Source organism: Theropithecus gelada, chromosome 3, assembly GCF_003255815.1.
Source record: "Theropithecus gelada isolate Dixy chromosome 3, Tgel_1.0, whole genome shotgun sequence".
NCBI classification, from domain to species: Eukaryota; Metazoa; Chordata; class Mammalia; order Primates; family Cercopithecidae; genus Theropithecus; species Theropithecus gelada.
Window position 1 is genome coordinate 2,117,099 of NC_037670.1, and position 132,660 is coordinate 2,249,758.

General features: G+C 45.7%; 1 protein-coding gene and 4 pseudogenes across 5 annotated transcripts; 4 read left to right on the top strand and 1 right to left on the bottom strand.

Annotated features, from left to right (window-relative positions):
* Positions 1 to 8,111: 8,111 nt before the first annotated feature.
* On the top strand, positions 8,112 to 9,149 carry LOC112620262 (annotated as a pseudogene). Its single transcript, XR_003118498.1, has one exon. The product of XR_003118498.1 is annotated as a translationally-controlled tumor protein pseudogene (transcript).
* Positions 9,150 to 34,564: 25,415 nt separating this feature from the next.
* RABGEF1 (RAB guanine nucleotide exchange factor 1) lies at positions 34,565 to 114,973 on the top strand. 4 transcript variants are annotated; one of them, XM_025378562.1, is made up of 9 exons: positions 34,565 to 34,694; positions 66,154 to 66,342; positions 69,467 to 69,633; positions 79,474 to 79,640; positions 99,356 to 99,437; positions 101,663 to 101,795; positions 103,631 to 103,722; positions 109,447 to 109,703; positions 113,217 to 114,973. In XM_025378562.1, exons 2-9 carry the CDS (start codon positions 66,164 to 66,166, stop codon positions 113,613 to 113,615), a joined length of 1,476 nt encoding a protein of 491 aa, XP_025234347.1. In that variant the 5' UTR covers positions 34,565 to 34,694; positions 66,154 to 66,163; the 3' UTR covers positions 113,616 to 114,973. The 4 variants fall into 4 exon arrangements, with proteins under 4 accessions (XP_025234347.1, XP_025234346.1, XP_025234345.1 ...); XM_025378561.1 differs by lacking the exon at positions 34,565 to 34,694 and having other exon boundaries at positions 65,740 to 66,342; positions 79,471 to 79,640; XM_025378560.1 differs by lacking the exon at positions 34,565 to 34,694 and having other exon boundaries at positions 65,740 to 66,342.
* Positions 86,302 to 87,086, top strand: LOC112620260 (annotated as a pseudogene).
* Positions 86,840 to 86,950, bottom strand: LOC112621983 (annotated as a pseudogene).
* Positions 91,466 to 92,844, top strand: LOC112620078 (annotated as a pseudogene).
* Positions 114,974 to 132,660: the final 17,687 nt, after the last annotated feature.

A 132,660-nucleotide genomic window follows, 5' to 3' on the forward strand; every position in this document is an offset into this window, starting at 1 on the left:
ATTTATTAGCTGTGAACTTAGGTACCTCATTTTTTCTCAGGTGAATACTTGCTTCTAATATCTAAATGCAAAGGAAGACTGACAGTATTACTATAGAATTCATAGATGTGCATTATCTAGGTAGATTTAAAGGACAGAATTTTGTGTCTTCTTCCAAAATGCACCCCCGACTCTCCATCACACCACACACACACACACACACACACACACACACACACATACACACAAATAAATAAACAGAGCAGCCTTAGGAAGAGGGCAGTACAATTCCTGGACTGCAGAGGATGTCTTCCCTCACACACTTGTTTCTCCTGAGGAATGACATGATCTGGAGATCCTAGGTGTCCCCCTTCTCCAACCACTTGACACCAGGTGGACACAGAGCTATTGTACACCAGGAGAAGATCCAGTCAACTGTGGGAAAGACTGAACCATCCAGAAACACTCCATAACAGGGGTCTGTCATCAGATTATGATGTACCTTTTCTAGCCACTTCTGGCCTCTATGTCAACCTTATTCACCCCTCAACAAATATGACTTCTAGAGGATTCTCTCTTTTTTTTGAGACGGAGTCTCGCTCTGTCACCCAGGCTGGAATGCAGTGGTGCAGTCTCGACTGACTGCAACCCCTGCATCCCGGGTTCAAGCAATTCCCTGCCTCAGACTCCTAAATAACTGGGATTACAGGCGCTCGCCACCACACTTGGATAATTTTTGTATTTTTAGTAGAGACGGAGTTTCACCATCTTGGCCAGGCTGGTCTTGAACTCCTGACCTTGTGATCCACCCACCTCAGCCACCCAAAGTGCTGGGATTACAGGCATGAGCCACCGCACTCGGCCAGGATTCTCTTAATAATACAGACTCTCATTTCTTCCCCGTATCATATGATCCTTTCAGATGGCCCAGCCCCAGTAGATTTTCGGAATGGAGGTATCCATACTTTTCTCTGTCATTATTAAAATCAAGAAATAGAATCACATAGCAACACAAAACTTGGAGCTTGACCCTCATTAAAAGAGACCTACAGGTTCAGAGTCCAATTGAAGAAATCTTTATATCTTCAGTATTTTTGTAAAGAGGTCCGGGTGGTATCATGAGTAGGCTTAAGTCCCTACAATGTGTATGAACGTTTATAAATGCCTTGGGTATCCAGTGTCTCAACACAGCATCTTCATCACCAACTGTACCTCAGCTGACTCTGCCCCAAGGGCCCACCTGTGTGTGCACATGTTGCAGGTGTTTACTGTCCCTCTCACCATGTCCTCTCCACCTCTCCCCTCTGTAACTGTCCTGTCTTTGGCATTTAAAAGCTGATTGGCCACTTCTGGCCATGCCTCATCTGGTACCTGCTAGCCAACCATGACAGTGATGCCATACCCAGGACTGTCTGCTTCTTATTCTCAGGCAGGTAGGTGCTCTCAGCACTGATGTCCCTTGCTTTCCAAGTCAGCTTTTACACCTGGCCTGCTAGGCACTGGAGAGCATTTTCAGTCTCCATAGCAGCAGCAGCAGCAGCAGCAGCAGCAGCAGAGGATCCTGCAGGCTCTATGTCCACCTAAGTTAAGGTAAGGTGGATACACATCCTGGAAGCTCTGCATCTACCTACACAACAGCTGCAGAGGATGCCTGTAGGATCCCACTGAGCAGACATACTAGCTTCACCTTCTGTACCAGAAAGGAAGAATCTAATTATTTCGCCTGGCCAGGCATGGTGGTTCACACCTGTAATCCTATAGCACTTTGAGAGGCAGAGGCAAGAGGATTGCCTGAGGCCAGGAGTCCAGGACCAGCCTGGGCGACATAGCAAGATCCTGTGTCTAAAAAAACAAAATTCAAAAACATAAGCCAGGCATGGTGGCCTGCACCTGCAGTCCCAGGTACTTGGGAGCCTGAGGTGGGAGGTTCACTTGAGCTCATGAGGTTGAGGTTGCAGTGAGCCATGATTGCACCGCTGCAGTCCAGCCTCAGTGACAGAGCAAGACCCTGTCTCTAAAATAAAAAGTAAAATAAGTAAATATTTTGCCTGGAAACCGAGTTCACCACGAGTTTCTTAACAAAAATATGAACTTCACTAATGAGCTGACCACATCGCTATTAGATGCAGTGAAGGTGGCATTATTCACTCAGCACTCCCAGGAGTCAAGGCAGAATGTAATTGCTTTCAGACATATTCAGGGGATATTCCACCCAATTATCTAATTTTATTCTTCAAAGGCAGCTGTATCTGGAAACTCCCATTGGTCCAGAGAGGCAGAACAATGAGAGGAAATCCCCTGTCCAGTTACCTGCAGGAATATTCCACCACTTCCATGGGCTAGAGGATTCCATTGAGATGGAGTTTACGACTTGATTTTGAACACCTGTCAGCACTGTTCTCTGTTTGCATGGCAATTCTGACCCTTTTATGGCAAAAACACCCCTGGGACAACCTGGATTTGTGGATTGAGATCCAAAGGTAGAATTTCCAGACAGTCCAACCAAGGTATCAAGTGATGTTTCCAGAGTGGAAGGCTCTCACCGTGTCCCAGGATTTCCGGGGTTTATAAGCAGTACTGGCCATTTGTGACTCTGTTTTAACCTAATCATTCTGTCTTTTTAGGACATGGTTTACCCGATCCCTGGCTAAGGATCCAACATTCCAATAGCTGAAAACCCTGGATATCTTTTCTCCCAGCCTGCCTTACCCAAGACACACTTGAACCCCTCAGTAAGGCTATACAGAGCGCCATGAGCAGGGGCAGCCTCTCCCTTGTTTCTACAGCTCCATGATGAGGGGTTGGCTGAGGCCAGCAGTCCTCGTAGGTGTGACAGTTGCAATATAATCAACAGTTTCAAGATCTAGAGGCACCTTTTGAAAGAACCCCTTCAGGGATGTCTATCCACAGCAGCCTGGAGCAGCCAAGGTGAACCTGAGATTTTGACCCACACAATAAGGGGGGGCCATTCGTTTTCAAATATTTTGGCTTCAGAAGACACTTCATTACCTATGCAAATATTGAGAGATTAACAGAAGTTCCAGCTCTTATGCCTGACTGAGAAAAGGCACTGCAAGTTGCAGTTAGGTACCCATGAGAAGCAGAGGTCAGCTGAAACCCAGAGCTTCCCAAAGTGGACACCAGCGGGGACTATTCCTGATGTCCCACCCAAGAGAGGAAGATGAACTCGGGCGCTGCTGCTCTGCCCAAATGCCATCCCACGTGCATTCACATGTCACCCATTCAAAATAAATAGCATGGAATTATTGGAACCTTATATCTGACGTGTAAGACCAGCCTACACATTGGGCTGGGTGCAGGGGCTCATACCTGTAATCCTAGCACTTTGGAAGGCTGAGATGGGCAGATTGCTTAAGCACAGGAGTTCCAGACCAGCCTGAGGAAGGAACATGGTGAAATCCTGTCTCTTCAATTAAAAAAAAAAAATTTGGCTGGGTGTGGTGATACATGCCTATAGTCCCAGCTACTCAGGAGGCTGAGGTGGGAGGATTGCCTGTGCCCAGGAGGTCAAGGCTGCAGTGAGTTGTAATCAGGCCACTGCACTCTAGCCTGGGCAACAGAGTGAGACCCAGTCTCAAAAAAAAAAAAAAAAAGTCTACACCGTCATTGTCTCCTTGGGTCATCTGGCCTGTATTGTATTTAGGGTCATTTATATCAGGAGAAAGAAATCAGAAATCACAGTAACTTGAATAATTTATACCTTTAATTAGGGAAGTGAGGGATCAACAAATAAAGGTAACTATAAAGAAACAGGCAGGTCAAGAAAGGGGCTGGAGCAAAATGGTGACATTTTTGGCTAGCCATTGTGGGAGAGAGGACAAAGCAAAAATGCAGCACCAGGGCTGGGCAAGGTGGCTCACGCCTGTAATCCTAGCACTTTGGGAGGCCGAGGTGGACGGATCACCTGAGGTCAGGAGTTCGAGACCAGCTCTGGCCAACATGGTGAAACCCCGTCTCTACTAAAAATACAAAAAAAAAAAAAAAAAAAAAGGCAAAAATTAGCTGGTCATGGTAGTGCACACTGTATATGAGGACAAACAGAATAACTGCCAAGCAGCACTGAGGACTTGGATGAGGTGAGAAAACCAGCTGTGATGAGTTGTAGTAACTCAGATAAATCAGCTTTTCATTTGTCTCACAAGGCCCAGCGATCAGCATGGGAGAGAGAGAAAGCCAGATAGAGTGGTGGCATGTGCCTGCAGTCCAAGCTACTCAGGCAGTTGAGGTGGGAGGATTACTTAAGCCCAGGAGAGATTGGTAGAATGATTTAATGAAAAGGTGGATGACAGAGCCTTGGGAAATGTAAAAAAATAAGTAAAATAAAATACAACATGATCCATCTATATACTGTCTATAAGAGACTCACTTTAGATACACAGACACAAAGAGATTAAAAACAAAAGAATGAAAAAATAAATTCCATGCAAAAAGTAACCAAATGAGGTCGGGCTTGGTGGCTAATGCCTGGGATGCTGAGGCAGGTGGATCACCTGAGGTCAGGAGTTTGAGACCAGCCTGACAACATGGAGGAACCCTGTCTCTACTAAAAATACAAAATTAGCTGAGCATGGTGGCGCTTGCCTGTAATCCCAGCTACTCGGTAGGCTGAGGCAGGAGAATTGCTTGAACCTGGGAGGCAGAAGTTGTGGTAAGCTGAGATCACGCCATTGCACTCCAGCCTAGGCAAGAAGAGCAAAACTCTTATCTCAAAAAAAAAAAAAAGCAGCAGGTGCGGTGGCTTATGCCTGTAATCACAGCACTTTGGGAGGCCAAGGCGGGTGGATCAAGAGGTCAGGAGATCAAGACCATCCTGGATAACACGGTGAAACCCCGTCTCTATTAAAAATACAAAAAATTAGTTGGGCGTGGTGGCGTCCGCCTGTAGTCCCAGCTACTTGGGAGGCTGAGGCAGGAGAATGGCATGAACCCAGGAGGCGAAGCTTGCAGTGAGCAGAGATTGCACCATTGTGCTCCAGCCTGGTCAACAGAGCAAGACTCCATCTCAAAAAAAAGAAAATAAAAAAGTAACCAAATGAGACCAGGAGTGGCCATATGTTAGGCAAGATAGGTTTTAAGCCAAAAATGGTTATGAGAGACAAGGGAATTCTACACTGATAAAAAGATTAATCCAACAAGAAGATATAATAATTTAAAACATATATGCACCTAACAACAGAGCACCAAAACCTATGAAGCAAAAAAGGATAGAATTGAAGGGAGAAATAGAGTTTCCAATGATCATTGGAGACCTCACTACCTCAATGTTAATAATACAGAGATCAGATCAACAGGAAAGAGAGCACTTGAGCAACATGATAATCCAATTAGATCTAATGGACATTTACAGACACCCACCCAACAACAGCAAAATACACATTCTTTTCAAGAGCATGTGGGATATTGTCCAGAGTATACAGTGTATTAGGCTGCAAAACAAATATTAATGTTTTAAAAGTTTGAAAGTATGCAAAGTGCTAAATATTTTATAATCACAATGAATGAAACTAGAAATCAGTAATAAGGAAAACTTGAAAACTCACAAATATATGGAAAGTGAACACACTCTTAATCAGTGGTTGAAGATGAAATCATACAGGAAATTAGAAAACACTTTGAGATGAATGAAAATGAAAACATGACATACCAGAACTTATGGGATGCAGTTAAAGCAGCACTCAGAGGGAAGTGTATAGCTGTAATCATCTACATTTAAAAATAAGAAAGCCAGGAGTGGTGGCTCATGCCAACATCCCAGCATTTTGGGATGCCAAAGCAGGAGGATCACCTCAGGTCAGGAGTTCAAGACCAGTCTGACCAACATGGCAAAAGCGCATCACTACTAAAATACAAAAATTAACCAGGCATGGTGTGCAGGCCTGTAATCCCAGCTACTTGGGAGACTGGGGCAGTAGAATCGCTTGAACCTGGGAGAGGGAGGTTGCAGTGAGCCGAGATTGCACCACTGCATTCCAGCCTGGGTGACAGAGTGAGACTCCATCTCAAAAAAAAATAAAAATAAAAAATAAAAATAAGAAAGATCTCAAATCAGTCACCTAACTATACATTTTAAAGGATCTAGAAAAAGAAGAGCTAACCCCAACCTAGCAGAATACAAGAAATGAAAGATTAGAGTGGAAATAAACAAAGAAAAATAAGAGAATAGGTAAAATTAAAAAATTTTTTACAGATCAGCTAAATTGACAAATTTTTAGCTAGATTGACTAAGAAACAAAAGAAGACTCAAATAGCCAAAATCAGACATGAAAATGAGGGCATTACTGTGACTTTACAGCAATTAAGGTGATTATAAGAGAATACTATAAACATATGTACACCAGCAAATTGAATAACCAAATGAGATGGCAAATCTCTAGAAACACAAACCTACCAAGACTGAATCACACAGAAATAAAAAATATGGCTAAACTGGCCAGGTGTGGTGGCTCACGCCTGTAATCCCAGCACTTTGGGAGGCTGAGGTGGGCGGATCACCCGAGGTCAGGAGTTCAAGACTAGCCTGGCCAACATGGTGAAGCCCCATCTCTACTAAAAATACAAAAATGAGCTGGGCATGGTGGCAGGCGCCTACAATCCCAGCAACTCAGGAGGCTGAGGCAGGAGAATCACTTGAACCCGGGAGGCAGAAGTTGTAGTGAGCTGGGATCGCACCATTGCACTCCAGCAGGGGGGTGGGGGGGGGGGCGCGGCGGACAAGAGTGGGACTTCGTCTCAAAAAAAAAAAAAGTAAAAGAAAAAGAAAACATGGGTAAGCCTATAACTAGTAAGAAGATTAAATTACTAATTAAAATCTTCCCAACAAAGAAATACCCTTGACTGTATGACTATACCAGTGAATGCTACCAGACATTTAAAGGAAAAATTAATGCCAATCCTTTGCAAACTCTTTCAAAAACTTGAAGAGGAGGAAATACTTTTTTTTTTTTTTTTTTTCGGACGGAGTCTCGCTCTGTCTCCCAGGCTGGAGTGTGCAGTGGCAGGATCTCAGCTCACTGGAAGCTCCGCCTCCCAGGTTCAGGCCATTCTTCAGCCTCAGCCTCCCGAGTAGCTGGGACTACAGGCGCCCACCACAATGCCCAGCTAATTTGCTGTATTTTTAGTAGAGACAGGGTTTCACCGTGTTAGCCAGGATGGTCTCGATCTTCTGACCTCGTGATCCGCCCGCCTTGGCCTCCCAAAGTGCTGGGATTACAGGCGTGAGCCGCCGCGCCCGGCGGAGGAGGAAATACTTTCTAACTCATTCTATCAGAACAGCATTGCCTTGATACTAGGGCCAGACAAAGGCAGGACAAGAAGACAGCTGACCAATATTGCTTATGAACATTGATTTAAAAAATTCTCAAGAAAACACTGCCGGCCGGGTGCAGTGGCTCACGCCTGTGATCCCAGCACTTTGGGAGGCCAAGGCGGGTGGATCACGAGGTCAGGAGTTCGAGACCAGTCTGGTCAAGATGGTGAAACCCTGTTTCTACTAAAAATAAAGAAAATTAGCCCGGCGTAGTGGTGGATGTCTGTAATCCCAGCTACTAGGGAGGCTGAGACAGGGAAATCGCTTGAACCCGGGAGGCGGAGGTGACTGTGAGCCGAGATTGCACCACTGCACTCCAGCCTGGGCAACAGAGCCAGACTCCATCTCAAAAAAAAAGAAAAGAAAGAAAAAGAAAAAAGAAAACACTGCCAAACTGGCTAGGTGCAGTGGCTCAGGCGGGTAATCCCAGCTCTTTGGGAGGCCAAGGCAGGTGGATCACTCGAGCTCAAGAGTTCAAGACCAGTCTGGGCAACATAGGGAAACCCCACCTCTACCTAAAATACAAAAATCATCTGGGTATGGTGTTACACGCCTGTGGTTCCAGCTACTTGTGAGGCTGAGGTGGGAGGGTCACTGGAACCAGGAAGTTGAGGCTGCAGTGAGCCGAGATTGCACCACTGCATACCAGCCTGCCCGACAGAGTGAGATTCCATCTCAAAAAAAATAAATAGCTTTTCCGCCCGCTCCCCCCTCCCCCCAAGCGCCGCTCCGGCTGCACGGCGCTCGCTCCGTCGTCTCCCTTCAGTCGCCATCATGATTATCTACCGGGACCTCATCAGCCATCATGATTATCTACCGGGACCTCATCAGCCACATCAGCCACGATGAGTTGTTCTCCGACATCTACAAGATCCGGGAGATCGCGGACGGACTGTGCCTCGAGGTGGAGGGGAAGATGGGCAATAGGACATAAGGTAACATTGATGACTCGCTCATTGGTGGAAATGCCTCCGCTGAAGGCCCAGAGAGCGAAGGTACCGAAAGCACAGTAATCACTGGTGTCGATACTGTCATGAACCATCACCTGCAGGAAACAAGTTTCACAAAAGAAACCTATAAGAAGTGCATAAAAGATTACATGAAATCAATCAAAGGCAAACTTGAAAAACAGAGTAAAACCTTTTATGACAGGGGCTGCAGAATAAATCAAGCTAATTTCAAACATCCTTGCTAATTTCAAAAACTACCAGTTCTTTATTGGTGAAAACATGAATCCTGATGGCATGGTTGCTCTATTGGACTACCGCGAGGATGGTGTGACTCCATGTATGATTTTCTTTAAGGATGGTTTAGAAATGGAAAAATCTTAACAAATTTGGCAATTACTTTGGATCACCTGTCATCATAACTGGCTTCTGCTTGTCATCCACACAACACCAGGACTTAAGACAAATGGGACTGATGTCATCTTGAGCTCTTCATTTATTTTGACTGTGATTTATTTGGAGTTGGAGGCATTGTTTTTAAGAAAAACATGTCATGTAGGTTGTCTAAAAATAAAATGCATTTTAACTCAAATATTTGAGAGAATGCCTTTTAGTTTAACGCATAGTTAAATTCATCCTGTAGTGTTCCTAGAGGAGCTAGAGCCTGGTTATAGGCTACTACTCATCAATTAACTTCTACAGTGGAGACTACTTCTGGGACTGGAGTATAAAAAAGAATCAAAGGTTTTGATTGTGAGTTGCAATAAAGGGAAAGACCATGCTCATAGCAGTGCCAGCATCTGAAGTGTGGAGCCTTACCCATTTCATCACCTATAACGGAAGTAGTTAACTGGAAGAGATTACCAAGAGAATAAAAAGAGGTTCATTCAGTGGAAAAAAATAAAATAAAAATAATAAATAAATAAATAAAAATAAAAAATAAAAGACCTCAATTCGGTCACCTAACTATACAGTTTAAAGGATCTAGAAAAAGAAGAGATAAATACAGGAAACAAAGATTAGAGTAAAAATAAATAAATAATAGGAAAAGAAGAGAATAGGTAAAATTAAAAGGTTTTTTACAGGTCAGCAAAATTGATAACTTTTTAGTAGATTGACTAAGAAAAAAAAAAAAAAGAAGACTCAAGTAGCCAAAATCAGAAATGAAAATGAGGGCATTAAGCCGGGCATGGTGGCTCACACCTGTAATCCCAGCACTTTGGGAGGCCGAGGTGGGCGAATCACAAGGTCAGGAGATCAAGACCATCCTGGCAACATGGTCAAACCCCATCTCTACTAAAATTACAAAAAATATTTTTAGTCGGGTGTGGTGGCAGGCGCCTGTAGTCCCAGATACTCGGGAGGCTGAGGCAGGAGAATGGTGTGAACCAGGGAGGAAGGGCTTGCAATGAGCCGAGATCCTGCCACTGCACTCCAGCCTGGGTGACAAAGCGAGACTCCATCTCAAAAAAAAAAAAAAAAGAAAAGAAAATGAGGGCATTACTGTGACTTTACAGCAATTAAAGTGATTATTAGAGAATACTCTAAACATAGGTACACCAGCAAATTGAATAACCAAATGAAACGGCAAATCTCTAGAAACACAAAATCTACCAAGACTGAATCACAAATAAATAAAAAATATGAGTAAACCAGCCGGGCACGGTGGCTCCCGCCTATAATCCCAGCACTTTCAGAGTGCACTCCATTGCACTCCAGCCTGGGGAACAAGAGTGAGACTTCTCAAAAAGAAGAAAGTAGGGATAAACCTATAACTAGTAACAACATTAAATTACTAATTAAAATCTTTTCAACAAAGAAATACCCCTGACTGGGTGGCTTTACCAGTGAATTCTACCAGACATTTAACGAAGATTAATGCCAGTCCTTTGCAAACGCTTTCAAAAACTTGAAGAGGAGGAAGTACTTTCTAACTCATTCTGTGAGGCCACCTTTACCTTGATGCTAGGACCAGACAAAGGCACAAGAAAACAACTGACCAATATTGCTTATGAACATTGATAAAAAAAAAAATTCTTAGGAAAACACTGCCAAACTGGCTGGGTGCAGTGGCTCATGCTGGTAATCTCAGCACTTAGGGAGGCCAAGGCAGGTGGATCACTTGAGCTCAAGAGTTCAAGATCAGCCTGGGCAACATAGTGAAACCCCATCTCTACCTAAAATACAAAAATCAGCTGAGTGTTGTGTTACACGCCTGTGGTTGCAGCTACTTGGGAGGCTGAGGTGAAAGGATCTGGGAAGTTGAAGCTGCAGTGAGCCATGATTGTACCACTGCATTCCAGCCTGGGTGACAGAGCAAGACCCCATCTTAGAAAAATAAATAAATATTTTTAAAAATCAAATTTAAAAAAAGAGAAAACACTGCCAAATTGAAGTTAGCAGAATGTAATTAAAAGGACTGTAAAGGGCTAGGTGCGGTGCCTCACCCCTGAAAACCTAGGACTTGGGCAGGCTGAGGAGGGTGGGTCACTTGAGGTCAGGAGTTTGAGACCAGCCTGGCCAACATATCGACCCTGGATGATGGGTGTGGCCAGGCTGCAGGTCCTGGCTGCCTTGTGGAGCATGTCTGCCTGTGAACTGGGACTCTTTCCTTGCATGGTAATGATAGCAGATGGTGGAGGTCTATGCTGACTGGCTTGGCACCTGCAGCCAATGCCTGCGGATCTGTGGGTGGCTCACCATCAGGGCCACCTGGCTCATGGAGGCCCAGGAGCCTTGTCCCCCTTACTTCAGATCTCAAAGAAATCAGGAAATACCAGTAGGAGGGAAGAGCTGAAAGCAGAAGTCAGTGCTTCAGCCGTGCCGTAGACTCAGGGTGGCCTCCAAAAGTCACTGCCTCCTCTCCAGGCCTCCCTTTCTCATCTCTAAGATGAAAAGAGCAGCACTTCCTCACGTCCAAGGAGAGTGCAACAGGGTGCAAGGCATGTCCACAGCCTACTGTCCCCTGAGGGAGGACCTCCCAGCAGGGCTTCTGTCTCAGACCACCTGGAAGCATTTCCAACCTCCACCTCTCAACAGCCCTGAGACCCTGAGGAAGTCACTTGCTGTTTCTGCCGAGAGCCAGCTTCCTCATCTGTCAACAGGGGACAAACAATAGGCTCCACCACTCAATCTACCACATAAGGGCATCTTAAACGGTCGGTTATTGTTGTTATTTTAAAATAATGATTATATATATATCATATATACATATATGATATATATATATAAAAATAAATATGTCGCCCAGGCTGGAGTGCAGGGTTGCAGTCATAGCTCACTGCAGCGTCAGCCTCCTGGGCTTAAGTTAAGGGGTAGAGTCTATGCAGATAACCTGAGCTCATTCATTCGCATATAGCACTTGGTTTCTTTTTCTTTTCTTTCTCTCTTTTTTTTTTTTTTTTTTTTTTTTTTGGTGGCAGGGTCTCACTGTGTCATCCAGGCTGGAGTGCAGCGGCAATCTCGGCTCACTGTAACCTGCGCCTCCCAGTTCAAGCAATTCTTCTGCCTCAGCCTCCCGAGTAGCTGGGATTACAGGCATCCGCCACCACACCTGGCTGATTTTTATATTTTTATATTTTTGGTAGAGATCCGCCTGCCTCGGCCTCCCAAAGTGCTGGGATTACAGGCGTGAGCCACCACGCCTGGCCCATTTTTTTTTTTTTTTTTTTAAGACAGGATCTCACTTGTCTCCCAGGCTGGAGTGCAGTGGCTCTGTCATAGCTCATTGCATCCTCCAACTCCTGGGCTCAAGTGATTCTCCTCCCTCAGCCTCCTAAATAGCTGGCACTATAAGTATGCATCAACACCATGCCTGGCTAATTTTTAAAATATTTTTTGTAGAAACAGGGTCTTGCTGTGTTGTCCAGGCTGGTCTCAAATGCCTGGCCTGAAGTGATCTTCCCACCTCAGTCTCCCAAAGTGCTGGGATTACAGGTGCACACCGCCACACCGGAGCATTTTTTTTTCTCTCTTTTTTTGTTTTTTTTTTTTTGTAGAGATACAGTGTTGCTATGTTGCCCAGGCTTGACTGACTGACTTTTGGGGGCCAGTCCACATCTCTTGCTCAGACTAGGGAAGGGAGTGCAAGAACATTTGGGAAAGAACTAGCATGAGAAGCTCCCGGTTGTGGGGTAAACATGGCGAATTCAAGGCCCCCACCAGGTGCTGTATGGGTGGGAAGTCCAGGGGTGGAGGAGAGAAAATGGTGGAGGAGGAACTACAGACCCGGTGGGCCTATGACAACGGGAGACTGAGCCTTGGTCTTTAAGATTGTAGAAGATGGGGAAGGAGCAAGAAAGTAAAATTCCATACTTCTTTTGTTTGTTTGTTTTTGAGACAGAGTCTTGCTTTGTCACCCAGGCTGGAATGCAGTGGCGCAATCTCGGCTTATTACAACCCCTGCCTCCTAGGTTCAAGCGATTCTCCTGCCTCAGCCTCCCGAGTAGCCAGGAGTACAGGAGCACACCACTATGCCCGGCTAATTTTTGTGTTTTTAGTAGAGATGGGTTTTCACCACGTTGGACTGGCTGGTCTCGAACTCCTGACATCAGGTGATCTGCCGCCTCGGCCCCCCAAAGTGTTGGGATTATAGGCGTGAGCCACTGCACCTGGCCCAAATTCCATACTTTTGAGGTATTCCTTAAAGATTAAACACATTCTTAGGCGGGACAGCCATGTCCGAAACCACATGCTCTGGGGGCAGCTGAGCAGACCTGGGAGGCAAAGAGAGGCGTGGGTTATTGGCATCTGATGGGGGCAACCCAGTGTTTCCCACAGATCCTCCTGGCTGCAATGGCCTGGTGGGCAGGCTGGGGGCTTGTGAGGAGGCGACAGCTTTAGGACTGCCTGGGGTGCTGGACTGCGTGGGGAACAGGTGGAGAGGAAGAATTTCTTGGGTGCAATAGAGGGCATGAGGATGTGGGAGTCAACTTCAGCTCCCTGGCTTCTGGCCCAGGCAACCGAAGGGGTTCTTGGGAGGACACATTGGCAGGAGAGATGATGGGGGCTATTCAGGGCCTGTACCTGCAAGGCGAGAAGTCCAGCGTGCTGGTGCAAGAGCAAGCATGCACCGGGGGTAGAGGCCGAGAAGTTGGGGCAGTGCAGATAGCATTGTGTGTGTGAGGCCGCCTGGGGAGGCGGGACATTCTGAGACTGAGTCAGGGCGACCTAGAGGTGAAATAAGGAGGAGAGCAACTACTCTGGAGGCTGAGGTGGGAGAATCGCTTGAACCTGAGAGGTGGTGGTTGCAGTGTGCAGGGATCACGCCACGGCACTCCAGCCTGGGCGACAGAGTGACAGTCTGTCTCAAAAACAAAATAATAGTTTGGAATTTTACTTTCTTGCTGCCCCTAGACCATGTGGTTTGTGACATGGCTGTCCTAAGAATGTGTCCCTAGGCCTGTGGGCTCCCTGAGTCCTGCCTGCCCTGGCCTGAGGCCCCCCTCTCTGCCCTCCAGCACTTCGACTCCACACACAGCCCTCACACATCCCTGGAATTTTCCAAGTGGAAATTCTCCTCGAAGGCCCTCTCTGATTCTACATGTTCAAGACATCTTGTAGTTGTCCACCTCCAGCCCCCAGCAGGCCTGTGGGCTCCAAGATTGAGCCCCCACACCAGAACTCTGGGCCCTCTTCCCAGAGGGGGCAGTGGCCAGGGAAGGAGACAGGCTTCCCGGTGACCCCCGCCACCTCTCCCCACTTCTTACCAGTTCCAGACACATTTTCAATTTATCTTCCTGTATTGTTTATTGTATGGAGACCAGGCCTCCCAGCCAACTCTGAGCTAGACGGGCCAGCTGTGGCCTGAGACATCTGTCCCAGCCAAGCCCAGAGCAGCCCCCGTTCTGCTGTCCCTTTGGCTGCCCTGAGCCAAGCGGGCCCTGAGCTCTGTCCTGGCCACACGCTCTTTATGAAGCCCCAGGGCCCGTCTCCCCTATTGTTTGCCTGTGTTTATACCCTCTTGATTTATTTCCGGGTGATGCCCCAGTCTGGAGGCGGCCTCCATGCCATCCTGCTGTGGCCTCTCTCCCTGCCTAGGGCTTCTCATCCATCATTTCATGGAGCCTTGCTGCGGTGGGGGTGGGAGGCCAGACACCCACAGAAGGCTCGGTGGGCGAGCTGGCTGGGGAAACTGCACTCTTTCTGCTGCACGCTGAGGGGGAGCATGTGCATGTGTGTGCATGCACATGTGCACATGTATATATGTGTGCATGTCTGTATATGTCTGTATGCATGTGTGTATATATCTATATGGATGTGTGCATATGCGCATCAGTGTGCATGTGTGTATATGTCTATATGCACATGTGCATGTGTGTGTGTACCTGTGCATATTAGGGTTTACAGGAGGCTGGTTCCACCCCAGAACCTGCTGCTGAGACCTTCTCAGGACAGCTAAGGACACAGGTGGGAAGTGTTCTGCAGTCCTGTGCAGGAAGGGGCTGAATTCTCAGGGTACTGCCAGCCCTCCTGAGAACTGCAGCCCAGGCCGAACTTCCAGGCCAGCTCTCCCCTGCATGGGTGTATGCCCTGAGCCAAATCCTCATCTCGCTGGGTCTCAGTTTCCCCTGGGGTGAAAGGGAAGCTGCATTGAACCCGGCCTTAAGACACAGCTTTGGACATGGAAAGGCTGTGCCAGGCCCTGGCTGCAGTTCTAGGGCCCGTCTGTCCCTCCTTCCTTCGGCTATGTTTGCTGATTTTCAGGGCTCTTCCCAGGGAAATAAGAAAAAAAAAAAAAAAAAAAAAAAAAAAAAAAACACCTGTACAGATACATGCAAAATTCAGTAAGTTCCCCAAAGTCCCTCCATGAATCTTCTAGTTAAAAACTTGCTTTATGGAACAGGCACAGTGACTCACGCCTGTAGTCCCAACAATTTGGGAGGTCATGGCAGGCAGATCACCTGAGCTCAGGAGTTTGAGACAAGCCCGGCCAACATAGTGAAACCCCGTCTTTACTAAAAATACAAAACTTAGCCGGGCGTAGTGGCACATGCCTGTAATCCCAGCTATTTGGGAGGCTGAGGCAGGAGAATCACTTGAACCTGGGAGGTGGAGGCAGCAGTGAGCCGAGATTGCACCACTGCACTCCAGCCTGAGTGACAGAGCAAGACCCTGTCTCAAGAAAACAAAAACAAAACCCCGCTTTATGGAGCTGGACAGAAAAGTCCTCAGGAGGCCCAGAACTTTCTGTAGCAAATGCAGAGGGGTGGCACCTCACCCTGATGTTCCCAGAAACAATCAAGAGACCCAGGGCTGCCCCTCAGGACCATCTCCAGGAAACAAAGTCAAAGGCGGTTCTCAGCTGGAGGCCATGGAGGGGCTAGGTAGTCCTAGCCAGGGAGGGTGACCCGAGGTCGCACGTTGACCCTGGATGGTTTGATGGAAAAGGAGGGTACCCAGCTCTAGAAATTTGGGACTGGAGTGGTCATGTTGTTGCTGAGCAGTCCTGGGCTGAGGCACCCACCCTGGTTCCCTGCTTGAGGTATAGAGAAAAGACCGCTGTTGGAGGGGATTCGAACTCTAGGGCTGAGGGGCGGAGCGTGGGGACTGTGTGCAGGAGGACGCCTCCACCCCCACAGTGCGTGTGCAAGATGGCAGGGCTCTGCGGCGCTTACTCATTCTTTATGGTGTGCTGACAGCCAGGCAGAGCTGCAGAACACTTTCTAAGCCCATCTCTGTCCCTTGCGACTGGAGTTCTAAAGACTGGCCATGGCGGTCATATGACTACCTCCTGGGGCTCCTGAAAACGGGGCCAGAAGGTTTGCAAACTCCTGGAAGACATGGATTCACAGGGCCACCTGCCCAGGACTCCTCCCTGTGCAGGCGGGGGCTGAATTCCCGGGGTACCCCCAGCCCTGCTGAGAGCTGCAGCCTCTGTGGCCCCCCAGGGCATCTCCCTTTGCATCAGGTCCTGGAATCTGCACACTGGAGAACAGCCTGGAGCCCTCTGGGGCTGGTTGAAGAAATGACAGGTGGGACAGTTGTGGCTGAAAAGGGAGAAGTGTTGCCCCAAGGACATGGCGCCCAGGATGTGGACACGGGGCACCCATCTCCGGCGCTTTCTGACCCTTTCTAACCCATTTTCACAGACCTAAGCTGGCAGGGGGCTCCCCCAAGAGACCTTCAGAGCCTGGGGTGATCAGGCTGGATAATCCTCTCTCCCTGTTGCCCTCACCTGGCTGCTCCAGACCCTGAGAAACTTCCACCTGTCCCATACCAGCTGAGGGTGTCTAAGGAGCTGACATCAACCCCACGGATCTCCCGGACTGTGCTGGAAGCTAGAGACAGGCAGGGAGGCTTCCCAATGGGTCAGGAGACCCTGACCCCACAAATCAACTGATCCTCAAGAGACAGGCTGGAGGGAGGGATCATTCTGGAGAACCCTGCTCCTTGTTCCTCCCTGTGGCAAAATCTGGCGCCAGGAAGAGTTTGAGTGTGCAGGCGTGTGTGTGCAGGCATGTGTGTGCAGGTGTACGTGTGCAGGTGTGCATCTGCAGGTGTATATGTACAGGCGTGTGTGCAGGCATGTGTGTGCAGGTGTGGATGTCCAAGGTGTGTGTTTGCAGGCATGCATGTGCAGGTATATGTGTGCAGATTGTGCAGGTGTGCGTTTGCAGGCATGTGTGTGCAAGCATGCGTGTGGGAGTTCCTTGGGGGACACAAACCCTGACCTGGGGCTGCCCCTCTGTGTCCCAACTCACACCCTGCACCCCATCCATCCTGAGCTGCTGCGCTCATTTTTCCCCGACTTTGCCAAAACCTCAGCTTCTGCTTCCCTTGCCAGCCTTAGCTCCTCCTCCCACTAAGAGCTCCCAAGGGAAACAGCCATGTGGTTGATGCAGGGCAAAGTGTGCAAAGGTGTCATGCCCAGGGTTGTTCACTCCACTGCCAGGCCCCAGCCTCATCTGTGTCAGGCCGCATGCTGCCACCAAGTGGTGGGACTGGTTATTGCTGGTGTGGCTTGGAAGAGTGGTACAGGTGGTTAAATATCTTGATGGACATTCAGAATGAAAGAACACCTGCCTTTGCCAGGAGGGAGCCCACAGTCAAGAGGCAGAAGCAGGCAGACAATACTAGAGCATTCTAAGTCCAGTGTTAAGGGGCATCGTGGTGCAAGCCTGTAATCCCAGCTCTTTGGGCGGCCAAGGTGGGCGGATTGCCTGAGCTCAGGAGTTTGAGACCAGCCTGGGAAACATGATGAGACCCCATCTCTACTCAAAATACAAAAAATTAGCTGGGTGTGGTAGTGCCTGCCTATAGTCCCAGCTACTCGGGAGGCTGAGGCAGGAGAATCACTTAAGCCCAGGAGGGGGGTTTGCAGGGAGCCAGGATTGTGCCACTGCACTCAAGCCTGGGTGACAGAGCAAGACTTCGCCTCCAAATTAAATAAATGAATGAAACAATCAATCCCAGTGTTCAGTAGTGTTCAGCAGGACTTTGGGGCTTGGAGGAGCCATCAGCCCTATCCAAGGCTCTTGGGGTGGGATGAGGGGACAGTTTCTAAGTTAACTCCTGAAAGACCTATAACACACCCCAAAAGGTTGTATGGCGGGCGTGGTGGCTCACCTGTAGTAATCCCAGGACTTTGGGAGGCCAAGGCAGGCAGATCACTTGAGTCAGGAATTGGAGACTAGCCTGGTCAACATGATGAAACCTCGTCTCTACTAAAAATACAAAAATTAGCCGGGTGTCTTGGTGAGTGCCTGTAATCCCAGCTACTCAGGAGGCTGAGACAAGAGGATTGCTTGAGCGTGGGAGGCGGAGATTGCAGTTAGCTGAGATTGCGCCACTGCACTCCATCCCGGGTGACAGAGCGAGACTCCATCTCAAAAAAAAAAAAAAAAGGTTGTAGTGACAGAGAGATGGATGATGTGTGGTACTTCCAGACAGAACCAGCAGCATAAGAAAGCCCACAGGCAAGAGAGAGACATTTGATATGTTTGACAAATGGGTTTTAGCATCCACAGAACAGGGAGACGAAAACTGGAGACATGGACTTCTGCCAGTTGTCGTCTACAGAGCTGGGCTAGAGGAGCTGAGGTTTGCCTGGGGACAATAGTGTAAGCAGGGGAGTGACATGATAAGATTCGAGTTGTAGGCTGGGCATGGTGGCTCAGCCTATAATCCCAGCACTTTGGGAGGCCAAAGCGGGTAGATCACTTGAGATCAGAGTCCGAGACTAGCCTGTCCAACATGGTGAAACCCCATCTCCACTAAAAATACAAAAAGTAGCCGGGCATGGTGGCTTATGCCTGTAATCCCAGCTACTTGGGAGGCTGAGGCATGAGAATTACTTGAACCTAGGAGGTGGAAGTTTCAGTGAGCTGCGATCGCACCACTGCACTCCAGCCTGGGCAATAGAGCGAGACCCTGTCTCAAGAAAAAATTAAAAAAAAAGATTCAAGGCCGGGCGCGGTGGCTCAAGCCTGTAATCCCAGCACTTTGGGAGGCCGAGACGGGCGGATCATGAGGTCAGGAGATCGAGACCATCTTGGCTAACACAGTGAAACCCCGTCTCTACTAAAAAATACAAAAAACTAGCCGGGCGAGGTGGCGGGCACCTGTAGTCCCAGCTACTCGGGAGGCTGAGGCAGGAGAATGGCGCAAACCCGGGAGGCGGAGCTTGCAGTGAGCTGAGATCCGGCCACTGCACTCCAGCCCGGGCGACAGCGCGAGACTCCGTCTCAAAAAAAAAAAAAAAAAGATTCAAGTCATAGCAAAACCATTGTTCAATGAGGAAAGCTGATTGGGGAAGAAGCTTTCCCCTACCACATACTATACACCAAAATTAATTGTAAATAGGTCACGTAACTATTTGTAAAAGCTAAAATGATTTTTAAAAATTTCTAGGAGAAAACTGAGGGGAAAAAGAATTTTAGTTACCTTGGGCTTGGTAAATACTTCGGAAATACAATACAGAAAGGACAAAGAATACAAGAAAACAAATCAATAAATTGAACTTCACCCAAATGAAAAACTTTAGCTCTTCAAATACACTATTAAGAAAATGGTAAAGGCCAGGCGCCGTGACTCACACCTAGGATCCCAGCACTTTGAGAGGCCAAGGTGGGCAGATCACTTGAGGCCAGGAGTTTGAGACCAGTCTGGGTAACTTAATGAGACCCTGTCTCTAGAAAAAAAAATTTTTTTAAATTAGCCAGGCACGGTGGCATGCGCCTGTAGTCCCAACTACTTGGGAGGCTGAGGCAGGAGGATAACTCGAGACCAGGAGTTCAAGGCTGCAGTCAGCTGTGATTGCACCACTGTACTCCAGCCTAGGTGACAAGAGTGAGACCTTGTTGAAAGAAAGAGAGAGAGAGAAAGAAAGAGAAAGAAAAGGAAGAAGGAAGGGAGGGAGGGAGGACCAAAGAGGGAGGGAGGAAGTTAAAGAAGGTGGAAAGGCAGGAAGGAAGAGGGAGGGAGGTAGGAAGGAAGAGAGGAACAAAAGGAGGAGGGAGGGAGGGAGGAAGGGAAAGAAGGGAGAAAGGAAGGAGGGAGGGAGGGAAGGAAGGAAGGAAGGAAGGAGGCAAGGAAGGAAGGAAGGAAGGAGGCAAGGAAGGAAGCAAGGAAATGATAAAGATATGCGCCACGGACTGAAATTTTTTTTTCAGTTGTATTTAGACAACTCAATGTTAGGAAGACAAACAACCCAATTTAAAGATGGGCAAAACCTGGAATTCTCATTCATGACTGGTGGGTGTGGAAAAAAACACAGCCACTTTTGAAAACATTTTGGCAGTTTCTTAAAATGCTAATAACACACCTACCATAAGACCCAGCCACTCCACCTTAGATATTTCCCAAGCAACATGAAGACGTTTTTGCACATATTATACATGAATATTCACAGCAGTGTATTTGCAAAAGCCAAAAACTAAAAACAACCCAAATATTCATCAGTGGGTAAAAGGATAAACAAATCCAGCTATAAGCATACAATGAAACGCTACAGCAATTAAAAAAAAAAAAAGAACAAAACTGGCTGGGCGCGGTGGCTCATGCCTGTAATCCCAGCACTTTGGGAGGCCGAGGTGGGCGGATCACAAGGTCAGGAGATCGAAACCATCCTGGCTAACATGGTGAAACCCCGTCTCCACTAAAAAATACAAAAAATTAGCCAGGCATGGTGGCGGGCGCCTGTAGTCCCAGCTATTCGGGAGGCTGAGGCAGGAGAATGGCATGAACCTGGGAGGCGGAGCTTGCAGTGAGCCTAGATCGCGCCACTGTACTCCAGACTGGGAGACAGCGCGAGACTCCGTCTCAAAACACACACACACACACACACACACACACAAAACAAAAAACAAAAACTATTGATACATGCCGCAACATGGATGCATCTCAAAATCATCATCATGAATGAAAAAAGCCAGGCAATAAGAAAGTATGTAAGATTCTGGAAACTGCAGGCTAATCTATAGTGCCAGCAAAGCACATCAGGGGTCCTTTGGGGATAGGCGTGAAGGATTTGGGAGTTAGCAGCATCTCTTCTTGTGGTTCTCAACTTTGGCTGGAGATTAGAATGAGAGCTGGAAAGGTTTTAAAAATAATGATGCCTGGGCTCCACCCCCAGACCAATAGAACGGCCGAAGATTCTGCTTGGCACTGGACTTTTCTCAATGCTCCCCCAGGAGATTCCAGCCTGTAGCCTAATTGATACTGACCATAGCTGGTAATTGAAGAAAGGGAACAAGGTGAACCGCACCCCTGAGAAGGGTGTGGGGAGTGAAAAGAGAGGAGGACCCAGGACTGAGCCTTGAAGAGCCCCAACTTTAAGGGCTGGAAAAGGGAGAGTAGCAAAAGATCGGAGTAGCTGGGGAAGAAGTAGCTGAAAAAGAGGGGAGGAAAATCAAAATGCAGGTCACAGAGGAAAAGAGAAAGTGGATTCACGAAGGGAGAAGTGAAAACTAGTGTGGATGCACGGTCAAGAGATCGAGACCAGCCTGGCCAACACAGTGAAACCCCATCTCTACTAAAAATACAATAGTTAGCTGGACGTGGTGGCGGATGCCTGTAATCCCTGCCACTAGGGAGGCTGAGGCAGGAGAATCACTTGAACCTGGGAGGTGGAGGTTGAAGTGAGCCGAGATCGTGCCACTGCACTCCAGCCTGGCGACAGAGCGAAACTCCATTTCACAAAAAATAAATAAATAAAACTAGTGTGAATGGCCGGGCGTGGTGGCTCACGCCTGTAATCCCAGCACTTTGGGAGGCCACGGCGAGTGGATCACCTAAGGGCAGGACTTCAAAACCAGCCTGGGCAACATGGTGAAACCCCATCTCTACTAAAACTACAAAAATTAGCCAGGCGTGGTGGCGCACACCTGTAGTCCCAGCTACTCAGGAGACTGAGGTGGGAGAATCGCCTGAACCTGGGAGGTGGAGGTTGCAGTGAGCCGAGACTGTGCTACTGCACTTGAGCCTGTGCAACAGAGTGAGACTCCATCTCAAAAAGAAAAAAGAAAAAGAAAAAAAAAGCTAAGATGAAGTGCTGCAGCAATTTTGAGTAAAATAAGGAGTGAAAAGAGTTCACAAGATTGATCCACAGAAAGGTCACTGGTGAACTTGAAGAGTTTTGGTGGAATAGGGGTGACAGAAACCAGGTTGGAGGGCATGAAGGAGGAAAGTAGTAAGTGAAATGTGTAAACAGTGAACACAGGCAACTCTTAAAATTACTTTGGGCTGGGTGCAGTGACCTGTAATCCCAGCACTTTGGGAGGCCGAGGTGGGCAGATTACTTGAGGTCAGGGGTTCAAGACCAGTCTGGGCAATATAGAAATACCTCATCTCTACAAAAGTTTCTTTCTTTTTTTTTTTTAATTAGTCAGGGGTAGTGGAGTGCGCCTGTAGTCCCAGCTACTCTGGAGGCTGAGGTGGGAGGATTAGCCTCAAACTCCTCGAACTCCTTGCCAGGAGGTTGAGGCTGCAGTGAGCCACGATTGTGCCACTGCATTCCAGCCTGGGCAACAGAACAAGATTCAAGCGATCTCCTGCCTCAGCCTCCCTAGTAGCTGGAATTACAGGCACCCGCCACCACGCCCGGCTAATTTTTGTATTTTTAGTAGAGACGGGGTTTTGCCATGTTGGGCAGGCTGGTCTTGAACCTCTCCACCCGCCTCGGCCTCCCAAAGTGCTGTGATTACAGGCATGAGCCACCGCACCCGGTCCCATTTTACTTATTTATTTTTAGAGACAGGGTTTTGCTCTGTCACCCAGGCTGGAGTACAGTGGTGCAAACATAACTCACTGCAGCCTTGAACTCCTGGACTTAAGCAATCCTCCTGCCTCAGCCAACCAAGTAGCTGGGACCGTACAACATCACGCCTGGCTAATTTTTATTTTTATTTTTATTTTTTTTTTTTTGAGACGGAGTCTCGCTCTGTCGCCCAGGCGGGAGTGCAGTGGCCGGATCTCAGCTCACTGCAAGCTCCGCCTCCGGGTTTACGCCATTCTCCTGCCTCAGCCTCCCGAGTAGCTGGGACTACAGGCGCCCACCACCTCGCCCGGCTAGTTTTTTGTATTTTTTTAGTAGAGACGGGGTTTCACCATGTTAGCCAGGATGGTCTCGATCTCCTGACCTTGTGATCCGCCCGTCTCGGCCTCCCAAAGTGCTGGGATTACAGGCTTGAGCCACCGCGCCCGGCCTTCCTGGCTAATTTTTAAAATTTTTTTTGTAGAGATGGGGTCTGGCTATGTTGCCCAGTCTGATCTCAAACTCCTGGCCTCCAGCCATCCTTCCTCAGCCTCCCAAAGCATTGGGATTACAGCCATGAGCCACCATGCCCAGCCCCACTATCCCATTTTAGACATGAGACTGAGAGAATGGCTGGGAGTCCCTTTAGCTGGCATCTTGCAACTTGAATTGCTGAGGTTTCAGGTGCAGGGGTGTCCCCAGATGGCTGTGGGGATGGACACCAGGTTGGAGAAGACCCTCTGGGGAAGGGGGATCAGCATAGGAAGTGAGGGCTGCTGTGGGCAGGAGGTGAAAGCCCAGCAGGGCCAGTGTGGGAGAATGTCACTTAGGAAGCTACCAGAAAGATATGCCAGACTCCTACCAGGCCTTGTCACTGCAGAGCCCCTGGCAAGAGAGGGACATTTGTGGACCCTGGAGGCTTGCATGGGATGGGCCTTAATCCCCACTGTCTTCCCTGGAAGATCACCCCTTTAAAGGCAGTGCAGTGGGCGCAGGTGCTACGGCTTAAAGCAGGCCTGTCTGAATTCTTAGCAGTGATCTCCAAGGGCACCGTAACCTTGCAAGAAAGAGGCTGCCAGGCCTGCATCAAATGCAGAAACCAGGGCCCAGAGAAGGTGAGTAAGCTGCTTACAGCCACATAGCTGTGAGTAGCAGATCCAAGCGCAACCTGTCTGTCCCAGGAGCTTGTGGAATAGCTAGACCTTTGCTGCCTAGAAGGCCCTCTCGTGAGTCCCCTCCCTGAGCTCAGCAACCCAGGAGGGCATGACTTCTGGCTGGGTTCTAGGGCTGGAGCCTCGGTGTCCTCTTGTCTTCTTTCCTTGTGCGACTTGGTTTTCCAGTCTATGAAATGGGGTGGGTGCGTCCAACTCCAAGCCTGCCTCTGCCCTGGGTCCTGGAGCCTGGAGGAGGAATGAGGTCATGTTTGTCTAGGGGCTGGAGCATCTTGGACGGAGAAACCTCGGCAAAGACAAAGGCCCACTGTCCCCCTTCCTCGGCCTTCTGCCAGCTCCCTCCCCAGTCACCAGACGAGGCCAGCCCTGCCCACAGCCCCCAGGGGCTGCCACGTGCCAATATGGGGTGACTCAGTGCTCCCCCGCTTCCCATTGGTTGATGATGCCTGGAATCCCACCATCAGAGCCTTGTAAGGTTGCTGTGGGATGGGTGGGGGTGAGACAGAAAAAGACAAGAAGGTGGTGGGGGCCTCTGGCTTGTGGATTTTATAATCAGACCTTTATGGTGGGCTTGGGTGGGAGATCAGGCAATACTAAATAATAAAACCAACAAATTTCACACTTGCTTTTCAGTAGCTTTGGCATGAAACCTTTATAAGCATTATCTCAATGAATACCCACCACACCCCTAAGGGAACATTGTTTGATACCCCATTCCACAGATGCAGAACACTCACATAACTAGTAGATATGGATGGCAGAAGCGGGGTTCAAACTGGAGTCTATGTGGTTCTAAAGAGTTCTGCAGGGCTAGGTGCGGTGGCTCATGCCTGTAATCCCAACACTTTGGGAGACTGGGGCTGGAGGATCACTGGAGGCCAGGAGTTGGAGACCAGCCTAGGCAATATAGCAAGACCCCGTCTCTATACAAATTTAAAACTTAGCTGGGCATGGTAATATGTGCCTGTAATTCCAGCTTTGGGAGGCTGAGGTGGGAGGACTGCTTGAGGCCAGTTCATGACCAGCCTGGGCAACATAGCAAGATCCTGTGTCTATAAAAATGTAATAGCCAGGCATGGTGGCGTATGCCTGTGATCCCAGCTACTTAGAAGACTGAAGTTGGAGGATGGCTTGAGCCCAGAAGTTCGAGGATGCCGGGAGCTGTGATCCCACCACTGCACTCCAGCCCGGGTGACAGAGACCCTGTCTCTAAAAAACTAATGAAGAGTTTTGCAGAGTGGATCCAGGGGGTGGGGGCTGAACTAAGGGGACACGGAAGGGGGCAGGCCCAAGGCCTGGAGCTCACAGCAGTCAGGGGATCCCAACAGAGACATGGACACCTTCCCACTGAGCCCGTGGGACAAGGCTGAGGTCTTTCATTGCTTCAGAATGAAGTGATTGGGGCCAGGCGCAGTAGCTCTCACCTGTAATCCCAGCACTTTGGGAGGCTGAGGCGGGCAGATCACCTGAGGTCGGGAGTTTGAGACCAGCCTGACCAACATGGAGAAACCCTGTCTCTACTAAAAATGCAAAATTAGCCAGGTGTGGTGGTGGTGCATGCCTGTAATTCCAGCTACTCAGGAGGCTGAGGCAGGAGAATCGCTTAAACCCAGGAGGCAGAAGTTGTGGTGAGCCGAGATCGCGCCATCGCACTCTAACCTGGGCAACAAGAGTGAAACTCTGTCTCAAAAAAAAAAAAAAAAAAAAAAAAGAGAAGGAAGAGGTTGGGGCAACTCAGGTCTTCTGCCACTGGGAAGGTGGTGGTGGCCCCAAGAAGTGGGGCTAGAGGACGCTCGAATAATTGCAGAGCCTTGAAACACCTCATGGGGCCACACATGAGCAGGAACACAGGGGAACAGGGGCGACTTCTGTAACTCTGAGGCCCACGGAGCTCTGTCAGTCATTAGCCAGGCATGACAAATAACAGCTAGAACATAATGCGTCCAAAAGTCAACTCTTGGTTCCTTCCCCAGCCTGCCCCTCCCTGTGACTTCCCCATCTCGGGAAATGGCACCGTCATCATCTGCCTGGTGGCTTCGGCCAGAAAACTGGGAGGCATCTTTGGATGGTCCCGCCCTCACCACCCACACCCCGGCCATCGCCAAGACTCATCAATTCTACCTCCAAAATAAATCCCACATCCACTTCCCTCTGTTCTCGCTGACACCCCTGTGTTAAGGCACCACCATCTTGGCCCTGGAGGCCAGCACAGCCTCCTCCCCGCCTCCCTGCCTCCTCTCCACCCCCTCCAGCCAGAACAACCTGTGGAAAATGTAAATCAGGCCCTATCTCATTCTCCTGCTTAAACCGCCCCATTCCCCAAGGGCTTCCTATTGCATTTGTACCAAAATTGACACCCCCCTACCCCAAATGGCTCTCAGATTCACCATGACCTGATGCTGCCTCACCTCTCCCAATTTCACTTCCCCCAATTCTTTTCCCCTGGAATCTGTGTGTTTGCATATGCTGTTCCCTCTGCCTGGATGCTCTTCCCTGCAATTCTTTCCCCACTGGTCCCTTCTCATACTTTAGGTCTCAGCTGGGAGCTTACTTTTTTTTTTTTTTTTTTGAGACGGAGTCTCGCTCTGTCACCCAGGCTGGAGTGCAGTGGCATGACCTTGCCTCACTGCAACCTCTGCCTCCTGGGTTCAAGCGATTCTCTTGCCTCAGACTCCCGAGTAGCTGGGATTACAGTCGCCCGCCACCACATCCGGCTAATTTTTGTACTTTTAGCAGAGATGGGGTTTCACCATGTTGGTCAGGCTGGTCTCGAACTCCTGACCTCAAGTGATCTGCCCATCTCAGCCTCTCAAAGTTCTGGGATTATGGGCATGAGCCACCGCACCTAGCCAGAGCTTACTTTCTTCAGCAACCCAAACTAGGTTTCCCTCAGTCTTTTCCCTAAGAGCCCCTTGTGTGTCTTCTTCATGGGAATTTACCTTAATTTATAATGTCATGTTCACCTTTTGTCTCTGCCACCAAACTGTAAGAGCCATGAGGGCAGGAGCCTTATGTGTCTCACGCACTGCTGTGCCCCCGGGAGGCACTCACATCTGCTAAATGAGTTTGCAACTGAAATAACAGTGTGAAAGCGTAATGAGGTAATATAATAATAACAGCATTAGACCGTGTCTCTAAATGAAAAACATTTTTGCAAGCAGCTAGCACTTATGTAGTGCTTCTCCTACTGGATCTAACTCAACCACCCAAGGAGGCAGGGAGTATTGGTGCTTCCCATTTTTCAGATGTGGAAACTGAGCCTCAGAAGATGGGTTGGCTGGTCGGGTGTGGTGGCTCACACCTATATTCCCAGCACTTTGGGAGGCCAAGACGGGGTGGGGGGCGGCGGGATCACTTGAGGTCAGGAGTTCGAGACCAGCCTGGCCAACATGGTGAAACCTCATCTCTACTAAAAGTACAAAAATTAGCCCGGTGTAGTGGCATGCACCTGTAATCCCAGCTACTCAGGAGGCTGGGGCAGGAGAGTCCCCTTGAACCCGGGAGGCAGAGATTGCAGTGAGTCGAGATCATGCCACTGTACTCCAGCCTGGGCCACAGAGTGAGATTCTGTCTCACAAAAAAAAAAAAAAAAAAAAGCCTGGAGCCCATCTTCCCTTGCTAGGAAACATCATGTCCCTCCTTGTGGTTGGGACAGAGAGCGAGAAGTGGCAGGGCTGTCACTACACTGACAGTGATGGTCCTTCCAGAGCCCACAAAGGAGCTGAGGCTGCATCCTGCAGTACAGGGGATTGTGAGGACATCAGGCAGCAGAGTGACAGGGCTTCCTCTGTAAGCTCGGGGGATGGAGTGAGGGTGACAGGGAGGCTGAGGGCAGCATGGATGCCTGGGAATGTCTGGGCAGATGCTGTCAGTGATCCCTGTCCACCCTTGGGCTGGACGGTCCAGGTGGCCTGGGCCAGTTGTTTGTTCTTGGATGCTTCCCTGGCATGACCAAACCCCCTGGAGAGAGGCCTGGGCCTCAGATGGAGTGAGGGCCACCTACCCCACCCAGGCCTGGAAACGTCTGGGCTGGCAGAGGGCCCACTGGAGGCTGGTGAGAGGCCCACTTACCATGACGGATAGGGGCCCCATCAGGCCACACCAATTAGGCAGTGCCAGGGCGGGGCTACAAATATCTTGGCCGCTGACCGGCCTAGGAATGTAAATGGGGTTGTTCAACAAGCAGGGAAACATGTTCGGTTCAGACAGGATGGGTTTTTTGTGTTTTAAAAAACATGTTCTGCCCTCCACGAAGACTTAGAGGTGGGCGGCAACGAGGCCGGTGCCTGAGGGCTGGCTCCTTGTCCAGTCCCAGCTGGGGAAAGGGCCCATGAAATCAGAGTCTTGCAGGGGAAGTCCCTGGAAGGGCCAGTGCATTTGAAGCCCAGAAAAGGCCTGAACCTGGCTTGAAGCTTTGTCCCTGGTCACAGGGGACCCTGGGTGAGGGAGCAGCCTAGCCATCTGGTTTGGGGACACGCAGCCCAGCCGGGTATCAGGGGCACCAGCATCAGGTAGAATCGTCTCCCAACACTGGCCACTCTTCAGAGGTCTCTGCCTTGTTGTGGGTGTGTGGCTGGACAGGGTGTGGTGTGCAGGTTACAGGTCAGGCAAAGAGATGCAAGGGCCAAGGGAGAAGGGCAGGTACTTGGCGTGGCTGCAGTGTGGGCCTCTGCAGAGGGATGGGAAACCTTGCAACTGATGCACCTTACAATCAATGACTTTTTTTTCTTTTTTTTTTTCCAGCTCTGTGGCCCAGACTGGAGTGTAGTGATGCGATCCCAGCTCACTGCAACCTCTGCTCCCCAGGTTCAAGCGATTCTCCTGCCTCAGTCCCCCAAGTAGCTAGGATTACAAGCATGTCCCACCATGCCTGGCTGATTTTTGTATTTTTTTTTTAGTAGAGACGGGGTTTTGCTATGTTGGCTAGGCTGGTCTTGAATGCCTGACCTCAAGTGATCTGCCCATGTTGGCCTCCCAAAGTGCTGAGATTACAGGCATGAGCCACCATGCCTGGCTAATTTTTGTAATTTTTTTAGTAGAGATGGGGTTTCACCATGTTGGCCAGGTTGGTCTCGAACTCCTGACCTCAAGTGATCCATCCACCTCGGCCTCCCAAAGTGCTGAGTTTACAGGCGTTAGCCACCATGCCCAGCCCCAAAGGAGCACTTTTGTGGGAGACCAATGGGTGCATGATATTGGTGTCACTTCTCAGTCTTCAAAAATGATGGACACTGCTGGCTGCTGTGGCTTCCTCCTGCATGGTCGGTCACTCCTGCACATGTCCGCTGTAGTGGTGTTCCCGGGGACCCCCCTCACCACCCCACAACACCACTCACCACATGGCCAAACAGGTTCGTCTTTTTCCGTGTCATTTCTTCTTTTGCTAGAACATTTATAAAACTCCTTAGGAAGTTTCAGGAACATTAAGGAAGTTAAGGAAAAGTTATAAATGCTTTTCCAGAGGCTAAGAAGAATTAGATTTATTTCCTACTAGCTAGTCTAGAATTTTATTACTTATTTATGTAAGTTTTAACTTTATAATCTGTCTGGAGGTCGTTTTAGTGCCAAGAGTGGCATAGTCTCCTGGTGATGCTGAGCCCATGTCCCAAGGTTGGGGTCCTGGTTCCAGTGTCCAGCTCTAACCCCGGCCACTGTGTGTGTCTGGGCAAGCTGCCAACCCTCTCTGGGCCTCAGATTCTCTTTGTCAAAGGAAAGGCACCTCTCTGTGCCATGATGCTGTGAATGTCTTCCCTGCTAGTGGGGTATCCCTGGCACCCCCAACCCACTCTTCCTTTTCCTGGAGGTCACTGTTGACCTGGGTGAGAGTGTTTGGGTGGTGGGTGAGGGCCACAGTCAGGCAGGAGCCGGCCAAGGAGTGAGCAGCAGGTGAGAAATGGAAACACGTGTGCAGATAGCTCTTTGCAGTTTGGCTGTGACAGAGAGGTGAGAGATGGGGGCAGCCAGAGGCGGGCATAGGGTTCAAGGAGAGGTTTCTTTTATTTTGCTCATGGAATGCTTAAATGCCAACGAGAAGGTGCTGAGAAAAGCTGGCGTGGCTGGAACCCTAAAGGTGGTGCATGGGCTGAGACATCTAAGCAGGTAGAGGGGAGGGAAGGGGAACCAGAGATGGGTGGGGTAGAAGTGGTCTCTTGTCAACAGGGAGGTGACCACAGGCTTGGACATTTGGAGACACAAGGGCAAGGACAGTCCCCTAGAGCTAGCCTCAGGCTGAGGACGAAGGATCAGCTCTCAGACAGCGACGGGTGTGGTGGCTCACGCCTGTAATCCCAGCACTTTGGGAGGCTGAGGAGGGTGCATCACTTGAGGTCAGAAGCTCGAGACCAGCCTGGCTAACATGGTGAAACCCCATCTCTACTAAAAATGCAAAAAATATTAGCCGGGCGTGGTGGTGCATGCTTGTAATCCCTGCTACTCAGTAGACTGAGGTGGGAGAAGCATGTCTTGAACCCGGGAGGTGGAGCTTGCAGTAAGCCGAGTTCGCACCATTGCACTCCAGCCTGGGTGACAGAGTGAGACTCTGTCTCAAAAAAAAAGTTCTCAGACAGTGAAGGGGGAAAGGATTGCTGTGCAAGAGCTCAAACAGGGTGAAGCCCAAAACCAACTGGGACCTGGGCCACAAGTCATCGTGGGCCTTGTTCAGAGGACACGGTTGACCTGAAGCCAGGACTCAGTGCAGTGAACAACCTATACCACTATATGGGGCCATTTAACTTGCCATATAGACAGAAGAAAGAGAGTGGTAAGAGCGTTTTGGGCAAAGAACACAATGTGAGCAAGGGCATAAAGATGGTAAATTCAGGAAGTGAAAGGACACTGAAGGCTTGAGCTCTAGAGCAGCGATAATGGGGTTGAGGTGGAGAGACCTGATTTAAGAGCTATCAGGGTTAGAATGGGTAGGACTTGGCAAGTGATGAAGGTGAGGCAGGTGGATCACTTAAGGCCAGGAGTTTGAGACCAGCTCACTACAACATGGTGAAACCCCATCTCTACTAAAAATACAAAAATTAGCCGGGTGTGATGGTGGGCACCTGTAATCCCAGCTACTCAGGAAGCTGAGGTAGGAGAATCGCTTTAACCCGGGAGGCAGAAGTTGCAGTGAGCCAAGATCGCGCCACTGCACTCCAGCCTGGGCAACAGAGGGAGACTCCATCTCAAAAAACAAAATAAAACAAAATTTTATTTTTATTTATACACACACACACAGACACATACATACACACACACAAATATACATGTGCTCTGATGCAGAAAGAGAGAGAGAGAGAATTTTGCTGTTGCCCGGACTGGTTTCAAGCTCCTGGCCTTAGGCAATCCTCCCACCTTGGACTCCCAAAATGCTGGTATTACAGTATTTATTTTATTTTTAGGTGGTTTTTGTTTCTTGGGGGACTTTTTTGAGATAGGGTCTTGCTATATTGCCCAGGGTGGAATGTAGTGGCTGTTCACCAGTGCCATCATAGCTCACTGCATCCTTAAACTCCTGGCTCAAGCAGTCTTCTCACCTCAGCCTCCTGAATAGCTGGGACTACAGGCATGCGCCACCACACCTGGCTATCCTACGCAATATGAGACCAGGAAGTTGTCATCTGTGTGGAGAGGAATAAGTGTAATCCCATGTCGGGGGGGTAGTCTAAAACAACTTGGAGAGTATCTTTAGATCTGGATTTTGGGGCTCAGCCTTGCCATGGGAAGGAAACGTGTGTAGCAACGGTTACCAGACTTCTTCAGTAGTTTAAAACAATTAAAAAAAAAAAAAATGAAAGACTGATATAGTGTTGTTCTCTTTTAATTTTGCCACGGAAAGTCTTTTAAAAAAAAAACAAAAAAAACAAAAAAACCCGTGTTGTTCCTGTCATTTAACACTAAAACGAGCAAAACACAATCTCAACAACAGCAAAATAGCAGCCAGGCGTGGTGGCACTCACCTGTAGTCACAGATACTTGTGAGGCTTAGGTGGGAGATTGGTTGAGCCCAGGATTTGGAGTCTGCAGTGAGCCATGATCCTACCACTGTGCTCCACCCTGCTACTGCTAAACAGGTTAGCGGTGTCAGGAGGGTCTTCCCTCTTGCTGCTCGGTGTCTAGAACATTCTTGCCCAGATATTTGCATAGCACCACAGCTGGCTCCCTCATCTTTTATTCAGGTCACCTCACGAGGCCACTCCTGTCTATTTTGAAGCTGCAGGCTTCTTGGTTGCAGTTTTTTTTCTTCTTTTTGAGACAGGGTCTTGCTCTGTCACCCAGGCTGGAGTGCAGTGGCAAGATCACTGCTCACTGCAGCCTCAACCTCCCAGGCTCATGTGATCCTACCACCTCAGCCTCCAGAGTAGCTGGGACTATAGGTACAGGCCACCATGCCTGGCTAATTTTTGTATTTTTAGTAGAGATGTGGTTTTACTATGTTGGCCAGGCTGGTCTCAAACTCCTGACCTCAGGTGATCAGCCCGCTCTGGCCTCCCAAAGTGCTGGGATTACAGGCATGAGCCACCGCGCCCGGCCAGTCCTCTCTGTCTTAACCTTCACAGGAAATTTTGAATTGATATCCACTTTTTGTTACTGCTTTCCTCAGGCCTTTTCTATCTTTAAAACCAACCTCTTCTGCTTAGCCCATTGAACACCCATTCTGGGCCCAGGGGCCTAGGCTCATGCCTGTAATCCCAGCACTTTGGGAGGCTGGGATGGTCAGATTGCTTGAGTCCAGGAGTTCGAGACAGCCAGGGCGACATGGCAAAACCTTGTCTCTACAAAAAAACACCAAAAACTAGCTGGGTGTGGTGGCACACACCTATCATCCCAGTACTGGGGAGGCAGAAGCAGGAGGATCACTTGAGCCAGGGAGTTGGAGGCTGGAGTGCACCGAGATTGCACCACTGTGCTCCAGCCTGGGCGACTGAGTGAGATGCTGTCTCAAAAAAAAAAAAAACAAAAAACACTCATTCTGTTTTACAGAATGGTTTATAGAATGGTGTGTTGCCTGATTCTGTAATCACAAAAGTCTGTTAAGATCTTTAAAGTAAATGTTATTCTGTCTTTTGGTAATAGCAATTACCACCATCTAATGTACTACTGTAAATTTATTGTTTATTACCTCCTCCACCTCCTCAGCACAGGAACTTTGTGTTTTGTTTGTTTGGTTTTGTTTTGAGACGTAGTTTCACTCTTGTTGCCCAAGCTGGAGTGCAATGGCGCAATCTCGGCTCACTGCAACCCCCACTTCCCAGGTTCAAGTGGTTCTCCTGCCTCAGCCTCCCAAGTTGCTGGGATTGCAGGTATGTACCACCACGCCTGGCTAATTTTGTATTTTCAGTAGAGATGGGGTTTCTCCATGTTGGTCAGGCTAGTCTTGAACTCCCGACCTCAGGTGATCTGCCCGCCTCGGCTTCCCAAAGTGCTAGGATTACAGGCGTGAGCCACTGCACCTGGCCTTACTTTTGTTTTATACTCTGTTGTACCCTCAGCACAGCACACATTAGGCACTTAGGAAGAATCTGAGAAACGAATCAATCCCCACTTTAACAATAACGAATAATGACTAGAAATTCGGGCCGGGTGCAGTGGCTCATGCCTGTAATCCCAGCACTTTTGGAGACAAAGGCTGGTGGATCACTTGTGGTCAGGAGTTCAAGACTAGCCTGGTCAATATGGTGAAACCCTGTCTCTAGTAAAAATACAAACATTAGTAGGGCGCGGTGGCTCACGCCTGTAATCCTAGCACTTTGGGAGGACAAGGTGGGCAGATCACTTGAGGTCAGGATTCAAAACCAGCCTGGCCAACATGGTGAAACCCTGTATCAACTAAAAATACAAAAAAAAAAAAAAAAAAAAAAGAACTGGGCGTGGTGGCAGGTGCCTGTAATTCCAGCTACTCAGGAGTCTGAGGTGAGAAAATCGCTTGAACCCAGGAGGCGGAGGTTGCAGTGAGCTGAGCTCCCACGACTGAACTCCAGTTCAGAGTGAGACTCTCAAAAAAAAAAAAAAAAAAAAAAAAAAGACGGAAAAATTAGGCAATCTGTCCAAGAACACCACAGCGACAATTAGCAAAGCTGGGATTTCAACCCAGGTCTATCTCACAGCCACAGCACAGTATTTTCTTTTTTTTCTTGCTGTGACTGCACGTTACGCCATTGATGGCATCCAGGACGCACAGCAATTAGCATTTACTGTTTTAACATTCCTTACATGGGAATCACGTAAAGAATCACGTAAACAGGATTCAATTTGTGACTCAACCATTAATACTTTGTGACACTGGCTAATTTATTTCACTTCTGGGTGTCGAGTATGTTGTTTTTGAGACAGGATCTCGCTCTGCTGTCACCTGGCCTGGAGTTCAGAGATGGCATCTCTGCACCCTCAACTTCCTGGGCTATCAAACGATCCTCCCACCTCAGCCTCCCCAGTAGTTGGGACCACAGGTGCCCGCCATCATGCCCGGCTGATTTGTAAAATTTCTTTTGTAGAGACGAGGATCTTGCTCTGTGGCCCTGGTCTCAAGCGATCCTCCTGCCTGGGCCTCCTAAAGATTCAGCTGCTTTTGAATCAACCGATCGCCTTAAGACCTTTTAACTCGAACACCTGTCACATCCTAGGATCCGCGAAGGGCTGAAACTCAGTTTTTGAAGCGTCCCTCGGCGCAGTGGCTCCGCTCCACCTGCCATTCGCGCTACCACCGCGGCCGCAGCGTCGCCCTCCGGCTGCTGCGCGTCGGAAGCCGGAAGCAGGGACTGAGCCACAGATTAGGAAACGCCGGTTTCTCCAGGGCTCCCCAGCGCCCCAGCTTTAGCCCGGAGGCCGCCCTCTTCCATTTGCTCTTCGGCGTCAGGGCGTTACCCCACTTCGCTCGACGCTTTGGATCCACTCGCACTTCCTCCCGTCAAGAACCAAAGGCCCCGGAAGTGACGTTTACGCGCCGTGCGTGACGTGCGCTCGCTGGCGGTGCCGGGGGCGGGGCGAGCAGGAGGGTGGGTGTGAGGCGGGAGCGAACCTGGGAGCCCCGACTTACCCGAGCGAAGCGGGAGAGCGGCGGTTTGGACGCCGGCGGAGACGCGGGCGAGGTACGGAGCGGACGGACTGGAGCTAAAAGCTGCCCAGCTCTCACCTACGGGGGCGGGGCGGCGGGGCGTCTCGGGCTGGGGGCGGTGGGGCGATCGGTCCGTGCCGTCCGCGGGGCCGGGGCAGTTGCGCGTCGGTGCCTCCCGCTGTCTTTAGTCCCACATTCCGTCCCCCGTCACTGCCGCCTTCCCCGTTCCAGGCCGTCCTCGGCTCCCTTAATCCTCACAGTGCGCGGCCTCTACGTCCCAGGCGCTCGTTGCCGGAATCTCCAGCGCCGGCCGAGCCCCGACGGCCTGACGCGGAGCATTTCCTGGCCACCTCCCTCTCCGGCGGCTCCCCTCGGCCTGGCTCCCACCTTCCGTCCAGGCCGCTAGCTCCGAAGCAACGTTTGTGGTCGCGCGGGGCCCCTCCCACGACCTCCCCGGAACGCGCCGGTATGGGACGCTCGGACCCAGACCACAGCCCCCGGCTGCGGCAGGGGCGCTGGTACTTGATCCCGCGTCACCCTGGGGGGACAGAAGCGTCCCGGAATTGGGAGGGGATTTGAAGCCTGTGGTGTTGACTTCCACCCCGTGGCTGAGGGCGAGGCTGCGGGGCTGGGGTTAGGAGCAGAAGTCCCTACTTCCGAACCGTCTGGGAGGAGAGCCGAGGGATGCCCATCACGGAAGTTTAGGGAGAGAGAGGGAGGTACTCTGCCGCTTTGGAGGCTAGGTCGTAGGCAGCTGGCGGTGTCTCAGCGCGGGTGACCAATCCTTGTGGTTGGGAAATGTGTCGTGGGCGCCCGTGGGCTCGTTTTGCCTTTGAGATTAGATAGGACATTTTCCCAGGACGAGTTCACAGGAGCACCTTGGGAGTTGGTTTTTGGCTTGGAGAGCTACTTTCCCCCCTCTAAACCTAAAACTGCTTTGTTTTTCTTTATTATTTTTTTTCGAGGTAGGCTCTCACAGTGTTGCCCAGGCTGGTGGCAAACTCCTGGTCTTAAGCGATCCTCCCGCCTCGGCCTCCCAGAGTACTGGGATTATAGGCGTGAGCCAGACTCTTTAACAGCAGTTAAAGAGTCTGTTCTGGCCGGGCGCGGTGGGTCACTTCTGTAATCCCAGCACTTTGAAAGGCCGAGGCGGGCGGATCATGAGGTCAGGAGATCGAGACTATCCTGCCTCACACGGTAAAACCCCGTCTCTACTAAAAATACAAAAAAAAAAAAAAAAAAAAAAAAAATTAGCCGGGCGTGGTGGCGGGCACCTGTAGTCCCAGCTGCTCGGGAGGCTGAGGCAGGAGAATGGCATGAACCCGGGAGGCGGAGGTTGTAGTGAGCTGAGATCGCGCCACTGCACTCCAGCCTAGGTGACAGAGCCAGACTCCATCTCAGAAAAAAAAAAAGTCTGTTCCTTAAAATTGTTGTACCAAGATACTTGCCAGAGATGCAAGAAAATGTGATTATATTATTAATATTTAATGATAAATAACATTTTGCTTTTAGGAGTTACTGATTCATATCCGCAGGATTAAGAAATGTTCAGGATTTGAATTTTTAATGACCTTCTAAGCAGTCATGTTTCTGCTGTCTAGAAGTTAGCCAGTTGAGGGGAAGGGACAGTCAAGATACTTTGAAAACAGTGTGGTAAGCAGTGTGAGCTAAGATGGAGCACCGAGGAAGGAGCCGGGCATTTAGGCTATGCTGTTGGGTGTGGAGCCTGGAAGGGATCAGGGAATACTTTCTGCAGGTGTCCTGAAGAATGAGTAACATTTAGACTAACAGGGTGGAGTGAGGGAGAGGGGCGGACCAAAGGAGAAGAGACCAGTAACTATAAGGAGGTGCTTATTTATTTATTTATTTATTTATTTATTTATTTTTTTTTTTTTGAGACGGAGTCTTGCTCTGTAGCCCGGGCTGGAGTGCAGTGGCCGGATCTCAGCTCACTGCAAGCTCCGCCTCCCGGGTTTGCGCCATTCTCCTGCCTCAGCCTCCGGAGTAGCTCGGACTACAGGCGCCCGCCACCTCGCCCGGCTAGTTTTTTGTATTTTTAGTAGAGACGGGGTTTCACTGTGTTAGCCAGGATGGTCTCGATCTCCTGACCTCGTGATCCGCCCGTCTCGGCCTCCCAAAGTGCTGGGATTACAGGCTTGAGCCACCGCGCCCGGCCGAGGTGCTTATTTATTTAGAGACAGGGTCTCACTTTGTCACCCAGGCTGGAGTACAGTGACACGATCATGAGTCACTGAAGTCTCAACTGCCTGGGCTCAAGTGATCTTCCCACCTCAGCCTTCCGAGTAGCTGAGACTGCACATGGGTACTGTCACACCCAGCTGATTTTTAAATATTTTGTAAAGATGGGGTCTTGCTGTGTTGCCCAGGCTGGTCTCAAACTCCTGGACTCAAGTAATCCTCCTGCTTCAAGTGTCCCAAAGTGCTGAAATTACAGGCATCAGCTACAGAGCCTGGAGGGTGGTTATTAAAGAGAAAAAGTGCAGGACAGAGATACAGGAGCTTAGGATTTATCTGATGGTAACAGAACCAGGGAAGGGTTTTTAGCTGGGTCCTTGTGTGGTTAAAATGGGTTTCTCTGGCCGGGCGCTGTGGCTCATGCCTGTAATCCCTGCACTTTGGGAGGCCGAGGCAGGCGGATCACGAGGTCAGGAGTTCGAGACCAGCCTGAGCAACATGGTGAAACCCCCGTCTCTACTAAAAACACTAAAATTAGCTGGGCGTGATGGCACCTGCCTGTAATCCTAGCTACTCAGGAGGCTGAGGCAGGAGAATTGCTTGAACTCAGGAGGCGAATGTTTTGGTGAGCTGAGATTGCACCAGTGTACTCCAGCAACAGAGTGAGACTTCATCTCAAAAAAAAAAAAAGGAAAAGAAATGTGTCCGTCTCTCTCTGTCACTCAGGCTGGAATGCAGTGGCAGGAACACAGCTCACTGCAGCCTCCACCACCCAGGCTTAAGCGATCCTCTTGTCTCAGCCTCCCAAGTAGCTGGTACCACAGGCCTGCCACCTACTAATTTAGCTTGCCAGCTAAATTTTTTTTTCCTTTTTTTTTTTTTTTTTTTTTGATATAGAGTCTTGCTCTGTCGCCCAGGCTGTTGTGCAGTGGTGTGAACTTGGCTCACTGCAAACTCCGCCTCCCAGGTTCATGCCATTCTCCTGCCTCAGCCTCCTGAATAGCTGGGACTACAGGTGCCCGCCACCATGCCCAGCTAATTTTTTGTATTTTTAGTGGAGATGTGGTTTCACCGTGTCAGCCAGGATGGTCTCAATCTCCTGACCTCGTGATCCGCTCTCCTCGGTATTCCAAAGTGCTGGGATTACAACTGTGAGTCATCACACTTGGCCTAAATTTTTTTGTAGAGATGGAATCCCTATATGTTTCCCAGGGTGGTCCCCAACCCCTGGCCTCAAGTGATTCTCTAGCCTCAGCCTCCCAAAGTGTTGGGGTTACAAACATGAGCCACTGCACCCGGCCCTAACGTGGAATTTTATGTAGCTCTTACACACAGGCTGCTATGTAGCTGATAAGGATAAATGTTTTCAGTGTAGTGCTTGATTATTTGCTTTTTTTTTTTTTTTTTTTTTTTTTTGAGACAGTCTTGCTCTGTGACCAGGCTAGAGTGCAGTGGCGTAATCTTGGCCACTGCAACCTCTGCCTCCTGGGTTCAAGCAATTTGCCTGCCTCAGCCTTCTGAGTAGCTGGGACTGACTATAGGCATGTGCCACCACGCCCAGCTAATTACTGCTGTCTTGTATTTTAATTTTCTCTGCTTATTAGATGTTTGAAGTGATGCCAGGCATGGTGGCTCACGCCTGTAATCCCAGCACTTTGGGAGGCCAAAGTGGGAGGATCGCTTGAGGCTAGGAGTTGGAGACCAGCCAGGGCAAAATAGCAAGACTGCATCTCTACAAAAAAAAAAAAAAGATGCTTGAAGTGAATGTATACTCATTTTCTAGTTGTTTCTTTCTGTAAGGATGTCTGACCCAGCTAATTTGTAAACAGGAATTCTGCATTCATTTATCTCTACATTCTCAACACCAGTTGGGCACACAAGTGTTTAATGAGTACTTAACTGATTTTATAAGAATAATTCATTGATTTCTTTGAATTTTGTTGCTGATTTTCAATGAAAAAAATGTTATCAGTACTTACTCATTGTGATGTCTATATATAGAACTAAGATTCTGTTTACTTATGTGAGTCTTTGGCTAGAGACATAGAATTTCTATCTTGACTGTGAGTTTAATTTCTGGCACTTGTGGTTTTATTGGCTGCAGAGCAAACATCTCTAGCAGAGATATCCCTCAAATGTAGGAAATACCTGTGTAAACCTAACACCTGTGACTGAGATAGAAATGGTACCAAGTGAGTGGCTTCTTAGCCCATCAGTAAAGGTATCACACCGTAGGCCGGGTGCAGTGACTCATACCTGTAATCCCAACACTTTGAGAGGCTGAGGTGGGCAGATCACTTAAGGCTAGGAGTCTGAGACCAGCCTGCATCAAGATGGTGAAACTCTGTCTCTACTAAAATACAAAAAACTTAGGCATGGTGGTGTGCACCTGTGATCTCAGCTATTCAGGAATCTTTGGCACAAGAATTTCTTGATCCCGGGAGGCGGTGGTTGCAATGAGCCAAGATCGTACTACTGCACTCCATCCTGGTCAACAGAGTGAAACTCTGTCTCAAAAACAAAACAAACAAACAAACAAAAGTGATCACACTAAAACCAAGAGTTTCAGGCTGGTGCAGTGTCTCATGCCTATGATACCAGTGCTATGGGAGGCCGAAGTGGGAGAATTGCTTGAGCCTAGGAGTTCCAGGCTGCAGTGAGCTGTGATCAAGCCACACTGCACTACAGCCTGTGTTGGCAGAGTGATACCCTGTCTCTATAAAAAGAAGTTTCATAGTACAGACCAAACATCTTGAAAGTCTTATTAAATGCACACTTCTATCATAAAGCACTGTAGAAACATCGTGTGTTACTTCACATGGCTGAAGTGAGTTTAAATAATCTGGACTATTGTTACAATATGTAAACATGTGAAATTACAGTTATCCCACTTAATACTATTTAACTTATGCTTATCTGTTTGATGTTTGGATAAAGGTCCTAAAATGCTTTAGGAAAACATTATACTTTTATGATGCTGTTTTCAAGTTTCCTGTGAAATTCCTGTTTTCAGTGAAGTTACTGTCAGTGGGATACAAAGTGTAATTTATAGTAGACCTTTTTTTTTCTTTTTTTGAGACGGAGTCTTGCTCTGTCACCCAGGCTGGAGTGTGGTGGCGCGATCTCTACTTACTGCAACTTCCGCCTCCCCAGTTCAAGTGATTCTTGTGCCTCAGCCAACCCACCATCTTGGGCTCCCGCCACCATGCCCAGCTAATTTTTTTTTGGTGAGGGGGTGTGGTGAGACTGAGTTTCACTCTTTTTGCCCAGGCTGGAGTGCAATGGTGCGATCTTGGCTTACATCCTCTGCCTCCTGGGTTCAAGTGATTCTCTGGCCTCAGCTTCCCAAGTAGCTGGTGTTAACAGGCACGTGCCACCATGCCGAGCTAGAGACGGGGTTTCACCATGTTGGCCGGGCTGGTCTCGAATTTCTGACCTCGGGTAATCCACCTGTCTCGGCCTCCCAAAGTGCTGGGATTACAGGTGTGAGCCACCGAGCCTGGCCCTAGTGGAACATTTTGTTTCTGGTAGCATAGCTCTCTTGGCAATGGACACTAAGATGACCAAAAACCATGATTATGATCAATTAATTAAATGTGGTTAAAAGTCAGAAGTTAGAGTAAGTATGTGTTCATGAATGCGTAAAATATTACACACTGAGAGAGTATTAAGCTTTTTATTTTCCCCTGGTAACAGTGAGGAGATTGCTGAAATCTCTGAAGCAGGAATGTAGCAAGAATTTTGAGGGCTCTAAATTCTCTGCTGTTTGACACTAAGGAATGATTTGGCAGCATCCTCTATGCTAGGCACAGAACAACTCAGGAGGAATTGTACAAAGACCTTCTGAACCACATTTGAAGCTAGTCTATTCAGTTCCCATTCAAAATAAATACACAACTGTAATTGAATTTATGGTGATTTGGTCTGTATTCTAAAATTAAAAATCACTTTTGGGGGATTTTCACATAGGGGTATATTTATAATTTTCTGTGTGCTTTGCAGTTAAAAATACATAATGAAAGTGTTTTATTTTTGTAGTTCCTCTGTTAGAATTTTCTAATTTTAAGCACTTTCATTTTTCCTTTAGAAGGTACTTTGGAGCACATAAAAGAAAATGCCTTTAGAAATTGAACATAGAAAATGTTTATTAATCAAAGAAAATGTTTTCTTATTGTGCTATAATTTTTTTCAGTGGAATATATCATTTACTTGTTCCACATCTTGTTCCAGAAAGGATTTGTAATGACTTACAAAGATACATGCGACATGCTGTTGGTAACATACAGAGATAAGTGGGTGAGGAATTCAGGACTGAGGGGAAATTAAGATGGAAACAGGAATGAACTGTGTACACAGAGCACTTGGACTGAAGTCTTACGTGTTAGAAGGCCACACATTTGGCTTTGCTTTTGAGTAGCCAGTTCAGAGAGAAATATAATCAGTTACATGGGTCAGTGACCATAAGACAAAAGAGATCATTTCTGGTTTGGATTCCCAAAGACTCTTTACAGCATGCGTTTCAAAGGCCTAGTTGTCGAGTTTTACTTTATGTGTTAGTAAAACTCCTTATTGGCTTTTTGTGTAAGACGGTGATACAACATCAAAACATTCCATAAAAACATTTCTCTTGCTTGCAAAATAATGTGATCCGAGTACTTAGATCTCTAGACTGATTTAAGGATCTGTTTTAGATTATCTAGATAAGTAGGTAAATTGCACATTCTTCAGCTACCTTCTATACTTTCTCAGTGGATCTTTTGTAATGAATTTATCAGCAGTGGGGTTTGAGTTTGTGCTTCCTGACAAGTTCCTTGAGTGCATCTGTTTTCTGTTGTTGGTGAGTCATGGAGCCATATGTTTTAACAAGCATGCTTTATCATGGGGGTATCACAATGGAACAGTCTGACACGGGCACATATTTGTTTGTTTTTTGGAAGAAAATCACTTTATTCTGATTAACTCAACAAAGAATAAAATCATAACAGCTAGTTTAAGGGTGCCACACAAACATCTACCCAGCCATCTTAATGAAATTCTGCACAGTAAGAACACCCTTTTCCATTGCAGTCCTGAAGCAGGGAAGCTATGAGAGAGGAGAGGTTTACCTGACGATTATACTTTATACCTTCACTATCAATTGTATTTGTGCGCTAAATAACGTGGTTATGAGAGCTGATTTTCCATTTCTCCAATTCAGACTTTCTGATTAGACCAATCTGTTTGCAAGTCTGCACTGTTTCAGCACCTTATTGAAACCCTCACAGAGTTTCCTGTCACCTTGGTTCTGGGCACACTCCAAAAACTGTTTTATGTCATAGGAGCAAGACCGCTGCTGCCATGCCAGCTAGGTTCCCTGAGGCTCGTGGTAGGTGATATCAGGCCTTGAGGCTCACCATGACTTCCTCCACCAAAGCCTCAGTGGTGGCATGACCCAGTGTGTGTCCGACAGGGGCACATATTTGAATGAAAGCCATTTCACCTCCATACAGAGATGGGCTGAGGGAATACCAAACAGACTGAAGATTCATTTCTGGAAGTAGGTTTTGCGATGCGAGCGCCAGCACAGAGAGCATTGGCTTGAAAGCCCAGGCATATGATTTATTTTTAAAATGGGAGCAGATCCACTCATCTTAGATGAAATATCCAGTAAGTTGTGTTGTCTGTATTTTGCTCCAGCTGAAGAGTTGCACTTTCAAGTAATAATAGTTAAGATTTATCAAATGCTAACAGGAGCCAGGCATTGTGCTAATGGAGAGAGACCATCCTTATTCACTCCTACTCAGTAAACTGGGTGAAACTGCCTTTGCCTAAATATAGTTATGTAATGCTATCTTTCCTTAATTGTATATCTGTAAAGCTTTTGACATTGTTTTCTAAATGTGTTCCTCAAAAAGGAGTTGGGCTGGTGACCAAAGCTTTGAATAGAATATTGTAAGAAAGCAAATACAAAGTGTAAAAACAAAAAACACCTGGCGAGGTGTTGTTCACCTGTAGTCCCAGCTACTTGGGAGGCTGAGGCAGGAGGATTGCTGGAGGTCAGGTGTTAGAGGCTGCAGTGCACTATAATTGTATCTGTAAATAGCCACTACACTCTAGCCTCAGCAACAAAGCAAGACTCTATCTCTAAAAACAAACAAACAAACAAACAAAACCATAGACTAACGAAATAGAATGTCTAAAACTTATCATAACTGGTGTCTCACAAGATAATATGCTTGGGTCCTGTTTAGCAAGTTGGATTATACTTTTATTTGTGTAAATTTATTGGCCATTGCAGTTGGGGTTGTATTGAGAATGTAGATTTTGTCTAGTGAGAGTGTAGATTTTATTTGTAATGAGTGCATGTGGATTTTGTTTGTCTAGGGTTTTAAATGTTGTATAGTCGGCCGGGCGCGGTGGCTCATGCCTGTAATCCCAGCACTTTGGGAGGCCGAGGTGGGTGGATCGTGAGGTCAGGAGATCGACACCATCTTGGCTAACACGGTGAAACCCCATCTCTACTAAAAATACAAAAAATTAGCCGGGCGTGGTGGCGGGCACCTGTAGTCCCAGCTACTCGGGAGGCTGAGGCAGGAGAATGGCGTGAACCCGGGAGGCGGAGTTTGCAGTGAGCAGAGATCACCCCGCTGCACTCCAGCCTGGGCGACAGCAAGATTCTGTCTCAAAAAATAAAAAATAAATAAAAATAAATAAATGTTGTATAGTCATGAATGGACACTTTTTAATACCATGTATGAGAAATTCAATGGCAAAGTGCTTTCATACCCATATGCTAACTGCTGATGCTTTTATAAAACATTGTTAAGGTGTTACTTGCCCCAGGAAATACAGTGTTTTATGACAGAGACAGTACTGAAATTCAGTATTTAAGTTCTTTAAATATCAGCTATATTGAGTAGACACTGCTTTCTCCCAAGAGCCTATTTTTGGCTTGTGACATATTAGGGAACAAATTGCAGACACAGTTTTTTCATTACCTGTAAGAGCACTTATAGGATGTAAGCTATTTCCTTAAAGAGGAATTTTTGCCTTTTCAATACTTCCATCTAGTAACTCAGTGCATTAAAAGATACGTATTTTTCTAGTGCTATAAATACATTGGTACATTTAAATATACACACATATAATGGTGCTTGAGAAATAAGTTGAGATTATTTTAAGGTTAAGGTTCTTAGATTCTGACAGAAAAACTGGTCAGCCAGTTGGACTACAGGTCCAACCAGTTCAGCCCCAAACATAAGCAATAGTGATTATGATAGTGATTCTGCCATTTAGGTCAGTGAAATGCAAAGATTTCAGTTTCATTCTTCAGCAAATGCTTTACGTGTGTTTGGAGAAGAATCTGAGTACTAGAAAATACTTTTCTTCTGTGTTTGTTCTGCTGTTAAATATACGGTTTGAATTCTTAATTTTAGAAATTATACTTTTCAGATCTAGAATTTCAGTTTGACACTTAACAAATTCCAGTTTGCAGTTGAAATTCTTAATCTTTTTATAAGTTTTCCCTCTTTTCTTTTTCTTATTTTTTGAGACGGAGTCTCTCACATTGTTGCTTAAGCGGGAGTGCAGTGGTGTGATCTTGGTTCACTGCAGCCTCTACCTCCCAGGTTCAAGCAGTTCTTCTGCCTCAGCCTCCTGAGTAGCTGAAATTACAGACGTCTGCCACCACACCTGGCTAATTTTTGTATTTTTTAGTAGAGACGGGATTTCACCATGTTGGCCAGGCTGGTCTCAAACTCCTGACCTCAGGTGATCCACCCGCCTCAGCCTCCCAAAGTGTTGGAATTACAGGTGTGAGCCACCGCGCCCGGCCTTCCCTCTTTTTTTCTGTTTTTAAAAACATACCATTAAATAAGTCTTTCTGGTAAAATCAAGTATAAATCATCTGAGCATCTATTTCTATTATCTGCTTTTTCTGTTGGTTTTTAGTTTTCTGAATGTGAGGCATTGTGAATACAGTAAGGGTCTGGATGATGCTGTTTTTCAGAGAAGAAATCACTGTTCCTTTTGCTAGGCAGGTAGAGTGGGGCTGATCACCTAATACTGCTAGAGACTGAGCTGAGGGTTGAGATTGTGTTGCAGGTTGGATAAGGCTCCATTTCACTCTGATTTGCCCTTATTCCTAGCAGGTACCCACCTAAGCCTTTCAGTTGATAGTCTGGTGAGTTTATAGGAGTCCCTCCCCAACAGTGGTTTTATACTGTCATACTTGTCTTTTGAGAACAGTGAGATTGCTGAAAATTTCACTCTTGATTTTCAGAGGCTTTCAGTTTTGTTTTGAAACCTTCCCTGTGTGGCTGTAGAATTTGGATTATATCTTCAGGGGAAAACCAGCCTCCTCCCCAGACCTTTGACTCCTATTTCACTGGGCTCTTGAGCCCCAGAAGTCATAATCTTAGGCTGGGCGCATTGACTTACATCTGTAATCCCAGCACTTTGGGAGGCCAAGGTGGGAGGCTCACCTGAGCCCAGGAGTTCAAGACCAGCCTGGGCAACAAAGACCTCATCTATATAAACAAAAATAAAAAAAAAAAAACTAGCCAGGTGTGGTGGCTTGAACTAATGGTACCAGCTACTCAGGAGGCTGAGGCTGAAGATTGCTTGAGCCCAGGCATTCGAGGCTGCAGTGAGCCATGATTGTGCCACTGCATTCCAGCCTGGGTGACAGGGAGACTCTGTCCCAATTTTAAAAAGTCTTGGCTGGGCGTGGTGGCTCACGCCTGTAATCCCAGTACTTTGGGAGTCCGAGGTGGACGGGTCACAACAAGGTCAGGAATTCGAGCCCAGCCTGGCTAACATAGTGAAACCCTGTCTCTACTAAAAATACAAAAATTAGCTGGGTGTGGTGGTGGGCACCTGTAATCCCAGCTACTGGGAGGCTGAGGCAGGAGAATCACTTGAAACTTGAAGGTAGAGGGTGCAGTGAGCCGAGATCACACCACTGCACTCCAGCCTGGGGAACAAGAGTGAAACTCCGTCTCAAAAAAAAAAAAAAAAAAAAAAAAAAGTCTTGATTTTTGTCTCTTCCAAAAGCTCTCTCATGGTTCCTCATATTCAGAAAAGGGAGTCTCCCACTGGGAATGAAGTCATGAGAATAAATGGACATTTTTGTAATTGTGGTGTTTTCTTTATCTCAAAGGTAGTTCCTAGCAGTATCACCTGGAAACTTGTTAAATTCAAATTCTCAGGCCCTATCCCAAGCCAGCTGAATCAGAAACTCTGGGGTAGGACCCAGTACTCTGTGTTTTAACTAGTCTTCCAAGTGATTTTAATGTGCGTTGAAGTCTGAGAACCACTGCTTGTCAGGTTAGTTGTTTGCTGTTTAATTTTTTTTTTTTTTTTTTTTTGGAGATGGAGTCTCGCTTTGTCGCCCAGGCTGGAGTGTAGTGGCACAATCTCGGCTCACTGCAAGCTCCGCCTTCTGGGTTCACGCCATTCTCCTGCCTCAGCCTTCTGAGTAGCTGGGACTACAGGCGCCTGCCACCACGCCCAGCTAATTTTTTGTATGTTTTTTAGCAGAGACGGCATTTCACCGTGTTAGCCAGGATGGTCTCGATCTCCTGACCTCGTGATCTGCCCGCCTCGACCTCTGAAAGTGCTGGGATTACAGGCGTGAGCCACCGTGCCCGGCCTGCTGTTTAATTTTTTACTCCCACCTTTACTGAGCCCTGGAGAGTGTGTAAGGGACAAAAGTGAGAGAACACTGTCTCTGCATGTGCTTTGCCAGTCTTCTGGTGAATCGTTTGAGAAGCTTAGAAAACATCTGTTGAGCACCTGCTCAGTCCCTAGCACTCTGCTAAGTGGCTAAGAGCATGGGGTGGACATGTAAGCAAGTAATTGTAATAGGACATGAGTATTATAATGGCTGTATTTATAAAAAGCTACAGGAACTGGAGAGAGAATTATCCTGTCAGTGGGGAAGATGGAGTCAGATGTCCCTTGATCCTTGAACAAGGTAGGATTTGAAGGTGAACAGACACAAGGGTATTCTAAGTGAGTTCATAAATAGGATGACCATGTAACTTACTATCCACAGGAGGTCACTTTTGAGAATCAAAGCGGGTGCTTTTAGGCCAGGACTGTTGCTTGCTAACTGGGGTGTATGACTGCCCTATTTGTAAAGAACAAGTGATGCTGTGAACCCAGAGTTTGATGTAAATTTGTGGAAAACTCATTTCTTCTAATTATTTGTAGAGTTTATAACAATTCTTATTGGATGGTATATTTTTTTCCCCAGGGCTACTGTAAAATATAACAGGCATACTTTAGAGATATTACGGGTTTGGTTCCACACCACTGTAATAAAGTGATTCACACAAATTTTGGGGTTACCCAGTGGATAGAAAAGTTGTATTTTGGGCCAGGCTCCTTCTGCATCTCTGTGTTCTAGTTGGGGTGGGGTAATTTTCCTTTCAGTTTGAAGAGCTCTCCCTGGTATTTCTTCCAGTGGATGTCTTTGCATAACAATTTTTTTTTTCCTCCTCTGAAAATGTCTGTTTTTTGCCATCTTTTTTTTTTTTTTTTTTTTTTTGAGACGGAGTATTGCTCTGTTGCCCAGACTGGAGTGCAGTGGTGCAATCTTGGCTCACTGCAACATCTGCCTCCTGGGTTCAAGCGATTCTCCTGCCTCAGCCTCCTGCGTAGCTGGGACTACAGGCGCCCACCAACACCCCTGGCTAATTTTTTGTATTTTTAGTAGAGACAGGGTTTCACTATGTTAGCCAGGACAGTCTCAATCTCCTGACCTCATGATTTGCCCACCTCAGCCTCCCAAAGTGCTGGGATTACAGGTGTGAGCCACTGTGCCAGGCCTTTGCCATCAGTTTTTAAAGGAAATAGTCGCTGAGCACTGGATGCTAGGTGGGCAGGTTTTATCTTTCAGCCTTTTTTTTTTTTTTTAAAGCCATTCATACTTTAGAATCTTTCAGCATTGTCAGATTTTCTTCTGGCTTCTATTATTTCTGTTGAGAATTTAGCTCGGGCGTGGGGGCTCACACCTGTAATCCCAGCACTTTGGAAGGCCACAGTGGGCAGATCACATGAGCCCAAGAGTTGGAGAGCAGCCTGGCCAATAGGGCGAGGCCCTGTGGCAACATGTGGTAGCTCTTTTCCAGTACATTGGCCTGTCCAGCTCAGTTAGATGTCATTGACATATGTGTCTTATACTTTAGATACAAGAGACTTCTTAAAAGCTTAGAGCATAGCATGAATATTTGATTGCGCGTATCTAACAAATCTGAATAAATGCATTTCAGGTCTAGGCATTGCGTTTTGTATTTCTCTAAACCAGTGTGCGCGCGTGTGTGTATATCACTTTACCCAGCCACAGCAAGTGATTACGGATGAAATGGCTGCAGCAAAACTAAAACTATGATATGCCTTTGAGAAAAAAATTCTGAGCTGAGTGCATTGGCTCATGCCTGTAATAGCAGCACTTTGGGTGGCCAAGATGGGAGGATTGCTTGAGGCCAGAAATTCGAGACCAGCCTGGGAAATATAGTGAGATCCTGTCTCTGTTGCCCGGGTGCAGTGGCTCACACCTATAATCCCAGCACTTTGGGAGGCCAAGGCGGGTGGATCACGAGGTCAGGATATCGATCCCATCCTGGCTAACACGGTAACTGTGTCTACTAAAAATACAAAAAATTAACTGGGCATGGTGGCAGGTGCGTGTAGTCCCAGCTACTCTGGAGGCTGAGACAGGAGAATGGTGTGAACCCAGCAGGTGGAGATTGCGTCACTGCACTCTAGCCTGGGCGACAGTGAGACTCCGTCCCCCCAAAAAAAAAAAATTTAGCCAGGGATGGTGGTGCACACCTGTAGTCCCAGCTACTTGGGAAGCTAAAGTGGAGAGGATCACTTGAGCCCAGGCAGTCATGGCTACAGTGAGCTGTGATCATGCCGCTGCACTCTAGCCTGGGTTATACAGCAAGACCGTATGTCAAATAAAAGAAAAGAAGAAAAAAAACATAAAAGAAATGCCTTTAACAGAGACCACCTCATGTATTGCAGGTTGCTGTTACTTTAGGTGGAGTTAGGAGAAATAATTTTTGGTCAGTAACTTAGTGAATAAATGGACCATTTGTGCTGCTTCCCTGGGTGAGAGCATAGAGAAATGGTACAAAGTAGGCTACAGTAGCCAGATTATCTTGTATGTAATTTTGAGCTGTTAGTCCAGAGAATGGCATGCTCAGATTAGAGTTACAATTTTGCTTAACCAAGGAGGGCTTGATCTAGTACAATAGAAGACTGTTGTCTGGAACTCATTCCTTAAGAATGCTGCCCTGCTTGCTCTGCTCATTCCAGCAGCAATCAGCTCTACATTATGTTCCAGGGAGTTGATTATCATTTGGAATTATTTGTCCAGGCTAACGTTTGGACAAATATTGTTTTGTTATATTTAACATTAAAACTCTGACATTGACATTCACATTCATTTTGGAAGCATATTTAATCATATGAAAGTTGGTGAACCTTGGATTACAGATCGGAAATACTAATAAGCCTTTTATTAGAATGATGGTGTCTTCATACCATGAAGGTGAGGACTGAAAGATATATAAGAAGAGTATCTGTAAATCAAAAGAAAATAGTAATGATATGAAAAATGAGCAAAATCAGTTAAAGAAAATATGCAAGTGCTAATAAATATCTGTAAAGATGGCTAACCTTAGGGAAATGCACGTTAAATGATTTTTTTTGTTTGCCTGTCAGAGTGACAAAAAATTGAAGTTCAGTAATGCTATGCTTATGAGGTTGTGGGAGACCAGATTCTCTCATACACTGTAGGTGGGAGTGTAAATAGTATATTTTGTCAGACCAGTTTGGTATATGTCAGAATTTTAAAGGCACATACCTTTGGCATTCCGTTTCTGTTTCTAGCACACTGTTCACATTTTGTGGTCTGTTCAAGGTCATGGTCTGCTCATAACCTTTTCCTGCTTGTCTTTCACAGATTTATAAATTTTGTTAGTACTATTTCTGAATGTAATAAAATACTTCATTGTCCTGTTTACTTCAGATTTTTTTTCTAGTCTCTTATTTGCTTTTATGTTTTGGCTACAGATAGCCTATTAAAAACTAGCCAGGTGTTTCAGTTTATGTGTTTTAAGTTTTGTTTCCTTTTTGACTTTTCCTGCAGTTTGTAACCTTAGATCCTCACCTCTTTAGGACTTTCATGAATACTTAATTTCAGTTCTTTCCATTTTCTGTTTGTCTCTAAAAACTTTAACTTTTTAAAGATACCTGTAATTAATGTACGGGGTATCAGATTGCTGACCAGTTATTGCAACACTATTTATTGAAAATTTCTCCTTCCCCTCCTTCTTCTAACATTAAATTACCTTATATATTATATTAGATTCATTTTTGAGTCAGTATATACTGTAATGGTTTGTTTGACAGGTCTGTGAGTTCACAGTCTTCTAACTAGTTTGCAAATAAATTCAGAAAATTAATTTAGAAAATCAAAAAATAATTGAGTCTGTTTATTTTTGCTGACAGAATCATTTTGTTGAGTTCCAAAAAGTCTTGTGGGATTTTTATGGCCATTTGTAGTAAACTTACACATTTTGGAATGTTTGACATGGTTATAACATTTATTTTCGCACATTGTGTTAAGTATATTTCTGTATTTTTATGTGGATTATATTTTCTCATTAAAATGTTTTCTACAAGTCTTTACATATTGATGCTATTATGACTGAGATCTTTTTTATACTTTCTAACTTGTTATTGTCTGTTACAAGAGTTCCACAGATTTCATGTACCTGTTTAGCTTATTTCACATAAATATGAATTCTTTTTGAAAGTTAGCCATTTTAAAGTTAATTTCTCAGCATTAATAGTGTTTTATTTTCTTCCTTTAGGCCTTCCAAATATATAGTCATACTCTCATATTACACAGTAAGCTCCACAATGACTGAAACGGTTTATTTTTACTTAACATTTGTATCCCAAGTGCCTGTCGTACAGTAATCAATCAGTATATAAATATTTGAATGAATGCAGAGGAAACACTATAGGAATATGTACCATATACAGTAACTGTCTCTGGATGATGACTAAAACATTTTTTTCTGCTTGTCTATATATATCAGGTTTTGTAAATAGTGAGTATTCTTTTCTAACTGGAAAAAAAGTTAAGGGAAAACAATCACCCATAAGTTTTATTTCTTAACTGAGGTCAAAGGATAGCTTATTGTTTTGCTAGAATTGATTGGATGTTTCCTGTAAGTCCCAGATGAGTTGCCTGGAGGAGAGGAGTGACTTCTGAGGGCATGACATTGAACCCAGGAATAGGAAGCAGACCCTCAAGAAGGATAGCGGGAAACTACTCACATCTGCAAAGTGTTTTTGTTTTGCTTTTCTGAGACGAAACTGGCTTGCATCCAGAGCCTTAAGAAAGAGTACTAATAGTTCTGGGAGCTTTGTAAGTAAGCTTTGTACCTCTCTGTCCTTTTTAGGGTACCTGGACCCAGAATAAATCCTAGCCCTGGGGCACGATTTGTAGAATCCTAACTGTCCTAGCAGCAGAGATCATTTTTACTCTGTCTTGTCTGACATCAGTGGGACCAATTGAATTGTGCATTCTTTATGTCCAGGTTGCTCAATCAAGCTCCTCTTTATTGGAATGCAGTGCTCCCACAGGAGCTGCGTGTGGCCCCTCAGAGCTCCCTCTGGAAGCAGTGCTGGTGGTGGTTACCTGTCTAGGGACAGGTCTGTCTACCCAGGAGAGGAAGAGTTGAGTTTCACGCAGTTGATCCTCCATGTTTCTTCCTGTGTTTACAGGATATGCCGTCTGTAACTCTGACGTCCAGTCTGGGTGTGCCAACTCTCCTGCCTTCTACCATAACAGACACTGTCACCACCACTACATAGCCTTTCAAATGATGGCACTCTCTTTTGGTGGTACCCTTGCTCTCTTTTTATACTTAGAAGCAGCAGAATGAGTGGTGTGTTTAACTGATACACATTGGTCCCATGATAGTTGTTTATTTTTATTAAAAAACATTCATGTGTGAATTTTAACAAAACTTTAAAATTTGGAACAATTAATGACTTCAAATCCATATGAAGCTGTGAAGATACTACAGACAGGTCCTGTGTACTCTTCTAGTTTGCTTAATCTTACATAACTGTAATACGATGTCAAAACCAGGAAATTCATATTTGTGCAACGTAGGTGTATAGTGTCATGCACATTTTATCTCATACGTAGATTCCTGTAGCCACCGCCATAGTCAAGATACCGAACTATTCCATTACCCCAAAGACTTCCCTCCTGCCTTTTTAGTCACATCCTGTGTCAGCAGTCCCCAGGGCTGCCCCCAGGTTTCGTAATTCGCTTGGGGCTCTCACAGGTCATACTTATTCCTTGCTATGGTTTGTTGCAGTGAGGGGATACAAAGCAGGATTAGTAAAGGGTAGTTGTGCATTGAGCAGATTCTACAGGACACCAGCACTGTTAAGATTCGAAGAGTCTTCTCCCAGCAGAGTTGCCCAGGATGTGCTTGCTTCCCCAGCCGTAAACTCTAGCAACACGTGTGAAGTGTTTTTTATTGTGAAAGCTCAGGTACGCCTCAGAATCCAGGACTTTTACTGGAGGCTGGTCACATAGTGTATTCGTTCGTTCATTCTCACATTGCTATGAAGAAATACCTGACACTGAGTCATTTATAAAGAAAGGAGGTTTGATTAGCTCACAGTTCTACAGGCTGTACGGGAAGCATTGCAGCTTCTGCTTCTAGGGAGGCCTCAGGAAGCTTCCAATCACAGTGGAAAGCAAAGAGGGAGCAAAGTGTCTCCCCTGGTGGGAGCAGGAGCAAGAGAGAAGGTGCTACACACTTTTAAACAACCAGATCTCACAAGCACAGAACCACAGGGGATGGTGCGAAACTATTCATGAGTAACTGCCCCATGATCAGATCACCTTTCACGGGCCCCACTTCCAACACTGGGGATTACAATTCAACGTGACATTTGAGTGGGGACACAGATCCAAACCATATCACATAGGCATATGCGACTTTATATCACATAGACTTTATATCACATATCACATAGGCTTTGCGACTGACTCCAGAAGGAAAGCAGGTGTTTACCATAAATCATACAGTTTGCACAAAATATCTAGACAAGCTGGAACAGTGTGGTTCAGTACCATAACCATACAAAACACCCTTATCACTTAGGGCATAGGGCTAGTAAAAGACCTCAGTTTCTAGGAGCTGACCAAGGGCCAGTCTCACCTGCAGGCCCGTCTGAGAATGTGCATCATTTGAGCAAGTCAGGCTTGCTGGGTTAACTGTTTATACCATTTTCCTTCCCCTCCTCTCCCTTGCTTTCACCACTCTTAACCTGGAAAAAGCACTAATTTGTTCTCCATATCTGTAGTTTTGTCATTTGGAAAGGTTGTATGAATCCTAGAGTGTGTGAACTTTTAAGATGGAGTTTTTCAAAAACTCAACATGTTGCCCTTGAGCCTCCAGGTTTTTACATGTGTTAATGGTTTACATGTGTTAATCCCTTGTAAAGTTGATTAGCATGTATAATTTTTTTTTTTTTTTTTTTTTTAAGACAGAGTCTCACTCTGTTGCCCAGACTGGAGTGCAGTGGCACGACCTCAGCTCACCACAACCTCTGCCTCCTAGGTTCAAGTGATTCTCCTGCCTCAGCCTCCTGAGTAACTGGGACTACAGGCGCATGCCACCACGCCCAGCTAACTTTTGTATTTTTAATAGGACGGAGTTTCACTCTGTTGGCCAGCCTGGTCTCAAACTCTTGACCGTGTGATCTGCCTGCCTCAGCCTCCCCAAGTGCTGGGATTACAGATGTGAGCCACCATGTCCAGCCAGCATGTATAATTTTAACATAATGGCTAATCACTCATGAGGGGAAGAGATTTTTGAACATTTTTAATTAATAGAGAGACAGGGTCTGCTGTGTTGCCCAGGCTGGTCTTGAATGCTTGACCTCAAGCCATCCTCCCACCTTCGCCTCCTAAAGTGCTGGGGTTATAGGCATGAACCATTGCACCTGGCCCCGGGGAAGGGATTTTTGTATTTATTAAGCATTTAATATGTATCATTGCTTTATAGCCATGTTATTTTATGGTCTCTACAATAACCTTATTCATTCAGTTATTGTTCTTTCAACAAAGATTTGAGAACCTATGATATGCCCAGTTGTGCAGGGAAAAACCTCCTCAAACTGTGTTTTTCCTCTGCTCACGCCAAGCATTCATCAACACAGAAGACTTCCATGACCATATGTGTGCGGATTCTTCCCCTACACACCACACCGACTGGGTGTCTTCCTTCACTATCTACCAGGAGATAGTGTTCACTTCCTGCACTATCTACCAGGAGATAGTGTCAGATTGCACAGGATGAGGACTCAGTCCCCATGACTGCCCCTCCTAACCCCCATCAGTTGCAACTCCAGGCCTCCAGAACTTCTAACTGACCAGCTCCAAGTTCGAGTTCCCATTGCTCCCTTTTTAGGTTCGATTAATTTGCCGAGGTGATTTGCAGAACTCAGGGAGATGCTTATGTTTACCGGTTTATTGCAACGGATATTGCAAAGGATCCAGGTGAAGGAGATGCTGGGGGTGAGGACTAGGGGAAGGTGCAGAACTTCCATGCCCTCCCTGGGTGTAAGCCCTCCAGGAACCTCCACTGTGTTCAGCTACCTGAAAGCTTCCTGGGCCCAGTTCTCTTGGGTTTTTGTGGAGGCTTCCTGACATCAGCATTCGTCCCTCAGAGTATAGAGCTGGACCCTCTCTGGGGAGGGTTTAAGACCAATCCAGAGTAGAGTCCTGCCTTGGGGCAGGTAAAAGGAGGGTAGAGAAAAGTCAGAGAGGCTGCCCATGAGGCCTAACACACCCAGCCTTATAACACAAAAGCCTGGGGCTGGCCATGGTGGCTCATGCCTGTAATCCCAGCACTTTGGGAATCTGAGGTGGGCAGATCACTTGATGTCAGGAGTTCGAGACCAGCCTGGCCAACATGGTGAAACCCCGTCTCTACCTAAAATACACCATGGGCATGGTGGCAGGCACCTGTAGTACCAGTTACTCAGGAGGCTGAGGCAGGAGAATCGCTTGAACCTGGGAGGTGGCGGAGGTTGCAGTGAGCTGAGACTTCACCACTGTACTCCAGCTTGGGCAACAGAGCGAGATCCTGTCTCAAAACAAAACAAAACCTAGGAGGAGGGCTATGGTAGTTACCAGCCAGGGACCGTGGACGAAAACCAATATATAACATCACACTGGTACTATTTGAGTCAATAGAAGTGTGACAGTGGAGAAGGAAAATAAGGTCTCTGTCCTCAGCAAATTGCATTCTGGCAGTGAGGGAGACAGATCAACAGGTAAAGAAGTAAATAAAAAATACTTATTAGAAATAGGACATGGAGGCTGGGTGCAGTGGCTCACGCCCATAATCCCAGCACTTTGGGAGGCCAAGTTGGGTGGATCACTTGAGGCCAGGAATTCGAGATCAGCCTGGTCAATATGACAAAACCCTGTCTCTACAAGAAATACAAAACTTAGCCAGGTGTGGTGCCACATGCCTGTGGTCCCAGCTACTCAAGAGGCTGAGGCAAGAGGATCGCTTGAGCCTGGGGAGGTCGAGTGTAGTGAGTCATGATTGCACCACTGCACTCTAGCCTAGGTGACAAGGTGACACCCAGTCTCAAGGAAAAGAAACCAAAAATAAGAAAAGAAAAAGAAATAGGACATGAAGGCTGGGCATGGTAGGTCACATCTGTTCAAGCCTGGGCTACGTGGTAAGACCCACCTCTAACCCACCTTGCGCCCCTCCGCCTGCCCCAAGAATAATAAGAAATAGGATGTGGAGAAATGGCATTGGGTCCACGACAGAGGTGAGGGTGGGGTAGGTTGGGTGGGTAGTATTTCACAGAGGCTAGGGAAGGCTTCTCACAGTCTGATGTGAAAGCTTAGACCTAAACGATGAGAAAGAAACCACCTCCTGGACAGCAAGGGCCACAGCATTCCTGACATTGGAACAGCGCTTGCAAAGGCTCTCCCAACAAAGGGGGAAGTGGAAAGGATAGCAGTTTGAAACACTCATTTATTTTTTGTTTTTATTTTTTTAAAAGAGAAGGTCTCTGTTGCCCATGCTGGAGTTCAGTGGTGCCATCATAGCTCGCTGCAGCCTCAAATTCCCATTCTCAACCAGTCGTCCTACTTCAGCCTTCCTAAGTGCTGGGAATAGAGGCGTGAGTCATTGCCCGTGTCCACAGTACTCATTTATTATCTCAAAGTTCTGTAAATTAGAGGTTCAAGCAGGCTCCACTGGGTATTCTGTTGAGGACCTCAGGAGGTCAGAATTAAGCATCGGTCATCCTGGGTTTTTATTTGGAGGTGATAGGGAGAGTCTCCTTCCACACACACTCGTGTTGGCAGAATTCATTTTCATGTGGTGAAGGTGTGAGGTCCTCATTTCTTTGCTGGCTGTCAGCCGGAAGTCATTCTCGGCCTCTAGAAGCCACTCAAATTTCTTGGCTTTTAGTCTCCTCCAGCTTCAAAACCATCAATAGTGATTTGACTCTCCCTAACTGCACATTTTATCTCTTCTGTTTTTGAAAAATACAGCTTTATTGAGGTATAATTCACATACCATACAATTCTCCCTTTTCAAGTGCACAATTACAACCATTACCACAGCCAAATTTAGAATATTTTCATCATCTCACAAAGAAACCCATGCCCTTTCTCTATCCCCTTTATTTCCATCCTGTTCCCTCTCAGTGCTAAGTGACCACCAGTCTATTTTCTGTCTCTCTAGATTTCCCTGGTATGGATGTTCAGATGAATGGAATTGTATAATGTGTGGTGTTTTATAACTGGCATCTCTCACTTAGCATGTTTTCAGAGTTCACCATGTTGTAGCATATATCAGTACTTCATTCCTTTTTATGACCAAATAATACTCCATTTTATGGATATACCACATTTTGTTTATTAATTCATCACTTGATGTACATTTGGGTTGTTTCTGCTCTTGGATTATTATGGATGATGCTGATACAAACGTTCATGTACAAGTTTCTCTGTGAACATATGTTTTTGTTTCTCTTAGTCTAGGAGTGAAATTGCTGGTTTCTATGGTAATATTGTTTAATCATTTGAGAAACTGCAGGGCTTCTCCACAATGGCTGTACCATTTCACATTCCTACAAACAGTGTATGAGGGTTCCAGTTTCCCCACATCCTTGGCAACACTTGTTATTTCTGACTTTTTGGTTCTAGTCATCCTACTGGATTTGAAGTGGCATCTCATTTTGGTTTCGTTTTGCATTTCCTTGATGACAGATGATGTGGAACATCTTTTCACATACTCATGACTGACTGTCTTTCTGGAGAAATGTCCATTCAGATCTTTTACCCGTTGAAAAAATTGTTACTTACTTTTTATTATTGAGTTATAAGAATTTTTTATATATTCTGGATGGAAGTTCCTTATTACATAAATGACTTGCAAATGTTTTCTCTCATTCTTTTTTTTTTTTTTTTTTTTTTTTTTTTTTTGAGACTGAGTCTGGCTCTGTCGCCCAGGCTGGAGTGCAGTGGCCGGATCTCAGCTCACTGCAAGCTCCGCCTCCCGGGTTTACGCCATTCTCCTGCCTCAGCCTCCGGAGTAGCTGGGACCACAGGCGCCCGCCACCTCGCCCGGCTAGTTTTTTGTATTTTTTTTTTTTAGTAGAGACGGGGTTTCACCGTGTTAGCCAGGATGGTCTCGATCTCCTGACCTTGTGATCCGCCCGTCTCAGCCTCCCAAAGTGCTGGGATTACAGGCTTGAGCCACCGCGCCCGGCTTGTTTTCTCTCATTCTGTAGGTTCTATTTTCATTTGATAAGGTCCTCTGAAGCACAAACATTAAAATTTTGTTGGAGTACAATTTATCTGTCTTTTGTTGCTCCTGCTTTTGGTGCTATATCTAAATATCCTTTGTCCAATCCAATATCATGAAAATTTTACCTCTGTATTTTCTTCTGAGAGCTTTAGTTTTAGCTTTTACATTTAAGTCTTTGATTCTGAGTTAATTTTTGTATGTGGTATGAAATAAGCATCTAACATCTAACATCGTTCTTTTGCATGTGGCTATCCAGTTTTCCCAGCACAATTTGGTGAAAAGACTCTTTTTTCCTCCATTGAATAGTCTTGGTACTTTTGTGGAAAATCAGTTGACAGAAGACGTGTGGGTTTATTTCTGAAATCTCAATTTATTCTGTTGATTTCTATGACTGTCCTTGTGCCAGTACCACACTGTAGTAATTCCCATGGCTTTGTAGTAAGGTTTGAAATCAGGAAATGTAAGTTTTCTTACATTCTTTTTCAAGATTGTTTTGGCCATTCTGGGTCCTTGTTCTCTTCTGCATTTTAGGGTTCGTGTGCTTTCATTGGGCCCATCTAGATAATCCAGGATAATCTCCTTATTTCCATGATTAGTCAACTTAATTATATCTGCAAAGTCTTTTTGCAGTGTGAGGTGAGTTAATCACAGGTGTAGCACCAGAGAGTGAAGGTCATGGGTACACAGGTCCTGTGAGGCTTAGTTTGGTGAAAAGGTGGAGAATGATAGGAGCAGAGAGGTTGGAGAGGGACATCGGAAAGGGAGTTTCAGAATAATTACAGTTTGCCTAAAATCACATTTCCAGTACGTGGCAGAGCTGGGGTTCGAGTGCACATACGACTAATGTCTGTGATTGCATGGTCCATACCAAATCAGTCTTCTTAGACTCAGAGCTATTGTTATTGTTTCTGTCTAATACATATAGAGCTTTTAATGTATGCCAAGTAATTCACAGAGCACTCCTTTGTGTTTTTCTAACTCTTAAAGAGCATCTGTAGAAGTCTTTTGGCATAGATAATAGGCTCTACTGGAACCAGCTTAAGAAAAAAAGAAAAAAGCAGTTAGGGGACCAGGGTGTATGACTCAGAATCTGAGGGCGGGTGTACAGCTAAACCTTAGCCAGGGATTGGAACTAGGAGATTGAAATCACTCAGGACCTACAGGGCCTTCTACTTTTCTCTGCTTCTTCGGGTATGTCTATTTCACTGTGTAGACTATCCTGATACTCAGACCACTTGATGGAAGATGATCATGTTACACAGTTCCATCATTCAAGAGAACAGCCCCGACTTAGTCCCATTTCCAAAACTCCAAGCAAAAGACTCTAACACAGTTGGAGAGAATCAGCTGTGACCCTGAATTGGGGGACCATTCACCTTATACAAACATAGCTGCTGCCAGCTTATCTTTGCGGATTGAGAGGACAGTTTCCTGATAACACGGGAGGTTATGTACTAGGCAGACTCCCCAAACTATGTTCATTTTAGTAACATCATACATATAGTATACTTCATACGTATAGTGTACTTCATACATATAGTACAACATCATACTTATAGCACAAAATTTAAAACACTTAATTGATCTGTGCAAAAAAATAGATATTTCCTTTTGCCTATTTCTCTTGGAAGGGAAGAAAAGGAACATCAGGATGATAATGGCAAGATTAACTTAGACTTTCAAAATAATTTGAAACCCAGAACTTGGCATACTAAGTGTAGGTTTACTTCAGCCCAGGAGTTCAAGACCACCTGGGTAACGTGGCAAAACATCGCCTCTACAAAAAAATACAACAGTTAGCTAGGCATGGTGGGAGTATTGCTTGAGCTCGGAAAGTCAAGGCTGCAGTGAGCTGTGATCACGCCACTGCACTCCAGCCTGAATGACAGACCCTCTTCTGAAAAAAAAAAAAAGAAAGCTTAATGCTTAGTGATGTCTCTGCCACTTACCACCTTTTTGATGGAATAAGTCATGATTTCTTAATGTTAGTATCTTTATCTCTTACCATAGGACGTAGTAGATGGTCTTTAAAAACATTCTAGGCCTCTATTCTTTTCTTTTTTTCTACTTCTTATTTTCTTCTTTTCTCCCTCAGCCTTATCTACTATTTATAAATGGCTGATGTCTTAGATCTAAATCCTGACCTTGGAGGGCTTTAACCTTGCAGAGGAAGTAAACAGTAAACTTGAGAGTTCTTTCTAATTAGATTTCCCTCTCCCTGCCAATTCGCATTAAAGAACTCTTACAGATCTGACCTCTAAGGTAGATTACCATTGTCTTCTTTCCATTCCCACTGTGTTACCTCTTATTATTTATTTATTTATTTATTTTTGAGACAGGGTTTCACTCTGTTGCCCAGGCTGGAGTGCCCTGGTGCGATCTCGGCTTACTGCAGCCTCTGCCTCCCAGGTCCATGCGATTCTCGTGCCTTGGCCTCCTGAGTACCTGGGATTACAGGCAAGCGCTACTACGCCTGGCTACCCACTGTGTTACCTCTAGTCCTCTAATTGTAGTTGTCTCTTGGTCAGTAGCTGTGTCTCCTGTTCTGTACTTCTACCTAATCTAACCTAGAAATTGCCTCTCAAGTTTTTGTTTGTTTGTTTAGACAGCGTCTCCCTCTGTTGCCCAGGCTGGAGTACAATGGCGTGATCTTGGCTCACTGCAACCTCCGTCTCCCAGGTTCACATGATTCATGTGTCTCAGCCTCCTGAGTAGCTGGGATTACAGGCATCTGCCACCATTTCCAGCTAATTTTTGTATATTTAATAGAGACTTTGCCATGGCTTTGCCATGTTGGCCAGGCTGGTCTCAAACTCCTGCCCTCAGGTGATCCACCTGCCTCGGCCTCCCAAAGTGCTGGGATTATAGGCGTGAGCCACCGTGCCCAGCCGAGGTGGTGGTGGTTGTTGTTGTTGTTTTTTTATCATAGAGTAAAATTGATTTGGGAGGAGTATAATGTTCTGGGAATTTTAAAATTTTAATAGATTTATGTGAGCACCTCCACAATCAGAATACAGAAGTTTCATCACCTAAAAACTTTCTTGTGCTCATCCTTTATAGTCACATCCTTTCCTACCCCTAGTTCCTAAATGGAATTATACAGTGTGTTAAGTTTTAAGATGGCTGCTATGGTCTGAATCTTTGTGTGTCCCCCAAATCCATATGTTGAAATTCTAAACCACAAGGTGATGCTACTAGGAGGTGGAGCCTTTGGGAGGTGAGTAGTTCATGAAAGTGGAGCCCCCATGACTGGGGCTTATAAGTGCCCTTATAAGAGACTGCAGAGAGCCTAGCCTGTCTTCCGCTCCCACCATGTGAGGACACAGGGAGAAGGTACCTTCATTGAACCACCAGACACCAACATCTGTTGACTTCTTGATCTTGAACTTGCCAGCTTCCTGAACTGTGAGAAATAAATTTCTGTTTTTTGTGACCTACCCAGTTTATGGTATTTTGTTCCTGCAGCCAGAAGGAACTAAGATGCTGGCTTCTGTCAGCATAAAGCCTTTGAGATTCATCGAAGTTGTTGGGTGTACTGATACCTGTTGTTTTCCTGAGTAGCATTCTGTTGTGTGGATGTACCATAGTTTGTTTATTCATTCTCCCATTGAAAGATATTTTAGTGGTCATTTTTTGTCATCACAGATAATGCTACTATAACTGTTTGTATATAGAATTTTGCAAATAGCAGTTTTTATTTCTCTAGAGGGAATACCCAGGAGAGGGATTGTATGGTTGGATGATCATTGTATGTATACATTTTTGAGAAACTATAAAAGTGTTTTCTCTAGTGTCTGTACTATTTTGCATTCCACTAGGAATGTATGAGGGTTGTAGTTACTCTGCATCCCTGCCACCACTTGGTATTGTCAGTATTTATTTTTTTTCTGAGGTGGGGTCTCATCTGTCACCCAGGCTGAAGTGCAGTGGTGTGATGATACTGGCTTGCTGCAGCTTCCACCTCCTGGGCTCAAGTGATCCTCCCACCTCAGCCTACTGAGTAGCTGGAACCATATCCATGCACCACCATCCCTGCCTGTTTTTTTTTTTTTTTTTTTTTGTATTTTTTGGTAGAGAGTGGATTTTGCCATGTTGCCCAGGCTCTGTCAGTATTTTTTATTTTAACCATTCTAATAGATTTGAGTGATATCTCATGGTGGTTTTAGTTTGCATTTCTCTAAGACTGAACAATGTTGAACAACTATTCATGTGCTGCTTTGCCACCACATCAATACCTGCAAGGGACCTGAGTTTTAAATCCTCCCTACTTAAAAGTAGCAAGTTAGTCTCCATAGTTGCATGGATATTGTCCCTAGACGAGAAACTTCTTGGTTGGAGGCAAAAGAGGAGGACACAGGTCACAGGACATCAGCAGAACCAGCTTCATGTCCACATGGACTGACTACCTTTGTCCTGTAAGTTCCCTGTGGGCAATGACACAAGTAGGAAATCCAAGCTCAGGGAACTCAGCTCTCGATAAGGGATGGCAAACAAACGTTTCAAACCTTTGATGTGAAGGGAGACATTATATTTACTGTACTGGACAGTTAACAAATTGTCTTCTGCTGTGGAAGGAACTGTCATCTTTCTCTTGTAAGGATGTTCAATATACAAACATTGTTGACTGGACAGTATGTAGCAAAGGCCTCTCACGGAAATGTGCGACACCAGTGTGTCTGTCTTCTTTGGTAAAGTGTCTGTTGAGGTTTTTTGCTCATTTTTAAGTTGGGTGTTTTGTTTTCTGACAACTGAGTTTTGAGAGTTCTTTATACATTCTGGGTATGTAAGTTCTTTGCCAAATTGGTGATTTGCTGCAAGTATGTTCTCCCATTCCTGTACTTGTAGCTTGTCTTTTTATTTTCTAAACAGTTATTCCGGCCGGGCGCGGTGGCTCAAGCCTGTAATCCCAGCACTTTGGGAGGCCGAGACGGGCGGATCACGAGGTCAGGAGATCGAGACCATCCTGGCTAACATGGTGAAACCCTGTCTCTACTAAAACAAAACAAAACAAAACAAAACAAAAAACAAAAAACAGTTATTCCCAGAGCAAAATGTTTTGTTGCCAAGTTTGGGATGCAGATTCTGTGGGCTGTGGCTTTAATGTCAGTTCATTGTTCAGAGTTTTGTAGTGCTGTTTCCATCTGTTTCATGCATGTGCTGATCTGAGATCTGCATAGTGGTCTCTCTGTTAGTCCCAATTTAGAAACCTTTGGTACTGAATAGCATCAGATCCATGCATATGCAGCCTAAGGGTAAGCCTAGAAATTGCTTTCTTGAGTTCTCCTCAGCAGTTTTTCCCATACTTTTTGTTCCCCAGGAGCTCATATTTCCTTTCTTTGTCCAGAAAACTGTGGATTTAGTTATCCCACTCTGTCATGTCCTTCCGCCACTGCCTATACGTTTGAGACCAAGGATAGAGATTGGGAAAAATCGATAGTTCTCCTGCCTCAGAGTTTGGCTGCTGTACTCTCTCATTTCAGCCATAGCTGCAAACAAAGCACACAATTGCTGGGCACTGTGGCTCAAGAGAAAGTGGGGATGGTAAGTGGAGAGATCCCCATATTCTCTCTGGCTGTTATGAGTTCCCTTTCACATGCCTGGAGCCCGATCTAGAGGAGCTTTCTGTGTGCTGTGGGGCCCATTTCCAGGTTGGCTGGTGGTATTGGATGGGAGAAGGAGGTAATCTCTTAGACGGCTGGGTAGTACTTCCAATTCTGGTCTTCCCCACTTCTCCATTTTGCTTTTCAGAATCCTCAAAAGTAGTGCACAGTGCATACTGTCCAGGTTTGATAGCTGGATGAAATCTGCGAGGCCTCTCTCCCCAGCAACTGCAGTCGCTGTGCTCAATTTTTCTTCCTTGTTTTCATTTATGCCTGACTTCCTTCTAGCTGTCACCCCTGTGTCTGCACACCTTAATATTCAGCCAAAGATTGTTGTTGGTTCAGACAAAGATTGAGATTGCGCCCAAACATCTTAGTCTTTAGTTAGGCTTCCACTCTGATCAGCAGAGCCTGTGCATGCACAGAGGAGACACAGGAGAAACCTGCAAAAATAAGAGCAAAGTTAGAGGGGAGGGCTTGAAATTTGAGTTCATTCCTTGATCTGGACGTAGATGCATCGCAGAAAGTGGAAGTTTTGTCCATCTTTACAGTTGCTTTTGCAGGAGGGGATTTATTTTCCTTCTCACTTGGTCATGCTAGAAGACAGAACTCTACATCTCAAGTTTTATGTCTTAAGATAGAGCTCTTACCATGCTTTCCCCTTTTCAGGAGCTTTCAGTGTTGACTTTCAGTCCAAACTCTGTAGCTTAGAGTTTTAAAAAGCCATCATGATTTGACTTCCCACCTAACTTGTTTAGTTTACCTTCTGTCTATACAAATCATTCATATTTTAAATTTGCCTTCCTGCTTCTGAGCTTTTTGTGAAAGGCATCCTTCCTGTCCAGAATGTCCTTCCTCTTTCTGTCATCTTTCCGAGACCCTTTCAACACAAGGCTCTTTAAGGTCTGTCACCAGCATCCCCAAGTGGTCTCTGTACTCCCTATGTCAGAAGTCCTATGTCTGTTGCTCCCCAACAGTTTCCTAACACCCTCTTTTTCTGCATTTTTCAGTCTGCCTGTACTTTTGGTTATGAGCTTCATGAGGGCAAGGGACGTGTTCTATCAGTTGCATCACCAGTGCCATCTAGCTCAATTCTCTGCACACAGTTGGCACTTAGTAAATGTTTGAGTTAAATTAATAAGATCCCCAAGATATAGGGCTTAATTTTATCTGCACATGTGTGTCTCTTGAATGAATGGTGAGGAGTGCTGCTTTTTTTCTGTGCTTGTTTGGCAGTTTGTTATTGTGGAGAAGAATGAAGACCATGTGGTTTCAGTTTGAAAGGAAATTGTTGCATAGCGATTTACCATACAGCTGTGAGACTATGAACAAATGAGTTTAAATATTACACAGTAGAAAAGAAAACTGACTTGCAAATTATGATATTATTTCAATTTTTTTTCTCTCCTCTTCTTTCTAGACAAGGCCTCGCTCTGTCACCCAGGCTGGAGTGAAGTGGTGTAATCATGGCTCATTGCAGCCTCCAACTCCTGGGCTGAGGCAGTCCTCCTATCTCAGCCTCCCGAGTAGCTGGGACTATAGGCGTACACCATCACACCCAGCTCGTTTTTGCATTTTTTGGTAGAGATGAGATGGGGTCTTGCTGTGTTGCCGAAGCTGGTCCTGAACTCCTAGCCTCAAGTGATCCTCCCACCTTGGCCTCCCAAAGTGGTATGAGCCACTGTGCGCATCCTGGGTTTGTTTTTTTACAGTAGCCATCCTAATGGGTATGAAATGATATCTCATTGTGGTTTTGATTTGCATTTCTGTGATGATTAGTGATGCTGAGCATTTTTTCACTTGTTTGTTGGCTGTTGGTATATCTTTGGAGAATTGTCTATTGAAGTCCTTTTCCCATTTGTTAACCAGATTATCTTGGTTTTTTTGCTATTGAGTGGTCAGAGTTCCTTTATATTCTGGATATTAACCCCTTATTAGATATGTGGTTTGCAGATATGTTCTCTCATTCTGTGTGTTCACAGAATGGCTCACTGCAAGTTCCGCCTCCTGGGTTCACACCATTCTTCTGCCTCAGCCTGCCGAGTAGCTGGGACTACAGGCACCCGCCACCACGCCCGGCTAATTTTTTTGTATTTTTAGTAGAGATGGGGTTTTACCATGTTAGCCAGGATGGTCTCCAACTCCTGACCTCATAATCTGCTTGCCTTGGCCTCCCAAAGTGCTGGGATTACAGGCATGAGCCACCGCCAACGCCCAGCTAATTTTTTTGTATTTTTAGTAGAGATGGGGGTTTCACCATGTTAGCCAGGATGGTCTCGATCTCCTGACCTTATTATCAGCCCCCCTCGGCCTCCCAAAGGGCTGGGATTACGGGCGTGAGCCAGCTCGTCCAGCCTGTGCAGACATTTTCAAGTTTGATGGAATGTATTTGTCTGACTTTGCTTTTGTTGCCTGTGGTTTTGGTGTCATATCCTAGAAGTCGTTGCAAAATCCAGTGTCGGGAAGCTTTTCCCCTAAGTTTTCTTCTAGGAGTTTTCTAGTTTCCAGCCTTTACATTTAGGTCTTTAATGTTAGCCCTTTCTTAATTTTTTTTTTTTTTTTTTTTTTTTTTTTTTTTGGTATTTTGGGTGGGGAATAAGTCTTTCTTTCATATGGCTGTGTCATGAAATTTACTGTATTAAATATTTCTTTTTTCTTTCTTCCTCCCCTCCCTCCCTCCCTCCTTCATTTCCTCCTTCCCTCTCTTACAGCTTGAAGATAATGGAATGACTCACTTTTTGTTCATAATTGGTAAGATTTTAGTTAGTAGAATGATAATCCATTTTCAACAGCACTTTCTTGTTTGTTCATTGGTTAGCGGGAAGAAGATGAGCCTGAAGTCTGAACGCCGAGGAATTCATGTGGATCAGTCGGACCTCCTGTGCAAGAAAGGATGTGGTTACTACGGCAACCCAGCCTGGCAGGGTTTCTGCTCCAAGTGCTGGAGGGAAGAGTACCACAAGGCCAGGCAGAAGCAGATTCAGGAGGACTGGGAGCTGGCGGAGCGGTAAAAGGACTTAACTAGGGGTGATTGAACAGTGACGCGACTGGATACGTAGTTCTGTCACGTTCCAAATACATTTTTTCACTTCTGCTTTAAGCTATCAGCACGTCAGTTTAATATTAAGGAAAAGGATGTTTTGCCCTCTTCTCAGTTAACTTTTAATGAACAGCTTTCAGTAGTTTCTTCATTTTGTGTTTGTCTTAACTTCTGATTATTTTCTTTGGGTTGTGTTAGTTTTAGTTCTCAAATTTAGATAATAAGCTCCTTGGAGTGGAAGAATGGAGATAGACATATTTCCTAGTGAAGATTAAATGAGCTAATAAATATGTACCCAGTGCAGGGCTTGCAAATGGCACTCATCAAGCATTATTTCCCTCATTCTTTTAATATATTCAGCATTGCATCTAGCTCAGTGATAAAACACAGTAGTAGAAATCTGTTGACTTGTATATAGTCACTGCATTGTAGAAATTTAACTTTTCTTTAAAAATTAGGTCAAATGCAGTTGGTATTATCCAGAAAAATAATGATGTTAAAAATTAAAAATTAAATGATGGGCCGGGCGCAGTGACTCACGCCTCTAATCCTAGCACTTTGGGAGGCTAAGCCAGGAGGATCACCTGAGGTTAGGAGTTCGAGACCAGCCTGACCAACATGGTGAAACCTAGTCTCTACTAAAAATATTTAAAAAGTTAGTTGGGTGTGGTGGTGCACATTTGTTATCCCAGCTACTCAGGAGGCTGAGGCAGGACAATTGCTTGAACCCAGGTGTTGGAGGTTGCAGTGAGCTGAGATTGTGCCACTGCACTCCAGCCTGGGAGACAGAGTGAGACTCTGTCTCAAAAAATAAATAAATAAATAAATGATGGGAAGGCTAGTGAGCATAGTAACTAATAAAATGCTCTTTGCCAGAGCATTCTAGAAATTCTAAAACTGCTTCAACAGAAGAGAGTCAAATGGAATTCTTCCAACTCCTCTAGCTAGTTTTTTGTTTTTTCATCCAGTCAGCCAATATTTGTTGAGTGACTACTTTGCTGACATCTGTGGTGAACGCAGAGAATTAGAAATCACACATTGCTTTCAGTGACTGTGGTCAATCAAAGAGAGAAAATTTTAGCCCAGAACATGAATGATCTCCTCAAGGTTTCCCCTGCATGCCTGATGCTGTCAGTAGCAGATCCTGTTTCAAAAACAGAGTAGAGGCCACTAGGCACAAACTCCGTCAGCTTCATCCCCTCGCCACATAAAAATGTACTAATACCTTTATATTAACTTCTTGTCTGTCCCAAAGAAAGAGGTGTCCTGATTCCATCCTCAGGCTTAGCACCTCCACCTGTGACTTTTGTTCTGTTTCTTACTGCTTTTAATTGTAACCCTGCTAAATCACTTGGAAAGTTTGTAAAAGCAGTGACTGCTGGACCTTACCCTCAGAGTCTCTGATTTTAGTAGCTTGGGAGTAAGACCAGATAATTTCCATTTCTAACAAGTTGCCTAGTGATGCTGCTGCTGCTGTCTGGGGAATCACACTTGGAAAATCATTGTCTTTTAGATAGTGCTTGTGTTGTTTTTGTTTGTTTGTTTATTTGTTTTGAGACAGGGTCTTGCTCTGTCACCCTGGCTGGAGTGCAGTGGTGTAGTCTTGACTCACTGCAACCTCAGCTTCCTGGGCTCAAGTGATCCTCCTGCTTCAGCCTCCCAAGTAGCTAGGACTACAGAAGTATGCCACCACACCCAGCTAATTTTTATATTTTATGTACAGACAGGGTTTCACCATGTTGCCCAGGCTAGTCTCAAACTCCTGAGCTCAAGTGATCTGGCCACCTTAGCCTCCCCGCGCTGGGATTACAGGCGTGAGCTACCGCACCTGACCTGTGTTTGGGAATTAATACAGGTGGTTCACATGCAGCTAATCCAAAGCCAAATTTATTGCTTTTATTTATTATTCTCCCTATTCTGAACATTTTCCTCCTAACCCTTCTGATTCAATTAATGGCATCACTATTTACCAAGTTAGCTAAAAAATCTTGGTTTCATTCTTAATTTCTCCTTCATCTCCCTTGCTACCTACAACTTGACCAAGTTTTGTTTCTTCCAATTCAGAAAAGTCTTTTGAATTTTACCTTTTCTACTCCTATTTTCCAGGTACTTATTTTCTTTTACTTAAACCTTTGTAATATACTCTTACTTCTTGTCCCTGTCTCTAGTTTCTCTACCCTTCAAGTTGTTCACACAGCTACCTGCATGATCTTTTTAAAGCACAGATCTGACAACGATAACTTCTTGGATTTACAGTCTTTCTTGCTTCCCCACCACATGATGAAATCCAGAATGTGGGCTTAGCAATCAAGATTCCTTACCCTCTGGTGCCTTCCTGTGTATTCAGCATCACCATTCATTACATACCCAGTGCTCTGGCTACATCAGCTTGTTGTGAAGCAAACCACAGGCTTGCACATCTGTAGTTCCTCCTTCTTGGAATATCATTTCACTTAGAATACTATTCGGCCTTATTAGTCAGGCGTGGTGGTGTGCACCTGTAGTCTCAATAACTTGGAAGGCTGAGGCGTGAGAATCGCTTGAACTCAGGAGGCAGAGGTTGTAATGAGCCGAGATCGTACCATCTCACCCCAGCCTGGGCGATGGAGTGACACTCTGTCTCAAAAACAACCCAAAAAAAAGGATCCTATGTATCCTTTAAGACCCAGCCCAAACATCACTGTTGTAAGGCCCAACAGACTCCCCCAGCAGATTGAGTTGTTCTTTCCTGTGTTCTCACAGCACTCAATTTTTACTCTCTAATGTAGCAGCTGTCCCATTATGTGGCAGTTGTTTACTTAACTTTTTCTCTGTTCCAGCCTTGAGCTTGTTAGGGAAAAGGACTAGACTTGATTTCTTTCATGTAGCCCTAGAGCAGTTGCTGAATGAGCATGAGAAGATCCCATTTGAAATCTGTAGTGCATGAAGAGCAGCCCATCCTGTAGCTATGTGAGACCTCAGGCTGATTTGGTATATTTAGTCTCTAGTTCTAAAATCTTTAGATCCTCCTGAATTAATGGAGTAATAACCTTCAGATAAAGAGAAACCTTGGAAAATATCTAGATCATTCTAATCCTTTCTTGAATTGCAGACTCCAGCGGGAGGAAGAAGAGGCCTTTGCCAGCAGTCAGAGCAGCCAAGGGGCCCAATCCCTCACATTCTCCAAGTTTGAAGAAAAGAAAACCAATGAGAAGACCCGCAAGGTTACCACAGTGAAGAAATTCTTCAGTGCGTCTTCCAGGGTCGGATCAAAGAAGGGTAATGTTCTGATACTCTTTTTTTCTTCTCTGCCTGAGTGAGACACAGAGTAGATCCACAATGCTCGCAGGCTCAGGTTGTAATTTCTGTCAACTTCTTGAGAACATCAGCTCAGATTTGAGACTGAAAGTGGGTTTGAGGGTCAGACAATATATGAAACCAATACTCTCTTTGGTTGAAAGACATTGTGTTTTAGAGAAATTTGTTTATAGGAGGAATAAAGAGAATTGAAATAGGTAGTTTTGTTTATGAAATTCATCCCCATCCAAATGATTTTATCTCTTTGGATGTTTTGTTTTTTTGTGTCTTTATTTGTGGATCCTGGTTTGTTCTGTGGTGTAATACCCTCACTGTTCACAGCTTGTCAGAAATGGTGATTTCTAGGCTTGAAAGTCATCTGAGAGAGATTTTCTGCTCGAGAGCTTATTTGAGAGACAACTTGTGTCTTGAGAAAGTGTATTGAGAAAATATAGGAAAAGACCCACGTTGGGCTCCTGGGGGGATGAGAGTGAGCCGTAGTAGCTATTTTCCAGTGCATGGGTTTGTATGTAGGTGATCATATTCACCCTGCTTCTTTTTTCTTTTTTTTTTTTTTGAGACGGAGTCTCGCTCTGCCGCCCAGGCTGGAGTGCAGTGGCCAGATCTCAGCTCACTGCAAGCTCCGCCTCCCGGGTTCACGCCATTCTCCTGCCTCAGCCTCCCGAGTAGCTGGGACTACAGGCGCCCGCCATCTCGCCCGGCTAGTTTTTTGTATTTTTTTTTTTAGTAGAGACGGGGTTTCACCGTGTTCGCCAGGATGGTCTTGATCTCCTGACCTCGTGATTCACCCGTCTCGGCCTCCCAAAGTGCTGGGATTACAGGCTTGAGCCACCGCGCCCGGCCCCACCCTGCTTCTTAAAATGCCATGTAACCAGCAAGAGGATTGTCACTTAAGTCACAGTTGTTCTACGATTGAGCAGCCTAGCCAGTTGAAGTGGCCCAACATGAAGCAGGAAAGAATCTTTGTTGTCAGGCCTCGGTCTCTGAAAATGTATGTTGTTACTCAGAGTTATGCAGTCAACGTGAAATAATGAGGGAGACTGGGAACCACCACTGATGCTGTCAGAAGACCTGTTCTCTGGGAGCCCCCTCACTTGCTCCCCGGTTCCTGCCCTGGGGTAATTGTAATGAGGTCTTCTCTCCTGGAGGCAACGGAATGAAAAATAAGACAGTGTTACCCCTTAAGATCCTTGCCGGTCTTCTAGGTTTTGTGACTTTTGCTGTTTCCTTTTGTTTTATTAAAAGGAAATATTGCTCATAACCAAAAACACACTTCTCTTTAAGACATGGATACCAGGCCTGGTGCGGTAGCTCAAGCGTAGAATCTTAGCACTTTGGGAGGCCAGGACAGATGGATTTCCTGAGCTCAGGAGTTTTTGAGACCAGCCTGGCCAACATAAAACCCCGTCTCTACAAAAAATAGAAAACCCCGTCTCTACAAAAAATAGAAAAATCATCCAGGCACAGTGGCATATGCCTGTAGTCCCAGCTGAGGCCAGGAGGCTAAGGCAGGAGAATCATTTGAACCCAGGAGGTGGAGGTTGCAGTGAGCCAAAATGGTGCCATTGCACTCCAGCCTGGGTGACAGAGCAAGATCCTGTCTAAAAAAAGGAAAGAAAAGAAAAAAGATGGATTATATGATGAATTTGAAGTTGTTTCTTGGTTGGCTGCCAGTTGTAGCAATTTTGTCTCTATGAAAAACGAGGAAAAAAATTAGTTCCTGCCAGAGATTAAATAAGAATGTATTGGGCTCATGATTTATTTATTAGGAGGTGGAATAGACAGATAGTTAGTAAGGTGACTTTGGAGTCACCCCTGGTTTGAGTCCTAACTTTGTCATTTACCAGCTTTGTGACCCTGGGTGGACTAATGACTCCGAGTCCTGTCAACAGTGAGGGACAGTAATACCTACCAGAGGCATGTGATGAGGGTTCAGTGAGTTAATGCGCGTTAAGAGCTTAGCACAGTGCCCGACACACACAGTGGATTTCCAGTAAGTGTTAGCTATTTTAAAATGCAAGTTGTTCTTCTGATAGAATAATCTTGCAGGGAGTGCAAAGGCATTTACTATTAAGACTACTCATTCCTATTTAGCTTAAGGTCTGTTTCTTGATGATATGTAGTGAAATAAGTATTTATAGCAGATAAAATAATTTTAAAAATTATAAAATTGGCTGGGCGCGGTGGCTCAAGCCTGTAATCCCAGCATTTTGGGAGGCCGAGACGGGCGGATCACAAGGTCAGGAGATCGAGACCATCCTGGCGAACACAGTGAAACTCCGTCTCTACTAAAAAAAATACAAAAAACTAGCTGGGCGAGGTGGCGGGCGCCTGTAGTCCCAGCTACTTGGGAGGCTGAGGCAGGAGAATGGCGTAAACCCGGGAGGCGGAGCTTGCAGTGAGCCGAGATCCGGCCACTGCACTCCAGCCTGGGCGACAGAGTGAGACTCCGTCTCAACAGCAACAACAAAAAAATTATAAAATTATCAGCTCTAATAGCCTCATTTTGCAGGTGACAGTATGAAAGTCCATAAAGGTTAACTAATTTACCCAAGGTTGCACAATGAGTTTGTGTATGAGATCTTGGGTCTCCTAACTCCTGGGTCTATATTTTTCCATTATATTCCTTTATCCAATGTGTATACTTCAGAAACTCAGGTTATTTAATATATATATTAAATAATATATATATGAAATTTCTGTTACTTAAGTACATAATCATCATTTATATTCGCTGACTCTCCTTAGTGGTTTTAAAAACCTGTGTCCCAAAAGCCTCTGTACAGTTTGCATTATACTATGGAAAGAAGATTTACAATTTAGTACAGAGTCTGTACTTTAAAAAGAAACAATTCTGGAGCTGGGTGCCATGGCTTGTACCTACCTATAATCCCAGCTACTTGCAAGACTAAGGTAGGAGGATTACATGAGCTCTGGAGTTAGTGGCTTCAGTGAGCTGTGATTGTGCCACTGTATTCCAGCCTGGACATCAGAGTGAGACACCAACATTAAAAAAAGTAATTAATTAAAAAGAAAGAATCCAAGTGAATTTTGTTTTAAAAAATATGTATGCAGAATGGTTTTTACTTTTGTTCTTGTCTCCCCACCGCCCCCCATCTTTTTGAATGTTAGATTTGTACTTTAGATATTTTGTTCTTTAGTTGCTTTTTGTCTGTAGAAAGCTTTTGGGGATAAAGACCTTAAAGTATTTTAAAAATTCATGTTAGAAAAGAAGATTCCATTATGTCTTTGTTTCACAGACCACTTAATATAACTTAGCCAGGTAAATTTTGCATTTCACACTGATTACTTCTTTGGCCATTGTGTGTGGATAAGGTTAGCCTGAGTGCAGTTTTAATGTATTGGGTCTAGACTAGAAACAGATTTTTTGTATTCCGTATTCTTGATCTTCTTTAGTCTGTGATGCCCTTGCTCTTGGTATTTTATTTGTTTCTGTTAGTAGCATAAAGGAAAGTTTTTATGCCATACATAAGAGCTTGGTAGCAGACAAAATACAAATAACCTTCTAAGGAATTTGAAGATATTTTCACATTCTTGTAGAGTTGGATACGCCTTCAGAGAAAGCACATGGAATATCTTGACTGTAAAGACTCAGTTAAAGTGTTTTAGTCTCCACAGTCAGGGTGAGTGAGCTGTATAGAGGAAGTCACAGTGGTTGGCCAAGCTGAGATATTTGCTTATACATTTCAAAGTGCCCTTTTCTTTCAGAACTCCTATAATCTTGTCATCCCAAGTATCATCTTATGTACCTCTTTCACGAACGGATCTGAAGACAGTGGTCCTACAAAGCATATCTTTTCTTTTTTAGAGTTAAAATACCAATATCGGCTGGGTGCGGTGGCTCACACCTGTAATCCCAGCACTTTGGGAGGCTGAGGCAGGTGGATCACAAGGTCAGGAGATCGAGACCATCCTGGCTAACATGGTGAAACCCCGTCTCTACTAAAAATACAAAAAATTAGCCGGGCGTGGTGGCGGGCGCCTGCAGTCCCGGCTACTCGGGAGGCTGAGGCAGGAGAATGGCGTGAACCTGGGAGGCGGAGCTTGCAGTGAGCCGAGATCATGCCACTGCACTCCAGCCTGGGCAACAGAGCCAGACTCTGTCTTAAAAAAAAAAAAAAAAAAAAAAACCAATACCACCCAGACCTTAGACTCTAAATACTATTATTCTTTAAAGTGAACCAGGGCTTCTTGGAGAAATGACTGATTCTGGGACTGGGGCAGGGAAAAAAGGCCCCTTCAATATTTTGGGGACATTTCAGAAGATCCAGAAGCCAGTTTGGAGGGATTTCCACTGACCAAGTCTGGGATAATTTGAATGTCCCAATAAATAAGGACAATAAGGCCGGGCACGGTGGCTCACGCCTGTAATCCCAGCACTTTGAGAGTCCGAGGTGGGCAGATCACCTAAGGTCGGGAGTTTGAGACCAGCCTGGCCAACATGGCGCAACCCCATCTCTACTAAAAATACCAAAATTAGGCAGGTGTGGAGGTGAGCACCTGTAATCCCAGCTACTTGGGATGCGAAGTCAAGAGAATCGCTTGAGGTCTGGCGCGGTGGCTCACGCCTGTAATCCCAGCACTTTCCGAGGCCGAGGCAGGCGGATCACGAGGTCAGGAGATCGAGACCATCCTGGCTAACATGGTGAAACCCCATCTTTACTAAAAACACAAAAAATTAGCCAGGCGTGGTGGCTGGCGACTGTAGTCCCAGCTACTCGGGAGGCTGAGGCAGGAGAGTGGCATGAACCTGGGAGGTGGAGCTTGCAGTGAGCTGAGATCTTGCCACTGCACTCCAGCCTGGGCGACAGAGTGAGACTCCGTCTCAACAACAACAACAAGAAAGAGAATCGCTTCAACCTGGGAGGTAGAGGTTGCAGTGAGCTGAGATCGTGCCACTCCAGCCTGGGCAACAAAGCGAGACTCCGTCTCCAAAAAATAAATAAATAAATAAATAAATAAAATAAAATGAAGAATTCAATAAATAAGAACAATAAATGAAGTAAAACTGATTGAACAAAAATCATAATCCTTGTGTTAATTTAGTAAAATAGAGAAATATGACTGGTGCAGGGGCTCATGCCTGTAATCCCAGCACTTTGGGAGGCCGGGGCGGGTGGATCATCTAAGGTCGGGAGTTCGAGACCAGCCTGGCCAACCTGGTGAAACCCTGTCTCTACTAAAAATACAAAAATTAGCCGGGGGTGGTGGCGTGTGCCTGCAATCCCAGCTACTTGGGAGGCTGAGGCAGGAAAATTGTTTGAACCCGGAGGTGGAGAGTGCAGTGAGCCGAGATCGTACCACTACACTGCAGCCTGAGCAACAATGTGAGATCCTCATCTCTTTAAAAAAAAAAAAATTTAAAAATAGCTGGGCTAGTGCCTGTAGCCCCAACTGCTTAGGAGGCTGAGGTGAGAGGATCGTTTGAGCCTGGGAGGTTGAGGCTGCAGTATGCTGTGTTCATGCAACTATACTCCAGCCTGGGTGACAAAGTGAGACCCTGATTTAAAAAAAAAACCAAAAACACAAGGTGACTTTAAGTTGAAGAGCAAGCACTTGCCATTTGAGCCCTAGCCAAAACTATAAACTGTAAAGTGGGTGACACTGTTCTTTTCCATATTTTCTTCTTCTTCACTTCTTTCACCTTACATATTGAATCCCTGTTTGGCTATTCAGACATAACTCATGTCCTCCCTGTGTACCGAACACCTGAACCGTCTCTCACTTTCCCCTCTCTAATCCAAACTTCTAGCGTCTTAGTAGGGGTTAATTTTTAGGAAGCTTAGAGAAAAACAACCAAGTGTTGATTTTAGTAACTTGTATGATCGTAACTAGCTAATAGAATTAATCCTCATTTTACATTTTAAAAGGGGATTTTTTTTTTTTTAAAGTAGACGTGTCTCTTTGGATAAGTATATGTGGGAGGGAAGCATATTGTAAGCAAAGCAATAAAGGAAATGAGTAGGGTTTTCTTGTCTTTGACTGGCCTACAGACCTCCAAAGTCAGAGGGATTGGTGTTCTTCTGAAGAGTCTTCAGTCCTCTCTTTGGCTTACTGAGGTAGTTGTAGCATAGTCAACAGCTCAGGCCTTGGATTTAAGCGCACAGAGCTGGGTTCAAATTCCAGTCTTTACTGTATAAGTGACTGCAACGTTATTCAAGTTACTTAACATATTCAAGCCTCAGCTTCCTCATTTGTAAATATCATAAGTGTATAACCCGATAGACTTGTGAGGATTATACAAAATAGCATTGTAAAAGTACTTAGTGCTTAATAGACATTATCTATATGTAAGTTACAACCATTATTATTTTGTCAGATGGAATATGTATTATGTTTTTATTGGATTGAGTGTTCTGTCAGAGTCAGATAGGTCAAATTGGTTGATAGCATTGCATTGTTCAAGTCTTCTGTCTTTAGTGACTTTTTAAAAATCACCTTTCTGTCAATTACTAAGTGAGGAATATTGAAATGTCCAAATTTGTTTCTCCTTTCAGTTCTGTCAGATTTTGTTTTTTGTGTTTTGAAGCAGTGTTATTAGTATATACATATTTAGGATTGCTGTGTCTTCTGGAAAAAGAACCCCTTTTTTATGATGAGATGCCCTTTTGTTCTTGGTAATATGGTCCATGTTCTTTTTTTTTTTTTGAGACGGAGTCTTGCTCTGTTGCCCAGGCTGGAGTGCAGTGGCAAGGTCTCAGCTCACTGCAAGCTCCGCCTCCCGGGTTCACGCCATTCTCCTGCCTCAGCCTCCCGAGTAGCTGGGACTGAAGGCGCCCACCACCATGCCCGGCTAATTTTTCGTGTTTTTAGTAGAGACGGGGTTTCACTATGTTAGCCAGGATGGTCTCGATCTCCTGACCTTGTGATCTGCCTGCCTTGGCCTCCCAAAGTGCTGGGATTACAGGCATGAGCCACTGCGCCCGGCCAATATGGTCCATGTTCTTAAGTTTACTTTGTCTAACATTGGTGTAACCACTTAAGCTCTTTTTCATTGTTTCAGAGTATCCTTTTCCTTTCATTAGTTTTTAACATGTTTGTATCTTTATATTTAAAGTTAATTTCTTACAGACAACATGAAGTGGGGTCTTGTTTTTTAATCTAATCTGATAATCTCTGACATTTAATCAGACTGTTTATAGCACATACATTTAATGTGATTTTCGATAAGGGAAGGTTTACCCCTGCCATCTTGCTCTTTGTGTTTATCTCATCTTGTCTTAGTTCCTTTTCTCCTCTTTTCTTGCCTTCTTTATGACCACACCTTTATCTCCACTATCAGCTTGTTAGCTATACCTCTTTGTTCTGTTTTTGTTACTGGTTGTTCTGGGGTTTACAGAATACATCTTTAACTTATCATCTACCTTCAAGTAATATTATACCACTTTACAGAAAATAGAAAAAAATTTAAAACAATAGTATTATACCACTTTACAGAAAAGAATCTTAAATGGAATTTTTTACATGTAATTTATTATTTATTTTTATTATACTTTTAAGTTCTGGGTTACATGTGCAGAACGTGCAGTTTTGTTACATAGGTATATGCATGCCCTGGTGGTTTGCTGCACCCATCAACCTGTCACCTACATTAGGTATTTCTCCTAATGTTATCCCTCCGCTTGTCCCCCACCACCCAGCAGGCCCCAGTGTATGATGTTCCCCTCCCTAAACAGGATTCTTATATTTCTTCCTCCCGTCCTTTGTGCTGTGGTTCTACATGTTACTTGGTGGTTCTTTCTCTCATCTTGGGTAATTTCGTCATACGCATGTGCAGTACTCAGCTACACTCAAGGGAACCCTCTGCAGTTACCTGGAGCTTTTTCTGTGTAGTCCTCTCCCCTCCATAGCATTTGCATGATATTTTGCCTTGCAAATTCTGGTCATATTGGCCTCCCAGAACTCCAAATGCTGTCTCCTCAATTCAGCAAGTCAGCTATGCTCTGTTTGAGTGGCCTCTCCCTGTGCCAAGACTTTAAAACTCTCCCAGCAGTGAGCTGGGACACTCTAGGACAGACTATGTTTGTTTTCCTCCTTTCAGGAGTTAATCTGCTGTTTGCCTGTCATCTAGTATCTGAAAACCTTTTGTTCATATATTTGTCTGACCTTCCAATTGTTAAGATAGTAGGGTAAACCTGATGCGATCAGAGTTTTCCATCATGACTAGAAGCGGAATTATCAGAGAAGGATTCACTTCCAAACACTAAAGAATTTTTTTCTAATCATACCGATGTCAGCACAATCTTTGGTTTTCAATTGAGATAAACAGTACTTTAGAAAAGATGTTCCCTTTTTTGTTTTGAATTAGATTGTACATGATTTATTTATGTGCTTAAAAAATAGGTAGTATATCCAAATGGCACTAACAGGTATGGTCAGAAGTTTTGTTTCTAGTTTGTCTCTTGCCCATCTAGTTCCTAAGCAACACTGCTTTGTTTCTCCCACTTTCAGACTACTTTTGTTATTACTTTCTTGTGTATCCTTTTGTGCTTTTATTCTGAGTTATAAACACATATATATTTATCCCACTACCCCATTTTACATAAAACATAGCACAGTGTACATACCTTACTTTTTTTTTTTTTTTTTTGAAAAGACAAGGTCTCATTCTGTCGCCCAGGCTGGAGTGCAGTAGGGCGATCTCATAACTCACTGCAGTGTCAAACTCCTGGGCTCCAGCGATCCTCCTGCTTCAGCCCCCCCAAATAGCTGGCACTATAGGTATGCACTACCATGCCTGGCTAATGTTCTTACTTTTTGTAGAGAGAGCAGCTACTCGGAGACTGAGTAGCTCGGTAGGAGAATCGCTTGAACCTGGGAGGTGGAGGTTGCAGTGAGCTGAGATCATGCCACTGCACTCCAGCCTGGGTGGCAAAGCAAGACTTTGTCTCAAAAAAAAATAAAACATACTTTTTAAAAAAATTATTTTTCTTTTTAGGAAATCATTGGGATATGGGAAACTTAAATTCCTTATAAACATTAGAGAGCATAGTTCAAAATCAGGAGGTTTAGAATGTGATCAGAGACCAAGTGGTAGTTCGTACTTTCTAAAAGCACATACTGCCTGTTACAACATCCTTATCTCTCTTGTGTAAATGTCCCATTTTCCTTTCAGTGTGTTTATTTGAAGAGGGGAAAGAGTTGTCTGCCCAGCTGATCAGATAGTGTGGTGCATGTTTCCCTTGTCTCTTCATCGTGTGTTTTGTCGTGTTCATCATGCTATTAACACTTTGGATGCATTCTTTCACTTTGATCAGTATGACTCACCAGTGAAATGGTGGGTAAATAATTGTGAGTCTCCACATAAACACATTAACCTTTGCCTTTTTGTCAAGTAAAATGGGATTTGGAAAGGTTGTCTAACATTTATAAGTCATCTGACATTTCAGTGCTTCTATTGATTGTTTTCTATTTGTTGACTAGTTTTATAAACTCAAGCAGTCTTTGAGCAAGCCTAGTGGTGCCATTTCAGTGTTCATGATTGAATATATAGATCAAAGCATGATATATTTTGGCAAAGAAAATGCTAATAGAACAACTTTTATTTCAGTAGGAATATCTTTTAGATAATGTAGTTTTGTCTACTCATACTTCCTACTTGTAAAACAGATTTAGTTTACTTTAAGGAAAGTTGTCCAACCATTCAAACATAAAATGATTTAAATTCAAGTTTAACTTTGATGAAAAATAATTTAAATAACCTTAGGTTACATACTTAAAGTAATTCCATGCATGGATCTTTTATGTCATGAAACTTACTATGTTTAATTTTCCCAGCAGAAATTCAGGAAGCAAAAGCTCCCAGTCCTTCCATAAACCGGCAAACCAGCATTGAAACGGATAGAGTGTCTAAGGAGTTCATAGAATTTCTCAAGACCTTCCACAAGACAGGCCAAGAAATCTATAAACAGACCAAGCTGTTTTTGGAAGGAATGCATTACAAAAGGGTAGGTTGGGAATAACCACGTAGAAACACAGATTTTTGGTTTGAGGAAAGGTCTTAGAGATAATATAGTGTAACGTTGTCATTTTATACCTGAGAAAATCAAGACCAAGAGATGTTAAACTACTTACCTAAGAAAAGCCTCTGAATCAAGCCAAAACCCGACTCTCAGGCTAGTACTTTTCCACTGCAACTCAGTGGCGTTTGGATCATCTTTGTGTGGAAATCTGACCTTGAAGCCACTTGAATGATGTGCTTTAGTAACAGGCCTTTTTGACTTGTAACCTTGTAAACGGTATAAACCGCCATAGTCGACCTTTAACTCTGTGCAACCATCATCAGGCCGGTGGCAGTAATTTTAACGGTTGTTGCAGTAATTTTAAGGGTGGTTGTTGTTGTTGAATTCTGTTTTGTTTTTTGTATTTTGATTTAGAATTTTTCTCATTCAGTTAGAGAAAGGACAGATAGAATTTAGACAATGAAAGGAACTTTAGCAGCTATGGAGTTTCAGTCCCTTTGTTTTATAGATGAGGAAGTTGAGAGCCAAAGAGGATAAGTGACCTGTCCAGGTTACACAGCTAGATTTTGCCAATGTCAAGCAGAACTTGTGACTTTCATACCTGTTACTTTTACCCATAATTTCAGTGGCAGTAATTCATAAGACTGCCTATAAAGGAATTCATTTTGTAAATAGGGATTAATTCTGTTGTAACATTCTATAACCATTAAGCTCAGAATTAGCTCCAAAAGTTCTTTCTATGAAGTAAGGAAGTCTTAGAAAAAGGAAATTAGAAAAGCAGCAGAGTGTTTAACTGTTCAGCTATATTCTAGCTGGGGTCAGCAATCACTAGGCTAATAAGCAGTAGACCTGCGTCAAAATAGTTTTTAGATATTGAATTCAGCTTGTAAAGGAGAAAAGCTGGCTTTCTCACCCTTCAGAAATGTAATTAGACTGTGTAAGTAAGTAGCTCTCTTTCTTTAGGTATTTTTTCTCTCTAGAGTAAAACATTTAGAGTTAAAACAAGTAAGCTTTCATTGATCTTTTTTTTTTTTCTTAAGTTAGGAACCATGATAGAGATCCTTTTTTTTTTTTTTTTTTTGAGACGGAGTCTCGCTCTGTTGCCCAGGCTAGAGCAATGGCGCGATCTCGGCTCACTGCAAGCTGTGCCTCCTGGGTTCACGCCATTCTCCTGCCTCAGCCTCCCAAGTAGCTGGGACTACAGGTGCCCGCCACCACGCCTGGCTAATTTTTTGTACTTTTAGTAGAGACGGGGTTTTGCCGTGTTAGCCAGGATGGTCTTGATCTCCTGACCTTATGATCTGCCTGCCTTGGCCTCCCAAAGTGCTGGGATTACAGGCGTGAGCCACCGCGCCCGGCCAGATAGATATCCTTAATATGGAAAAATTCAGAGTTCATGTGACACTATCTTTCATTTTTATCAGAACTAAAAACTGAGGTTTTGTATTTATTTTTTTCTTGAGCCCACATGAAATGTTGATGAGATAGCTATATTAAATTAGCATATGTATACTGTAGTACTTATAGCATATATGCTGTATCATAATATGTTTTAGAAAATTGCACAACTCAGATTTGTTGTTTCTCTTTTCCTTAGAAGTGTGATGTGTTCTTATTCTATGATAATTTAGTAGACTTCTAAATGAGTATACTAAAGTAAAGAGGTAACTAACTGGTACAAATATCACCATATTTATTTGTAAGGCATCACTAGTTTATATCAGAGACCTGGATATGGCCTCAGATTCCTCCTGTTTTAAGAGCCACTAAGCCACCTGTTTTCCATTTCTATACTATGTGTTTCATGGTTAGGTGGCCAAGTCCTATGCATGTATCTCAGGTATCTTTAGTGTGAAGTCTGCACATACTGCATATGAAAGAGATGTTTTTTAAACTGAATGTCCCTAGAGAAGCCCTTTTGGCCTTTGGCCACAAGTTAATGTCCTTTCAAATAAGTAAATAAGGCGGGGCATGGTGGCTCAAGCCTGTAATCCCAGCACTTTGGGAGGCCGAGACGGGCGGATCACGAGGTCGGGAGATCGAGACCATCCTGGCTAACATGGTGAAACCCCATCCCTACTAAAAAATATAAAAAAACTAGCCAGGCGAGGTGGCGGGCCCCTGTAGTCCCAGCTACTCGGGAGGCTGAGGCAGGAGAATGACGTAAACCCGGGAGGCGGAGCTTGCAGCGAGCTGAGATCCGGCCACTGCACTCCAGCCTGGGCGACTGAGCAAGACTCCATCTCAAAAAAAAAAACAACAAATAAGTAAATAAACATTCTTTACACCTGAACTAACCTAACTAACTTCAGATCAGTAATCATATAAATTTCTTGGGGCAGTTCCTCTGACATTGTGAAGAATGTGGTAGTATAAAATAGCCTTTGTACTCAATTTATCAAAACTGCTCAAAACCTTTAAATTAATGTTATTACCACCAACTAAACTTTCCAGATGGTATCCTAAGGGCCTATGCAATATGAGAATTCATTCTTACCTGTTTAAAAACTGCCCTGGCGGCCTTGCCATAAATGGATAATTGTTCCTACTGCATCCCACAGTATTATTCTTTCTAAAATTTCTGAGATCCAGAAGAGTGATCTGCTCTTGCCCACATCTTTTCCCACATCATTTCTGTTTTCTCCAATCCCAGTATATGCCAGCAGTGAGCAGTCTTTTCAGCATATGGGTCAAGTCTAGAAAATTACATCTTTTCTGAACGGCATTAAAATTTTTAAGCCATTTTATCTTTATCAAGAAACACTTTATCTGTCTACACTTAGATTTTTTTTGTTTTTAGAATTTAAATTTCAGCACCTACATAATTTTCATACCCACTGCAGTATTGACGTGTAATGCTTTACTATGCAACACATCTCTCTTTCTTTCTTTCCTTTCCTTCCTTCCTTTCTTTTTTTGAAGCAGCGTGGAGGTTTGTATTTATTTTGTATTTGCACCTAGAGTGGAGCCCAATGGTGCAGTCACTGCTCACTGCAGACTTGACCTCCCAGACTCAAGTGATCCTCCTGCCTTAGTCTCCCTGGGACTGTCGGCGAACACCACCATGTCTGGCTGAGTTTTTTATTTTTTGTAGAGACGGGGTTTCCCTATGTTGCCCAGGTTGGTGTTGAACTCCTGACCTTAGGTGACCCTCCCAACTTGTCCTCCCAAAGAGCTGGGATTACAGGTGTGAGCCACGGCGCCCAGTGCTATTCAGCAAATACTGTTGTTTGCTAATACTTTTCTGAAGCTTGTTTATTTTGCTCTTTTTTCTTTCTTGTTAGTCTTACTAGCTACTTAATGTTAAAACATGTATACTCTTATAGTACCTCTATACATTCTTTAAAACAAGATATTTCCATTGCAAATTAGACAGGCAGCTATGTCATTAACACGGAATCCTTTTATGTTGAAAATGCAGTTGTCATCAGCTACTTTTCTGTTCTTACAAGTCATCAGAGCAAGAATTTAAATTGCTGAGCCAAATTAATAAAGCTTAATTTTTAAAACCTAATCTGTACAACATAACTTGAATTATTATTATTTCTTTTTGAGATAGGAGTCTTGCTCTGTTGGCAAGGCTGGAGTGCAGTGGTGTGATCTCCACTCACTGCAACCTTTACCTTCCAGGTTCCAGTGATTGTCCTCCCTCAGCCTCCCAAGTAGCTGGGATTATGCATGCATGTGCCACCATGCCTAGATAATTTTTTTTTTTTTTTTGTAGAGACAGGATTTCACCATGTTAGCCAAGCTAGTCTTGAACTCCTGACCTCAAGTGGTCTGCCCGCCTCAGCCTCCCAAAATCCTGGGATTACAGAAATGAGCCACCATGCCTGACCTGATTGTTTTTTTGTTTTTTTTAATGGAGTCGTGCTCTGTTGCATATGCTGTAATGCAGTGGCATGATCTCGGCTCACCGCAGCCTCTGCCTCCCAGGTTCAAGCAATTTTTATGCCTCAGCCTCCTGAATAGCTGGGGTTACAGGTGTGCACCATCATGCCCAGCTAATTTTTTGTATGTTTAGTAGATATGGGGTGTTACTCTGTTGGCCAGGCTGGTCATGAACTTGTAGCCTCACATAATCTCCTAGCCTCACCTTGGCCTGCCAGCATGCTGGGATTACAGGATTGAGCCACAATGCCTGGCCTAACTTGAATTTAAGAATCTCACCTTGGCCGGGCGCGGTGGCTCTAGCCTGTAATCCCAGCACTTTGGGAGGCCGAGACGGGCGGATCACGAGGTCAGGAGATCGAGACCATCCTGGCTAACACGGTGAAACCCCGTCTCTACTTAAAAATACAAAAAAACTAGCCGGGCGCGGTGGCGGGCGCCTGTAGTCCCAGCTACTCGGGAGGCTGAGGCAGGAGAATGGCGGGAACCTGGGAGGCGGAGCTTGCAGTGAGCTGAGATCCGGCCACTGCACTCCAGCCTGGGCGACAGAGCCAGACTCCGTCTCAAAAAAAAAAAAAAAAAAAGAATCTCACCTTAAGAACCAAGCTTCACACAGGTCTGAGAGTGATTATGGATTCAGGAGGATTCAGGAGTATATATGGTCACTTATGAAGAGGTATACATTCTCTTTGTCATCTGTACAGAGCTTCATTTGGTGAGGGTAATTTTATAGCATTATAGAGACCCAATTAAGTGTTAACCTTTCCCATAATAACTAGAAAACCATATTACCTAACTGAATGAGATCTGTGGCTTTGTAACGAACTTTTTTCTGTAAATTATTTATATGAAAACGCTCACTTTAAGATATCTTTAGACTGCAATTAAATAAAAGTAAATAAAACTTCTAGAAAAACTCTTTTGCTGCTCAACCTATTTAAATCCTGCCCTTGCTAAGTGTTAGTAAATCCCTCAGATACATTTTTTCCCTATTCTGAAAGTGTAGCTTGTCCTACTTTTAAAGGGGGCAGGCTCTACTTCCTCAAAGTACCTACCCTTTAATTTGTTGGATATTGTATTAATGCTTTTTAATAAACTCGGGGCCAGATGCGGTTGCTCACACCTATAATCTCAGCACTTTGGGAGGCCGAGGTGGGTGGATCATGAGGTCAGGATTTCAAGACCAGCCTGGCCAATGTGGTAAAACCCTGTCTCTACTAAAAATACAAAAATTAGCTGGGCAGGGTGGTGCTCACCTGTAGTTCCAGCTACTCAGGAGGCTGAGGCAGAAGAATCACTGGATCCCGAAAAGTGGAGGTTGCAGTGAGCCGATCATGCAACTGCACTCCAGCCTGGGCAACAGAACAAGACTCCATCTCAAAAACAAACAAACAAAAAACACCCCTCATTTTTTGGGTTTCTCAATTCAGTTATTTTTATTTTTTTAATTTGTATTAATCCCTTAATACTCCATTCATGGCAATCAATTCAGTTTGTACAATAAGACTTCTTAATAGTCATTCTGATAAGCTCTTTTGTTTTTTTTTTTTTTGAGACAGAGTTTCACTCTGTCACCCAGGCTGGAGTGCAGTGGCGCAATCTTAGCTCACTGCAAACTCCGCCTCCTGGGTTCACGCCATTCTCCTGCCTTAGACTCCTGAGTAGCTGGGACTACAGGTGCCCACCACCACGCCCAGCTAGTTTTTTGTATTTTTAGTGGAGACGGCTTTCACTGTGTTAGCCAGGATGGTCCCTATCTCCTGACCTCGTGATCCTCCCGCCTTGGCCTCCCAAAGTGCTGGGATTACAGGCGTGAGCCACCGCGCCTGGCCGATAAGCTCTTTTTTCTAAGGAAGCAGTTAAGCACAACATAACACCTTTTGCTTGTTTCACTGTTATTTTTCTAGCCAGTCCTTCTATAAAAATCTGATACTGAGCCGGGCACAGTGGCTCACGCCTGTAATCCTAGCACTTTGGGAGGCCAAGATGGGTGGATCACCTGAGCTCAGGAGTTCGAGACCAGCTTCGCCAACATAGTGAAACCCCGTCTCTACTAAAAATACAAAAATTAGCTGGGCGTGCTGGTGGGTGCCTGTAATCCCAGCTGCTAGGGTGGCTAAGGCAGGAGAATCACTTGAACCTGGGAGGTGAAGGTTGCACTTAGCCAAGGTCGCGCCATTGCACTCCAGCCTGGGCAACAGGAGCAAAACACTCTGTCTCAAAAAAAAAAAAAAAAAAAAATTCTGATACTAATTATATTATATGGACTTAAAGCTTTGTACCTGAATGAGGACAAAAAAATACACAGTTTAAGACATGGCTATATCTTAATTCCCATGTTCTTTTCCAGAATAAGTAGAAAGATAAGTGTCCTCCTATACCTTAAAATGACTCTGCTATTCTAAAGTATAAGTTTAATCAAGGAATAGTTTGCCCTGCCATGTAATTACTGTTAGAAGAACAGAAGTATGTACCCAAAATAAAGAACCTTTAGCCAGCAAATAGGCTTTAATTATTGTGAGAACTTCAGTAGGGGTAGCAACCCAGGACCCAATTTTAAAATTAGAAGCACCGAGGATGAGAAGTGAGGCAGTGGAAATAGCTCTGAGCTCTCTGAATCTATGTCATAAGGAACAAAAGTAGATACAAGATGTATTTGATAATTGTGTTGAATTAATAAAAATAATTTAAAATGTTTCATAGAAGCACGTACTGATAGGCAAGGGGAAACTTATATCATCATCCCGGGACAGCCATGGTGGCTCCATGCGTGAGGCTGGTGCCACGCAGTCTCCCGGTGTTGGCAGTGTCTCCAGACCTTCTCAGTTCTGCACACAACTACAAAACAAAAGAACAGTTGCCAGCACTTGGAAGAGGACGTGGATCCAAACCAAATGGGGGACAGATACTCCCTCTACAGACAAGATACTCATGGAAGAAGTCAAGTCGGAAGAGCAGCTGAAGGAGGCTGTGGAAGAAGATAAGCAAGCATTGGCAGATACTGAGGGCTCGCAGCAGAGCAGCCAAATATTGGTGGAGGCGGCAAATATGTATAGCATTCAGGGCTTCTGCAAGGACTCGTTAGAGGTGGCAGATGTTTTGGAGAAGGCAACACTGTGTGTTCCAGAAGAAGAAATTAAAGACAATAACCCTCACCTGAAGAACCTCTGTGAGACTCTCACAATGAGTGAAGTCCAGAGTCAGGAAGTGTTCAGCAAGCACTGCCAAGCCGAACCCTGTCAGTGCCAAGTTCCACCCTTATGAGCATGCGGTCTTTTTTTCATCTTTGTTCACATCCGACAGGCAATGTGCCGGTGTTGTAACAAGGTTTGAGGGAGGCATTTCTCACACATGAAAACCCAGCGTGAAAACCCAACCGTCACACTTACGAATCACAGGAAGATCTAGCATGAGGTCTTGTTCCACATGCTGGTTTAGAGGAAAGAGCTGAGCCCAGTGGTTCTGGTTACTAAAGTGAGGTTCAAGCTGCATGGGCAGTTCCTGAGACCCGCCCTTGTTGGTGTGGTGAAGAAGGCTTAGCTGCCTCTTACAAGATTTTTTTTTTCCTTAAATCTCTTTCCATAATTCATGAAAAGCTGGTTCATCTTTTCTCATCTATGAATATTTTTGACTTTCCCCAAGGCTCTTGGAAAGCAGAAGTAACCAGTGGGTAAACAGCCCAGTAAGCTGATCTCACAGTTACATTAATGAACTCGTATTCAGGAGTGTTCTTTGATTTTTAGTACTACATGTTTAACCATTCCACTTACTTAGTAAAAAAAGGCCAATAGGACACTACAGGTTATCTAGAGTTTCATTAATCGCACTGTATCTGCTCAGACTCTAGTGACATCAAAGTATTTTAAATGAACAAAATGTCTTTGGGAATTCTACTTTTTGGCAATCTGGACACTCCCGTCTGCACTGTGTCTCTCTTGTGCAGCTTGTAGCATGGGAGTTACTGGATTTCTTAGCCCACTAAACATTTCATTCAATAAAGGGAAAGCTAGGGTCGAAACATTTCTTATGCTAAAAATAATTTTATGATGACCTTTATGAAGAACATGTGAGTTCCTTAGACACTGTCTAGCTGCTGAAAATGACAGATTTCTGGCTTTTTTGTTTGTTTTTGGAGGTGCAAAATGAGCATATGTACCTTAATGGTTCCCACCACCTTTATTTTGCCAGTAATTGAATTTGAGAAAATCAGTTAGTTTTGCCCTGTTTTCTTCATCTAAATGTGGAAATGTTTAACTCTGTGTTCTACTAGTTACTAATGACCTCAAGATATATTCCCTGGTGAGATGGACTTTCTCAGAATATGAGGGCTGCATCCTTGGCACTCTTTAAATGTGTGTTTCATTTTTAAAGAGGATTAAAGCCCTCATGTTTCTTTTCCTTTAAAAAATTATTGAAGGTAGCACAAATTGATAATACAAAAAAAATATGGACATCAAAGCTAAAACCTAAATAGGTTAAGCAGTTAACAGTAGTACAGACAAAACTTAATGAACCCAGAAAATAGACTGTGACGATTCACATTGTAATGACAGAAGTTCCAGATGAAATACACAGAAAACATGGTCAAGGAAAATAGTCAGAGGTTTTCAAAACTGGAAGTGGAAACAAAGATCTCAGCCAGACCGTTAAGAAAGTGTATAGAGTGCCTCTCAGCATAATATTCAAAGATAGACACCCACTTGTCAATGTCTTAATCACAAAGTAAAACTTTATTTTAGAAAAATAAAATAAAATGACAGCTTTACTCAGATGTTATAGAAAAGATGCCAGGTGCGGTGGCTCACGCCTGTAATCCCAGCACTTTTAGGAGGCCGAGGCGGATGGATCACGAGGTCAGGAGTTCAAGACCAACCTGGCCAAGATGGTGAAACCCCATCTCTACTAGAAATACAAAAATTGGCGTGGTGGCACATGCTTGTAGTCCCAGCTACTCGGGAGGCTGAGGCAGGAGAATTGCTTGAACCTGGGAAGTATAGGTTGCAGTGAGTTGAGATCGCGCCACCGCACTGCAGCCTGGCGACAGAGTGAGACTCCATCTCAAAAAAAAAAAAAAGCTGTTATAGAAAAGATGATCCCATACAATGATTAGAGAGTACTTGAGGAAAAGGATTTGCTCACTGCTCTACTATCTTTTTTTCTTGGAAGACTATGACAAACCTTTTGGAGTTCTGTTGAGCCTAAAAGAACTTACCAGCACAAACCTGCTCTCACTTTGCCCCTTTGGCAAACACTGTGAGGGGCCTGAGAGTTACCTTATTTGCAGGCTAACAAATTAACCTGCCATGGTTTCACAGATACTGGCCGAAGACACGAGTCTCCTGGGTCAGAGACAAGGCCAGTTTCTTACAGCAGCAGCAGTAGCCAGAGCATTTGCATTTGTGCTTATCCCCTGAGTATCTGTTGCTATGGGATAATGCAGAGAAGACCAGGGAAAGCCTGTGCATGCAGTGAGTTGTATTAGAGGAGAGGAACCTTGGACTTAGGGATCTTTATTAGACAGTAAGCGGTCTAGCCTTTTCTCTTGGAGGAGGTACTATCTCTGTCTCCTAAAGCTGTCTGCTATACAGAAATCCTTGAAAAGATGTTGCAAAACAAAGGCAGTCATTGTCTTTGCTCACAGATGGGTAGAAAGAGATCTATGGAGAATTGTCTTCACCATCTTATAAAGGGAGGAATGGTAATAAATGGCCACATTCATTCAGTCAACCCATACTGAACACTAACCATGTGCCTGGCCCTGTTCTAGGCGTGAGGATATGGTGGTGAACGGTGCCCTTGTGGAGCTAACAGTTTAGTGGGGGAAATGGACAATAAGCAGATCTGTAACATAGTGTAAGTCCTACAAGAATGGAAAGCGGGACGAGAGACAGAGTGGCAGGGGAGTTCTTTTACGTTATGAAATAAATACTCTACTGGAGCATAAACTGCAGTGGAAATAGAAAAGGAGTTTTCTGCATTGTACTGTAAAATTGTAGGGGTTGTGTGGAACTGAGGAGAACATGATCCCTTGACACCAGTAAGACAGGCCGCTCGGGTCTCTAAAAGGAACTCAGAGAGTTTCTAGTTGGAAGTGAGCACTACAGGCTGAGCATCCCTTATCCGAAAGCCTTGGGACCAGAAGTGTTTCAGATTTGGGGTTTTCCCAGATTTTGGAATATTTACACATATATAAGATAACTTGGGACTGGGACCCAAGTCCAAACACAGAATTCATTTGTTGTGTATATACCTTACATACGTAGCCTGAAGGTAATATTATACCACATTTTAAGCAGTTTTGTGCATGAAACAGTTTTGGCCGCTTTTTGACTGCGGCCCGTCACATGAGGCCAGATGTGGAATTTCCCACTTGTGGTGTCATGTCGCCACTGAAAAATTTGGGATTTTAGAGCATTTCAGATTTTTTATTTTTGGGTTAGGAATGCTCAGAACTGTAATAATAATCACAAGAATGAATATGGTTTGTTCTAAGTGCTAAAATTTGGTGCAAATGAAAGGTGTAAAACCATGTGTAAACTACCTAAGAAGATTAAATGAATGGATAAGCTTTTGCAGAAAATACATTAACTAGAAGGATAGATTTGGGCACCGCAGTGTGTACCTGCTGTCCCCCCTACTCAGGAGGGAGACAGGAGGATTGCTTGAGCCTAGGAATGTGAGGCTGCAGTGAGCTACAATTACATCTGTGAATAGCTACTACACTCCATCCTAGGCAATGTAGTCAAATGCAATTTCTGAAAAAATAATAAAACAATAACAAGTTAAATTATAGCGCCATAAAGGAAAATTCAAATATCAGTTAAAATGTTGTCCCCCATAATAAAGTTAGACTTGAGGGTTTAATAGTTTAAAAAAAAACAAAAAACTCATCTTGGCTGGTCGCGGTGTCTCACATTTATAATCTCAGCACTTTGGGAGGCCGAGGCGGGCGGATCACCTGAGGTCAGGAGTTCGAGACCAGCCTGGCCAATACGATGAAACCCTGTCTCTACCAAAAATACAAAAACAAGCTGGGCGTAATCCCAGCTACTTGGGAGGCCAAGACAGGAGAATTGCTTGAACCCAGGAGGTAGAGATTGCAGTGAGCCAAGATCGCGCCATGGCGTGATGGGTGGTGACAAGATGGGTGATCTCACCTGGGTGACAAGAGTGAAACTCCATCTCAAGAAAAAAAAAAATCTTACATTCCATAATGGTAGTCGTTTTGTTATATAGACCCGTTCTGCTTATTGAAAGGATTTGAGGTTTACAAAATTAATTTAAAATAACAGTGAGAGAATAGGGTCATAATTTGATGGTACTAGGAGTTTAAAAACATGTTCTTATGGGCATATTCTTCACGTAGCTACTACTGCGATTACCTACATAGAAGTCCAGGCATAGGCTGGGTGCGGTGGGCTTATGCCTATAATCCCAGCACTTTGGGAGGCTAAGGCAGGCAGGTCACTTGAGGCCAGGAGTTTGAGACCAGCCTGTTCAACATGGCAAAACCCTGTCTCTACTAAAAATAGAAAAATTATCCGGTGTGATGGCACTTGCTTTTAATCCCAGCTACAAGGGAGGCTGAAGCACTTGAACCTGGGAAGCAGAGGTTGCAGTGAGCCGAGATGGCACCTCTGCACTCCAGCTTGGGCAACACAGCAAGACTTTTGTCTAAAAAGATTAAAAAAAACAGAAAGTCCAGGCTGAAAACTAAAACTAGTTCTCTGAAAGAATATCTCCAGCAAACCTAAAGTATAGTCCATGGATATATTTGTCTGGTGATCTAATTTAGTACAGAAATATAACTTAGAGAATGTATCATGTAAATATATTTCATCAATTCATAGGTGAGGGCTAGATGGAAGTCTCCTTGGAGAACTGGAAATAGAGGTGTGGGGTGGTGGTAATGAAAACCCATGCATTTGACCTACGGAGCATGCTCAGAGCGAGGCCCATCCTGCTTTCACAGTCAACTCTGGGGTAGGGTGGGTAGCATCAGGACTTTTCTCGTAGAGTAGTACTGGATCTACTTGGGTTCACACCTCAGAGCAGGAAGGTAACAACTTTTCTTGCGAGCATCGCTAGAAAGATCTGGTCACCACCATCTCACCACAGGCGTTAGTATAAAATAAGCACACTTACTGCTGCTACCACCGTACCAATCTAGAGGAGACAGCTCCAGTAAGAAAAAGTGACACTTACGGTGTGCCCCACGGTACTTTGTCCTTCTTGTTTGTAATTACAGAATATTATAATGATTGCATTCAGTCTTCCCATGTAAATTGAAAGCCATCTGAGCATTTTCTTGACTTTTTTATAGAATTGGTACAGTGACTTGAGTTCTACTCATCGTGTAATGAGTAACGAGTGCTTTTAGAATGAATACAAATGTAATTTTTAGGAAGTTCAGGAAAACATCTTACTAAGAATATCCAAGGGGAGCCGGCGAGTCCCAGTGCGAGTGGAGGGTGCCAGAGGTAGGGGGCCGAGAAACAAAGTTCCCGGGGCCCCCTCCACAGCCGTGGTCGGGGCTGCGCGTTTGGCTGCCCCCGTCCTCGCGAAGACAGTGGCTTCCAAACTCCTGCGCGCGGTCATCCTCGGGCCACCCGGCTCGGGCAAGGGCACCGTGTGCCAGAGGATCGCCCAGAACTTTGGCCTCCAGCATCTCTCCAGCAGCCACTTCTTGGGGGAGAACATCAAGGCCAGCACCGAAGTTGGTGAGACGGCATAGCAGTATATAGAGAGAAGTCTTTTGGTTCCAGACCATGTGATCACACGCCTAATGATGTCTGAGTTGGAGAATAGGCGTGGCCAGCACTGGCTCCTTGATGGTTTTCCTAGGACATTAGGACAAGCCGAAGCCCTGGACAAAATCTGTGAAGTGGATCTAGTGATCAGTTTGAACATTCCATTTGAAACACTTAAAGATCGTCTCAGCCGCCGTTGAATTCACCCTCCTAGCGGAAGGGTATATAACCTGGACTTCAATCCACCTCATGTACATGGTATTGATGATGTCACTGGTGAGCCATTAGTCCAGCAGGAGGATGATAAACCCGAAGCAGTTGCTGCCAAGCTAAGACAGTACAAAGTCGTGGCAAAGCCAGTCATTGAATTATACAAGAGCCGAGGAGTGCTCCACCAATTTTCCGGAACGGAGACAAACAAAATCTGGCCCTACATTTACACACTTTTCTCGAACAAGATCACACCTATTCAGTCCAAAAGAAGCATATTGACCCTGCCCAATGGAAGAACCAGGAAGATGTGGTCATTCATTCAGTTGTGTGTGTAGTATTGGTGCTGTGTCCAAATTAGAAGCCAGCTGAGGTAGCTTACAGCATCTTTTCTAGTTGAAATGGTGAACTGATAGGAAAACAAATGAGTAGAAAGAGTTCACAAGAGGCCCTCCTCTGCCTTTCAAAAGGAAGGTCACCTACACATGTTTAAGGTGTCTCTGCACATGTCTGAAGCCCTTCAACAAGAAAGCAAGTACAGTGTGGATTTCAAATGGTGTGTAACTTCAGCTCCAGCTGGTTTTTGACAGCTATTGCTGTGGTATTCTTTTTTACACGTGATGGTGATAGTATCTGGTTCTTTCCATCCCCACAAAGGCTGTTGAACCACAGCACCAGGAAGCCTGAGAATGAATTCTAAGGGCTCTAGCCCAGGCTTTGTCCCAGGCTTTCTGGTGTGTGCCCACCGGTAACAGTGAAATTGAAGCTACTTACTCACAGTGGTGGTTTCTCTGGTCTTGAGTGACTGTGTCCACAGTTCAATTTTTTCCGGTGGAAATAACTCCTTTTCTGTATCCACACTCCATAGAGTCTCTCCTTTTCAGATATCCTGGGATGAAAGAATTTGGCTGGTTTTTTTTTTTTTTTTGACATCTGTTTTCACTTTTAGGCTGTTAAACAAAACTGATAGTTACTGCTCTTATCCTTCTCAAATTCTTCTAAGAACTGAGAGTGATGGGGCTGTATTGAATTTCTGTATGCACCGGGAACTGAGCTATGAAGAGGATCTTACTAAACTGCTGGTCTGACTCTCATGGATTGACACTGTTCCTTTCTTTTATTGTGAAAAAAAATTAACCCCCTAAAAGTCTTGGGAACCCCCTAAAGTCTTTTGGGAATCCTCAAAAAGCATGGGAAGTATAAGTATTTAGCTACATAAATGTTGTAAGATCATATCTTATGTATAGAAGTAATAAGACCATTTGGAATTACTGGACTAATTGAATAGTTACGGTTTCTATTCAGTACAACAAAATGTATTTTGAAAGTGCTACTAACTATTGATGCTGACAGTGTTTCACTCCTATGAGTGACCCAAACATATTATAAATAGGTGGTAAAGGGAGTGGAGCCTGTGGGGTTGAGCAGAATGTTGTACTAGCTGTGCCTGGACTGAGTATAATAACTTTATGATTATGGGAAAACAAAATCTTTATTTTTTTTTTCTGTTCCAAAGATTCATCCTGTGGGCCGGGCACGGTGGCTCAAGCCTGTAATCCCAGCACTTTGGGAGGCCAAGACGGGCGGATCACGAGGTCAGGAGATCGAGACCATCCTGGCTAACATGGTGAAACCCCGTCTTTACTAAAAAATACAAAAAACTAGCCAGGCGAGTTGGCGGGCGCCTGTAGTCCCAGCTACTCGGGAGGCTGAGGCAGGAGAATGGCGTAAACCCGGGAGGCGGAGCTTGCAGTGAGCTGAGATCCGGCCACTGCACTCCAGCCTGGGCCACAGAGCGAGACTCCGTCTCAAAAAAAAAAAAAAAAAAGATTCATCCTGTGGAGTGGCCATGAAGTCTAGAATTAGATACTAATATTTTGTCATGCATTATAACATAGTATCAATAAACCATTTGTTAAAAGATTTAAAAAAAGAAAAAAGAAAAAAAAAGAAAATTCAAGGGAAAACAGAACAGTAATAGAAGCACAGATACAGCAACATGGCAAGATAAGTCCACAGAATTTACTTACAGTGTACATACTAGTGATAAAAAAACAGCCTAGCATTTTTTTTTAAATAGTAATTTTAGGCTGGGTGCTGTGACTTAACGCCAGTAATCCCAGCACTTTGGGAGGCCAGGGCAGGCGAATCACGAGGTCAGGAGTTCAAGGCCGGCCTGTCCAACGTGGTGAAACCCCTTATCTACTATGAAAAATACAAAAAATTAGCTGGACGTAGTGACAGGCGACTGAATCCCAGCCACACAGGAGGCTAAGGCGGGAGAATTGCTTGAACCTGGGAGGTGGAGGTTGCAGTGAGCCGAGATGGCGCCCCTGCACTCCAGCCCGGGTGACTGAGTGAGACTCCATCTCAAAAAAAAAGTAATTTTAAAAGACAACAGCAATAAAGAATGTTAAATATTGAGAATTTAATGTGGCAACTTAGAAGTTCATTCAAAGAATTAAAAGACAGTTTGATGGTGGCCGGGTGTGGTGGCTTACGCCTGTGATCCCAGCGCTTTGGGAGGCCAAGGCGGGTGGATCACTTGAGGTCAGGAGTTCAAGACCAGCCTAGACAACTTTGCGAAACCCCATGTCTACTAAAAATAAAAAAATTAGCCGGGTATGGTGGCGCACACCTGTAGTCCCAGCTACTCAGGAGGCTGAGACAGGAGAATTGCTTGAACCTGGGAGGCGGAGATTTCAGTGGGTCAAGATCACGCCACTGCACTCCAGACTGGGTGACAGATCGGGACTCCGTCTCAAAAAAAAAAAAAAAAAAAAAAAAAAAGGACAAACTTTTCAGGTCAGTATAAACACTTAAAATATCGTTTAAATTACAATGTTTCATTATTCTAGAAAAACAGGAAAACACATATACCATATGATTTTTTTTTGTGAGGGAGTAAAAAGTAGGAATTTGTGAAGCAGGGAAGCTTCTAAATCCAGCAGACTTTTAAATATGTTCTAAAATGAAAGTCGTCACACCTAGATAAGATTTGGGTAAAAAATGAAAATATAGAACAGTGAAATAAACCAGAGATTTCAAAAATAGATTTCATTTCTCAGGAGCAAGTTATATGACAACTGGGAGGACAAGAGGGAATAAGGTCATGCTTTACTAACTGCTGCTGATGACAGATAGGCTTGTATAAAGTTTATTTTAGTTCTGTTTCATACCATGCACCTTACATTTCAGCCAAATCAAAGAGCTAACCGTGAAAGTATTGAGAAGAAAGTAAATTGGGATATGAGCTTGATATGGTAGCTCATGCCTATAATACCAGCACTTTGGGAGGCCGAGGCAGCTGGATCACTTGAGACCAGGAGTTCAAGACCAGCCTAGCCAACGTGGTGAAACTCTGTCTCTACTAAAAATACAAAAATTAGCTGGGCATGGTGGCCGGTGCCAGTAATGCTAGCTACTCGGGAGGCTGAGGCAGGAAAATCACTTGAACCGGGAGGCGGAGATTGCAGTGAGCCGAGTTCCCACCATTGCACTCCAGCCTGGGTGACAGAGTGAGACTGTCTCAAAAAAAAAAAAAAGAAGGCCGGGCGCGGTGGCTCAAGCCTGTAATCCCAGCACTTTAGGAGGCCAAGATGGGTGGATCACAAGGTCAGGAGATCGAGACCATCCTGGCTAACACGGTGAAACCCCGTCTCTACTAAAATGCAAAAAACTAGCCGGGCGAGGTGGTGGGCGCCTGTAGTCCCAGCTACTCAGGAGGCTGAGGCCAGAGAATGGCATGAACCCGGGAGGCGGAGCTTGCAGTGAGCTGAGATCCGGCCACTGCACTCCAGCCTGGGTGACAGAGCGAGACTCCGTCTCAAAAAAAAAGAAAAAGGCCGGGCGCGGTGGCTCAAGCCTGTAATCCCAGCACTTTGGGAGGCCGAGGCGGGTGGATCACAAGGTCAGGAGATCGAGACTATCCTGGCTAACATGGTGAAACCCCGTCTCTACTAAAAAAAAAATACAAAAAACTAGCCGGGCGCGGTAGCGGGCGCCTGTAGTCCCAGCTACTTGGGAGGCTGAGGCGGGAGAATGGCGTGAACCCGGGGGGCGGAGCTTGCAGTGAGCCGAGATCGCGCCACTGCACTCCAGCCTGGGAGACACAGTGAGACTCCGTCTCAAAAAAAAAAAAAAAAAAAAAAGAAAAGAAAAAAACAACAAAAATCAGCTGGGTGTGGCGGTGCATGCCCGTAATCCCAGCTACTTGGGAGGCTGAGGCAGGAGAATCGCTTGAACCCAGGACACAGAGGTTGCAGTGAGATCACGCCACTGCATTCCAGCCTGGGCAAGAGAGCAAGACTCCATCTCGGGGGGAAAAAAAAAAAAAAGAAAGTAGATAGGATATGTATTTCAGCTGTAAAGAGGAGCTAAAATTGAACTATCAAAAAATTGTTTTCCCCGGGCGCAGTGGCTCACACCTGTAATCCCAGCACTTTGGGAGGTCAAGGCCAGAGGATCACTTGAACCCAGGAGTTTAAGACCAGCCTGGGCAACACAGTGAGACCTTGTCTCTATATGTGTTAAAAAATTAAGTAAAAAGAGGAATAAAATTTAAAACTTTAAAAAAAAAAAAAGAATTTCTTTGTTTGTCTTGAGTCAGAATCTCACTCTGTCACCCAGGCTGGAGTGCAGTGGTGTGATCTCGGCTCATTGCAGCCTCCGCTTCCAGGGTTCAAGCAATTCTCCTGCCTTAGCCTTCTGAGTAGCTGGGATTACAGGTGTGTACTAGCATGTCCAGCTAATTTTTGTATTATTAGTAGAGACGGGGTTTCGCCATTTTGGCCAGGCTGGTCTCGAACTCCTGACCTCAGGTGATCCACCCGCCTCGGCCTCCCAAAGTGCTGGGATTACAGGCGTGAGCCACTGCGCCTGGCCAAAAGAATTGTTTTTAATGACCAGATAAAAGGCTTAATAGTATTAACTTTTAAAAAAAAATCTGTGCAATAAAAAATAAAACAGTGGGAAGTCATGAATATAAATAAGAGCTTAATATAGTGAATTAAATAGAAATATCTGAACTTTACTAAAGGTAGTTCCTAGGCTTTTATAGATGAGGGATCAATTTTAATTCAACAAATGGCATGGATATGGGTAAGCAGTCGACAGTAACGAGGGCTGCAGTCACGGTGATCACAAAGTGGTTGAGTGCTTTTGGCCTTTTTCACTGAGGGAACGAGGTGACTGCCCATGACCCTGAGAATCCTGCCATCCTTTTAGACTTAAGCCAGACCGTCAGACTGCTGCAGGCTTCCACAGGATGTATCGGCCCTTGGCGTGTGATGTCAATGGCCTATGTAGATGAAGTCTGTGACAGCCAGTCCCGGGGGTTTGTTCTTGGCCTTATTCATGCTCTTCTACCGTGCCATCCTTGTGAGAACCCTTGGGAGAAATTTTTGATTTTGATGTCAGAATTTCACCTGAAGGATTGGTTTGCTTTCGTCTTTTGAACCCTGAATTATGTAACTGTTTTCATCTTAATGATGACTGCTAAAAAGTTTAGTTAGAAACAGATGTGTATGGGCTGACTCTTGACTAATTTAGACATCTTCCAGGAAAACATTTCTGTCTTGTCATCTGTGGCTCTGCTTTCAGTCTCTCTCCGTGTTTAATTTGCTTTTTTTTTTTTTTTAACTTGTTGTTGTTAAAAATTTTTAACTTTTCTTTTCTTTTCTGAGATGGGGTCTTACTGTGTTGCCCAGGCTGGTCTCGAACTTGTAGGCTCAATCGATCTCTAGCCTCAGCCTCCCAGAGCACTGGGATTACAGTTATTTGTTATTCTTTTTATTTTCTAGTCTCTTGTGCTGAACTGCATATATCTTTTAAATAGACTTTAAATTCTCTTTGGTAGAAAGTGAGAAACATACATATATTACACCTATAAAATCAGTAAAACCAAATGAAAATTATCAGACCCAATGTTGTAAGGGCCATAGGGAAATAAGCACATACATGTGGTTAATGACAGTGTGCACTGAGTTTCTGAGGAGTATGAGTAGCAATAGATGCTTAGAGTTATAACGTTATTTATTCTTATTAAGTGGTTAATGCCACTTTTGGAAATGTATCACAGAGAAGTAACCCAAAAGAAGATAGTCCTTACAAAATTATTTATAGCTACAATGCACAACAGTGAAAGAGGGGAAGCAACTCAAATGCACAGTGGTAGAGAAGAGTCAAATAAGTCAGTTAATATGATGGAATGTTATAAAGCCACCAAAAATGATTCAGTGGGTTAAAGAGAAATGTCCATAAAATATGTAAATTATCAAAACATGCATTAAATCTATTTAAGACTATGTAGATATAGAAAAAAGGATGAGATGGTCATGGTGAGACTGCTAGGTGGGAAGGGGTCCCTGGAAAAACTCCAGCCGGCCTGCCCCCCGGGCTGGAGCTTTGGGAAGTTTGCACCATTTGTAGCGGGGAGGCGCCTGGCGCCTCTTCTTTCTGTGTGGAGCCTGGGATTTTAGCTGCTGGCAGGAAGCACTCTAGCAGGGATTCTGGCCTTGTGAGAGTCTCTGATTCTCCCTTTTCTTCCTTTTCATCTAATAAAACCCTGTCTTACTCACCATTCAAACTGTCTGTGAGCCTAAATTTTTGTGGCCGTGAGACAGACAAGGACCCCATCTTTAGCTGAACCAAGGAAAAGTCTGGCAACAGTGGATATTGGAAATAATATTAATGGATAGGATTTACTCTCCTGCAGGATTAATATAACCTGTGAGTACTTTTAGGCTTACTACCAGTACAAGGAGTGGCTTTTGGAAAGTTCTTAGAATGTGGAGCTGTGCTTCTGCACTTTGTTCAGCTACAAGTGGCCTCTTTGTCTCTCTGTTTCAGGATCTGAGCATTGAAGAACAGTCAGAGTGTGCTCAGGATTTCTACCACAATGTGGCCGAAAGGATGCAGACTCGCGGGAAAGGTAACACTGTTAGCCATTGAGAGATTGCGGGTATTGCAGAGGGTCGACTGCTCAGTCTCTTAGCAATTTCTTTCTTTCCCTGATGGTCTGGCTGTTTTGTAGACTTCATCCTGTAACCTCACTGACATTCTGGGAACTGGTCTTATACTTAGCAGTGCCTTTAACTGTGCCATGTGTATCTTTCCAGGAGCAATTGGATAATTTATTGAATAATGTTTAATAACTCCATTAGGGGCAGGGGTGGAGCAGACGAAAACCTCTTAGGGCCTGGTGCAATGACTCATGCCTGTAATCCCAGCACTTTGGGAGGCTAAAGTGGGCGGATCACTTTAGGCCGGGAGTTCAAGACCAGCCTGGCCAACATGGTGAAACCCCACCTCTATTAAAAATACAAAAAGTAGCCGGGTGTCGTGGTGCATGTCTGTAATCCCAGCTACCTGGGAGACCGAGGAACAAGAATTGTTTGAACCTGGAAGGTGGAGGTTGCAGTGAGCTGAGATTGCACCACTGCACTCCAGCCTGGGTGACAAATCGAGACTCTGTCTCCAAAGCAGAAAGAGAGAGAGAGGGGAAGAAAAAAACTTATTGGAAGGCTTTGCTAAATGAATTTCCCATCTTGGAATCACCATTTTGGTGAGTCATTGTATTAATAGTTAAAAAAAAAAGTGGGGGGTGGCCACTTCAGGTTTTTAGGGATTCTTTATGGATTCAACCTCCAGTGATGTTAGACTTTAGGATGTACTCAGGACATGTGTGTATCTGAGACATCTGCTCCATTTGTATACCTCCGAGAGCTCTAAGGTGTTATGGTAAACCTCAGAAAAATGAAAGGATAAGTTTCATCAGCATTCATCAGTCTTGGGAGTTGCAAATGCCTTTTCAATGTAGGACAGGGAGTGACCTTGCTGAGGTCTCCCCATTTGGCAGGGTGTACACTGTTAGGTCCTGCCAGACAACTTCAGTTAGAACTGAGGATGCTGTGGAAGGCAGCCCAACATTTGAAAGAAGTTTTTTTGTTTGTTTGTTTTTGTTGAGACAGAATATCACTCTGTCGCCCAACCTGGAGTATAGTGGTGTGACCTTGGCTCACTGCAACTCTGCCTCCCAGGTTCAAGTGATTCTCCTGTCTCAGCCCCCGAGTGGCTGGGACTACAGGTGCGTGCCACCACACCCAGCTAATTTTTGTATTTTTAGTAGAGAGGAGATATCACCATGTTGGCCAGGCTGGTCTTGAACTCCTGACCTCAGGTGATCCACTTGCCTCAGCCTCCCAAAGTGCTGGGATTACAGGAGTGAGCCACCGCGCCTGGCCAGTAAGTTCTTTTGTAAGCATATTTTTATTTATTTATTTATTTATTTATTTATTTATTTATTTATTTTGAGGTGGAGTCTCGCTCTGTCGCCCAGGCTGGAGTGCAGTGGCGCGATCTCGGCTCACTGCAAGCTCCGCCTCCTGGGTTCACGCGATTCTCCTGCCTCAGCCTTCTGAGTAGCTGGGACCACAGGCGCCCGCCACCACGCCTGGCTAATTTTTTTGTATTTTTAGTAGAGATGGGGTTTCACTATGTTAGCCAGGATGGTCTCAATCTCCTGACCTCGTGATCCGCCCGCCTCGGCCTCCCAAAGTGCTGGGATTATAGGTGTGAGCCACCGCGCCCGGCCTGTAAGCATATTTTTAAATATAATATTCTTATACTTTTGTTCTGAGTGTATTTAATGTATTTCTAGTAAATTAGTTTTTTGCTGTGTAGAACGTACTATGAAAACATACTCTTGGCCGGGCATGCTATCTCATGCCTATAAACCTAGTACTTTGGGTGGCTGAGGCAGGTAGATTGCTTGAGCCCAGGATTTTGAGACCAGCCTGGGCAACATGGTAAAACCCCATCTCTACAAAGAAAAAAACCTACAAAAATTATTCAGGCATGGTGGTGTGTGCCCGTGGTCCTAGCTACTTGGGAGGCTGAGGTAGGAGAATGGCTCGAGCCCAGAAGGTAGAGGTTGCAGCGACCCAAGTTCATGCCGCTGCACTCCAACCTGGGTGACAGAGCCAGACTCTGTTTCCAAGAATATATATATATATATACACACACACACACACACACATATACACACATATATATGCACACATATATATACACACACACATATATACACACACACACACACACACACACACACACACACATATATATCTTGATCTTTTCTCTGTCTGGTTATTTCAGTGCCTCCAGAAAGAGTCGAGAAGATAATGGATCAGATTGAAAAGTACATCATGACTCGTCTCTATAAACACGTGTTCTGTCCAGAAACTACTGATGATGAGAAGAAAGATCTTGCCATTCAAAAGAGGATCAGGTAGTTGCTTATTTTGTTTTGCTTTATACTTACTATTTACTAATGGAAGAACACACTGGGGGAAAATAAGGCACCTGCCTTTCAAACCTTAAGGGAAAGCAACAGTTCACGTTCCTGCTTCCTTAGAGTGGAAGCTGCTCTGTGTGTCAGAAAGACAAGGAATGTGACTTTACCTATTCATCTCTGTCAAAGCAGCTTTTGGTAAGAGTTGTGTTTGGCGTTTGAGATTGTTTTCAATCCCTGAAATCGCCAAGGAATTGGGGGACTGTGTTCTTGGTCCATTACCATTTCCTCAAGCAGGAAGCTGTGAATATCCGTATCAAGGCAGGGGATGTTGGCTGGGCCCAGTGGCTCATACCTTAGTTCTAGCACTTTGGGAGGCTGAGGTGGGTGGATCACTTGAGGCCAGGAGTTCAAGACCAGCCTGGGCAGCATGGTAAAACCCCGTCTCTACTAAAAATACAAAAATTAGCCAGGCATAGTGGCGCACGTCTATGATCCCAGCTACTTGGGAGGCTAAGGCACGAGAATAACTTGAATCCAGGTGGCAGAGGTTGCAGTGAGCCGAGATCGTGTCACCACACTCCAGCCTGGGCAACAGAGCAGGACTGCTTCTCAAAAAAATAACAAGTCAGTGGATGTCATCTTTCCTCATTCCTCCCAGGGGTGCACATTTTTCACCATTCCCCAGTCACATCTTTCACTAGCATTGGATTGATGACATTGCCCACAGCACCCAGTCTTCCAGGCTCACTGGGGCGAGCCCCAGCACTCTGCACTCCAGTTGCGGTGGACAGTGAGGAAAAGACCACCTAAGTGTGAGAACAGGGCCAAGGCTGAGCTGATGAGGTGTTTTAAGGGGAGAGGGGCCTTGGAGTCCCAGGTTCCAGACAGGGGCTGGTACTTGCCAGATCTGTATTGGAAGTTTCACAGCTGAAGTGAGGAGTTGATACTGGGCAGGTTGAAGATACGGAGCCCAAGGTCAGGAGTCAGAAGTAACCAGAGGGGCCCTGGACCAAGATACAGAATGGAAGCAGTAACCAAGCAAGAGGGGAGGCCCGCAGCAGGGTAGTTGGAGTGCAGTTAGGGTGGGACCAGGAAACACACAGAGTGATTCAGGCATGGTGATCCTGCCCATGGCCTCCTACACGAACTCCAGTGTGCCTCAGAAATTGAGGGCTGAGGCCAAGTGCAGTGGGTCATACCTGTAATCCCAGTACTTTGGAAGGCCAAGGTAGGCAAATCACCTGAGGTGAGGAGTTTGAGACCAGCCTGGCCAACAGGGTGAAACCCCGTCTCTAGTAAAAGTACAAAAATTAGCTGGGCATGGTGGTGGGCGTCTGTAGTCCCAGCTGCTTGGGAGGCTGAGGCAGGAGAATTGCTTGAACCCAGGATGCAGAGGCTCCAGTGAGCCAAGATCGGCTCTTCAGCTGGGCAACAGAGTTACTGCATCTCAAAAAAAAAAAAAAAAAAGGTTGAGGACTGAGTGTAAAAGAACATTAATGCTGTAGACAGTGAGGACAGGCAGCAGCCAGTTCTCAAATGGTGACTTTCAAATACCGAGTGCATTTCAGTGTTGGTAGTACTGTGTAATGTCATTTCAGTCAGCAAGATGGCCTTCCATTCTTGTGATAAGTGTAGAAGTCTCATTTTAGGATCCTAGCTGCATTGTCATGTCATTTGACCTCCTAGTACTTGGAGGGTTGATGTGTGTGGGCCTGGGATTGTCTGAGTGATCAATGATGCCTCAGGCTTTCCCTAAACTGAAGGAGGTGACAAGACGAATGGCAACAGTTCATCCTTGGAGCCCTTGTTTACTGTCTCTCTCTCTTTAGAGCCCTGCGCTGGGTTACGCCTCAGATGCTGTGTGTCCCTGTTAATGAAGACATCCCAGAAGTGTCTGACATGGTGGTGAAGGCGATCACAGGTCAGTGAAACCAAGAGCCTTTTTATTGGGATGTTTTCCCCTTAAGGGTAACATGTTGCTGTAATATTAGTCTATACATTTGTAAAATGCAGATTGTCGAAGGTACATTGGAATGTAGTAAAAGTGATTTGTGAGATTGTTAGTTTTATGAATTTGATGGCATTCAGAAGAGCAGGTTAACTCTTTTCCCCCTTTATTTTCAGGGATTATGGTCCCGTTTCTTAGGCATTGAACTCAACTAAGGTCAAATACAGAATAAATATTTTTTTCTCTTTTTATTCAGCTGACTGTTCCCATGATAGAACAAATTTGTTCCTTTTTTTTTTTTTTTGGAGATGGAGTCTCGCGCTGTCGCCCAGGCTGGAGTACAGTGGCGCGATCTCGGCTCACTGCAAGCTCCGCCTCCCGGGTTCAGGCCATTCTCCTGCCTCAGCCTCCCAAGTAGCTGGGACTACAGGCGCCCGCCACCTCGCCCGGCTAGTTTTTTTGTATTTTTTAGTAGAGACGGGGTTTCACCGTGTTCGCCAGGATGGTCTCGATCTCCTGACCTCGTGATCTGCCCGTCTCGGCCTCCCAAAGTGCTGGGATTACAGGCTTGAGCCACCGCGCCCGGCCTACAAATTTCTTAAGTTTCAGTTGCATTTATATATTCAAAATAATTTTGGAGAGAGGAAGGGAACTGGTAAGGCAAGGTAATCCCCATGCTGGAGGAACATATTAAAATGATGCCTCTGACTGGTTGTTAATTAGAGAAGCGCTGAGAGTTATTTTTCTGGTTTGATCGTTAAATAAATGAAGTGCCCCAGGTTGATGTGGCGCTGCCGTTCTAGACAGGTCCAGCCTCCTTATAAGGTTTGTTTGTCATTCATGGGAATGACCCAGCAAGATTGCAACACAAACGTTTCAATTAAAAAAAAAAATCTTAATGAAGGGATGTTCAACTTTGGCCAGTGTCTCCTTTATTAGAAAGAAGACTTAGAAAGGCTTGTTCATGTAGACATTGTTAATGAAATTCTACTGGAAAGGAAGCGGGTCAGTTGATTAGTAGTGTTGGAGGCTGGCCATCGAGTAGGCTCCTTTTGTTATAGGAACCAGAGACTCACTCAAGCCACAGGAAGAGATGGAGGTTTGCTGAGGGTATTATCAGGATTATAAAGGAGGCGAAGTCTCTCAGGACCCTACCCCCCAGGTTCCTCCAGGGAGTGGGCTATCTTACTGCCTTTACAATGGCAAGAAGGTCTGCTCCAGGCATTCTCTGCTGATGTGATTCTTCCACTTTCTCGGGTTCTGCTTCTCTTTGTGTATCTTCACATGTCAACTCCTGTTATTAAGTAAATTACTGGTTTCTATAATTTCCTGTGCAAGTTCTGGAGGTAGAATCCAAGTGGCCCAGGTCAATACTATTGTGTTTTTTTCTTGCAAGCTTTTCTGCTAGGCTATGGCATAGGTCATGACTACTCTGCCTCCTGCACCGTTTGCTCCGGGAACCTCATAAGAGGTTGAAGGTGGAGGCCTTCTAAAAGCCTGAATACGGACCTGGGACTTGTGTTTTTTCTGACTCTTACTAGAAAGTTCAAGATCAGCTGGTTTATATTTAGAGTGTTCCATGGGAGTTTTGTCCAAGCCAACGTAGCCTTTACGGCCTGTTGCTAACAGGGAAGTCCCCAGGCTTCCTGGCCTCTTTCTCCCAGGTAGGGCATGGTTCACTGGGGCATCAGCTGGTAGCAAGTGTTTGTGTGACGCATCAGTGGTGAAAGTAGAGGTGGGTGGCCTGAGGGATCGGGGAAGTGTATCTGTGTTCCCCGAATAGTGGGACTCGATACGAGAGGCTGCCCATCAAGTTACGCAGTGTGGGTCACATTCTTCTAGGGCAGGAGACTCATGTTCTGGGCTGACAAGTAACAAATACGAGGTCTGTTGAAGAGAACCGCATAAAATTTTGAGAGTCTTCAAGGCCTCTGCCCTGAGGTCGAACACTCTTCAGGACTTCTGAAAGGAAGAGTGTGTCACCCCAGGAAGGGGACCACAGAGTCCATCATCAGCTCCTCTTAGCTCCAAGAGTTTAGGACAAGGAGAGTGTCAGGGCCTGTGGCTGATGGTGGAAGTTTCCCTTTCTCTCTCTGTTTTGTTTAGTTTTTAATTTTTGTGTGTACATAATAGGTGTATAGATTTATGAGTTCCATGAGCTATTTTGATCCAGGCAGGTAATGAGTGGTAATTGCCTTAGGGGAAATGGGGTCCATCCTCTGAAGCATTTAGTTGTTGTGTTACAGACAATCCAGTTATATTCTCTTAATTAATTTTTAAGGTACAATTAAATTACTTTTGACTATAGTTCCCCTGTAGTGCTAGCAAATACTAGGTCTTATTCATTCTTTCTAACTTTTCTGGTTATCTGGTTACCCCTTGGCCACTATACCCCACTATCCCCCATGCCCTGCACTACCCTTCCCAGCCTCTGGTAACCATCCTTCTGGTAAAACATGCTTCAATTGTTTTAAGTTTTTAGCTCCCGCCAATGAGTGTGAACATGCGATGGTTGTCTTTCTGTGCCTGGCTTATTTCACTTCATAATATCCTCCCGGAGTTTCATCCATGTTATTGCAAATGACTGGATCCCATTCTTTGATATGGCTGAATAGTACTCCACTGTGTGTGCGCCACATTTTCTTTATCCATTCATCTGTTGACAGACACCCTTTCCCATTTGGCTTCGCCTGCATGACTTCTGTGTGGCTATGGGGGCAGTGGTTCTTAGCCAGGCACCAGTGGTCCCCCAGAGACATTGGATAGCATCTGGAGACTTATTTATTTATTCATTTATTTTTGAGACAGGATCTCTGTGTCACCCAGGCTGGGTGCAGTGGCACGATCGTGGCTCACTGCAGCCTTGACCTCACAGGCTCAAGCGATCCTCCCTCCCCAGCCTCCCGAGTAGCTGGGACCACAGGCACATGCCACCACACCCAGCTAATTTTTGTTCACATTCTGTAGAGACAGAGTTTCATCATGTTGCCTTGGCTGTTCTCGAACTCCTAGACTCAAGTGATCCTCCCACCTTTACCTCCCTAACTTACTAGGATTACAGGTGTGAGCCACTGAGCCAGGCCTGGAGACATTTTAAAATGTCCAGCTGTGGGGCTACTATTAATATCTAGTGGGTAGAGGCCAAGGATGCTATTAAACATTCTACAATGCACAAGATAGTACCCTACAACAAAGAATTATTCAGCCCCAAATGTCAGGAGTGTCCATGTAGAGAAACCATGACCTGGAGGTATAGCCTTTGATTTCACAACTCCATTAAAGATAAGCCTGGACACCTGGACCCAGCAGAGATGGAGCACACACTCAGCCCTGTGCTTCCTATTCACGACAAGGCAGAGCCCTGGGAGAAGACATAGAGCAATTATGCAGGGCTCTGAAGAGTAAATCATAGCAGGCAGGCTGGGGAGGGAAATTATTAGACAGCAGTGAGTTTCCTGGGTGTTGCTTTCTCCTCGCGTATCTCCTAGTTGAGACTTTGAAGCAATGCAAATCGTGGAATCGCACACCAGGATGGGAATCCAAAGAGTTCCATGAAGACTTCCTTCAGGCTGGAGGATGCTAGGAAGGGGTATCTGCAGGATGAAGCATGTGGAAGAAGTCCCTGGGGGTGTTTATCTTCCTTTATTCTCCTTTTCCTTCCCTTCTCTCCCTTTTTCCACCCCAGCCCTGCCTCATGGCAATAGCAGCCACACACACATCCAGATAAAACATAATTCACTTTTTACTCGCTTTCAAAATGTCAACAATAAAGATGAATAGGATGCCAGATGAAAGAACACTGATAAATAAAGATTAACAAGAAAGTGTTTTAAACTTTAAAAGAGAAAGAAAAAATCAATAAAAGGTAGAAAGCTAAAGATAAATCAAGGTAGTAAAAATGGCTTTAAAAAATCTTACCCAATCTTACCCAATTCTTATGTATAATAAGTTCCATATAAAAAGAAAAATAAATAGATCAGTATAACAATAATTATAACCCAGAATTAAAGGATTAAAGGAAGCAGACAATAAAATAAGCAAAAATTATGTAATTCACACAGTAGCCTCATAAGTAAGGGAGTAAAAGCACTCATAAGTTAAAATAAGGCCTGTGCACTACCTAGCACATCTGTCCCCTACACGTTGTCTTTCATAGCAGATGGGCCTAGGAGGCGACCTCAGGGATGATCTAAGAACAGAAAGAACCCTTTGGTAGACCCCACTGCCTGGCCCGAGTCTGAAACTTTTATTCCTGCTAGTGGCAAGAATTTGGTGTAAAATTAAGCTGCCTTGGCTATTTTATGATGTTCCAAGTTGCTGGCAGATGTGCACCCCCAGAGGCACGCTCCCTCTCCAGCAGTGCTGTCAGCGTGTGTTTCAGCACCCTTCGCTGTCCCCCAGGCTTGTTGGAAAAGAGTGGGCGTTCATGAGAGCCCACTGCTTGGACTTAGTGGTAGTCGTGGGTAGTGAAATTTTTCCCTGGGAGAGGTAAAATGTTATTTTGAGATTAAATGTATTCCCTTGCTTGATCCCCTCTGCCAATCAGCAGGTGTGAATGTCGTGATTTCTGTAGCTAGGGGAGATCCACATGCTGGAGAGTTGGTCACTGTAGACCTAAGTGTGTTGGATTCCAGTAGCTGTTTTTTTTAAAAAAAAAAAAAAAAAGAAAAACAGGATTTTGCTCTGTTGCCCAGGCTGGAGTGCTGTGGTGTGATCACTGCAGCTTCAACCTCTCGGGCTCAAGCCATCTTTCTGCCTCAGCCTTTCGAGTAGTTGGGACTATAGGCACACACCACCACACCCGGCTAATTTTTGTATTCTCACATCCAATACAAAGGTGCTTTGTGTAGTAACCACATTTCTAAATAGCAGTATGCAAACTGGGACTGTCGAAAACATTCTAAAATGTAACAGAGGCACAGAAGCAGTAAAAAGACTCTTCATCAGACAACTTCTTCCTTCTCCATGGAGCTCAGAGGCAGCTTACATTGTGATTAGAAGTGTGGGCTTGGCCAGGCATGGTGGCTCACACCTGTAATCCCAGCACTCTGGGAGGCCAAGGTGGGCGGATCACCTAAGGTCAAGAGTTCGAGACCAGCCTGGCCAACATGGCGAAACCCCGTCTCTACTAAAAATACAAAAAGTAGCTGGGCATGATGGCGGGCGTCTGTAATCTCAGCTACTTTAAAGGCTGAGGCGGGAGAATCGCTTGTACCCAGGAGGCAGAGGTTGCAGTGAGCAGAGATCATGCCACTGCACTCCAGCCTGGGCAACAAAGAGTGAAACTCGGTCTCAAAAAAAAAAAAAAAAGGAGTGTGGGCTTTACAGTCAGGTAGACATGGTTTCAAATTCCCACCCTGCTCCCTACTGTCTGTATGATCTTGGGCAAATCATTTAACCTCTCTCAACCTCAGCCCCCTCATCACTAAAATAGATAATATTAATAAGAGTATCCATTGCATAATCTGAGGATTAGAGAAATGTGCTTGTAGGGCACACTGTGTAGTACCTGGCTCTTGGTTCTGTTTTATGTGAGTGTGGGATCATATTTAGTAAGTCATGTATACACTAAGTTAACTGCTGGAAAGGGGGTTAGTGAGGATTCCTTCATAACTTTAGAGATAAAACATGATTTTCCTATTGCTTCTTTTTTGTGATTCTTTTCTCATGGGAAATACTGTCTTTTCTGCTTTGTAGATATCATTGAAATGGATTCCAAGCGTGTGCCTCGAGACAAGTTGGCCTGCATCACCAAGTGCAGCAAGCACATCTTCAATGCCATCAAGATCACCAAGAACGAGCCGGCGTCAGCGGATGACTTCCTCCCCACCCTCATCTACATCGTTTTGAAGGGCAACCCCCCACGCCTTCAGTCTAATATCCAGTATATCACGCGCTTCTGCAATCCAAGCCGACTGATGACTGGAGAGGATGGCTACTATTTCACCAATCTGGTGAGTAAGTGAGTTCTTGGTGTTGTAGAGAAGGACTAGGAAGGTGGTGGTTTTGGGGATGTGACAGGTGACTCAGGCCCATGACAGGTGAATGCTCCTGTTTGAGAAGGCAGCATGGCTGAGGAAGCTCACTGTGCATCAGGGAGCACAAAGACCAGGCCATACAGACACTCTGCCTCCCAGCACTTGGTCAGAGCTTGTGTTTGTCCTACGGAAACAGATGACATGTGTTGGGCATCACTCCCCACGGTCCTGGGTAGAAGAGTCCTTCACTTGGCTGGGCCTCTTCAACCATGAAGAAGGCAAATTATATTTAAGTTAATAAGGCTGAATATTTCCCTCATTCATTCATTCATTCATTCTACTACAGAGTCTCACTCTGTCACCAAGGCTGGAGTGCTGTGGTACAATCGTAGCTCACTGCAGCCTTGACCTCCCGAGCTCAAGAAGTCCTCTCACCTCAGCCTGCTGTGTAGCTGATACCACAGGCATGCACCATCACACTGGGCCAATTTTTTCGTTTTTTTTTTTTTTTTTTTTTTTTTTTTTTTTTTAAGAGACGGGGTCTCCCTATGTTGCCCAGACTGGTCTCATACTGCTGGACTCAAGCAATCCTCGCACCTCGACCTCCCTAAGAGTTGGAACTGCAAGCATGAGCCGCCACTCCTGACCTGAATTCTTCCTTTTTCTTCCTACTAAACTCTGCTTATTTGCTTTCAAGGGAATGTGCTATGAAGCTAATGAATTTGGAGCCTTGGGGCAGCTTATGGACTTGGTTTTTTGTGTTGAGAGCCTGGGAACTAAGAGGTGGGGAGGGGAAGCCAGGATGCATAGGGGGCATTTCTGATAAATTGCCAAAAAATGTCTCAAGCAGGTACTTGAATCTCTGAGACTCTAAAAATATGTCATGATTTATTTCTAGATTCTAAGTATATATTCACATTTATACCTACTTTTGTATTTGTCACTTTTTTCCCTTTTCCTGTAAGTAGATTCCAAAAATTGTATAAGCCTCAGGTTCCTTCATACCTGGACCTGCCCCATCACTCATCACCCTCCACCATTGTGTTCAGCTACGTGTTACTCTAGTCACCAGCGTCTCGGGAGTGATTTGCAGGTGGAGGGACTTGGGAATGCTCTTGATCAGATGCTTTCACCTTTATTCACACTGTTTTCCATCCTCCCAGGCACATGGTGGTTTAATCCATAGTATTAAAGTTTCAGTGGCCCATATAGAATGAGATTAGAAGTACTCATATATCTTTTCTTTTTTTAATTTTTATTTTTTGAGATGGAGTCTCGCTGTGTCACCCAGGCTGGAATGCAGTGGTGTGATCTCAGCTCACTGCAACCTCCATCTCCTGGGTTCAAGCGATTCTCATGCCCCAGCCTCCCAAGTAGCTGGGATTACAGACGTGTGTCACCATGCCCGGCTAATGTTTGTATTTTTAGTAAAGACGGGGTTTCACCTTGTTAGCCAGACTGGTCTCGAACTCCTGGCCTCTCGCAGTCCACCCACCTCAGTCTCCCAAAGTGCTGGGATTACAGGCATGAGCCACCGCACCTGGCCTCATATTTCTTAATATAAATGAAACATACACTTGCCTGCGAGGGAAGAGCCTTTTGGATTCAGCTCTTTATCCAGAGTGGGTCAGACAACCTGGAAGTCCCTGAGAAGTGTGGACATGGCAGGTAGTGAGAGAAGTGAAGGAGGACCAGGACACATTCAAGCGTAGCCACAGTCACTGACAGTAGAGGTGGCTGGCTTGCACACACTGAGCAGCTTCTAGGGCCTTTGGCCTGCAGCCTTAAGTACATTTGTGCCTTCCCTCTTCATCATCTTCTGGCCTGACTCAGAGTCTGTCTCGTCCCCTGCACCCACTGCTCCAATGAAACTGCTCTGGCAAAAGTAAAAAGTTTCCAGCTGACAAACCCCGCGGGCACTCGCAGCCTTCCTCTTCCTTCGCTTCTCGTAGCACTCTCCATGAGTCCTTTGTTCTGCAACTTGTTCCTTGGCTTCCACAATCCCACTACTTCCTTGTCTCTTTGTAAAGTCTGTGTCTTCTACTTCCACCTTGAATTGTGTCATTCCCTGGGACTCCATCGTCTCTGCATCTCTTCCTGCACCATCTCCTCTGTCAAAGAGCTGTCACTTACCTGTGCAGTGATGACCCACAGCTCTGTGTCACCTGTCTTGACCTCACACTTGTATCGCACCTCAAATATAATTTGTTCAGAGCTACGTCCCCTTCAGATGTTTGTTTCTTTTCCAGTATTCTTTATTTCTGTTAGTGGCCATGCCATGTCTCCATTCACCTAAGTGAGGAGTTAGAATCACCTCCTCTCTCCAGTCACAGGGGCCACAGCAGCTCCACACACACCATGAGCCAGATGGGCGTGCGCTTCCGTTCTCCTCGGATGAATCACATTTTTCTTTTTCTTTATTCCTTTTCTCTAGAAGTGAGGTTTCCACCCCAACTGTTTCCCAGGCTGGTCTCGAACTCTGGGTCTCAGGCCTCCCAAAGTGCTGGGATTATAAGCATGAGCCAACACACCCAGCTCAGATGTCTGTTGAATTGGGCATTTGCAGTGGCATTTCTGTGCTAATAATTGCTACCATGTATTCATTGCTCACTGCAGGCCTCTTGGAAGCCCGTGACATGTGCTATGTTGTTAATTCTCACAATAAATCTGGATGGTATTTCCCCCCATTTACAGGTACAGAAACCTCAGAGAGCTTAAGTAACTTTCCCAGGGTCACTCACTGTTGTTGTTAAGTGAAAGAGGTGACAGTCAACTCAGGTACTGTCGCTTCACAGCTGTTCTTTTTTTTATTTTTTTTTCCTCCTGAGACAGAGTCTTGCTCTGTCATCCAGGCTGGAGTGCAGTGGCATGATTTCGGCTCACTGCAACCTCCGCCTCCCAGGTTCAAGCGATTCTCCTGCCTCAGCCTCCCAGGTAGCTGGGATGACAGGCACCATAACTGCACCCAGCTAATTTTTGTATTTTTAGTAAAGACGGGGTTTCACCATATTGGCCAGGCTGGTCTCAAACTCCTCACCTCATGATCCACCCGTCCCAGCCTCCCAAAGTGTTGAGATTACAGGCTTGAGCCACCGGGCTCGGCCTGGAGCTGTTCTTTTAACCACTTGGTGTTAAAATATTTATTTGAGGATCAGAGGTCCGTGTGCCACACCAGTGTCTTGAGGACCTACACCCACTGTATCCTGGGTGGGGATAGCAGGTCTGGGAAGACTCAGACAGAATGGCTTCATGGTGCACCTGGGGAGGCTGCACCCAGACATTGGCCCCAGAGCTCCTGGGAGTGTACAGGAAGCATGACCGGGGATAGGAGTAGGTAATTTTCCAGGCTGAGTTACACGGAAGTTCATGAGTTTGTTTTGTTTACTTTTGCTTCTATTTTAAATTCTCTGTGATCAAAAGATTTTTACAAATCGATTGGAGTATGCGTAGCTTTCCTAATATGACTGTATTAACGTCCTCTTCTTGTAGTGCTGTGCCGTGGCTTTCATTGAGAAGTTAGACGCCCAGTCTTTGAATTTAAGTCAGGAGGATTTTGATCGCTACATGTCTGGCCAGACCTCTCCCAGGAAGCAAGAAGCTGAGAGTTGGTCTCCTGATGCTTGCTTAGGCGTCAAGCAAATGTATAAGAACTTGGATCTCCTGTCTCAGTTGAATGAACGACAAGAAAGGATCATGAATGAAGCCAAGAAACTGGAAAAAGACCTCATAGATTGGACAGATGGAATTACAAGAGAAGTTCAAGACATTGTTGAGAAATACCCGCTGGAAATTAAGCCTCCAAGTCAACCGTTAGCAGCTATTGACTCTGAAAACATTGAAAATGATAAACTTCCTCCACCACTGCAACCTCAAGTTTATGCAGGATGATCACAGTTTACATGGAGAGTATTTATTTGAGCCTAAATTGTAGGTAGCCCTTACTACACTCAACTGATTGGGATCTAGAATGTAACTAAATTGCTTATAAATGTCAGAGCATTTTTAAAGGTACAGTATATGGGGATTGTTTTGTTTTGTTTTTCCTAGCAGGGGAAGCTTAGTTAATAATAAAATACTATTTATTTGAGTTACTGATACAGATTCATTTAAGGCTTGTGTGCAAATTTTGTCTCAATCTTTTTTCCCTCCATGATTCTCCTATGTGCTTCCTCTGGCATTCACTGTGGTTTGGTAAATAATTGCCTTTTAAAGGACAAAACAAATGAATGCTACAAAGTGTATGTCCACAGTTCGAAATAATTTTATAATTGTAAAGATAGAAATTATATTGATAAGTAAATATGTAAAATTGTAAATATGTAAAAAAAAGAATGGTGTCTGCTGTGCATGGCATTTTATATGTTAATTTTTTAGTTTAAAATGAAGTATATTGAATGTTTGCCTTTAGCACCATTTTATTTGGTTTGTCCTACTAAAATGACTCGAGAAGTGTTTAGACAAACTCCCCTTAAGATGTGCACTCCATCTTTAAGAACGTATTAGCCCTAACTTTGAGGTTCTTTATAGTCAGAGACTATGACACCACTAAGGTTCAGAATAAATTTTAGGCCACATAAAATTGCTGTTTAATGTAGTCAATGGAAGACTTTAAACCATGCTTCTAGCTTATTTTTCCCTCATTCATTCAGCAAATCTCTGTTGGGTTCTTCAGTGAGAAGGAGCAGGCACTGGGCCTGGAATGGAAGGCGGGAATGAACTGGCCTCCCATGGTGAGAGGTGACAGGGTCCCTCAGCTGTGAGATGCAGGGGGCGCCTTGCAGCCTCCATAATGTACATTTGACTCTCCAACAGTCCAGACACATTTTCTGAACCTCTTTCAGCACATTTCAGCCTCAGGTCTGTTCACATTAGTGACCTGAGAGGTGTTTGCCGTGGGGCCACCCCGTGCCTGGGGGAATATCCAGCAACATTCCTGCCATCCATACCCACTAGATGCCAGTAGCACCCCCCAGAGCTGTGAACAGGTCTCTCCAGACATAGTCAGATGTCTCCTGGGGCCATATCACCCTCCATTAAGAACCACTGATCTCTTTTACAAACCAGGAGTTATGCTCCTGGTGGTTAATACGGTGTAACCAAAGAATGTTGCACTCAATGCACAGTGTGATGTTAACTAAATGAGTAAAATATTTAGGAGGCTCAACAGCTACCTGCATTGTAGAACCTTTTCTTATCTCAGAAGAACCTTCCATAACCTAAATATACCATTGATGATGATTCTTCCATTCAGTGACTTCCATAGATTATGCAGCTATACTTGTGAAATAGTGCATGAGGCCCCAGGGCACCGTTCTGGAACAGCGTCACTTCACACAGGCAGCTGAGAAAGGTTCCCTTGCTTTTCCAGTATCTTCCTAAGGATGGAGCCCAAAATTGCAGAGCAGTAATTTTGGAATAAAACCAGGGTGGGTATAAAACTTCTTATTCTTAAATTTACATGTAAGGGCCGGGCATGGTGGCTCAAACCTGTAATCCCAGCACTTTGGGAGGCCAAGACGGGCGGATCACGAGGTCAGGAGATCAAGACCATCCTGGCTAACATGGTGAAACCCCATCTCTACTAAAAATACAAAAAACTAGCCGGGCGAGGTGGCAGGCCCCTGTAGTCCCAGCTACTCGGGAGGCTGAGGTAGGAGAATGGCGTAAACCCGGGAGGCGGAGCTTGCAGTGAGCTGAGATCGCGCCACTGCACTCCAGCCTGGGCGACAGAGCAAGACTCCATATCATCTGTCTCAAAAAAAAAAAAAAATTTACATGTAAGGTCTATCAAGCTTGACACATCTGTGTCATCACGCACTGAAGACAGGAAGCAGTTCACTCAGTCAGCTGGTTCCCAAGCTCGCACAGAAGGTGATGAGTTACTATCAAATGCCAGTGAGAATCTTCGTATAGAATAACCTGGGCCCAAGTGATTTCAGTAAAAAACTTCCCTTTCTTTGGTTTAATTTTCTATGTGCTTTTAGGTGCGAATCCAGATATGTGGTCTTAATTCCCCCTGGAAATACACAGTTCTTTTAGTTACTGTACACTCTGTTTGTTCAATAAACTGCATATCAACTTCCCTCAAAAGCTGACTTTTTTGGGTCTCTTACATACCATAAAGTAGGTCATTGAATTGATTTTTTTTGGAAGTATCTCATATTGGTTAAATTCTTCTGGTATGGACTCTTGCCTTATATAGAGGTTTCTATTTTTCTTAAGTCAGCATCAATACAATGGCCGGAGTTTCTGTTTTTGCAACAAGAAGGTGTTGGTATTTTATGTAGGGTAAATGTGAATGGAATACACCTTTGGAACTGAAGTCGTTATCAATAAAGTTTCATAATCCATCCCTCTTCCAAAAATTGATTTGGTTCTTTCTTAGGAAAATATACATTATTATTAATATTCTCATGCTACAGAGGTTTTCTGGTTAAGCTATACCTAAAAATGAAACATGAGAGACATTTGCCAGTTAAAATTAAGACAAGAATATTTGCTGTCACCACAATCAACCTTGTTCTGGCAGTTCTCCCAAGGTACTCAGTCTTCAAACAGACATAAAAGTAGAGGAAAAAGGAGTTAACATAATCAGTATAGAGCTGTTATTGTCTGGTGGTGAGGACATGAACTCTGGAGCTGGAACACTTGGATTTGGTTTTGAATTTTATTCTGCTAGTTATTAGCTCATTGGCCCTAAACAAATCTCTTGTTTGAGATCCGTCAGCTGTGAAATGGGGTTAATAATATTACTGCTTCATGGGGTTGTTGTCCGAACGTAGAAAAAATGATAGCTATTATTTGTAGATGGTTATTTTATGTAGAAAACTCAAGAGAAGGCTGGGTGTGGTGGCTCACGCCTGTAATCGCTTTTGGAGGCAAGGCAGGAGGACTGCTTGAGGCCAGTAGTTTGAGAGCAATGTCAGCAACATTTTGTAGAGACCCCCCTCTCTACAAAAACTACTAGCTGGGTGTGGTAGTGTGTACCTGTAGTCCCAGCTATTGCGGAGGCTAAGGTGGGAAGATCACCTAAGCCCAGGAATTTGAGGTGGCAGTGAGCTGTGATCTCACCACTGCATGCCAGCCTGAGATCCTGTCTCGAAAAAATTTAAAAAAAAAAAGAAAAAAAGGGCCGGGCGCGGTGGCTCAAGCCTGTAATCCCAGCACTTTGAGAGGCCGAGACGGGTGGATCACGAGGTCAGGAGATCGAGACCATCCTGGCTAACACGGTGAAACCCCGTCTCTACTAAAAAAATACAAAAAAACTAGCTGGGCGAGGTGGGGGGCGCCTGTAGTACCAGCTACTCGGGAGGCTGAGGCAGGAGAATGGCGGGAACCCGGGAGGCGGAGCTTGCAGTGAGCTGAGATTCGGCCACTGCACTCCAGCCTAGGCGACAGAGCCAGACTCAGTCTCAAAAAAAAAAAAAAAAAAAAAGAAAACCCAAGAGAATTTATATTGAAACTATAGAATTTCATCTCTATATTAGTGAGAGATGAAATTCAAAAATAGCCATAAAAGCTAACTGTACAAAATGACTTTCCTATATACCATTACTAACCACTTAGCAAACATTATGGAGAAAAAATCAATTTGCAATAGAAACATATAAATCACCTATGGAGAACAAGAGCTTTCAGGATCAATATGAAAAACAGAAAATTGAGAAGCACAAAGGTGTGTCTGCACAGGGTCCCATGCTTGAACTTTAGGGCTTTGTAGCTGCCATCGTGAAATTCTTTTTTGGTTTTGGGTTTTTTTTTTTTTTTTTTTTTGTGGGGAGGGAATAGGGTCTGGCTCTGTCAGCCAGGCTGTGGAGTGCAGTGGTGCGAACATAACTCGCAGCAGCCTGGACCTCCTGGGCTCAAGCTAGCCTCCCATCTCAGCCACCTGAGCAGCTGAGACTACACATGTGCGCCACTGCACCCAGCTAATTTTTAAATTTTTTATAGAGACAGACTCTCACTATGTTGTCCTGGCTGGGTTTTTTTGTTTGTTTGGTTTTTGGGTTTTTTTTTTGAGATGGAGTCTCACTCTGTCACCCAGGCTATAGTGCAGTGGCCCAATCTCAGCTCACTGCAACCTTCGCCTCCTGGGTTCAAGTGATTTTCCTGCCTCAGCCTCCCAAGGAGCTGGGACTACAGGTGTGTGTCACCACGCCCAGTTAATTTTTTGTATTTTTAGTAGAGATGGGGTTTCACCATGTTAGCCAGGATGGTCTTGATCTCCTGAACTCGTGATTCACCTGCCTCGGCCTCCTGAAGTGCTGGGATTACAAGGTGTGAGCCACCACGCCTGGCGGTCCGGGCTGGTCTTAAAGTCTTGGGCTCAAGCAATCCTCCCACCTTGGCTTCCTAATGTGCTGGGATTACAGGCATGAGCCTCCATGCCCCGCCCTGCCAAAAAAAGAAATTTGCACTTAGTTTTTTCCCCCCAGGTTCCTCTGTGTGTTAAAAAAGGTTGAATGGGGAACCTGAAATTCCTCCTTTCCGGCTCTTGGAAATGTAGGGCACTTCCCTTTCTCCACAGTGTCAGTAGACGTTGTGTGGAGACTGAACTTCCAGCCCTGCCTGGTGAGAATGAAGTGTTTGTTCCTGTCCTCTCCACCCTCTCTGTGGTATTGGTCGGGGCTGAGAGGGGAGCCTGGATTTCTACCTCCACCCGTGGTAATGAGGTCGCAACTCCCTTTTCCCACCAGTGTGATGTTGGCTAAAGAATATTTAAATCAGATTGAGAGCCTCCTAATATGACACCCCAAACTTTCAAGATACAATAAAAAAATCACTTACCATCTGAGGGCAGTGGCTCCCACCTGTAATCCCACCACCTTGGGAGGCCAAGGTAGGCGGATCACCTGAGGTCAGGAGTTCATGACCAGCCTAGCCAACATAGCCGAACCTCATCTCTACTAAAAATACAAAAATTAGCTGGGCGTGGTGTTGGGCGCCTGTAATCCCAGCTACTCAGGAGGCTAAGGCAGGAGAATCACTTGAACCCAGGAGGCGGAGGTTGCAATGAATCGAGATCGTGCCACTGCACTCCAGTCTGGGAGACAAAGTGAGACTCTGCCAAAAAAAAAAAAACCGCAACAAACAAAAAAACACAAAAAGTCCGGGCACAGTACCTCATGCCTGTAATCCTAGCACTTTGGGAGGCTGAGGCGGGCGGATCACCTGAGGTCAGGAGTTGGACTAGCCTGGCCAACATGACAAAACCCTGTCTTTACTAAAAGTACAAAAATTAGCCAGGTGTGGTGGTGGGAGCCTGTAGTCCTAGCTACTCAGAAGGCTGAGGCAGGAGAATCGCTTGAACCCGGGAGGCGGAGGTTGCAGTAGGCTGAGATCATGCCATTGTATTCCAGCATGGACAACAAGAATAAAACTCCTTCTCAACAAACAAACAAAAAAGTGCTAGCATGTGCCAGACGGATCCCAGACCACCATCTCGCTCTCTTTTTTTTGTTTTTTGAGACAGTGTCTTGCTCTGTCGCCCAGGCTGGAGTGCAGTGGCACGCTCTCAGCTCAATGCAACCTCCGCCTCACAGGTTCAAGCAATTCACCCGCCTCAGCCTCCCAAGTAGCCGGGATCACAGGTGCGCACCACCTCGCCCGACTAATTATTGTATTTTTTTGGTAGACACGGGGTTTTGCCATGTTGGCCAGGCTGGTCTTGAACTCCTGGACTCAAGTGATCCATCTGCCTCGGCCTCCCAAAGTGCTGGGATTACAGGCGTGAGCCACTGCACTCGGCCTCTGATTTCTTTTCTTAAAAATAGACATAGAGGGGGAGGGATAGCATTAGGAGATATACCTAATGTAAATGACGAGTTAATGGGTGCAGCACACCAACATGGAACATGTATACATATGTAACAAACCTGCACATTGTGCACATGTACCCTAGAACCTGCATGTTGTGCACATGTACCCTAATCATTACACTTAAAGTATAATAATTTAAAAAATAGGTATAGAGACGGGTTCTATGTTGCCCAGGCTGGTCTTGAACTCTTGGCCTCAAGCCATCCTCCCTCCTTGACCTCCCCAAGTGCTGGAATTACAGGCGTGAGGTGCTGCGCCTGCCTCCTATTCTGATTTCAAAGCACTAAGACCACAGCTGATTGCTGAATAAGGAGTGGGCATGTCAGCTACCTCAGTGGGGATGGCCGGCGGGGGGGAGCAGACAGGCTCCTGGGCCCTGTACTCTCCCACCACCCAGTTCCCCCGACCATCCACCTGTAGGCACCCCCTGTCCCCTGGAGTCTCTAACACAGAGCTGGCAGGGTACAGCCGGGCCTGGGCTGCCAACCTGGCTTGCCTGGTTCCTTAGGCCCTGAGGTTGGGGGCCAGCTCCTCCCCACTTCCAGCCTGGCCCTCCAAACCCAAACCAGGTCAAGGTCATGGTGCTGGGACAACAGACCTCCCCCTGAGCTCAACCTTACCTTGAAAGCCCTGTCTCTTCAGGTTCTCGTCCACCAGAGGGTCCCCGGAGTCCCTCTCTGGGGGCAGGGCAGGGGGAGAGAAGCCAAGTGAGGAGGCAGTTCCTGGGACCCAAGATGGCATCGTTAGGGGAAACCCAATGCAGGGGTGTGGGAAGAATGCCAGGGACAGGATGGGAGCAGGACAGAGGCAGCAGGAGGAGGGGCTGGTGGCAGAGGCCCCTGGGGCCCTCCCTTGCCCGCCCACACCACGGCCCACAACCCTGCGCTGGGTACCTTGACTCTCCACGATGGGCTCTTTGAGCAGCTCAGGCCTGGAAAACACAAGTGGGGGCTATCACAGAGGTCCCTCCAAGCATCTGTGGGACTGCCCAGCACTCCCCTCTGGGCCTTGGTCTGTATATCCCTGTAATGGACCCTCCTGGGTCCGCACAGTTCAGGCCTGGAGTCCCTGTCGCCCCATGTGTGGAATCTGGGGGGCTGCGCTGGGCTTGAAGGGTCCAGCTGGGAGTGAGACCCGCCCAGTCCTGAACACAACTGTCTGATATCTCACTCCTGCTCCCAGGACATTGCATGATTGTCACTGCCGGGGATTGGAGCAGGCGGCCTCAGAGGGCCTCCCGTGGAGCTGGTTTAAAGTGTAGAAACAAGGTCTGGTGCAGTAGCTCACGCCTGTAATCCCAGCATTTTGGGAGGCCGAGGAGGATGGATCACTTGAGGTCAGGAGTCTGAGACCAGCCTGGCCAACATGGTGAAACCCATCTCTACTGAAAATACAAAAAATCAGCTGGGTGTGGTGGCAGGCGCCTATAATCCCAGCAAGTCGGGAGGCTGAGGGAGGGAAATCGCTTGAACCCAGGAGGGGGAGGTTGCAGTGAACTGAGATAGCGCCACTGCACTCCAACCTGGGTGACAGAGCAAGACTCTGTCTCTAAATAAATAAATAAATAAATAAATAAATAAAGTGTAGAAACAGTCGGGGCCCACTACATAGCAAGAACTCGAAGCTTCTGGAAAGGTCTGAGATCTATGGCTCACATCTGAGACTGCTGTGTCACTGTAGTCGGGAGCACCAGTGACCAAGCCCAGCTCCGTATTATACTAATGTCTTTAGCTCCACAGACTCCAGAAAGCCCTGCCCGGACATGAGTCAACCTTCTTTATCATAGAGCACTGCTTATTAAGGCCCCATCTTCAGCACAACTTGTCCCCTTAGAGCAAGCCTGTTGGGGGGCTGGGGTTTGTGGTGGGTAGAGGACACTGGGAAAATCATGCTGGCCAGAGCAGGGCTGTCGGGGGATGGCAGGGTGGGCCATGGAGTGCAGAGGTAATGAGCTCTCTGGAGAGGTAATGGACTTGGAGAGGTAATGAGCTCTCTGTCACAGGGGTAATCAAGCAGCAGCACCTAGGAGTCTCTGCCTGGGAGTGAGACCAAGGGCCAAACTCTCAGGGAGGGCACCCCCTGGGTCCCCAGTAGATGAGGATTTGGTGCCCACTCTGGCGGTGGGCTTCTGTACAGTGCCAGGCACAGAGCTGAGGTCACGGGGCCAGGGCTGGGAGTGGGAAACATAGCCCTGCCTTGAACCACAGTCTCGGGAGCTAGAAAAGGCTTCGGACTGCATTTAGGCCCCTCCTGTTTATGGGAGAACTCAGGTTCCGAAAGGGGAAGCGAGTTCCCAACAGTAACCTCAGAGAGGCCGAAGCTGGGCAGAGCCCCTGAGTCCAGGTCCAAGTAGTGACAGTGGTTCTGCTTAAATAGCACAGCCGGCTGCCAAGGCCACGGGGAGTAACAGGAGGAGCTGGCCTCAAACCCACCAGACGGCCTCTCCTGTCGGCCACTGCGCTAACCTGCCTCCCTTTCCAAATGACAGGTGGAGAAAGCCATCGTGACTTTAAAAACTGCTCATGGCTGGGCGCGGTGGCTCAACCTGTAATCCCAGCACTTTGGGAGGCTGAGGCAAGGGGATTGCTTTGAGCCCAGGAGTTTGAGACCAGCTTGGGCAACATAGCGAGACTCCCCTTCTCTATAAAAAATGTAAAAATTAGCCAGGTGTGGTGGCGTGCTCCTGCCGTCCCAGCTACTCAGGAGGCTGAGGCAGGATTGCTTGAGCCCCGGAGTTTAAGGCTGCAGTGAGTTATGACTGTGACACTCCAGCTTGGGCTACAGAAAGACCTGTCTTTTAAAACAAATGCTGAGGCCGGGCGCGGTGGCTCAAGCCTGTAATCCCAGCACTTTGGGAGGCCGAGATGGGCGGATCATGAGGTCAGGAGATCGAGACCATCCTGGCTAACCCGGTGAAACCCCGTCTCTACTAAAAAATACAAAAAACTAGCCGGGCGAGGTGGCGGGCGCCTGTAGTCCCAGCTACTCGGGAGGCTGAGGCAGGAGAATGGCATGAACCCGGGAGGCGGAGCTTGCAGTGAGCTGAGATCCGGCCACTGCACTCCAGCCTGGGCGACTGAGCCAAGACTCCGTCTCAAAAAAAAAAAAAAACAAATGCTTATGGCCAGGCATGGTGGCTCACACCTGTAATCCCAGCTACTTGGGAGGCTGAGGCAGGAGAGTTGCTTAAACCTGGAAGGTGGAGGCTGCAGTGAGCCGAGATGGCACCACTGTACTCCAGCCTGGGTGACAGAGCGAGACTCTGTCTCAAAAAAATCCACAAAAGGCCGGGCATGGTGGTTCACGCCTCTAATCCCAGCACTTTGGGAGGCCAAGGTGTACGGATCACTTGAGGCCAGCTTGGCCAACATGGTGAAACCCCGTCTCTACTAAAAATACAAAATTTAGCCAGGCGTAGTGACATGCGCCTGTTATCCCAGCTACTCAGGAGGCTGAGGCAGGGGAATCGCTTGAACCCGGGAGGCGGATGTTGCAGTGAGCCGAGATCACGCCACTGTACTCCAGCCTGGGCAACAGAGTGAGTGAGACTCTCAAAAACTAGGAAAAAAACCCACAAAAACAAAAAAACCAATGCTCATGAGCACAAGATGTCTCTGCACAGAACCATAGAAAATGTCACTCATGAGGACTTGCTGTTGAATGGGCACCTAACCTCAAGCTGACCGGGTGCCCCTGGTTTATGCTTTGAGGGAGTGGGCGTTGAAAGCAAAAACCAAAACAAAAACCAGAATGAGAGCCTGTCTCTAAGAATTTTTAAAAAATAAAATAACATTCAAACTCTTTAAGCTGGCCCCAAACCCATGTGATCTGGCCCCTGCCCACCTTTTTATTTTTCTTTTAATTAATTAATTAATTTATTTATTTATTTTTGAGACAGAGTTTTTTTTTTTGCTCTTGTCGCCCAGGCTGGAGTGCAGTGGCACAATCTCAGCTCTCTGCAACCTCTGCCTCCCAGGTTCAAGCAATTCTCCTGCCTCAGTCTCCTGAGTAGCTGGGATTACAGATTACAGGCCCCCCTCACCCCCCATGCCTGGCTAATTTTTGTATTTTTAGAGACGGGGTTGCACCGTGTTGGCCAGGCTGGTCTTGGACTTTGGACCTCAGGTGATCCACCTTCCTCGACCTCCCAAAGTGCTGGAATTACAGGCGTGAGCCACTACTCCTGACCTGTTTTTCTTTTTTATAGAGATAAGGTCTCACTATGCTGCCTAGGCTGGTCTCAAACTCCTGAGCTCAAGCAATCCTCCCACCTCAGCCTCCCAAAGTGGTAGGATTACAGGCATGGACCATCGTGCCTGGTCCCTTGCTACCTCTTTGGCCTCAATCTCACCATCCTTCCCTCACTCAGCCTGCAGCAGCTACAAGGGCACCTTGCGAGCCTTCAAACACACAAGCACGTTCTTGCCTTAGGGACTTTGCATGACTTTTTCTCTGTCCCCACAGTCTTTTTTTTTTTTTTTTTTGAGACAGAGTCTCCCTCTGTCACCCAGGCTGGAGTGCAATGGCGTGATCTCGGCTCACTGCAACCTCCACCTCCTGGGTTCAAGCGATTCTCCTGCCTCAGCCTCCTGAATAGCTGGGATTACAGGCACACACGACCACGTCAGGCTAATTTTTGTATTTTTAGTAGAGACGGGGTTTCACCATGTTGGTCAGGCTGGTCTCAAACTCCTGACCTCATGATCTGCCTGCCTCAGCCTCCCAACGTGCTGGGATTACAGGCGTGAGCCACTGCGCCTGGCCTGCTCCCACACTCTTTATGCACCTGGCTGGCCCTCTCCCTTCATTGGGTCACTGCTCCAGTGTCACCTCCTTATCCAGGTTCCTCCTGTCCCTCTCTCCCCCTCACTCTGAGTTACGTCCTGTCACAGCAGTTATCTCTACCTGACATGATACTGTGATTTTGTCTGGGTGACATCAGCAACTCCAGGGCAGGACTTGGTGGCATTTACCACTGGGCTGCAAGCCTGGGACCCGGCAAGCGCCCAGGATGGTTTTTTAGTTTGTTTGTCTCTTTGTATTTTATTTATTTATATATATTTATTTATTTATTTTGAGAAGGAGTCTTGCTCTGTCGCCCAGGCTGGAGTGCAGTAATGTGATCTCAGCTCACTGCGAGCTCCACCTCCCAGATTCAAGTGATTCTTGAGCCTCAGCCTCCTGAGGAGCTGGGACTGCAGGTGAGCACCACCACCCCCAGCTAATTTTTGGTATTTTTAGTAGAGATAGGGTTTCACCATGTTGGCCAGGCTGGTTTCGAACTCTTGACCTCAAGTGATCCATCTGCCTTGGCCTCCCAAAGTGCTGGGATTACATGTGTGAGCCAGCACGCCCGGCCTCTCTTTGTATTTTTAAAGGGATGAGGTCTTGCTCTGTCCCCAGGCTGGAGTGCAGTGGTGCCATCATAGCTCACTGGACCTTCACATAGCAGCCTGGACCTTCTGTGCCTAAGCGATTCTTCTGCCTTCTGCCTCAGCCTCCCAAGTATCTGGGACTACAGGCACATACCACTGCACCTGGCTAATTTTTTAAATTTTAAAAATAAAATAGAGATGGGGTCACTATGTTGACCAGGCTGGTCTTGAACTCCTGGCCTCAAGCGACCCTCCTGTTTTGTCCTCCCAAAGTGCTGGGATTACAGGTGTGAGAATTTTTTAATTTTTTTGTGGAGATGGGGTCTTGATACAGTGCCCAAGCCGGTCTCAAACTCCTGGGCTCAAGCGATCCTCCTGTCTGGGCCTATTACAGGTGTGAGCCATCATGCCCAGCCAGAATGTAATTACTTTTTTTTTGGTTTTTTTTTTTTTTTTTTTTTTGGGACAGGGTCTTACTCTGTCACCCAGACTGGAGTGCAGTGGTGCGATCATGGCTCACTGCAGCCTCAACCTCCTGGCTCAAGTGATCCTCCCACCTCAGCCTCCTGAGTAGCTGGGACTACAGGTGCATGCCACCAAGCCTAGCTAATTTTTTTTTTTTTTCCCCTAGAGATGGGGTTTCACCACACTGCTCATGCTGGGAATCTGTTGAAGGAAACTCTCCTTCAACCAGTACAGTACTATACATGTATACAGTAGAGCCAATTACTGTGCTATAATTACACATATTCTCTTGTGAATCTTTATTTCCCTATATTTTCATACATCTGATGGGTTATACGTCTATCACAAGTTTATCCTTAAACCGCCTGAAATGCAATCTTCCCTTTTTATTTATTTATTTGTTATTTTTTGAGACAAGAGTGTCACTGTGTCCCCCAGGCTGAAATGTGGGGGTGCGATCTCGGCTCACTGCAACCTCTGCTTCTCGAGTTCAAGTGATTCTCATGTCTTCGCCTCTTGAGTAGCTGGGATTACAGGTGCATGCCACTATGCCTGGCTAATTTTTTTTTTTTTTTTTTTTTTTTTGAGATGGAGTTTTGCTCTTGTTGCCCAGGCTGGAGTGTAGTGGCGCGATCTCGGCTCACTGCAACTTCTGCCTCCTGGGTTCAAGCAATTCTTCTGCCTCAGCCTCTCGAGTAGCTGGGATTACAGGCACCCACCACCACACCCGGCTAATTTTGTTTTTTTGTTTGTTTGTTTTTTATTTTTGAGATGGAGTCTCGCTCTATTGCCCAGGCTGGAGTGCAGTGGCGCAATCTTGGCTCACTGTAAGCCCCGCCTCCCAGGTTCACGCCATTCTCCTGCCTCAGCTGCCCAAATAGCTGGGACTACAGGTGCCTACTACCACACCCGGCTACCTTTTTGTATTTTTAACAGAGGCGGGGTTTCACTGTGTTAGCCAGGATGGTCTCAATCTCCTGACCTCATGATCTGCCCACCTCGGCCTCCCAAAGTGCTGGGATTGCAGGCGTGAGCCACCATGCCTGGCCTAATTTTGTAGTTTTTAGTAGAGACGGGGTTTCTCCATATTGGTCAGGCTGGTTTCGAACTCCTGACCTCAGGTGATCCGCCTACCTTGGCCTTTCAAAGTGCTGGGATTACAGGTGTGAGCCACCGCGCCTGGCCTTCATTTCTGTATTTTTAGTAGTCCTGATCTCAAATTATCTGCCCACCTCAGCCTCCCAAAGTGCTGGGATTACAGGCATGAGCCACCATGCCCAGTTCAATCTTCCTTTTAATATGCCCAGACACACCAGGTATGTGGCTACATTTCATCCTGGCCTGCTGAAGCCTTTGATTCTACTGCACAAATCACAACTCTTGCTCTCCAGCCCTGTTGTGTAGCTTTTCGCTATCTGCTCTTTGTGTGTCGTGGAGCAGCAGCCTCCCTCCTGGCATAGAGCAGGCCTTGCAGAAGAGCTCCCTGTCCCAGCGGGTCTCCTCGCCACTGTATGCTAAAATGACACTGTGAGTCTCCCAGTTTGAGAACCATCTATGCCCCTGGAGGAATAAACCCTTAAGAGTCTCTTCTTTCTTGCCACTTTCAAGCAAACCAAGCATAATTTTTTCTTTTCTTTTCTTTTCTTTTTTTTTTTTCTGTTCCCCAGGCCGGAGTGTAGTGGCGTGATCTCAGCTCAATGCAACCTCCACCTCCTGGGTTCTAGTGATTCTTGTGCCTCAGTCTCCTGACGACAGGGAGATTACAGCTGGGATTGCAGGCGTGAGCCACCATGCCTGGCTAATTTGTATATTTTTAGTAGAGACAGGCTCTCACCATGTTGGCCAGGCTGGTCTCGAACTCCTGACCTCAAGTGCCCGCCTTGGCCTCCCGAAGTGCTGGGATTACAGGCATGAGGCATCGTGCCCAGCCGTAAACCAAGCCTAAATGTATGCTGTTACAGTAACACAGAATTAACAAACACAGAATGGAAATATGATCCTCCCATTCCCTGTTTTGTTGTTTCATTTTTTTGAGGAGGGGTCTTGCTCTGCTACCCAGGCTGGAGTGCAATGGTGCAATCATAGCTCACTGGAGCTTTCAAACCCCTCCTGGGCTTAAGTGATCCTCCCACCTCAGCCTCCTGAATAGCTGAGATTACAGGTGTAACAGGTGTGCACCACCATGCCCAGCTAATTTAAATTTTTTTGAGAGATGGGGTCTCGTTATGTTGCCCATGCTAGTTTTGAACTCCTGGCCTCAAGTGATCCTTCTGCTTCAGCCTCCTGAGTAGCTGAGACTACAGGCATGTGCTGCCACATCAGAGCTTAAAAAAAAAAAAAAAATTGTAGTGACACAGTCTTGCTATGTTGCCCAGGCTGGTCTTGAACTCCTGGACTCAAGCAAGCCTCCCACCTCAGCTTCCCAAAGTGCCAGGATTATAGGCATGAGCCACTGTTCCTGAAATCCCCCAACCACATTTTTACTCAATAACTGCCACCACCTTCTCCAAAGGGACTTTTTATCCTAGCTGGGCACACATGGTGTATCCACGGATGCTGCCCTGGGCCCTCACTGGCAAAAACACAACACGCTCAAGGAAACAGAAAGAGCCTGGAGAAGCTACTGCCAGACTTTCCCATCCTGGGACGATGGGACATTGCCCCCAGCCCCTGGCCCAGGACACCAACACGCCAGCCTGGAGAACCCGTGAGCTGATGAGACGTTCCCATTCTGCATCTGGACAAGCTGAACACTGCTCTCCTGAGACTGTGAAAGGGGTCAGCTCAGTGACTTTGGGTCTGGCAGGCCTGGGGAGACTCATGTCTGCCAACTGCAGCCAAACCCCATCTAACACCTTGCTGTCAAAAAAAAAAGGTGAAAAGAAAAGGGGCCTGGCGCAGTGGCTCATGCCTGTAATCCCAGCACTTTGGAAGGCTAAGGTGGCTGGATCACTTGAGGTCAGTAGATCAAGACCAGCCTGGCCAACATGGTGAAACCCCATCTCTGCTAAAAATACAAAAATTAGCCAGGCGTGGTGGCCGGCACCTGTAGTCTCAGCTACTCGAGAGGCTGAGTCAGGAGAATCATTTGAACCCAGGAGGCTGTGGTTGCAGTGAGCCAAGATCGCACCACTGCACTCCAGCCTGGGAGACAGAGGTGAGACTCTGTCTAAAGGAAAAAAAAAAGAAAAGAAATAGTGGCCAGGCATGGTGGCTCACGCCTGTAATCACTTTGGGAGGACCAGGCAGGAGATGGCTTGAGTCCAGGAGTTTGAGAACAGTCTGGGCAATGTGGCCAGACCCTCTCTCTAAAAAAATTAAATAAATAAATAAATAAATAAATAAATAAATAAATAAATAAATAAATAAATTAGCTGGGCATGGGCCAGGCGCGGTGGCTCAAGCCTGTAATCCCAGCACTTTGGGAGGCCGAGACGGGCAGATCACGAAGTCAGGAGATTGAGACCATCCTGGCTAACACGGTGAAACCCTGTCTCTACTAAAAAAAATACAAAAAACTAGCCGGGCCAGGTGGCGGGCGCCTGTAGTCCCAGCTACTCGGGAGGCTGAGGCAGGAGAATGGGGTAAACCCGGGAGATGGAGCTTGCAGTGAGTTGAGATCCGGCCACTGCACTCCAGCCTGGGCGACAGAGTGAGACTCCGTCTCAAAAAATATATAAAAATAAATAAATAAATAAATTAGCTGGGCATGGTGACACACACCTGTGGTCCCAGCTATTGGTGTGGCTGAGGCACAAGAGTCGCTTGATGGCAGTTCGGTGCTGCTCCTGCCCCTGGGTGCTGAGCAGGTCTGGCGCTGTCTCCTGTGGACCTGGTCGGGCCTTACCTCTTGAAGACAAACTGGATGCTATTGCTGGCCTTCAGAACCTTCTGGAACTTGGCGATCCCGAAGCAGTTGGACCTGCGTAGGGAGATGCCTTCACGCAGCTCCACCACCAACAGCTCCTCCGGGTGCATCAGAAACTTGGAGTGCGGCACCTTGACGGGCTCCGAGATGCCAATGGCCTTGGCTGCAGAGACATGGCTGCTGTAAGGCCACCCGGTGCCATGGGGCCAGAAGCCTCAACCCCTGTGTCCTGTGCCTATGTAGGGGGCAAAGCTGCCAGAACCCTTTTGAAGGCCTGCCAGCCTTCCTGGGAGGTGGGAAGAGTGGCCTCCCAGCTTGCAGGAAAGGACCCTGGAGCTCACAGGGCACGTGACTTCTCTGAGGTCACAGAGCCACTGAACAGCAGAGCCAGGGGATAAGAACTCAACCCATGCTTACCCCAAGGCCCACGCTGGGTCCATGCCCTCATGCCCAGGCAGCACAGAAGTCACCACTAATGGCTGCTGAGATTCGGCATTACCTCCCCCTAAGTCCACTTGACCTCACCCTTCCAGTAAGGCCCCTCCAGTGTCCCTCCTGCCACCACAGGCAACCCCACACGCTGGTGTGGCCCAACACCACGCCGTGGAATGAGCCTGATCTCTGCCACTGAGTAGTGTGGGGCCTTGGACGAGCCACACCCCTTTACCAGGTCTCAGTTCTCTTCATCTGTAAAGTGGGTCTTAAGACATGGGGATTTTGTGAGATGGGATACAACAACATGGGGGGCTGGGCACGGTGGCTCATGCCTATCCTCCCTGCACTTTGGGAGGCAGAGGCGGGCGGATTGCTTGAGGTCAGGCGTTCAAGACCAGCCTGGCCAACACAGTGAAGCCCTGTCTCTATCAAAAATACAAAAATTAGCTGGGCGTGGTGGCGGGCACCTATAATCCCAGCTACTCGGGAGAGTGAGGCAGGAGAATCGCTTGAACCTGGGAGGCAGAGGTTTCAGTGAACCGACATTGTGCCACTGCACTCCAGCCTGGATGACAGAGTGAGACTCTGTCTCAAAACAAAAAAACAAAACAAAACAAAAAAACATGGGGAAGCACCTAGCCTCATGCCTGGCACACCACTGAGGTTATCTTATCTTATTCTTTTCTTTTTAAGGAGGGTCCCAGCTCCTCCCTTCTCTCCCTCCCTTATCCCTGCCCAGAGAGCAGCTAGGATGGGAGCAGGCAAGGGGATGGGTCCAAAGTCCTTCTGCAAACAGGGCAGCTGGAGGGGGCTGGGATGCCCCCAGACCCCATCCCACTTGTTGCTCACTGTAATGTGTGTTGACGAGCAGCTCCACCTGCTTCCACAGGGGCTGGATCACATCACTGTGGCTGTCTGGAAGGCAAAAGGCAGTCTGTTGAGGCTGTTTGGTGGCAGCTTCTTGGCTGATGTTCCTGCTCTGCTGGTACCAAGATTGACCCTGTGGTGGGATCTTGGAATGGGGGAAGGCTGGGGCGGTGGCGGTGGATAACTTATTTCCTCAGAAATGTCACACGCAGACAGATCCACAATTCCTGGGCTCACAATCTTGTTTGTGAAATCAAATCTAGGGCACCACCGGTCTAAATGAAGATTTGGAAGATTCTGTGTACTAGCAGTGACCATGGGTCTCTCTAGGTATGTGACTGAGTATAGTACGTGACTGAGAACTAGTGGGTACACACTAAGCCTGAGAATTGAGCACGCCGCCACCAGGTGGCAGTGGAACTGTGTTAAGACTTCCTGGTTCCTCCGGCCAGGCTGGGTTTGGGGAAGTGACAGTTCTCTCCTTTGACACTCACTCATTCCATTCCAGGGTACTCCAGAGGTGAAACAGACTCACCCTCACCTTGGCCTCCCTCTCTCTCTGTCCTACTTCCATTCTCAGCAGGGTGGGAATTCTCATGTTCCTCAGAATGGGCGTGTCTGCTGGACACAGCCAATTTTGTGCTTTCAGGCCTCTATTCTACTTGTTCAGATAGAGGAGGCTCAGTTTCCAGTCTTAAAATCTTTGCGGAAAGCAGCAGGGTGTGTAATGAAAACAAAGCCTTGTAATTTCCCTTAGCAGTGGGAACCGCTCGCAGCTCTGACCAGGTACCTCCTAAAGACCTTCTGGAAGACGGGTCTTTAAATCTCCTCCCACCTCAGGCAGCCCACAGGACTCCCATCCCCAAACCAGGGTGCTGGAGAGAGATGGGATGGAGAGAAGGAAGAGACCCTGAGGCCAAGGGGAGGTGGAGGGCAGGGGAGAAGAGATGGGGTGGGGGTGGGCATAAAATGTGGGGGGTAGACAGGGCCTCACCCTCCATGGGCCACTCCTCAGGCTAAGGGTCCTCACTTGGACCTTTGTCTAAAAGAGAACAGAGGACGCCGGGAAGCCACGTTCATCATCTCCTAAGCCACGCACTGCTGACGTCAGACCAGAGAGCTGGGGAATGGCAGGCCAGGGGGCCCCAACTCTGAAGCATGGCATCCACTCCAATGGGCTCAGAGACCCCGATTCTGTACAGGTGCCCACCCTGGCCTTCACACAGAAGCAGGCTGAGAACATTTTGCATGCACCTCCCAAGCTAGTCTGTTTTAGACACCGAGGACACGTGGGAACAAGACAAAGTCCTTGGCCAGGCATGGTGGCTCACGCTTGTCATCCCAGCACTTTGGGAGGCCGAGGTGGGAGGCCAGGAGTTCGAGACTAGCCTGGCCAACATCGGGAAACACCGTGTCTACTAAAAATACAAAAATTGGCCGGGCCTGGTGGTAGGCACCTGTAATCCCAGCTACTCGGGAGGCTGAGACAGGAGAATCACCTGAACCTGGGAGGTTCCGTCTAAAAAAAACAATTCCAGGTGAGAACACGGGACAATTTGTTTAAAATTGTCATCACATGAGTTAGCACATAGAAAAAAAAACATATAAAAGGGTAGATACTAGGAATACTAGTGGTTGCCTGAGGAGGATGTGACCGGAGCTTTTTCCTTCACATGTTACATATTTTTTGTTTTGTTTTGCTTTGTTTTAAGAGACAGGGTCTTGCTCTGTTGCCCAGGCTGGAGTACAGTGGTGCAATCACAGCCCACTGCAGCCTTAACCTCTTGGGCTCAAGCAAATCTCCCACCTCAGCCTCCCGAATAGTTGGGACTACAGGTATGTACCACCACATCCAGTTAATTGTTTTATTTTTTTGTAGAGATGGGATCTTGCTATGCTGCCCAGGCTGGTTGTAAACTCCTGGGATCAAGTGATCCACCTGCCTCAGTCTCCTCAGTAGCTGAAACTAGAGGCTGTAAACTCCTGGGATCAAGTGATCCACCTGCCTCAGTCTCCTCAGTAGCTGAAACTAGAGGCGTGCGTCACCACGGCTGGCTACTTTTAAAATTTTTTTTTTTTTTTTTTTTTTTTTTTTTTTTTTTTT

Excerpts from the sequence above, each read along its gene's own strand:
- RABGEF1 (XM_025378561.1), top strand. The coding sequence starts at position 66,062 with ATGACTCACTTTTTGTTCATAATTGGTAAGATTTTAGTTAGTAGAATG. Across the intron at positions 101,796-103,630 it reads GCCATTCAAAAGAGGATCAG|AGCCCTGCGCTGGGTTACGC; the intron begins GTAGTTGCTTAT and ends CTCTCTCTTTAG. Across the intron at positions 103,723-109,446 it reads GGTGGTGAAGGCGATCACAG|ATATCATTGAAATGGATTCC; the intron begins GTCAGTGAAACC and ends TCTGCTTTGTAG.